This window comes from Dunckerocampus dactyliophorus, chromosome 12 (assembly GCF_027744805.1).
Source record: "Dunckerocampus dactyliophorus isolate RoL2022-P2 chromosome 12, RoL_Ddac_1.1, whole genome shotgun sequence".
Lineage (NCBI taxonomy): Eukaryota > Metazoa > Chordata > Actinopteri > Syngnathiformes > Syngnathidae > Dunckerocampus > Dunckerocampus dactyliophorus.
Window position 1 is genome coordinate 24,413,571 of NC_072830.1, and position 131,441 is coordinate 24,545,011.

Below are 131,441 nucleotides of genomic sequence, written 5' to 3' on the forward strand. Positions count from 1 at the left end.
CCCAGCCACTCTCTACCACTTATCCTGTTCAGGGTCAGAGGGAGTTGGGACCTTTCCCAGCCGACTTCGGGCAAAAGACAGACTCCACTTTGGCCTGGTCACCTGCCAATCACAAGGTACATACAAAGACAGATAACTGTTCACACTCATATTCACACTCTCACTGAGTGGGGACTTCAAAACAGGTTTTTTTTATTGAATTGAGACTCAGGGGCACTCGTACTCAATAATCGTTAACACATTCACTTACTCACCCCTGCTACCGCTAGCTAAATTAAAATTGGAACCCAGGTAATTTCATTAATTGTGCAAGTGCTACTCTAACTGCATTTGTACAAATGCATTCGCCCCATGGAAAAAGCAACAGATTGGTTCCTTTTGCCTCAAATTAAATCTCCTTTCCCTTTCCTGCCCGAGCTGCATCACGGGTGTTTAACGAAGACTCCAGTTTTAGTGAGTCACGGGTGCTCGACGAAGACTCGAGTTTCACTGTCTCACAGGTACAGGACAAAGACTCAAATTTCAATAACTTATGGGTACTCGACGAAGACTCAAGTTTCACTGACTCACGGGTGATCACCGAGCATCGACAGCTTGGCCGCTGAACTTATTGCACATGTGCGAGTTTCTGAGCACGCACTTTGTGACAAGTGAACTGAGCACCCGAGTCACCTCAGTTAGGTACTCATAAGAACTCGAGTCTGTAAAAGGAATCGAGTTTCCCATCCATAGAACCCACGCATCCTGGACGGAAGTCAGGCAAGTCAGTGACTGACGCACGACAAAATGTGAATGACTGCTGTTATTGCAACATCTGTGATTTGACAGCATGTGCCTGTGGCAGAATAACATGAATAAATTAGGGCATGTGTTTGCCACAGAAAAGACAAAAATTTTAATGTTGCATTATTGTATCACAAGATAAGAAATAAAACTACTGCTTTATACTTCCATAGATGATAATGCACAAAAACGCTTCTTTCAATGTGAATTTGCATTTCAAAATAAAAAAAACTGACAATGATGATTAAATCCTTCTAATTATTTGTAATTTTGGACTCTGAACCTGAAGGACAATGGTGTGTGCATGTTTTTCCTGCTCACCAACATATTACACACACAGTTCCACAGTGTTGTCTGTCTGTTTTCGCTGGCTTGTGTCGATTGTTTTCTTCCTTCAAGAAGAAAATCTGCAGAAACAAGTTGAACCAGTCCAACATTATGCTGCTCTTTGCCACAGGCTGCGCCTTGATGCTGTGTACAACTGTAAGCCCGCACCTCAGTACGACACATTCAAAACAAGCTAAGAACAGTATGTGATATTCTTTAGGATTTTCTTACTTACACTGTAGCATTTTTCCTAATTTCTCCATTTCCTTTTTTCATGTTGCAGTTTGACTCCAAACTAAACGATGTGTTCAGCCATGCGTATATTACATTAGTGGTGTGAATACATGTGGTGGCAAGCTGCGGTATTCCTTTTGGGCCAAACAATATCCCCCAACAGAAGACCAAGTAGTATAATTAAAGTCATAGTACCAAATATGAGTTTTATATGGAAACTATGGAGGAACGACAACCAAATTAGAATAGATCACAAAAAAACATTACTCAGATAAATAAAGGGAGGAACCCAAGAGAAGGGCTTGGTCGTGTTATTGAGTCACTGAAAATGGGTCAGTGCAAGATTTGGGAAATCAAAATATCAGCAATAGAAACCTTTATGTCTGCTTTGTGTTTCCATATTGCCTTTTATTTATCGCACACACATGAAAAGCTCTGGCGAGTCATCCTTTAGATAAAAGACCTCTCACATGTACAAAGTATGGCGAAATTCGTCTTCCGCAGTTAACAACATGACAGAATGTCTCAAACACAACAATACAGTCTACTCAGCATGATTCAGTATAAAGGAACCTGTAAAGTGACACTGCTTGACTTCCATGCGGCTTCATGCTCATAATTATTTTTCTCTTGTTTGTTCCACACTCAGACTGTGACCAACATAAAACATAGCTTAACTGAAGAGGGAATGTTTTAACATTGGAACATTTCTAATTGCCATACAAGTATTACGATAAGTTAACCGATGTATAATACAGCTAAAATAAAGTAAAACTACTCACCTTTTGAAAACACCTGAAAGACGTAACAGGGTCAGTTAAGTCCTTGTAACTATATTGTTTTATGTTATAGTGTGATATAATTACACAAAATATCTGACGTGTATATCACGATAGGGGTGTCTTAGAATCGTCGACTATTCGACGATTTGATTCGGGGGAGTCTGATTGGACTATGAATCTCGCAGTCGAATCATATGAAAATGTCATGTGATCAAGATCGTACCATTTTGACTACATGGGGGTGCACGGCTGCGCCTCAGCATACATTTTCACATAGAATGTCTTTGTTTTTGTTACAAATACCCTATTTTGATACACATTCTGCCAAATTTCTGTTAATGAAGAATTGAAAATGATGTGTGTGTTTCACAGAAAACCTATACTTAAGCAAGGTGGCGGCGCGTACACCCAGCAAAGCCCAGCGTCTCTTCCAGATTTTGTTTTGTAGTTATTATATTGCTCATATCGGGTGTGGTTTGACATCTTGCGCTCGAGAAGAGCTTTTGGATATGGGATTTCGCAGTACCAGAGTCTACAGCGGTATAACACCCAGCCGGGCGGAAGTGCTCGCAAGCGGTGTTGAAAACGTAAACAAAAGTGAGGAAGGCGCGGAAGAATACGAGCAAAAGTTGCAAATGAGATCTGTTTGCTTGTAGGGATAGCCTTTTGCGGTGCTCTTAAAAAAACAACTCAATATTCAACAATTTGTCAATTATGGACAAACTACGCATACTATGTATCTGTATCTGTATCTGTTCACCCACCTACATTATCCGTCTCCGTATCTGTACTCGAACTTAACCAAAAATGTGTGGGGCTTAAATCGGTACATTATTTGAAGTCTGAAATTGACATGGATTGATCAGAAGTTGCTTTATTGATTGTTTATTATTCAGCTGTATGTGTTCTGTGTATGTGTGTAAGTGATCTGTAAGGCTGTATTGTTTAATTATTTTTGTAATGATCTGTGTGATTCATGCAAATATCCATTGATGGCAAACAGGGAAATAATCTGTCAGACTTGTCCGCTGTATTTTTCTGAAAAGCACCGCATTCAGTACTACAAGCAAAGTTTTACAATTGACTTTACATCACCAGCCAAATTATAAGCAAGCAGATTGGAAAAAAACCTGGCAGTGACTGACACACGAGCCGTATACAGCTGTCTTGTGAAATGCACCGTGTACGTTACGAAACAAGTTTAAGATTGCAACGTGCATACTGCAACGTATTGAGAGCGGTGTAATGTTTTACCACGCTCACATATATAATGTAGTGCTCTTGTGCAGGTGTGCCTAATGTTGTGGCCAGTCAATGTCGGTTACTGTGACCACTGTCTGTGTGCTGCCAACTGAAAATTAACACAATTCTTATCTTGTAGGTAGCACGCATGTTTTATGACAGCTTCATGGAATAAGACAAAAATACATTTCAAGGAAAAAGAGCGGTCATGCTACCCCACTGTACTGTATACGTGACTGACGCAACACAGGCCTGCACAGCGCTATCTTGTCAAATGCACTGCGTGCGTTGCGAAACAGGTTTACCAAGTAACTTTAGATACAAACCGAAATAGAGGGGAGCTGAGGAAAAACAAATAAAGTGGAGGCAGTGGCCAATTGCACCGTGTACGTGATTGAGGCACCGCTAAGCTCGCAGCCTGCAGAGTCTGTCTCAGGAGGGGTGGTCGCTGTGTGTGACTGGCCAATCGCAGAGCGTGAAGAGTGAATACGTAATGAGGATTTCCTTCCATCACGATTACTGATAATGACAAGATGGACTTGTTTCATGTTCATACTCGGCAAAAATGCAATATCCGTAACGGATACTCGTTTATAACAAGTATCCGGCTCATCCCTACTATATATACAATAATACTATATATTATTATTGTTTATTATGTATTATTGCACTACAAATTTGAGGTGATCTGTTCCATATTTATTCTGATTCTATGTTCTTATTTTTCTGATCTCTCATGTCTTGCCTTGGTTGTTTTATTTTGTGATTAAGTTCATTATGACATTTTTGCATAATAACGGTGGGGCGATATTATCGGACATCCCTAATGAAAATCCTTAGTCCAATACGACGTGTCATTAATGTTTGTCACTGTGCACCCCCTCCTGCTCTAATTAATGTGACACTTCCCTCCCTTATAACTTTGGGTCACACTATTCTACTTCCCTTTTGATCTCTATGTGAGAGGTAGGCGTCCATATGGCTCCAGAAGTTTGTGTTGTTTTAAGTTAGAACTTTATTTAATTATCCTTTCTTGTCTCGCGTCTTTGTAATCTGTGTAGGGGCACACTACTGGGCCACATTGTGACTGCATCATTGTTTTTATGTTTTATGTTATGTGCAGTTTTATGCACAACTGCAGCAACCTGGTGTTTGTCGTCACTTAACCAGCATCATCACGCAACGCAGAGAGATAAACACCAACGGTTACACAGACTCCAAACACTGTCGCCGACTGCCAGAATGAATACAACCTTGTAAAAACGCATACTATGCTTTATGATGGCTTTGTGTAAAAAGTTATCATGAGACTTTTTCCTCTTTACTTCCCTGGTACTCATCTGTGGTGTTATCACAAAAAAAGTTTAAAAAAAAGTAAAAGACTCTTGAAGAGTGAGTCCCTTAGATGCTCACTGAACTAAAGTCTAATTAGATTAGCTTGATGTGACAAATGGTGACAGTTTGACCAAATTGTACCACTTTGTGCGGCGTTCTATCGTGCTACACGCAAAAATGTATTGCTTTTTATGTTTTTTTATGGGTCTTTAATCTCTTATATGCATTCAACTTCTGAAGACCTCCTGTATGTTTGTTGTCAGCTAATAATAGCGATGTGGCTAAGTTTAGCTATTACCGTTAGCTGTTACTAAATGTACATATATATAGCCTATCATAACCCCACAATGACTCCAAATTGTCAGCTGCTTCACCGAGACTGCTTTTGGGTGTGTGTCCGTGAGTGATGTGTTGAACGAATCGGCTCTAAGAGCTGGCTCTTTGAAATGAACAACAGTTGGGAGCCAATTGAGAGCCGATTTAGCTTTTTCCTCGTCCTTTTTTTTTCTGTTAAAGTGTGACGCCATAGGGGCGGTTAAACGCACGCAGCACACGGAGGAGGAGTCTTTGAATGCCAGTCAGACAAAACTGTTTGCTGCTTTTTCTTTTTCTTTTGCAGTTTTTAAAGGTATGTTTTGTTGTGTGGTGTTTTGTTGATGTTGTGCTGTTTTGATTGTAAATAGACATTTGCATGCAGAGATTTGACCTTGTCTATTGATATGAGTCTTGTATTTTATAATATATTATTATATTATATTTTCTGTTCATTGAGGATTTTAATTCATTTATTTGAATAATAAACATTTGATATGATGGATTTTTCTTACATTAGTAACTCTTTTTACGCAATACACATAAATTGTTAATGAATTAATTTAAGACGACAAAAACATCTGAGGAACCACTTGGGAGCCGAAAGAGCGGGCTCTTTTTAGTGAACGGAGCCAAAAGAACCGGCTCTCTCATAAGAGCTGGAATTTCCATCACTAGTGTACACGCCATGGATATGTACGTGAAAACCAGACATGAACGCCACTTCCATCCATCCATTCTCGATGTCGCTTGTCCTCATGAGGGTCGCGGGGTGTGCTGGAGCCTATCCCAGCTGGCTTTGGGCGAGAGGCAGGCTACATCAATCGCAGGGCACATGTATTCATATACTGTATGTACATATAAACATGCATGTTTTTGGAATGTGTGAGGAAACCAGAGAATCTGGACAAAAACCCAAGCACACACGTAGAGAACAAGCAAACTCCGCACGGAGATGCCCAAACGTAGATTTGAACCCAGATTGTCCCAATCTCATGACTGTGTGGCCAACATGCTAACCGCTGCAGTTAACAGCAGTTAATTTATTTAAGATGATGACCATTTTGTCTGTTCAATTTGTAGCAGTGAAAAATATAAACTTTTTCTTTGTAGAATCTGTTCTTTTAAAGCAATATTGGTAAAACACAGTGTGGAGCGAGTTGGATCCAATCCCTTCAGTCATGTGTTGCAGTTTTGATTATGGCTACCAAAATCCAAAGTCACTCTCAAACGATCCTCCAGAGGCATAATTATGTGTTATAGCTGTGATAAGGTAGGAGACGCTGTGTCTCTTCGAACACATGGAGTGTATTACTCACACGGGCAGGTACTTTCTTTGGCCAACATGTGAAAATGGACTCTAGACCAACTTGAATCATTCCTTCACTTCTTTCCCACCGCCTTATTTTCCTTCTTGTCGTGAAAAATCACCGGTAACTAATAAAGTACAACATTTCAAGAGCAGCCATGTTGCCGCTCCGCACACAGCTGTTGCTAAGGAACTGTTGGAACCGCGCCTGCTTACGAGTGTAATGTTGTAATGTTTGGCAAGTCACCATAGTAATGTTGCAATGGGCAGGGTTAAATATTTGCAAACAATCACTTAATAGAACTGGTTGGTCAAACAGTGATGTCTAGGTAGGAAAGGGGGGAAAAAGAGAGAAGAAGGTCATGTAAGGGCTGTCCCACATTCTAAAAACAACAACAACATAGAAACGACAACACGGTGCCCACGGGCACCAGGTATCCCCCCCATGACCACATGAGGCGCCCGCAAGACTTCTTTTCATTCAGGTTTTCCGTTAATAATGTGAGAACACTGGAAAGACATGCAAAATGGGAGTTGTCGATGCCAACCTTTTTTGGATTTTTCTGGTAAAACAAGCATATTCAGTTTGTTTGGGTTAAAATAAGCTATGAAAATGAAATAAATGTCACAAAAATGAGTATCTCTTGGCCATTCACAGGAAAAAAAACGATGGTGACCACTGTTTTAGAATAAGGCTTTGAGAAGATGGGAATTACACAACAAAAAGTCACCGCCATTATCCTCATGAGCTCTATTTCACTCTGTGTACTTTTTTCACCATTGTTGTTGACATCACCTGGCAGTCATCCCAAGCCGTGATGATGATTAACATGGTGACTAATTCCAGGATGAGTTGGACTTTGGGATTTAGCCAGAACATCGCCCCATTACTTTGGCCTGAACTTCACAGGGATGAAAATATGAGACTTCTTCCTTCAAAAGAAAATAAGTAGTAGTGTAGCCATCACAATTATGTCCCAAATGACCCATATTTAGACTTAATTGGCTGATGCTCTTCAGTGACGGCACAACAGAGGAAAAACAGACAGCGTCCATATATGGATTGAAAACAACTAGACAGACTGCGATGGAAAGCCGTTGTGTGATTTGTTTTGTCTTTTTGTTTTTCACATAACACCATTCCAGCCAGAAGAAGATTTGCGAGGTCGCCGGTCAGTGATTTTGGACCGAAGAGAGGGCCTGCCTGCACACTCTTTCTGTTCGAGTTCATACTAAAAGACGTTTGATGGGCTTGAGGTCAGCGCGCTTACGTTTATACCCATCTAAGCGTGCCTTTATGGAGCTTGCTGTGAGGCACAGTCATGCTGCAGCACAAAAGAAAGGGCCTTTCCCGAAGTGTTCCCTCGAAGGTTATAAAAGGAAATGACTGATTGACGTGATTGATTGCTTTCAAAAACACCTGTCTAAAAGGTGTCGTCCCCTGCCACTTACAATTTCGCAGCTTCACTCTATCAGGCATTCAGAGGACGCTGTTAAAGACATGATATTTAGTATTGTAGGTGTCAGCAATGTTACTGTAGCGATGTATTGTGTACAGTAGTTCTGAACTGCTGTTTAGAGTGCGGGCTATAGAAGGAAGTGACATTCTGCATGCTGGGTTACAGCAAGCTTTTTGGAAATAATTCCATAGTAAAAGAGAACTAGGAAGTGTTGAACTCTTTATGCTGTGTTTTGAGCAGCTGCCTGGAAGAAAGAGTGCCCAGTTTCTGTTTCAGGGGCCTCTTTTTTCCACCGACAGCAACATACTGAAAAATGAAAGGATGCAGGGGGCCACTTTGATATTTTGTAAAGTATGTAGATATGCTAAGAAGTTATATATATTAAAAAAAAAAAAAAACAATCTCAACTTTGTGATATACAGTAGGTGAAAAAGCGGATTATAAGTACAAAGTTGGTCTTTGCTCTTTTTTTTCCATTTTTTTTCTCCCACTTTTAACTTTTTAAAAAAAGAATCTTTGTTAAAAAAATCTGAATATCTCCATAATATTATCTCCATAAAATGTTGTCTTTATTCCCATAATATTGTAACTTTTTTCCCTTTATTTTGTCATGTTTATGTCTCATAATATTATAACTTTTCAAAAGTAATATTTTTGCTTTCAAATGTATTTATTTTTTTGTCTTTTTATTTCAATTCTATTTTATTTTATTTTTAGTTTATTCTCTTAGTTTATTCTCACCATTACATTACATTGATGAGACAATAGCCAACGCAGGAAATATGCTGTCCAGAAAAAACAACAAGGAACTCTCCCAATGCTAACGTGTGAGTCTATGTTATGTCTTATTTATGTCCAATATGTCTTATTTTCTGTTATTATGTCTACTGTATTGGGTAACACGAGTGTAAATGTGACTATGGGTAGTTATTTCATGTCTAGAGGACTTTAATAGTGTTAAAACCATATTTAGAACGTCGTAAACAGGTTTTCAACGCTCTAACTATAAAAATATCCAGCCATCAATTTTCTATGCCGCTTATTGTCACACTGGAGCCTATCCCAGCTGACTTCAGGCAAGAGGCGGGGTACACCCTGGACTGGTCGCCAGCCAATCGCAGGGCACATATAGACAAACAACCATTCACACTCACATTCATACCTATGGACAATTTAGAGTCTCCAATTAACCTAGCATGCATGTTTTTGGAATGTGGGAGGAAACCGGAGTACCCGGAGAAAACCCACGCACGCACGGGGAGAACATGCAAACTCCACACAGAGATTTGAACCCAAATCTTCCGATCCCATGACTGTGTAGCCAATATGCTAACCATGCGGCCTACAAAATTATTCCATTTATAAATAAGGAATGTTACTTCGCCAAAATGCACTTATCACTTGCGTATTCACTTATCACATCTGGAACCAATTAACCACAATAAATCTCCATTCGGGAGACATGAAAGTGCCTTTTAAAAATAGCATGAGATCAAATAGGACTTTTTTTCAAACAGGTAAAAAATGAGTAAAGTACCTACAATGTGATCGATAGTACTGAATGATACTTCCACTTTTTCAACCACTGTTCCACAACACAGTTCCGTTTATATGGTATAGGTCACAGTATGCAGGACATCCTAGGGAGGGGTAACATATCTCTTCAATTATGTATCATATACAGTATCTCCTGTATTGTTATATCTTCTGCTTTGTTTACTCATTTATTTGTTGTCAGAAAGCCTTCAATTCACGTTTAAAGCAAAGTTTTAAAATAGACGTGTGAAAAATATTGCAATACAGTGTTTTAAGTGCAGTTTTAGCATTTTTTTTTTTTTTTTTACAGCTTTGAACGCTGTTACAAGCCGTGCTTGGCTCTTTAAAAGAATTGCATTGTGGGAAGTTGAGTGTTGTGGTTCTGTGTCTCTCTATTCTCTCTCTTCTGTCTGCACCGCCCGTTGTCTTCTGCGTCCTGATTGGCTGCAGACCACTGTCAATTGATCTCCTTCGTGCCGTCTCCTGTTGTGGTCATAGCTACCAAACTAGCTAACAGTGTGAGCTGCTTGCTAACCGCCCATACTGTAAACAAGGGAAGAAAGAGAAGAAGCAAACCGTGTGAGTAAAATACGACGACAGGAGCAGTATGTTTTAACAAGGATACGAAAACGCTGCAGCCGAACGGCGCCAGGACGACAAGGTACGGTCAGAGTGAAATACCGTGAGTCACTTAATAATTCAATAATTCAAACAAAATTTGAACTTTGACAGTGTTTAAACAAGAGAGAAATATGAGAAAATGTTAATGCTGGTCTGAGAAAAGTGTATAAAGTGTATGGTAGCCTTAAAACATATATAATTGTAAAAAAAAATATATATATATAGTTGGCTACTTGGCGGATTTCACTTATTGCGGTTTATTTTGGGAACCTATCCCCCGCGATAAACGAGGGAACACTGTACATGAATTAAAACCTTTCATGTTTATGTTTATAGTGATATATTTTAAAATCAAAATGATGACGAAGAATGATGCTACCAAATTAAAAACGTGTGTAATGTAGTATAATACAGCATTTTTATGAAAACGTCTGGCTTTTCATTTTCATTTACAGTAACAATCAGTCAGTTTTGCGGCAAATAATGTTACAGGGGATCATGTGTGCTTTGTGCAGTATATTGTTGTACACGGATGCGTGCCAATCTACTGCCTCCTTGACTCATCTTTCCAATTATAGCACACGGTACGACAAATGTAAAAATATAAATTTATGTCATTTGCAGAAAACACCTCGTGGAACATTGGAGTTAAAATCACTGTTACTCATCAAGACGAAGCAGGAATGCTCCCGTGAGTGTGTGCTTGTGTGTGTGTGTGTGTGTGTGTGTGTGTGTGTGTGTGCCCCTCCCTGTTAGGGTGACTTTCCATGTTACTGAGGCGAGTGACATAACAGAAACAAGTAGAGCGAGGCAACCACTAACAGACATGGGCACAGAAATACACATGACATATTACAAACATACATGTTGCTGCACCACAAATCTCCAGACTTGTGCCCCCAGGATTTCATTCCACGCCCCGCCTTATGATACATTTTCCAGAAAGCATATTCCTGTCAGGTTTAGATTTTGCCGTGTTATTTATATCTTGCTACAGTTATAAATAGGTAGACATGAGAGGCCCGTTTGGCCTCTGTTACCATGTCAGTCTGTCCATCTGTCTGCATGGTGGGGCTGTGAGTTGAGTGGAAGGAAACGCTGGTTAGTACCGTTTATCCGTTAGTACCGTTAGTACCGTTAGTACCATCTCAAATCTGAAGAATGATATGGTGCACTTGATATGATTGCACTTTTTTTGCATTTTTTTTTAACCAATAATTATTTGTAATCTTGTGAATATTTTTTCTCATAATGTTATGACTTTCTTCCATAATATTTTCATTTCATTCTCATAACATAACTTTTTCCATCCTAATTTTCCAAAAGTTGCATCTTTGTTCTTTGTTTTGTTTCTCCTGAAATTACAAAAAACAATTTTTTTTTCAATATTTCAGCTTTATGCTGCTAACATATATGTTTTTGCTCGTAATATTACAACTTTATTGTTGTAAAATGATGACTCTACTTCGTTTTTTCTGAATATTCCAACTTTATTCTCCTAATATTTTGACTATTCTTGTAAAATGACTGCTCTTTCCTTCCATTTTTGATGGGTTTTTGTTTTTAGGTTAGTTATTTTTCCTGTTTAAGTGTATTTTTAGAACGTGCCGAGGGCCATTAAAAAAAAACAAAAAACAGCTGCGGCCACAAATGGCCCTTAGGCTGCACTTTGGACAGCACTGATTTAGAGTTTCCATTTTGCATGTGATGCACGGGCAAAAGACAGAGTACCCGGAGAAACCCCACACAAGCACAGGCAGAACACACAAACTCCACACATAGACGTAACCTAACGCTTTAAAATTTGCCCTGAAATTTGTTTCACACCAAGTTTTTTTCCACACATTTGTTTTTCATATTGATATAGAGCCTATAGGAAGACATGTATGAAAGCAAAGTGACTTGTAAATGCTTGTATGAGGATTGAGGGACTGTTCAACAACATATTCGCTACATAGAACAGGATGTTACTGTTGCAGGATGATGATAAGACGTTTCGCTGCTCAATGATTAGCAGCATCATCAAGCCAAACAGCAAGCAACAACCACAACAACAACAATGTAAAACATAATATAAGTAGAAATGTGGTTTTTGGCTTGTTTGTCCTTCCCCAATCCGTTTGAAACAACTTCTTAAGTTAAGAATAAGTAAATTGGAGAGGCTAACTAGTTAGCTCGGTAGCTTGTATGCTTATGCTAGCCACAGCTGTGTGTTTTGTCCCTGCGGTGATCCTGTAGCCTGAGCAATGTGATGGAAACAAAGAATGATAGGAGTGTCAAAGTGACTATCAGGGTGTAATTTCGTGTCTACAGGTCTGTAACAATGTTAATACCCGTATTTAGAAAGTCATAAACGGGCTTTCTATGCTCTAACTAAATATTCTGTTTATTAATATTGAATCCTACTTTGTGGAAATTCACTTATCCTGGTTGAGTATGGAACCAATTAACCGTGATAAACAAGGGAGGCATGTAGTTCTAAATGTAACAATATAATAAACTATTTATAAAGGAGGTATGGGGTATACGTGTTATAGTATGATATTTAAAACCAGCAGTGCAATGGAGTGCAACGACAAACGTCACAGCCTAGTGTGCTAAAATATAAACAGACCAGAATGATATGTTAAAATGAATATTAAAGAGCACAGTGATCTATTCAAAAGCATTTCACAAAAAAAAAATTTTCTTTAATTGCAACCCAATCATGGTAGAAATAAGACTGCGATACAATAAGCAACCAATCAATAACGCAATCAGTTTTACTTGTTGTGGAAGGATTGTCGTGTATTACTGTAAATTCAACTGAGTCATGTGTTATTGTTGCGAGGGGGTTATTAAGCAAATTGAACATATGCAGTCATGACTTGCAGAATGATCAGATAACGGAACTACCCACACTTACAACACACAATGTTATAGTAGAGTAGGATTTTCTACTGGGTAAACAACTATGACACTTCCCTGAAATGTGATGAGAAGCAAAACTAAAATCACACCTGTGATAGGCTCTCAACTGACATCGTGAATTGAAAAAACACAAAGACACACACACGCACAAACACACACAGACACACACACACACACATCACCGTGATACCAATAATCTTGTGGTAAAGATATTCAACTGTGCGTGTGTGTGTGTGTGTGTTTGACATTTGAAAAAGAACAGCCACAAGTTTATTTCCACTGTGGGCCATAAAGCTAAAGTGGGATGCAAATCTTCTACCAAAACACCCTCAAAAATGTGCTCAGTGTAATTTAATGTAGACAATAAACCTGCTTACGTTCTGCAGTGTTAAAACAATCGGTGTCCATCTTACTTTTTTTGGCCTTTTTAAACGTATGTTTTGCTTTTATCTTTCCCTGGCTTCGGTTTTGTTTTCTGACCAAAGGTCCAGAATGCCTGCCAATCAATAGGCGTGTTTGCACGCACTCTTGTGGAATATTCATGATCTGCCGTAATTGTGACAAAAACTGAAATTCTGGGGAAAATATTACGCAGTGTATTCTGGTAAATAAGGCGATACTTTTTCAGATCTGTGTGGGTAAAAACTGTACGTTGTCTACCCGTAGTCACCTACAAGATGATTAATGACACTTCCTGAGAACCTGTCATTACTCATCCATACTGTATATATGTACTGTAATGTATGACTATGTACAGTATCTCTGTCAAGGCACTTTACTATCAAACAACTGGTTTTGAAGATGAAAAAAAGCAAAATGCAATGACTGCTTGACAACCTCCTTTGCTTTTCCACATCTGGGTGCTTCAAATGGTGAAAAATGTCACACGTTGGAATTGGGTTATCACTCCCTGCAGTCCACCATCTCATAATTCAAAGGAATGGCCGTATAGAATGGAGATAGACATTGGAAAAACAAATAGACCCACATTGGACAGCATGTGTAAAAGTTAAAAGGGCTTTTATTTCACATGCCCACAAAACTGACACATCTCACACACCTCACTAAAAATACAGTTTCTTTTCTGTCTACTGTGTATGTGTGTGTTTGTATCTGTTTGTGCGTTTCTGCTGTGTCTGCTTTGCAAAAACGCCCAACCCTTAGCTCACATGAAACTTGAGGTGGAGGGAGGGGACATCCGGGAATATAGCGAGTGGAAACTCCACCCAAATTGGGGAGGAGTTTCTAAGGCAGTAATAAAAAGTGCAGCAGCCCAGCAGACCTCAACATACTTGGCTCTGGACACAGGTATCGAACAGTGAACAGAGGATCTCAGTTGACTCTCTCTGCTTAAAGGGTACAGCATGTCCGAAATGCATGACGACATTTTCACAAAGGTGAGTCAGTGTTTATTAGTATACAACTTTTGATTATCGCTGTGCTTTCCTAAGTATTGTGTGTATGGGCTGGTGTACTAACTTTTATGAATCACTAGTTTGACAGTAAACGTCCTGAGTTGTTAATAACTAACCAGCTATGCAATTTAGGGACTGTTTGCGTTATTTGTGTCCATTCCTATTTATCGTATGTAAATTAAAGAGTAACAATTTTGTTACCACAGGATCTGCTTGCATGTGATTTGAACTTTTTGATTAACAAAGTTAAAAGTACCTGTCAAACATACAGTATATGTATGTGCAGAGTAAAGTAAGACTACATCTATCATCTATGATTGTTCTGTAGCTTTATTAGCTGTATATTAACTATACCAACCATTTGCAACAGAACTTGTTGAACCTGGCCCTGGACGATGCCTTGCTCACAAGACAATCTCAACTCAGCGTCCCAGGACAAGGTCGACTGAACCGGTCTGCCTCATTCTTTTCTTCCCCTTCCCCGCCTGCCTCATCCAACCTCAGTTTCAGCACCGAGCATATCAATAACGATGACAACAGCAGCTCACTCTGGTCATCCAACATCTGGAGTCAGGCCCCCAGTCTTCAAACTAAAACATCTGCTCTGCAAGCACGGTCCATGAGCCTAACTGAGTCCAGCATCTCCCTGCTCTCCAGTTTTGGACAACTCAAGAACCTGGAAGCTTTTCCCTCAGGACCTGCCACAACTGTGGCTCCACCGCCAGGTTTCCCTCCTGCGTCCAACCTGCCAGCCCAGGTGGCACCCATGCTGTCCTCTAACCGTTACAAGACTGAGCTCTGTCGTGGCTTCCAGGAGACTGGCAGCTGCAAATATGGAAGCAAGTGTCAGTTTGCCCATGGTGAAGCGGAGCTGCGTGGAATGTACCGTCACCCAAAGTACAAGACCGAGCCTTGCAGAACCTTCTACAACTTCGGGTACTGCCCATATGGCTCACGTTGCCACTTTATCCATGAGGAAAAAATCAGTGGAGGCCAACTTACATCAGCAAAATTCCAGAATCAGCGCCAGCAAACTCCTGCCACAACCAGTGGTCAGAATCCACGCCACCAGCTCCGCCAAAGTGTCAGCTTTGCAGGGTTCCTGGGCTCGTCACGTACTTCCCCTCCTCCGTCATTCCCTGCATCCTTTACTGATCCAAACCTGGGCTTCAGCAGGGCTCCGTCTGTGTCCCCACCTCCAGCAGATCTCATTTCCCCAGTGTTTGGTGACTCCCTCTCGCGGGAAGTAGCAGCATTCCAGTTTGGCACCCATCAAACCCGCGCCAGTTCCGGAGACATCCACAACATTCCTCTCATCGTAGAGCCAAAAGCCTCACGCTGCCTATGTGGCCACAGCAATGACTTCTCTACTTTGCATGGAAACAGTGGCAGAGGCTTTGCCAAGATTGTGGATGGGAACCAGCAGGACAGCAGTGCGCTGTTTGCAGGTACCAGCCACAGTGGATTGATGAAGCATGCTAGTCTGCAGCGTTTCTCCTCTGAGGATTCCCTGGAGGACAGCTACAGCAGCAGCAGCGGAGGTTCCAGTGGGACTGAGTCGCCGACTTTTGATGGATCATCCAACAAGAGGCTCACTGTGTTTGAACGCCTGTCCTTGTCCGACTAAGCGGACCTCACGGGCAAGAACAGAAGAGAACTGTGTCTGTCTAGTCTTTCTTCAGACCCAGAACTGATCAAGACAAGTCAACTTTTGATAATATAATAACACTTAATGTTCTTAATTCACATTTGTCAAATTGAAACTCATCTTGGACAAAGAGATCATCACTCTAGCACCAATTGTCATAAGTGTAGCAAATTAGACCTTCGTTTGTGGTCTTCCACCAATCGAATTGCCCGTATCGCCAACTTGATTGGTTTGCAAAATTACATCTGTAGAGATCAAACTGGCTCATCAGTAGTGACAATCTGCTATTATTATTGTGCCTTACAGACTCTCCCTGCCTCACAAGCTAGTGTTCCTCAGTGCCAAGAACAGTATGTTTAATTCCGTGGCCTTCATGAGTAAGACCCACTGTGTGTAATTGATGCCATTTTATCTGACATGCACTTTACAGCAAATTCGAATGGGAGAAAACTGCCTCCCAGTAGCATTCAACCAAAGCTTCATACTTCACGCTACTGTGTGAGTGTGTGTATGTGTATGTCTGTGTATATATGCTTGTGTGCATGTGTGTGTAGCCATCTTTTCTTTCTGAGACCAGGGGTGCAAGCGGATGCGAGATCAAAGTGTGCATGAGAAAAATTGATGTGAATACCCAACATTTTGTAATTTTGGCGCTTTTTTAATGACCCCTTTCTAAGGTCCCCTGTTTGATTGACAGCCTGGTTCAGGGACTTAAACACCACAGTATTTCTTTTGGTTATTGGTTGCCTTGCATTGTTTAACTTAAACTAATATATTTATTATGATATTTATTTCTGTTAAAAATGTATTTTGTACTCTATTTATGAAGAATTATTCCAAGGTCTGTGAACTACCAATGTGAGAAAAGGGAATTAAAAAAAGAAAGAATCTTATATTTTTAATTGTTCAAATGTGTCTAAATAAACTTCTGAAAAAAGAAACCAGCTTGTTTTCTTTCTTTACACAAGTTTCATTGTCCACATGGGCCAATTGCAAACTAGAACTCACAGTGCACTCCTTCATTTTAATTTACAGAAGATCTTGTACAGAGATTTTGCAGCATTTTAGTGTAGCCCTACGGTCTCTAATTTGTGCTGTTCATCGTGTAATTGCACTGAACTTGTACATAAAACTACAGTACAGGTGACTAGTCAAAAGAAAAAAAAGCAGTCATGTTTGCTCATCAATTACTGTAGTGCAACTAATATGCCTTGAATAAATACAATCTGTCCATTACAATTACATTTCGATTTGATAAGCAACGGGGAATGAAACCAAAGCATTTACTTTACTTCTCACGGCTGCTGTTGTACTTTTGCATACAATACCCTGTCTTCTTGTTATGCACACAAACAGTCAACAACTGTCTTCGGTCTGCACATCTTGTCAATGTCAGGAAAAAGCTTCAATGTGAGAGATAATGATACCCTAAACTTTAATACTGTATTACAAGCTATGGGTAGGCATCAATAGTTTGAATTGTATGATGTGTTTACAGTTGCATTCAAAATTATCCTCACTCTTAATTTGATTTATTTGTAAAGTTTAGAAACTTGCTGTAGTTTGCAATAAACCAACTAAACAAAAACAGATTTACACAACTTAACACTGAATGAACAGTAAATATCAAGTCTAAAACTCAACAAGGGGTTCTGCAATTACACAAGCAGCCTCCAGAACTTTTCTCATGTTTAACAATCAAGTGTAAGGCTTAACAGTGTCACCGGGTTGCTTCTAAATCTGTGAAAAAGATGCATCAGGTATAATAAAATCATTACATCTCACCACTGGATTCAACCTGTTATTTGCCGATCATGCTAATCATCAAGCAGAATCTTACCAAATAGTGTTGAAGAGCTTTCATAAAAACTTTCTGTACTAAAACAGAACATAACATAAACCTTTCCACTTCTGTAGAATTTTGGGGGGCATTTTTCTTTGCTTTGCTTGCTTTTCAACCACATTAGCGCTGTTCACAAGTGTCACTGTCAGCAAAACCAGCAAAAGTCTCTGGGTTTGGTGTTGAAATCTCATGAAAATGCAGTGTTGAAATTTCCGCCTAAAACTCCCAGTTTGACCTTGTGTTGAGCAAGTCTCCAAAGCAAAGAAAACTTCATCTGATACTGTCTAAGCAGTGGACTCTTTGTACCACGTCGTTAAAAACTAACCCAAATACCACCCGGTGTTTCAACATATTTTGAAATAACTTTGCCAAGTCAAAACACTGCACATTTATAAGGAAAATATACCTTTTGTAATCCAAGTAAGAAATTCTCAGTTGGATTTGGAGATTTTTTTTTCCTCGTCTTGGAAATGGCAAAAAAACAAGCTGTGGTTGCTAAACAAAACATTTGTTATTTAATGTAAAATAATGTGTTTATTCTCCTTTAATGTTGATTTCGCGTCAAAGATATGACCATAAATATGCACCATTATTATTGTTTGTCACATTTTGAAACATACTGATCTCCCTGACAGTTTTAAGGAAACACAATCATTCTAATGCACCATTCTAAAGAGCCCTGATAACGTCTAGAGAATGTAAATTAGGTCCTCATTTTGCCATTGACGTAACTGAAGTTTATTTAGCATGTTTGCAAGGATGCTTTTCTTTACTTCTCTCAAGCTGCTGCGCCAAATACAAATCGTGTTTAACTTACTTACTGACTTTCGCAAACAAACGTACTGTAGTTGTGTCATTTGTCTTTGGTTCAATTGGTATTTCTTTTACACCCTATGAAGTACTGAGCGTAGACATCCCACAAAACAGTACAGCCCCTTAGAATACCGGCCTGATCTTTCCTTTTCCATGTGATGGGTATGTGGCAATACAATTTCACAACTCTAATGTTCTCACGGACCACATCACACCACCTTCTGTGCATTGTCTTCACAAAGAGTAAACTTTGTTCCACTTTGGACCGAGGGCAGGAAGTGTTACCATGACAATGAACAATGTGTAAACCACAAGGCGAAAATAATGGATGTGGATGTGTGTGTGTGTGTGTGTGTGGATGTGTGTATGTTTGTGTCCACAAATGTAAACTTAACAGCCTGTAGGCTGGTTAAGGTTCACTAACTATCCCCCCACCATTAAAGAAGATGTAATGTTTTGCTTAGTTCACATTAATAATGTGACTCTTGAGAACATGCACACTATTCTGCATCTGCAAAAGCTGAAAGAGCATTGCCAAAATGTACATGTGAATCCCACTTGCAGCGTATTAGTACTGTATGAAGTAATGTACCTAAGTCCAGCCCTTTTTCTGGTACTTCTTTTCTGCACCATACTACTTCTGAAGTAAATGGTACACCTTATCGTCAACACAGTGCAAACATTACCAAGAGCAACTGCAGAGCTGTTAATGATCAACCACTAAGCTGTTAGCGTCAGAACCTTTCACCCATGTCAGCTGAGTCTGTACACACATGCACACGGGCGCACACATCTAGAGTTCAGTTCAAAACTGTCTGGAGCTTAAAGTACAAGAGAAACACAAGTAGAATTAAATGCAAAAGGCATATCTGGTACTAACGATAAAATACTCGACATTCATTTGTCTGATGATTTTCTGAATGTAAAAAAATGGAACAAAGTTTGAAGTACAGAGGCAAATGCCGAGAAGTAGCTGTTTAAAACTGCATCCCACTGTGGGCTGAACCATTGGTGTCAGAAACTATCAGTAGAGTTTGACAAGAGGGATTAAAGGTACGTGAGAAGGAGATTAGAAATGGTGAAAGTTCTCCTCTCTCCTCTGGGAAAAAAAAAAAAAAATTGTTCAGATGATGAAGAGCATGACTTGGTTCATGCCACCAGGTGAGAGTTCTTGATAGGAATTCTGTTATAGCTTTTTCACCTGAGGCGATCCCAAACCAGGAGTGACAACTCTTTGGGCCGTCAGTTGTGCCCGTGCGTGTGCGTGTTTATTTATCTCACTTAATTACAGCTTGCAGCACCAAAAACACTCCCCCAGAACATGTCATAGTTTGAGGATTACGGAGAAATGCTTGGGTAATCATTCAACCCTCTGCTGTCGTCAAGCCTTCAGAATGACAAAAGCGTTTATGTAACTTCTCTTTTGGCTAACTATGTCATTGGACAGCACTTGGCGATCATTTCTTTCTCAGAAAAGGTTCAAACTGAGGGATCGATGAAAGTAATATTTACAAAAGGGTTCTTTGAACTTTGCCCAATACTATCCTTTAACCTGTAGTTAAATATTATGGCTTTTAGAGTTTACAGTTCAATAAAACAGAACAAGAATAAGGTAGACTTTGATGGCGTCATGTCAGATTAATTTATTAAGCTGCAGTTCATTTTGAAGTTTTCTGTTCTTGCTACTTATAGATATTAGACATGAACGGGTCAAATGCTAAGTATGCAGATCACAACCGTGCCAAAGCATGGCATGGAGACAGCCAAGAGCGAATGCAGATACATATGCTATGTTTCTTCAAGCTGCTATACATACAGTAGGTCGTTTAAAGGGCCTAATTTACTTATTTATTTAGCTGCAGTCAAAGTCAGCCCGTATTAAGAAAGAATTAAAACAAAGTGCTTTGTCAACAAGTTCAACTTGGTAGGGCAGGACGGAAGAAATGTTTGAGAAGTGACATCACACAGCAGCAGAGTGGAAGTGCGATCCTTTTTTAGCCATGTTCTCTCCCTCTGGCACATTCCTCACCACAGGCCTCAGCCCGCCCCGTCTATTGCTCTCTTTGCCTGTGACCTCACTCCTGCGCCAGACCCACTGCTGTGACGCAAACACAGAGAACAGAAAGCGGGGACTTTGAGGGAGAGGCGGGGAGGGGAGTGCGGGGAGAGGGCAGTAAGAATCCCTGAACTCTCCCCTGTTAGTAGCCTCCCTTTTTTTCTTTGCACTGTTCTCAAGCTTAGCTCACTAGCGAGTAATCAACTGCAAAAGCTCACATTTACAAGCAAACACGAAGGTGCCAGTGTGAAAAAGCATATGTTAAATACATCAACCTGTCTGACTGGCCTACTGCACACAAGGCCATTTGTGCCACGCTGGTCTTGGAACCCGAATCCCTTCCCTCTCCTGGCCACTGTGGGCCTGTGCTCACACTTAGCATTCGTGCTACAGCCTGTTCGCTTATCCCATCACTTCTATTCTGCTGTATTACTGCATTTTCCTTGATTTTGTGGTTTACAGTAATCCCTCATTTATAGTGCTTAATTGGTTCCAGACCCTACCGATTTTTAGGCTCCAAAATAGATACTCAAATCAAAATATCAATACTTTGATCCTTCAGTCGTTTGCGGTAATACATATCATTAACAGGAACACAGTGGAAAGGAAGTAATTGTTAAGAGTTTGAAATGATCGGGAATTACTTTTCATTATAATAGTACTTCTTCATTTATTTTAATCGTTTTGTTTTATTTTTTTATTTTTTAAAAGGCCATTTTGACGTATTAGATGTCATTTTCTGTTGTTGTGTAGTAACTTGGTGATGTTGTAAAGCATGCCGCTACCTCAATATACCTAAATATTTGACCGATTGTGTTCTTCAAGCTAGTTCCTTGTTGTAGTAACTCAAATGGAATGTGGGTCGATCTCATCACATAAAAAAAACTCCATAGACATCAGCCTATCATCCATCCTCACTCAGGCCTCGTTCGTAGTCCAATATGTATCTGATCTACTGCATATGTCTGACCTATCTTATCGAAAGGCGTGGTTTACAGTGCGAGACTGGGATAAAGGTACTCACCGATATAGGCAAAAGTTCTTCCTATCATGATTTTTAAAACGTGTCAGTGAAGCGGCTCATGACAATGTCCCACTACTCCTGCCGCCCACACGCTGCTCACAGCAAGTCCTCCACGAACTGCCATAGTCAGAGTGCTTGCGCTCTTTCTTCTGAATCTCCTACATGGAATCATTTGGTTAAGAAAATATTGACTCCCGTTGCACAAAATCCTTGAAATTGCTACAAATGCGTTAAGGAGAGCACAGTGTGCACACACTGCAGCAATCTTTACTCACGTGAACACACGGAAATGAGTGTGTTTTTGACTAATAATAGGCTGTAGCCAACCATGAAACAGTGATCATTTGTTAATTAATACATTTTTGAAAAAACGCGAGAGAGCGAGGGAGTGATGTTCGAACCGCGATGCATGGGGATGGAGATGATTGCAGCTGTGCAAAGTATCGGATACCGATACCAGCCTGAATCTTGGAAAGGAAATCAGTGGTATTGCACATCACTAGTCAACAGCCACAGAAGTAGCCAGTGTTTGTATTTGGGGTTATTGTGCCTGTTGTGAGATCATTCAAACCTGCAATAAGAGTTTGTTGCTCCGTCGATCAAGGCTCATCCTTGTGTGTCTCACGGAACATTGCAGTAACACTAGTGACACCTAGTGACCAGTGTAGAGTACTACATTTCATCAATGTCTTTGAATGCGTCTTCTGAATGCCTTATACAGTATTTGTATTTTGCTTCATTTAGCCATTTCTATGCTTGAAAATGCTTAGGGAAAAAATATGTAACATTTGCTTAAATATGCATATTTTTGACTAATAGGCCGTATTCATCCACGAAACAGCATGACTTATTAGCTCAGACGTATATATAAGTTTTTATAATCCTGAACGCCCGATCCAAACAACGTATTTATACTGTATGTTTTTTTGCACGAGAGGCAAAAAGAGGCGATGACGCAACTCTCCAATAATGCATTTCATCCATCCATCCATTTTCTGCTCTCCATTTGCCGCTTATCCTAAGCTTATCCTAACGGGGGTTTGCTGGAGCCGATCCCAGCTGACTTCGGGCAAGAGGCGGGGTACACCCTGGACTGGTCTCCAGCCTATCGCAGTAATGCATTTCACTTCAGAGCAATTTTAAGCTATAAAAACGGCCACAAGGTGACAGAAGTGCATTTGATAAGAGCTTGGCAGTGATCATGTGAATAGAAAAATCACACATGACAGGAAGGAGGAAGCGAGAGAGCGTGGAGTAATATAGCGTGCAGAAGGTTACACATTGTAGGGAAATTGTAACGCATGCACGCACACGCGCATGCACGCACACACACACATAGTTCATTTCTAAATGTGAAAATTGTAAATAGTTCATCTAAATGAAATGTTTTTGATGTAAAACAACCCCTTTTTTGTGTTGTTCATTTTGGTATAGTTGTTTAGATATTTGAGCTGACACAAAAGTAACAAATATTTGTGTCGAAGTTATGCTTGAAATGTATCTTTTCACAAAAAGCTGGTTTTCTCCCTTTTCTAGTCGGGAACTGATATTTTCCTGAAACTTACTAATGTTCTACAGCTGATTACTCAAGAACAAAAAAAGGTAGAAACAGACTTTTTTTCTGATGAAAGGCGGGAGTCTAATCTTTCTTTTGGTATGTTCCATGTTTACATAGCCATCGAACACAATATTCTCTGTGCCTCGATAGTTCAGTCAAAATCGTCTAAAATGGCCAATACTGAAGGGTTGTCTTTTGAAAAATGGCTGGGATTTAATTAGTTAATTGATTTTTTTTTTTTTTAACGTGACAAAGCAAGGCCACAAAATTCAAACCGCGATGTGGCAAGGGACGACTGTACTTTGAGTCGTTCTGATTATTTCTGCTGTGCAAGGTGCCAGCTGTTGTTAATTATTTACTTCGGATCATTATGAGTGTTTGTATTTGATTTCTATGAATTGTGTCGGTTATCATTAAGTAACCGTGGGGAGCGATCGCATTGCAGTCATTGTATGACTCACCTATGTTGCAGGGAATCGTGCGGGGCCCTGGCCCACCTCTTTCATCGTGCCAATGTTTTATGTTATGTTCATCGTGCCAAAGGGGGGAAGTGTGGATACGAGCCAAACATACTGTGCTTTAGTTGTGAAGTGGGCCCTGGCACGGCACGATTGGCCTAGTGCGAGTATGCCCTCACTGTTCGTCCTATTTTGCAAAGGGGACGTGAATCTAGCAAGATGAGCGAGTGCAAAGTATGTGGAAATCAACACAAGTATACAGCGTCTGCATGCTCCTTTCTGGGGTTCAAACAAAAGGTGCTATCTTCCGATCCAGATGTAAACACCTGTAAATAAAAGCTCAAATGTTGCTCTCTGGTCTCACATTCATCGTTTGATGTCAAACCCAAATGTATTTAATCTACAGCAAAAATAAAGGAATTGACCTCACTGTCCCAATACTTCTGGAGTATTGAATGCTTACAACAGTTGTTGGTGAAAACGGAGCACAACAACAGCAGAGGAACACAGTGTTGTAGTTAGTGTTCATGCTTATAACCCTTGGAAATCAAAATGTACATTTACTAAACCGCTACCCCCGTATAAAGGTGTAACAGAACAGACAAACTGATCAACTTTATCTCTGGTCTGATCAGTTGCAGTCAGGGTGTTGAGCAGCAGAAGAAAGTCCCTTCAGGCAGTTTCACATCTGTTTGTGTTATTAAAGCAGATCTTTCACAATGGGCCCATACATGTTCACTGCACGCTTCCTGTTCCCCCTCACACTCCGTGTATGCTTCTCCTTTTAGACTTCACGCTTCCTGTTTTTATGTACTTTTCGTAACGTGGTATGAAAATAAATTAGCCCCGTGTCAGTACGTTTATTACGAACAGATGTGTGAGAAAGCACATGGGAACACTGAGTTCTGTGCTGAAGGCCAAATGCTTACTTTAAGATGATGTTCTACAATGATTGGTGGGAATTTTTTTTATTTTACCAGTTAAAGTTGTTCAGTGTTTGAGAATTAAATAACTATTATCAAAGGTTTTGCGGCACATTAGCATTTCATTAGCACTCACAGTATGCAGATGTTTTTCATTTATGCTGATACTCCATTCCAGTTTACAGCAATTGCAGACCTAGTTTTTAAAAGTTTACATTACACCCTTGTGTGCAATATCAGCTGTTCAGTTCAGTTCGGAAATTACTCCAAAAAGTAATTTGCTATCAACAAGTTGTAGTAGCAAAATAAATGGTTCACATTTAAAAAGGCATCCGACATTGAAATGACGTGTCAGATAGCAGTTTGAATGCCACTTACCAATTGCAAAATTTAGAATTAAGTTGGGTTTTTTTCAAAACTACACTCAACAAATGATTACAATTCAGTTAAACTGCACATTTTGCATAATTTGTCGAGTGTAGGTCAATAAATGGGCTTACACAACAAACATTACCAGAAAATATTATCCATTTGTTATAGTCTTAATTGTAGTATAGTATAACAAATATTTCTTGCCTGATATTTCCTTTCTACACCCTATTTAGATATTCATTATAATTTAATCCTTCTTAAAAACTGTCACTTTGGGCCAATGCTGTTCTTAGTTGTTATTGCCAAAATGTGTCCTTCAAGAGGCTGTACGGTGGTTTTGCCACCTGAGCCTGACCGCTGAGGGCGTAGCATTATAACTCAGCTGTTTCCTTTCAGAGAGTATGTTATTTTAGGTCCACTAAATTAGTTTTACGCTAAAATCAGCAGTGTGCTTGTGACTGTCCAGCCAAGTCATGACACAGTACACATGTCTTAACCTGGAGGACAATAGGCCCCTCTGTTCGGGAGTGCTCACACACATATGCACATACTGTACATGCACTGCTATGTTTAAACAGGTGGACCGAAAATGGAGTGGTTTGAGGTCTGCTTGTGTGTGTATACGCATGGTTAATGGGAGAAAAGGAATGACTATTGAGTATGTGTTTTCTTGGCAGCATTCCCAGGAATACACAGTGACACCAGAACAGTGCAGAGTAAAGCAGAATTCCTTCTCGGGAAAATAAGCTTTATGGAAAAAAGACAGAAGGGCCGCATCAGCCAACTTGGAGGCAATGCATTTCATACTGAATGGAAGGAAGAATCTCTGTCAGCAACACTCATACTGTATCTGTTCACTTCACAACGTAACACGATGTGAGCCACAGCAGCAGGCGCATACATTGCCTCGTTGAGAGTTGTTCTTTTCCCGTTATTTGTTCAACAAAAACGTCTCAGTATTTTCATTTTGAAAAGATGTGGTAAAGTCGTACTTGATTATTGCGGTTAATTGGTTCCAGACCTGCGATAAGTGAATTTCCACAAAGTAGGATTTAATAGTAATAAATGGAATATTTTTGTAGTTTCTATGTACAGCATAGGAAACCTGTTTAAGACCTTCTAAATATCTTTTTTTTACCATTATTACAGCCCTCTAGAAATGAAATAACACCCCATATTCACCTTTACACTTGTATTACCCAATATATTAGACATAATAATAGAAAAGAAATGATCTTAGACATAAATAGATAAGATTGACTCACACGTTAGCATTGAAAGTGTACTTCCTGGTGGCTATTGTGTCATCAATGTAACGTTACTGACCCCTAGAGACCAGTGTAGAATCCTACTCTACTGCCACTATTTGTGGTTAAGGAGAGATTCATGATGCACTTCAATCTCATTATTGACAAGCAGAGAACACATTCGGTGAACATTCACACAGGAGCTGCTGTCGGCCACTCTCTATACTGCTAACCTGCTGCTAGCACTCACCTAACAGCCAAGTGTATTCAGCGGACATCACACGTCACTTCCCAGGCCCCGTTTCTTAAAGGCGCACACAACGAGTCACAGATACGGTATTACACTTCATATCTCGTCATTTGAATGCCTTATATGAGGGTACAATGTTCGAACCGCCATGTAGCAAGGGACGACTGTCGAGCCCACTTGGGCACTTGAGTCATCTTGTCACTTGAGATTGTGGTTTGTGTTTGCCCTCAGAGGGTGTACACCCACCTTGGTGATATTCTGGTCGCCGGCTTGTGAGATGCATGTGGATGATGCATGTTTTCAGACCTCTAACTGAAGTAACAAGATGGTCAGTAGTTAACTGAGTAAAAGATTCATAACTTGTTGATCTTGACTTGTCTCACCCTTCATGAGCAGTGTTGGGCATTACATGTAATAAATGTAGCCCATTAATAATTAGATGTATGCAGTAATGTAATAAACAGTTATGCCATAAGAGTAATATTATTTATACTCTTCACAATCTAAGTCAGGCTTAACAAAAAAACTTTTAACCCAAGGGCAGTGCTTCTCAAAAAAAAAAAAAGAAATATAATTGAGAAACTACGGTGAGCTGACAATCCACTTTTCGAAGTGCCCTGCAGAGAATTTAAAATCATCCATCCATCCATTTTCTATGCCGCTTATCCTCACCAGGGTCGCGGGGGTATGATGGAGCCTATCCCAGCTGACCTCAGACCTGGACTGGTAATTTAATATCATATAAAATCAAATCATGTACTCTTATACATTCTGGCCATATACTCTTATATCCAGTACAGTGTGGCCTGTGAGTCTATTTTAATACTACCTTCCTGCAGTCAGTCTGTCAGTCATTGGCTCAGTCACTGTTTAATCAATCACTGGGCAGTCTACATGACAATCATTAGCAGCACCACCTTGTTGAATAAAACAAGATTATTTCGGCAAGTTGCAGCAAAGTGTAAGTATGGTTAGGACGTCTGCTTCACACCTCAGAGGTTTTGGGTTTCATTCTGGCCTATTGCATGTTCTTCCCATGCTTGTGTGGGTTTTCTCTGTAATGTTTAATACATTACATAATGTATTGTTGTCAGAAAATTATTTATCTAACACTGTTCATAAATAAATGTTGAAAAATGCATATCTTACACCTGGAATGGTAAGTATGTCTCATTTTGTGCAAACGACTATCAAAATATACATCATGGTATGGTATTTTAGGTCAATGTAGAGTTTTTTGTTCGATTCTTTGAAGCACTTTCAACACTGTCAGACTTACTGTGTGAGGGGCGTGGCATCTCTGTAATTTTTAGACTTTAATTGCAGTGCCACCATCTGGGTCATATTTCTTGTGAAGTATTTTCAGGTTTCATGGTTTTTGCTCAAGGTAATTGCACTAAATTACACTGCATTGTACAGTTGTCCTAGATGTTGCGCTCCTCTCTCTGTGTGTGTATGGTAAACAGTACACAAAATCACAGACTCACACTTAATGTACCTACTATACGGCCCGCGTCTTATTGGGATTCCCCTTACATTTTCCTTTCTTCACTAAACCTTGTGGGGAAATTCTCAGAGTGATTGGGCTGCCTAAGTGGGGTTTTATCACCTTGCTCAAAGGCACTTGAAAATGCTTGGAAGCAAATTGCACTGGAGTCTTAATTTCTTACTTTGCTTACCCGCAATCGTCCCAGACCCAAGAGATATGACTGCCCTGGAACATAATCGTCATATTTATTGGCAAATGTGATGGGGTAAAAAAAAAGAATCTTAATTATTCAAGTATTTTGAACAATTTCTTGCAACTTTCTGGGAACAGTTTTCTATTCCAGAATGGATGAGTCCCAGTGCACAAACAAGGTTCATAAAGACATGCTTGGATAAGTTTGTTTTGGAGAGCCCTGACCTCAAAGCTATTCAAAAACCTCTGGGATTGTCTGGCACAGAGATGGTGGGCCAGCAGGCCTTCTCCTCGGGTCCATCAGTGACCTTACAAATGTTCATCTGGGTGAATGGACAGAAATTCCACCCAGAAACACTCCGAAATCATGGAGACAGTCTTCCCAGAAGATTAGAAGCTGTTATAGCTGAAAAGTGGGGACTAATTACGTCATTTTTCCTACAAGCGTAATACCCCCAGGTGTCCCAAGACCCATACAAAGCAATGAAAGTGGTCAAGAAATGATGATACTAAAATAATAAACATAAGATTAAACATTTTCATCGTTCAATGTGGTGGGGTATTTACATTACGATGCATTTAGAGCCGAGGTTTTAGGAAGTGGCTTTGCAGCGTGAGGTCGTTTGTAAGTCTGTACGAAAGAGAAAGCTGTGGATGTGGGAAAGTTCTTTGGCTTAGTGGGCCATCAGTACGTTGACGTGTACTAAAGCAGTTGGATATCCGAAATTGTTTGTTTTTCCATTTTTTCACACTTCTATGTGAAGTCCCAGTTTGTGTGCACTCTCACTAATTTGTCAAATGCTGTGTACCTCCAATACACCAGGGGGCGATGGTCAATTCAGCTCGTTCTGTTTAAATGCTTTACTTCTTGTTGTTATTGTGCTCCTCAGGTGTATAGAAAAAGGTCGGCAATGTAATAGCTTGCCCTAACTGACTATTTTTAAAAACAAGCTTTCCACTACGTAGTTATTTCTTTTCCATTTATGGATTACATGTCAATGACGTCTAAATTGTTGACAATGGAAATTCCATTTATACTGTACAAAGTGAAGTATGATCAAGGCTGTTGGTTGTGGATGTTCTTCTCACTGACTGAAAGACATGTAAATAGAGGCAGAGATTACCTTTTATGTTATCTTCCACTGCTTTTATATCTGACTAATGAAATCTCCTGATTATTGCGGATAACTGGTTCCAGACTCGACCGTGATAAGTGAATTTTTGTGAAGTAGAATTCCTTATTTATAAATGGAATATTTTCATAGTTAGCATAGACAACCTGTTTACAACCTTAGACATGAACTAACAGCCCTATAGTCACATTTACACTCATATTACCCAATACAGTTGACAGAATAAGAGTACATGAGCCATTTAACACATAAATAAAGCTTGTGCTTGTGTGTGTTGCTGTGAAATTGTTCCCTAGGGGAGCTGAGTGGCGGGCGGACGGGAAGAGAAGTCAGGGGTTCGGAGTCTAGTTCTAGCTTGGCGTGGGTTACGGCTGCAACAGCAGCCTGTGTGTTTATTAGGGATTATTGTGCCTCAAACCTGCAATAAAAGCCTCTTCCGGCAATAAAGTCTGGTGTTTGTGTGTCCGTAACATTACTGACACCTACTGACCAGTGTAGAATACTACATGCACAGTCTTCCGAATGTCTTATATTTGTATTTTAGTTCATTTTGCCATTTTTATAGTTGATTTTGGAAAAAAATACCTAAAATTGGCTTCTATATGCATACTTTTTGACAAATAATAGGCCATATTCAACCACGAAACAACATGATTTATGAATTCATATATTTTTGGAAAAACGGGATTGAGTGAAGCCGCAAAATTTGAACCTCAAACTGGCGAGGAACAACTGTAAGTAATGTGTTTGCATGCAGTATTTTTATTTTATTTTGTGCATGTAAACATAGTGAATGTGTCAACGAGCAAGATACCATTGGGGGGGTTATCCTGCATTTTCACCGATGTGCAACGCTATCAGCTATCGTGGCAAAATGAAGCCGAGCCATTAAGTGCACACGTTTTCTACACACACAGAGTCACCATTCACAACCACCTCATGTTTGCACTGCACCAACTAAAGTGGTGCTTAAGAGACTAAAAATCGGATCACCTCGAAGCAAAAAAACAATAACAAATCCTGAATCAGGTTTGCAAAGCATTTGAAACCAAATAACTTGCAAAGAATGGAAACCTTATTATTATTATTATTAAACAAAATCAAATTAATTATTTTATTACTAAAATAAATATAAGAAGCTATGAAATTTAGGGCACAATATATGAGCATACAGACATTCCCACAATGAACACTGAAAGAAGGTAAGTAAAAGAAGGTGGTAGGTCAAAAGTAAGTAAAGCAACCACGCTGCCACAAGGGGGACACGTACACACAGACTCTACCCAGTCAGACAAGGAGGTAGCTCACACGTAACTGCTCAGAAAGATACTCGAAATGAATTAAACGTTGCCTAGAAACCAGTGAATAAATGTTAGGAGAAGCCGTCATTTCTTACGGGGCTCCACATTCATCAATATCTCTCTGATCAAACAAGGATCAATATTAGGAATGGTTGCCGGGATACTGTTAGATGAGTGCAGTGTGGGAACAAACAGACTGGGAATTGTCATTTGGAACACACTACCTTGGATAACGCAACACGTACGCATTGATACGGGCAGTAACACATCTGTTGCTATAAAAACACGTTCTTACAAACACGTAGCTAGAGACACATGGTGCATGTGAGGGTGATAGGCGCACATAACAAAAAGAAAACACAGGGAAAAGTAAAGCAGTTCAGGCACATAATGTTTTCACAGCCAACACGTACACAGGTCCTAATCTGGTGGGATTAAAATAGACATCTGCAAACATTGTAAACATGCATTCCATCAGAAGGTTCACTAACAAACGTCCTGGCCCACTTTTGTCTAGATAAGGACAGGGCCAAACACTGATGAGCATGTGCACTAAACTCTGAATATATAAACATACTTTTACATACAGGCACATGCAGAACACTTTTTTTTTTTTAATTCTGAAACAATATTCTAATGAAATCCAGCAGAATGTGTTTAGCAGAATGTATTTTGTCCATGAAAACAAAGTAGAACAATTCCGTGTTGTTTTGGCAATGAGGATCTCAGTCGACTGAGATGAAGAATAAGTTTGTTTTCAGGCAAAAGGCTGCCTCCACCTTGGACAGGCTGCTAGTCCATCACAGGGCACATAAAAAGACAAGCAACCATTTACAGTCACACTAGGGGGAACCGAAACCACACTGCCTGCATGTAAGTCAGCTGAATAAAGCACACTTACATTTATACATCAAATAAACCATTATACCACCACACTAGTTCTATATTTGGCATATTGTTGTGGATTTCATAATACAGTACTCTCTCGTTTATCGCCGTTATTTGGTTCCTGACCCTGAGGGAATTTCGGCAAAGTAGGATTCCTTATTTATAAATTAAATATTTTTGTAGTTACAGCATAGAAAACCTGTTAACGATCTTCTAGATAAGGTTTTTAACATTATTAGAGCCCTCTAGACATCAAATAACACCCCTATAGTCACCTTTACACTCGTATCGCTCAATGTAGTAGACATAATCAGAGGAAAATAAGCCATTTAAGATAGACGTGCGCTTGTTTGTGGCTGTAAATGTGTTCTGGCGCGAGAAGAGCAGAGTGGTGGGCGGACAGGAAGTGATGTTGGGGGTTCAGAGTTGAGTTTTAGCTTCCATCGGGTTCCGTCACGGCAACAGTCGCTCGTGTTTTTATTCGGGATTACTGTACCTGTGAGATAATTCAAACCCGCAACAAAAGCCTGTTGGTCCAGCTTGTGTTTGGGGCTTGTGTGGCTCAACAAACACTACAGTAACATTACTGACACCTAGTGACCAGTGTAGAATACTACGTATTGTTCACAGCGTCTTTGAATGTGTCTTCTGAATGCATTATATTTGTATTTTACTTCATTTAGCAATTTTTATGCTTGAAAATGTGTAATTTAGGCAAAAAAGCACATAAAATATGCTTCAAAATACATATTTTTTTCAACCATTCAACCACGAAACTGCATGATTTATTCATTAATATATTTTTCAAAAACCATGATACACTGAAACCGTGAAATTTAGTGATGAGTGATGATGCTGATAATGAAGGTAGAAATGTTCTTACAACATTAGCCAAGAGACTATGGCAATACATTGAAATTCCTGTATTCACCAGCTACTTCCTACTTCATATCACTCCCACATGTCAAACGCAGAGAGCCAATGGACATTGACTCCCCCAATTTACTAGAAGTGACTGCAACATGTTTTCCTGAAAAAAAGGCTGGAACTTCAAGTGTTTTGCTTCCCTAATTTCCAGACATCCTGCTTTATTTGTCTTTGACCTCTCTACTCCTCCTTCCTCCCAGGAGTCAGTGTGCCATATAATTGCAAATCATAAATCTCAACTTTAGCCAGATTTTGATTAGACGCTGTAAAACAGGAAAATAGGATGGGGTGGAAGTGTCAAGTTGTATTATTTATACAGTTTTGCTGTTCTTATGTACATAGTATATCCATTCGACACGGGTAAGTTGAAGCCTATCCCAGCGCACGTTGGATGAGAGGCAGGATAAACCCTGGATGGGTCACTAGTCCATCACAGGGCACATGCGTTCACACTCACATTCACACCTATGCATATTTTGAGTACCACACGCACATCTGAGTACATTTTCATATTTCCTGCCTGGGTGTGCTGTATGCTTAGTTGTGTAACGTGGTGTGTGCACACATGACGTGAACAGCAACCTACAGTGATATCTGTCTGTTAATGAAACAAAGATTTCTCTATTTGTTTTGTTTTGGGTTCGGGAGGATCTCCAGGAAATGTTTCTCAACAAACACGTGTGGTTCACTTCCAAGGACTATGGCTTGTGTAAATTTGTTTGATCATTTTGCAATACCGACGCTCTCCCATTTGTCGGATTCATCTTTGTGTATGTTTATCATATACAGGCACACACATAAATACATACAGCGATGCAACCAGAGGTTACATGTGTGCAGAAGCCAAATGAAACGTTTTTATACACTTGAGCGAGTTAAAATAATCATAGAAATGGGACAACAGCGCCCTCTTCTGGTGAATCACTCACAAAAATGCACACCCGGTGCGCTCCTTAAATGGAGCTCTGCTGTTCTATTTTACTTTTATAGCTTTATTGTTATAAGAACACTTGATTTTGTAGTTTAATAAGCTCTCACATGGATGCTCTCTAAACTGTGACTTTTATTCAACGACCTTTATTTCGTCAGGTCATCGGTATAATTTACACATTACACTCAGTAAATGTCAGTGCTGTGATGAATTGGCTTTTTTTTTTTTTTTTTTTTACAGCGACCAGCACATTAAAAAGTGTGACCATTTGTTCTTAATCGACTCACTCCAGCAGGGGGCGCCACAATCCTCAGAGATTTCAGAGACCTCAGACCTCAGACAAACTACAACATAATTTAAATGTAAAATCTGGATCTTATTTGAAATGAAACAAGTAGACAGAAATACATTGATGTGGCCATACAGTGTGCAAAAGGACTAAGGGCATGTGACGACCAACATTCTTTCTATAATTGCAGGAGTGCTAAAAGAGTTTGGGGCTAATTTGAGCATGAAAAACAGGCCTGGAGCCCATCCACATTTGAATACTGCGAGACTATCTTTTACAGTACTTTATCTTGTCCAGCATCTTTGGCATTATTGTGTGCCTCATGCAACTGTTGTGGGAGCCTGGAGGTCTGATGCTCACACCGACAAAGCAGACTCCTTTTGCGCCTCTATTCACGAAACAAATGAGTGATTTTCAAAAGAACTAATGCCTTACCTCCCCAACCCCCCAAACCCCCCATCTCTCACAGTCCCTCCTCTCCAAAACTTTTCTTCCTTTTTCCATGCTAGTCTCCCTGTGGACATTTGTTACTGTTATCTTGCTTTGAAAGCTTCTTGTAACTTCTCCCTCACTCTCCTTCTCTCACACCTTCTAATTGAATCCACAGGAGTGAATTCCAGTGAACAGCAGAGAAGGAGAAGGAGGGGATGATGTCAGAGGTCAAAGGTTAGGTGGCAACCTTTGCACTGCGAGTAGAACCCTACTGTGCGGCGTTTGTGGGTGTGTGCATAAGGTTTTGTGCATGTCTGAACAAAAACAAGCAGAAGTCATAGGTGTTGCGTTAATACCTTTTTCACGCTGTGCATTTGCAAACTTTTAACAAATGTAAACAAGTTGTTGCGGTACCACGAGTACTGACAACTTTTTAAACGTTGCATGCAATGCACAACAATGCAACACGACCCAAGCCACAAAATGCACTGCACGATATGCATGCCGGGCCAGCAGCTGGCGACACCGACACTTTGAAAAGAAACGCTATAGGGGATTATTTGAAAACATCTTTTGTATTTGATTGTCATCGTTCAGAATTTCACATATACGGTCGTCCATCGCCACTGGCTTTTATAGCAGTTTCGAGTTATCTCACAACAGGCACAATAATTCCTAATAAAAATCAATACTACTGTTGCAGCCGTAAGCCGCGGCAAGATGTAACTCAACCCTGAACCCCCGACATCACTTCCTGTCTAACACTCACTCCCCTAAGGAACACATTCATAGCACAAGTCTTATTTATGTCATAAACACCTTTTTTACTCTTATTATGTCAACTATATTGGGTAATACTAGTGTAAAGGTGACTATGGGGTGCTCGTTCATGTCTAGAGGGCTCTAATAATGTTTAAAAATGTATTTAGAAGGTTATAAACATGTTTTCTATGCTTTAACTATGAAAATATTCCATTTATAAATAAGGAATCGTACTTTGAGGAAACTGACCTATCATGGAACTATGGTAATTAACCTTGATAAACAAGTATCAGTAATGTAAACTCTGAAGTGTTATAAGCAGTTTTTAGGGTTTAGATAGAAACAATTGTGGTGTCATCTAAAAAAACCTTGATACAGGCTGTTTTTAACTAAAACATGCAAAAGCGGCTATGGGCATACAGGTGCATGTGATATTTACTCATGGATGGCAGAATGCCGGTAGTGACGCATAACTCAAATTCTAAATTAGAATACACGGCAAGTTGAGTATTAAAAATACGTTTGGAATAAGACCAGGACGAGAGGTTAGGAAGTCAAAGTCCCGCCTTCAAATGACAGAGTTGTCTGTCATTTTAGCAGCTCTGAGTGAACGGGGACGGTTTACATGATAGTACATGAAACTTTAAAAAAACACACACACAAGCCCCCTTTTTCACTAGATCGCTTACCTGTAGACCGACCCTGAGACTCATTTCAAATATTTGCTTTTCCTGGTTACAAATCGCATAAACAAACCAGAACAAGACCTTAAAAGACGTTAAAGTAAAATACCGTCATATAAATGGCCCCCTCAGGCCCAGAGGTTCTTTGAAAGCAGCAACGCTCACACATTGACGAATGGGGCTGGAGGTTCATTATTGAAGGGAAGAGGGGGTGGGGGCTGGGGAAAGGGAAAGGAAAAAAGAAGCAGATGTTCATCAGGTCTACTGACCCCCTTCCCCAACACCAGCCCCCCTCCTTCTCCTTATTATGTCACTTGTAATAGTAGCCTCTTATCTCAAGAATCCTTTGTGGGCCTGTGGAGGAATTACTCCACTTGGAGTTTCATTGGGATGGATGTGCAATAGGGGTGTAATGGCACGGCGTAAACACAGTGCGTACCTCGATTTTAAGGTCACGTTCGGTTGATTTTCAGTACAGTAAGGAAACAAAATGCAAAACATAAAAAGCTTAGCTTTTGTGATTAATGATCGTTAAAATGAAACATAAAACACTGCATTGTGCTGGTAGGTTATTCTATACAGCACACAGAGAAATGGAAGGATGTGGGGAGCCACACTGATACTTTGATGCTAAAACCAAATCAATATAGGTCAGTACACTGTAGTATAAGCTATATACGCATTGCGTTATGGAGGACTAAGCAAATTAGTGTAATATATAAAAACATATCTCATTAATAACTAATTTTATTTTTAAAAATAAGCCCTGTGCCAATAAACACAAGGCATGGCACCCAGTCTGCACTTTGGACAACCCTGGTTTATCGCATTTATTTTAAGAGAAGTGCAACAGTAAGAGCTTTACCAATGTAAAAGATTGTTTTACATAGAGTTCCTTGTTGGTTGAAGCGTAGCATTAATAGTTCCAGCTTGCAGCCCCGTTCTCAAACTCTACTGAACAATGCCGGCACACTGCTTTGGTCTTCCATCCATCCATCCATTTTCTATGCCGCTTATCCTCACCAGGGTTGCAGGGGTATGCTGCAGCCTATCCCAGCTGATTTGGGGCAAGAGGCGGGGAACACCCTGGACTGGTCGCCAGCCAATTGCAGACCGCTTTGGTCTTATCCACTTGTGTTGGTCCATTGACAGAGTGTTCAAAAACAGGACAAACAGGGTCTCCAGGCTCTAGAGTCTCCTTGACACTATCACTAGCCTGCTTTTAGGGACACTACTTGGGCTTGTGAAGCTGCACTGCAACGCTGAATGTACACTTCCTGTCCCTCACTTGGAATGCCTACGTCATATTTCTATTTTTGTTCATTTAACGATTTTTATGCTTGAATATGCTTGATTTAGTCCAAAAAATGTACAATTTTATCAAATATGAATATTTTTGACTAATAAAAGGCTGTATGTAATAATAGGCTTAGCCATGATGTATTAATGAGTTTATTTAGAAAAACTGCGATAGAGTCAAGGCACGCAAAGTGGCGAGGGACGATTGTACTGTTACACCCCCAGTGGGCAACACAAAGACACATTACAGCTTCTGACACAGTTATACATCCATTGGCAATATTCAAATTGTGTACTTATTTTTGTCAGTCTCCAAACCTTATGTTTACCTCTTATATTATGCTTCCCATTCCTACAAGGGATGCTGTCGGGGAAAGTCCTTAACACGATTCACCTCATCATTTCTCTAAACCTGGTGTAAAAAGAAGGCACCCTGCTGCCACAGTTTTGTCGACAGCGCAGTCACGACGTTGCCTCTCAGATCTCCTCTCTTACCAAACAAATGTAGAATCAGCAAGTGCCTCTCAAACAGCCTGGTGAATTATTTCACTGCAGGAAAATTAGCCAGATAAAGCCGACAACTGTGTCCTCTCTGCATCTGCTTGATCATTTCAACATCTGCGCTCCATCACTTGAGTCTCTTGATTTCACGACAAAAAGCCTCCATCCTACCACTCTCACTCCAATCCCACTCCTCCAAACAAGCCGTCCTTCCTCCCATTCACATGTGTTAGGCCCACTGTCAGTGTGTATGGGGGTAGAGTCATGGAAGGCGGGCCATTAGTTTGTTATTTGCTTCTGCAGCTCATTGAGCTCATTGTGCTCCAGAGGTACTCTGGCCCAGCTGGGCTCAACAAGAAGCAAAACTCCCTTTCAGAATTTCTCCCACTTTGTCCCCCACCCCCATCTTCTCTTCAGATCCGTCCTATATTCCCAGTAATCCCCCAAATAACCCAAAGAGATTTGTTTATAAAAGTAAACCCAACTTGCCAACCAAATAGCTTGTTTGCAGATAACGTTTGTTTACCTAACCACATCAGCAGAGGGGCTTGCTTGCCGCAAGGCAATCATGTTGTTGACTTCTTGCTAATTGCTTGTTGTTAACAGCGGTGGTCTTAATCTGAGGCTAAAAGCAGAGAAAAACGAACATCTCTAGACGCTGACGTGATTACAGTGGTATGTCCTTGCCAAACTTCATTAGCCGTTGTTCACGCTTGCCAGAAAACCGCCATTGGTCGGAGGGTCATGAACGACAGCTCTGAAGGTGTGAACACGTCCAAATGATGTGACACACAGAGAGAGGTAGCCATTGAACAACATGTTTATTAGTGGGGTTGTACTTTGCAGTGATGTGCTGTAGGACTGCACTGAAATTGATTTCTCCTAACTGACGAAAACCAAAGGCTGAGATCCAATTTATAATTACAATTCAGCCCATGCTCTTAAATTCAACTAATGTTAAAATCTATAAAATCAATATGCATTAGTCAAAACATTGTTTTACCAAATCTCCTGTGTATAACGTCATTAAATTGTGCAGGTGTGCCTAATGTAGTCAGTAAAGTGAACTTGCGTCAACTTGGGAAGAGTGAGCCTCAACTTCCGCACCTGCCTCAGTGTGCCGAGGGCAGGGGTGTCCAAAGTGGCCGCGGCACATTTTAAAGATATAAATTAATAAGAAATCTAAAAAATCAAACAGCAAAATTGAAAAATCAGCAGTCATTTTACAAAAATAAAGTCAAAAGTTGTAATCTGACAAGAACAAGTGGTCATTTTACAAGAATAGCGTTGTACAAGTATAATGTTACAAGAATAAAGTCTAAATATTATGGGGATAAAGTCATAATTACGAGAAGAAAATTTACAAGAAGATGGTTGAAATAATTGGAAAGAAACTGTAATTTTATGAGAATAAAGTCAACATATTAAGAGAAATTCTAAAAAGTATTTTAACAAAAAAAAACAAGTTGCAATTTTACGAGAATAAACGAATAATATTATGGGGAAAATAGAATAATAGAATTGAAATAGAAAGACAATAAAAATACATAAATACAAAAATACAAAAAATACAAAAAATAAGTAAATAAATAAAAAAGAATGTTATTTTTTAAAAGTAATAACATTGTGAGAAGCAAACATAACAAAATGAAGTTGTAACTTTTGGAAAATTAGGTTTGGGAAAAGTTCTGGGAATAAAGTTATAATGTTATGATATTTTTATTATGAGGATTATTTAAAAAGAAAGTTGAAGTTTTTAAAAACCCAGCATAAATGAAAGAAATATTTTACAACAATAAAGTCAAAATATGAAGACAAAAAAAAAATTATTCTAACGACAAATGTCAACATTTGTACGAGAAAGAACATGCGTTGGTCTTTCATTTTTCGTATGTGGCACTCAGTGGAAAAGGTTTGGACACCCCTAGCCTAGGGTGAACCTTACACAATTACATCACCACAATAGTGAGTGTGTGTGTATTGGGGGGGTGATCCTCTTGTCAAACCCAGAAGCACACACATGCTGGTAAGCACACACAAACATGCTCACACTTAATGAAAACCATTCGGCTGGACCAAAATAAACTCATTGTCTTCACTGAACTCATCTTTCACTGCAGGCCTCAAGCTGTGATCCAGTTTCAAGTGTGCTCAGACTTTCTTGGTATGGGGGTTGGTGCCTCGTCTAAAAACCACTCAAAATGACGCGCAGGCCTACCGTTCTAGACGTAATACCCAGGATTCAGCAACTGCATATAAAATAGCTCTAAAAATCTAAATAGCTGTTCAACTCTTTTTCTTCTCTGGTACGTACTCCTAAAGTCAAAGTAAAACATGAGTTCGGGATATATTTTGTCTTTATTTATTTTACTTTTGACATCCATAACAAATGCTGGTAAGCGTGTGATAAGAGACACACAGACTAGCAGGCCCAGCCAAGTGAAACTCTCAAATAGATATTGTCATGGTTCTTCTCTGCAGTGGAATTTTTCACACTACTCCATTTACCTTTGAAATCAAAGACCTCGCTCCTCCCTGTCTGTGTCACAGGGACAGGCTGTCTCCAAAATGTCCTTTCAATCCATATGGTTCTGTCTCTCTGTTATCTGCCTGTCGTAGCAAAGTGCACTTTAAGAAATGCCAGTGGAAAAAAGTGTTGTCATATATGCTCAAAATGTTAAATATGTTGGGACAATATTAATGTTTTAGCTGTGGAAGGGTTTCTTGTTTGATCGATAAACAACCGACAGAAAACACCTGAACTGTATTTTAAAAATATTTCCCAAAACTACAGGATTAAAGAAGAAAGGGATCTGAATGTTTTCAGGAACTGACATATGATCAAAAAAGCACAAGCAATTTCATTTGTCTTATCTTACACACTTGGACTTTCTCTTTTTGCCGTCAGGATGTTGTTCACGGTTTAACATACTGTATATACGTAACTTTTATTGTTTGTTTCTTTCATTTTATTACTTAGTTGTCCTTTTTAACACGATCTTGTGTTTTATATTTGATAGTAATCTGCTTACTAATAATTTTTGCATATATTTTATTTCATGTTATTTTTTTTCTGGAGTTTTGTTTGTCTCTTTCTGTTCAAATGAACCTACCCGACAATTCATATCTTTGGAAATTAAACTTTCAAACTCAGCAGGAGCTCAAATACTTATTTTGCCCAGTGTAAACGCATCCACTCATTTTCTATACCACTTGCGCTCATTTGGTTTGCGAGTGAGCTGGAGCCATATGACTTCGGGCGACTGGTCGCCAATCAATTGCATGACACAAACAACCATTCACAACTATGGACAATTTAGAGTTTACAATGAAACTAAAATGTATGGGGTTAATTTACTGTAGAAGGAAACCCATGCAGGGACAGGGTGAACATGCAATGTCCATGTTCCAACGTAGATTGGAACCCCGAAACCCCGATTTAATTTAGGGCGCACTCACACTAGGCCATTTGTACTGTGCTGGACTTGGGCGTGATTCCCTCTACCACTCCTTCCCCTTTTGGATTATTTGGAGCATTTGTATTTATTTCTACTATGAAATGTGTTGGTTATCATGAAGAACTTGCAATCGCATTACAGTCAGTCTGTGTATGGCTCCTTTGCACAACACTAGCCAAACATGCCCAACTTCAGATGTGAAGCGGGCCCAAGCACAGTATGACCTTACATTATTTTCTGTGTGTATATGTGGGACACATAGGGGTAGCTTTGCTGTACAATATTTGGTTCGTTAGTTAATAACACCCACGCTCCCTATCCATGTAAAAAAAAAAAGGTTGTGCAAATATCTTTACGTGCAGAGACCACAGGAATAGATCGATGGCTAATTATTTAAAAGGATTTGATAGTTTATAAAGGCAACTATGGTGCCCTCTCAACCCAGAACAGGTGTCTTATAACATTTAGGAGACTATGCACATGCTTTGTTGCCACATATTTAATGTTTTGGGAGAGAACTGGACGTCATACGCTCAGCCCAGATGAAGAGCTATACAGTCGGCCCTCACCACTCTGCGGTTAAAATTTCACTGTAGCACTGTTTTTCAAAAACATATTGATTAATAAATTATTCTGTTCTGTTGTTTAAAACAGCCTATTATTAGTCCAAACATATTTTTTTGTCTAAATCTAGCATTTTCAAGCATAAAAATGGCTAAATGAACTAAAATACAAATATAAGGCATTCAAAAGATGTATTCAAAGACAATGATATGTAGTACTCTACACTGTTCACTTGGTGTTACTGAAATGTTCGATGAGACGCAAAAGCGGCAGACTTGATCGCCAGAACAACAGGTTTTTATTATCTCACAACAGGCACAATAATCCCTAATCCGGCAGTAACCCAAGGCAAGGTAAAACTCAACTCTGAACGCCCGAAGTCACCTACTGTCCGCCACTCACTCTGCTCCCCTAGGGAACACATTTATAACAACACGCACGAGCATCAGTCTTGTTTATGTCTTAAAAGATGTATTTTCTGTTATTATATCCATAATATTGGGTAATACGAGTGTAAAGGTATACGGGTGTTAGTCTAGAGGACTCTGATAATGTTAAAAAAACGTATTTAGAAGGTCGTAAACATGTTTTCTATGCTCTAACTATGAAAATATTTTATCCATAAATAAGGACTCCCACTTTGCGGAAATTCGCCTATGCCGGTCACGTCTGGATTTGTCAAGATAAATGAGCAATTACTGTTCATGGATGAGTCACGGTTGAATAAATGAATTAAATAATGGAATGGAATATGTTTGTTTTCGAGTAGCTTCATGTTTATCTTAAAGGGACTAACTGTATCGGCTTCCTCCAGCTGCCTAGAGGACGCCAACATTCGAATGTACTACAAGCATTATATCCATCAGTTATGTTTGTTGTCAACTAATAACAGAGATTTGGCAAAGTTTAGCCACTAATGTTAGCTACAGGGGCAGCCTTACCATTAGGCAAACACAGGCAATTGCCTGGGGCCCCGAGATTTCCAAGGGCCTCCAAACATCTTAGATTATTGATTATTTTTATATTTTTTATTTTTTTCTTTGACTTAAAGTACATATTACTGTTTTAGTCTTAATTCACGTGCTTAAAACTCCATCAAAATGCCTAATCTATCATGAGCGCTTTGACTGCTACCCACCTTCCATGCTACTGCGCTTGTGCACAATGACTCCGGAAGATGGGAGCGAAACAAACTTTTTGGCGCGGTTTGGAGAAAACTGATGCGGAGTTACCCCAGTGGACTGGTGAAGAGGAGAAGGCGAGAGGAAAGCAAACAGCTTTTTAAATCAAAACTCCAAAGGCAGACAGCCAGACGCTCTTGACAGCAGCACAGCCGAGAAGAATGCAGTAGATTTCAAAAGCAGAAAAAGAGAGGCCTAAATTACATACTCACCTTTTGTAAAAATAGAAATTAAAATAAATGTTGAAAAATAAATAATAAATCAGTGCAGTACAAGGATATGGAGGGCCCCACAGGCTGCATTTGCCTTGGGCCCCCAAATGTCTACATGTAGCTATCACATGGTTAGCTATCATTGTATGTGTAGCCTAACAACAGCATGATGGAAAATTGTTGATTGGTTCTCTGGAACTGTTTTTGTGTGACATGAACGCCAGTCATCTTATTCAGGCTGAACAACAATTTTTATTACGTTTAATTTGTAATTGTAATTCTTCGTTTTAAACCACTATGGGTAACATATTTTTTGTATGAAAAAAAGTAAGCTTTTGCAATCAGTCTCTTTACAGCTTTCTTTTTTTATTGCACCGTTTTAGAGATGAATAAGTAAATTTAACTGCATATTTACATGAATTTTAACCTTGGGACTCAGTCCTTGTAGTTAATCAGCATTTTAAAACTTTTTTTCAAACTTTGAAAACACGGAGTGATGCATGCTGGGTATTATGCAGTTTGGTATGTGACGTCATCGTCGGTGCTACACTCGGAAACGGCATTAAATACGTAAAATCTGTCAAATTTATCATTTTCAGTCAGCTAACCTTGAAGCGGAGCCGTAAAGGCTGCCGGACTTTGACTGGAAACAACTTTTTGGGCGGGTTGGAGTCGCGGTAGGGAGTCGTGGGAGTGGCCTGCAGCGGTGTCCGGTTTTAAGCTCACACGTGGTGGGCGACTTGGGCTTTACTCACGACCACAAACTTCACTTGTGCTCGACTCATGCAACAGGGTGGGCCGCGGACTGGAGCACACTGACCTGAGCAACATGCCGTCTTACCCCCTTGGCCAGTTCGCTGGCCTGGACCTGGACGAGATGATGTGTAAGGTAAAAAAAAAAAAAACGACAAGAAAGTGCACAAATTAACCATATTAGCGTGTCATGTTAGCTCACCTGAACTTGTAACTGTACTAACGTCATATGTTTGTCTGTATTATATAGACCGAAAGTTAGCTTGGGCTTCATGCTAACGTGTCAAGCTGGTCGCTCATTATTCAGAGTATGCTCGCATGCTTTCATTCAAATCTAAATAGCTAACTTTAACACACCGTTAAACTCCACTTTTACGTCATTGTAAGCGAGCAAAAGTACGACCAAATGTTCATTAGTAAATGTGCTTTCAAATGAGCGTGCTAAAACTTGGTCACGTGGGCAAAAGGTATAACTTTCTAAATCAGCTTAACTTGGTTGGAAGTGTACCTTGAATCACTATTTCTGTTCTTGCCTTTCTTCGCCAGTTCGGGGTGTGATAATAAAGTAATCATGTGGTTGTAAAAGACGGATTTAAAAGTGTTGACAGTGTTGGTGTCTGTCTGAGAAATTGGGTAGTCAGCTGATTTGTGTGCAAATCCCTTCAGGAGGGAGCAAATGAGTTGAGTGCCTTAGCTCAAAGTGAACACTCAATGAAGCAAACATCCACTCTCTGCTAACTAGCTACAGTTGCACTTTTTCAATCCTATTGTAAATTGCATTTATCTGCAAAATGCACACGCTTTCAATAGATGGTCAATTTGAAATGTTATTGTTTTATTGCTTGACTGCAAATTTAGCGTCATTAATTAGTTCTAATCCTAGGTCTAACTCTAACTCTAACCAAAATGTACGGCACAAAATAATGTAAATCCAAGTAATCCGTTCCAGAAAGCCAAAAATGTTAACACAACATGTTTATATACAGTAATAGTTATACTTTTACATGCAGAAAACAATTTGAAATGCATATAAATGAGTGAAAGGGATAGTGAACATTTAAGGTTACTTTTACCTTCATTGAAGATGTGATTTTTGCCTGCTCTAATACACGATGTGGCAGCGAGATCAACCACCACCATCTTCCTGTTTTGCCATGAGTTATTTCTTGAATTCAGTCAACCCAAAATGGAGCAAAAGAAAGCGTTTGGACAAAGGTGAGAAGCACCTATTGAATTCAAGATTAACTCGTGGGAAAACAGGAAGGTGGTGATGGTTGATCTCGCTGCCACATAGTGTCTTTGGTAACAGTCCCATCTTCAGTAAAGGTAAAAGTAACCTTTAAATGTTAATTTAGCTTAAATTTGTCATTTATATGCATTTAAAATTGTTTTATGCATGTAAAACTACTATTGTAACGCTATAAAAACGTGTTTGTGTAAACATTTTTGAGAGTCAATCGCTGATGACAACATAGACGGGCAACGTAACTTAGCTGACATCCAGCTGCGGCTGCCATCATGTTACCTAACTAATAGGATGCTAACAAGGAAGGCCGTTTTGTGATAAGTACATTAAGAACATGGTTGGACTCACGCAGTGTATTAACACAAGACAAGTGCCATATTGTACGCGAATTGGAGAATGCATGCAAAATTGTGGCGTAATTTTTTTCCGTTGACCGAAAAATACACTAATCGCGGCAGACGCTAACCGAGGTTCCACTGTGAATAGAATTTACAATGATGATTGCATAATTTTGATTGCAATTGTGCTTCCCTCATATTTTGCAGCTATATGTCTTGTTTTGTAGTGCAAGGGAAAGACTTTTTATGACACTGGGGCCATTTTTCTGTCTTTGTGCAGCAATTGTTGAGCCTTGATCTGAGGGATCCGGACAGTCAGCTGTCATCGATCGGCAGAGCAATGAAGACGCCAGGCTTCATCAGTCAGCAATGTAGCTGTGACACATCACTCTCCCTCACCACCCTTTCCTGTCTCGACACCGGCCCCTCAGATAATGTCTTTCTGTCCTCCAGTATGTGGGGGCAGCAGCCAGAGAACCATCAAACTCCCCATCCTTCCAGCCAGTGGCGTAAGCAAGGCTTTCTGTCTCAGCGCTCGGTCAGCATGGTGGAGACCGGCAGTACCGCAGCAGCAAGCCTAGGCTGGCCTGGCGCAGACATGATGATGAACGGGCAAGAAGGCATCAGTCCTACTGCACTGAACCCCAGCATGTCTTCATCCACCTCCTCTGTCTCCTCCGCCTCGTCCCGCTACAAGACAGAACTGTGTCGCTCTTTTACAGAGAGCGGTATGTGCAAGTATGGAGGGAAATGCCAGTTTGCCCACGGGCCTGACGAGCTGCGTGATCTGAGCAGGCATCCGAAGTACAAGACGGAGCCATGCCGCACCTTCCACACCATCGGCTTCTGCCCCTATGGGATCCGCTGCCACTTTGTTCACAACAACGAGGAGGAAAAAAATCACCTCTCCCACTCCTCTTCCTGTTTCTCCTCAAACTTTGTCCCCCAGTCCCTTCCCTCCTCACGCTCCAACAGAATCCCGCTCATCAAACAGAGCATCAGCTTTGCTGGGTTTCCTTCTACTCCCCAGCAGGCTCTTCCTCCTCCTCTTCCTCCTTCTGCATCTTTCACATGTGCTCCATCTGCCTCTCCTCCTTGTGCCGACATCACTGACCTCCTCTCTCAAGTCTTCTTGGAGATGGAGCCTTCTACCCTGGAGGCCTCTACTGCCCCACAGTACCAGTCCCCCGCTGCTGCAGATCCACGCTCTCCCTTCCTGCCATCCCCAGACTCAGGCTGTTCTCCATCTGGTCCATCTCCGTCTTTGTCTCCGTCCCTGAGACAGAGCCCCGGTGCTTCGACGCTCTTCTCGCAATCTCTCGGCACGCGATCCCCGTCCTACACCTCTCTGTCAGATCAGGACCAGGATGGGGGCAGCTCGGCAAGCTCGCTTAGTGTATTGGAGGCGTGTGGTGGCAACAGTGAAGGAAAACGCCTCGCTGTATTCAGTCAGCTCTCAGTTCCTGAGGACACAACTGGATTGTGCCTTTAGGTATACCACAGACACATCGATTCTCTGCTGACTTCCGTATAAATACAGCAGACACATGTCGTGATCATACACACACACACACACACACACACACACACACACACAACAACAGGACCTAAAGTGTGCCAACAGATACTTTTTTTTTTTTAGGTGCCATAAAGAGGTTCCCCTATCAGGTCCACAAAAACAGTCTAGATGAGACAGAAGTGCTACGAGTGTCACTTCACCACTCTTGTGAGACATGAGCCAAAGCCAGCGACGTTCCACTTTGTAGTTGGGCACGTTAAGTGTGGCGGGATCAGGACCACCATGTGGCCTCACATTTTAGGAAGCGTCTTGCAGTATTGTTTTATAAGCTACGTTTTCTTCCTAACAGTGTGAGGTTTTGTTGAGGTCACGGGCCTCGGGTGGTAAGCTTTAAAACATGTTTTTAAACAAATTAAAAAGTACCTGTAGTGTTACAGAGCAGGTCATGTTGAAAGCTTTTCTAGTTTGCGCCAGAAAGGTGTGATGGGAATGGGGGGGGGGGCATCTTTTTTTTTTCTTCTTTTTTTTTTTTTCTTTTTTCCCCCCCCTCTTCACCAGTCAAGAGTTGCACATCTGTTTTGGTTAATGACAAAACAATCACAAAGATATTGCTACATTAAAGTCACTTACATTTTAAAAATGACCTCTGAAATCGGATAGTATATCCATGTTGGATGCTGTAATTTTCACAGTGTACTAATAATAGTAATGAGGATTGAGTTTATTCAGTGAGACAGTCCAACTATTTTGCATCTTGTTTAATCAGTTATGATCAAAAAGGGGCTTTTGGCTTGAAATAATAGCTCAAACATTCCAACATTTGGGATTTTGTCCTTCCAACGGGCTCTGTTCTTCCGATGAGCATCAGTATTAACCCTCTTTGTTCCGGTGTCGTATTGTAATGATTGCGCAGAGTTTGTTGCCTCACTTGAGCCACATCCAGCGCACTGTAGCCTTTTGTATGCTAAGCCTTTTAGAAACGTTATCAGGCTGTGTTTCTGTGTGTTTAATGTATTTTGTTAGATGACCATATCGTCTTCTATTTAAAAGGACCTTTTCACCTTGTTTTGAGGCTTGCTTAGTATGGTAGGTGATAGTCTTTAGTAAATTAATTTCTTTAATTTATTTTAACATATTTATAGAGGACGTTGAGTTGTTAATGCTTGTATCAAGTTTAATATATTTGAGTTTATTTTGCATTTTTTGTACTGGAAATAAAGGTTGTTTTTTTTTTAAATTATAAATGTCTTGCTGCCCTCATTTAGACTTTTCTGAAACAATACTGTTGAGCAACACACTTGGGCATCTATGCAGTATGAGGTTGGGTTAAAGATTAGTACAGGACTAGTAAAACTTAAACCAATGGGCCACAACTGCACAATCAAATCAGTTTCGATAGCGACTCAAGACAGGATAGGAAACGGAAACAGCTTTTGGTATGAAGCAATGTAACTCTACACCACTGCAAGCTTCAACCACAATAACAAACTTTCATTTTCAACAGTAATCCTCTTCAGGGTCAAAGGTGAGCTGGAGCGTAGCCCAGCTGACTTTGCTTAAGAGGTGGGTTGCACCCCTGGACTGATCACCAATCAATCACAGGGAATAACATTTATTTAATACATTGAAAGTGAAACACTGACAGTGTCATGCAAAACTGAGTGTGACGTCACAGTGTTAGTTTCTCTCAGATGAAATCATTCAAGAGACAAAGTTTCGCTTGAGCTGATTTGCTTTGTTGATCCACTTTAGCGGTACATAAACCCACATTGTATCGTACACTGCTTGAGGATGCATGTTATACATTGTCTTCTATAACCACGTCCTTCAAGTTACACTACCTTACTTCTTGTGAGCGGTAGCACAGATACAAACATACAGGAATGTCTTCTGAAATGGCCAGTTTGCAGTAGTGTTTGAAAGTTTGTTGTTTACCTTGTCAAGTTGTTTGAGAGTGACAGTATCAAGTCTATTGGGGACATCTGTGTGTTTACGTGTTCAAAGCTGTGCAAAACTGAAGAGAAACAAGCAGTCCCCAGGCCTGCTGGAGCCTGTGTGACAGCAGGCTGCTGTGGAGATCTCATGTGGAGATAAGAAGTCTTTTGTTTGGGAGTTTAATCTCACCAAGCTTGGTCTCCCACCCATTTCCTTTCTCCCTTAACTTGCCACCAAGCCAGTCCAAACCCCCCACCCCCTACGTCTTCCCTTTCTTTCCTTCAGTGATGTCGCCTTTCACATCGTATACTCTTAGTAGTTTACAGGGCTTCTGGGAGCCATTGGCTTCATTAGCACAACACTGCTTTAATTATTATTGCCCATTATGAATCCCCCAGGGCTAGCGTGTCTTTACACTACATATTTCTGTTTTAAGTATTAGACAAACACACATGCACAAATGTATTCTATACAAAGGAGAATGTGTTGCATCCATGTGCAGGTTTGGGGTTGGTCCTTACTCAAGGGTATCTCAACTGGGCTCAGTTCTACTTCACTGATGCTCAACTAATAGTATGCCATATAATATCTCGATAATTCGGACTATCTGCATGAGAATAAAGATTTTCTCTAAAGAGCAATAGATACAGTACAGAGAGAAAAATTAGTATCTGCCCTGCTATGAATGTCTACCATCCGAGTACTACCCCATCTTGTCACCTTTAACATGAGAGGGGGTGTCTGGAAGTGATTAGCTGCTGTTAAGGGGTAAAGGCATGTGTGTGTGTGTGTGTGTGTGTGTGTGTGTGTTTGTGCTCAAATGGTGTCTGTGAGCTGTATTGTATCTGATAGACATTCTCCCACACTGTCGCCCTGTGGGGCATAGAATAGTCAGGCAGATGGCTGCATTCAGGTCCACCACAGGTCAACATATGGCCCATAGAGACAAAGTTTGTGCTTGCGTGTGAGAGTAAGAGAGTCATTCCCAGTATGCCTGAGTGGAGGAGGTTGAATGACAAGGTAAAAAGCGGAAAGAAGTAATCTCAGGAGCAAGGGTTAAAGAAAAAAAAAAAGAGGATAAGAGTGAGCGGCATCCCGTGAGATCAGTCATGGATGACACAACAATAAAACACAATACTAAGGCTCCTGGGACTTTAAATCTTCACTTGATTCCATTGGACTGAAACTAATCAAAGCACTTAGTTTGGTTATTTAAATCGTGGATACAGTTATGAATCATTACCTCAATTTGAACAATTAAGCAAAACATATTCAAATAAAAACTAATTCATTATTTGTTTCACTGGCAGATACATTTTTAAAATGAGGCTTCTCCAATACTTAACCAGTTGAGATTTTGGTTTACTTCCAAATTGTACATCCTAACAGGAATCTTCAACATTCACTGTAGATTTTGTGTGACTTTATTTTTTACAAACTTTTATATGCCTGGAGGCCTGTCACGATAACAAATTTTGCTGGACAATAATTGTCCTACCAATTATTGTCGATAAGTGATATTATTGACAACATTTTTTGAGACACATTTTTTCATTTATTATATGGCAAAATAAAGAGAGTACATCGTATCAAAAGCAATAAACTTTAATTAGCTTTTAAATAAGGCAAACAACATAATAAATTAAACAAACAAAAACAAATCTATGAAAATAAAATGGACTATTTTAGCAAAACATGCACAAAAATAAAAATCACAATAATAACCCAAAACAATAAAACATACACCCTGTCTCTGGTAAGAAAAAAACACTAATAAAAACCATACATGCAGTTATGTAGTGTATTGTTAAATTAATATAAGGGGTCATATTTCAGCTGGGCCACATATCTGTCATGGCGGAATAAAATGAAATGTTTCTGATGTCCCTCAACACGTCTTCTTTCACTCGGTTCTACAGTTCAGGAATTGCTTTTTGTGACACGTACATTCGCCCAGGCAAGTCGTACTGTATTTCCCAAAATGTTGGCTTTTCAACTGTATTAAAAAATCATTTTCTTTTGCGATGTAGCGAGCGACACTGTCTGTGAGCACGCACCATTTTGCGCTGTTTCGTTTTATATTTACTTTGCCGATCAAACGTCTCAGTAAGCGCTGATTGTCGGGACGAAGGCATTCGGCTTAGAAACCTGGGCTTTTGGGCCTTCATTCACATTAGCGTTCGCTTGCTAACTTGTTATCTGCTCGCGCCCTGTCTGTGTATCCACTCACTAGTAGCCCCGCCTCCACATACTGGAAGACAAAGGCTGAAAGGACGGTTCACTCTCTCTGTTCATTCCACTATAGAACCAACGCGCACAGACACATGCAGAGTGAACCCTCTTGTCATCCAGTCTGTGTGGTACAGACAGACAAGTTAAGCAAAGCATATATGCGCGTCAATTTATCGAGGGGGCAAAATTTTCAGTGTGATCGCATGATTGACCAGGTGATGTCCCAAGCTAAGGTTCTCTTTATATGCAACTGTTTTTAAATAAAATGGCATAAAAACATTTTGGCTACTCTTTAACAAGACATAGGTGTTTTTGTGAGTAAAAATGCAAATGTTTAAAAACAGGCCGTTTTAAAAGCACAGGGCTGTAGTTGCGTATATGCAGCATACTAAGCTTAGCAACACTTTTCCAGTAAGGTGTACACTTACCAAGACCGGCAAAGACACATTAGTCCAGTAACTGAAATTCCCTAACCAAATATATGCCAGGTAGAGCAAGAAAAATACGTTTTGGATAAGTCCAGGAGGAAGAGCGGTTGGTGGGCACATGTGTTACTGACAAATTAGTGTCTTCAGGCTATTTGACATTGTCATCTGTACACAGACCTTACACAAATAAAGGCAAAAACTGCGCGAAAAAACTGCCATTTATGCTGGATCGTCGTCGTGTAAACAGCCCTAAGACATGAAGGAACAGGTACATTCTGCTTTTTCATGTGTTCTGCCTTCCCCCTCTAATTCATACCCTCCTCTATGTCTTCCTGTCATGATTTCTCCCTGCCCCCAGCTCCTCCCATCTATAATAAACTCCTCTTTCGACCTTTCATTTCCCTCAAGCCTCCTGTCAGGCTCCTAATTCTCTCCTTCCCCAGTATGTTTTGACTCAAGTCTCACATTCTCCACCCAGTTTCTGCAACTTCAACCCTTGCAGGCTCCCTCCCTCGCTCTCTAATCCTGCCTTCAGACTTGTTTTCTTACTTTCAGAGAGGATTTGGGTTTTCAGTGGATTGCAGCTAATGGGCTAAAGAGGGAGCACATGCATATTCTGATTTTGTTAACATTTTACTTTGAGTTGATGTGCATAAAGCTGATGAAGCAACTGAAGTGCGCATACAATAAGACTTTTGTTCAAATGTGTTAACTGAATTACAACGTAGCCATGAACAATATCAAATGCTAAATTGGAGGTGTGTGAGAGCATGGCACGAGTGCCTATAATGTAATAACAGTCTTATGTGGCCCTCTTGTGGCTAAATAGGAACGTACATTTACTTTGTTGTAGTGATTAAAACGTCTCAAACTGAACCACCAGTACTTTTAGGAAAATTATGTCGATCAGTTTCTGTCATCAGGGGAGCATCTATATGATATTTTGGACCATCATCATGGGAGAGTATCTTTTGGCAGAATGGTGTTTTTACTATCTTGATCAAAATCTTAAAACCGTGGGGAAATCACAAGTATTCAGATTTTGCGCTAGTGGATTGAACCAAATTGTAAGTCGAGCTTAAAATGCAAAAAAGACAAACGGAAGCAAGAGACGACAGAGAGTACTGACGCTGACTGCAGCCTAATAACCATAAAACGGCATCAGTGACAAAGGGGCGTAAAGATGGAGCTTCAGTGGCATCAATTGGTGACTGGTTATGTAGGCAGATTGTAGCATTGTCCTGGTGACAGATCCAGCCACCACTGCACAGACCGGGGCCCTCAGCCAAGCGGGATATCTACATACCCAACCACCTATTGGATCTACCCCCTTCAGGCCTGTTCTTTTTGTTTACCCTTTGTCAGCCTTCTGTATATATTCAGCAGTAAACACATTTTGAGTGGTTATAGAGGACTGAAACTGTCTTTTAGTATTTTTAATTTATTTCCAAATACATCCATGTGACACAGACATTTATTAGACAGCGACAATTGTGGTCTATTTTCATGACATCTCCATTTAACAAATGGGGAGTAATGCTCTTATTTTATGTGATGATTACAAGTAAAAGGTAGCAAAGCCTGTTTTGGACTTATTACTTAGAAGATCAGAACACGGAGTGGCTTGGGTTGTTTGGCTTCTACATTTGATTCTTTCTGTTGGTGCAGTAATGAGAGGGAGAGGAGATACTTCACTGTCTGGGAACATCAGAACTCGACTTGCAGGAGAAGGGTGCATGAACTCTGGTGGTGGTGCCACGTCATAATTTTTGGATCACCACTTGAAACTTACCTGCAAATTCAAAGAGCAGTGAAGTCAAACATTTGGTTTAACTTGAACTAACTTAATGGACCCTTTAAAAAGCCTACCCAGTGGAACCTCGGTTAGTATGTTTTTCAGTTAACCTTAAAAATCAGACCTTCTGGAACAGATTCATGATTCTAACCAAGGTTCCGCTGTACCCTTTTTACACTACATTTCTATTTAATATGCAGTGGAGCAACAACAGTTGAACGCAATCCTATCTGGAACACTGGTTGACGTCAGATTATACTGTATGTAACAAGTCACAAATTGTACGGTGACACTCAAGCAACAAGTGTCACAAAAAGCCAAACACAGTGAATCAGTTGATGCTCACTGAATTGATGTCTGATGCTTTATGCTGATAAAGTCATGCATGTAAGTGGTTTGAACTCTGAAGTTCTGTGAGTCTTTAGAGCAGGGGTCTCCAACTTTCATGACTATTACAGCTACTTGGTCAGCCATTGTCTTTGGGCTATTTTGTGGTCATTTGTCATTAAATACAGCCAGAATGTCTGAATTGAACAGTTACAAGAAATCTAAGAGTTATAAATATCCCTTGACCCTTTGGTGAGCTACTCAAAATCAGCTGGCAAGCTACCTGTTGTTTCTCGAAAACAGCGGCCAAATACACTGGAGAGGATACAACTTTCAACATGACGGCTAAATAACTGAAGTCTGATGGTACTCACAGGATGGCATGACAGAGACCTCAGCTGTCACCACACTTTCCAGACCAAGATTCGACAGCGCTCCTCTCACCACACCGCATGAAAATGCGAGGTACTGCCATGAAACACTGACATTAGGATCATTGAAAATAGTTTATGTAAAACAAACAAAAAAAGAACTGAAGATGTGCACTAACCTTAGGTGCTTGATCCAGATACTGTTTTCCATTTGAGAGCTGTGTCAGCAAAGCAAATTTATTGTCCTGCAACACATAGGTGCCCTACATTGACAGAGAAAAAGATGTAAGACAAATCATTCAAAAACGATGATGAATACAACAGCCTGTTTTCTTTTTCACCTGATGGTTGGTTCTGAGATTGTCCACCTGCCTCCTGAAGACCTTTGTCCAAAAGTCTTTACAAATAAATTTCATTATATCCAACTCATCCTTGAAGCAGGGAGAGTCCCTAGTTAACCTTAAGAGGCAAACACGTTTAAACATAAAAATTAGGAGTGTACGATATTGTTATCCAAATTGTATATGGGAGCCATGTACCTCTCAATAAGCCCTTGCCCCACTCTGAAGCCCATCCCCTCCAGGACAGAAACACGGGAAGCTCTGTCCTGTACAGAAAGTAATAATAACATGCGGCATGTATATGTACATGTCAACAAACTGCACATGATTAAAAGTGATTCTCATAGGAAATTATGTAAATACGGCATTTATTATATACGAACCTTATTGTCCGTCTCCCCTTTACTAGATTGATGATCCCTGTAAACATGTGATACCATCTCCATATGGAGAAACTCAAATAGAGCTTCGTCTGCCATTCCTGACATGGTGGTCAAAAGAAATAAAACACAGAAAAGGATCGTGGTTAACGCTAAACTCGAGCAAAGTTTATTTTGTCGACAGTCAAGACTGACACCAAGCAGCCAGTTTTAGCGTCTTGGTCTTGGCTATCTTGGTCATTAGTTCACATCAAGCAGCACGTCGTTGCACGTGTATGGGACAATTGGGACAGTGAATAAAATGAACATTCATTCAACGATAAAGTTACGCAAATGATGAGTATGGGTATTGGAATGAGTAAAATAAAAACGTACCCGTGAGACGACCAGCGACAACAGACGTAAACAAACACTTCCGGGATTCGCTCGTAGTCATTCACCGGGGTACTCCGCGGATTAAGACAAGCACAGTTGGTAAAACAAACGTTTAAAACAGTAGAACACGCGGGTTTCACTGCGTATAAGCAATTCATAAAGAAATGTAACTTATGTTACGTTTTGCGTCAGTTAGCAGAGAATGGCACGCATCTGCCGTAGATGGTTGTGGAAAGAATGCTCGCCATTTCGGTGTACGCCGGATTCCTACATAAAGCTTACCCTATCTCAATAGGCAGCCATTCCATCCAATCGTAGTAGGGAGCGTTTTTCCACGTGACGTAAATACACCTTTCTTATTGGTGTTTGGGATATTAAAAAAACCTTCCTGTCTTCTCATGTGATCGTTTGACTGCAAAACTGTGTTGACATATCCGGTACCTAGTTTATTTTGATTCCCAGCTATTGTCGTTTAATTGCATCAAATGTTAAAATATGTCATCATGTTGGAGTCATTATCGCTGACATTTGAACTCATTGTAATCACTGTTGTAAGTCAAGGGTGTATATTTGTGTAGTCATGTCGAACAGGTACCAGATAGTGGTGCAGGGCGAGGCATCCGAGACAGACTCAGATGATGAGATCTACATCACCTCCCTCTCAGCTCCCCAGAGTTCCATCGTGGGAGCCAAGGTAGTTTTGTTGTATGTTCCAGTGTGTATGGTTGTCAGCATCTAAAATAAACCTCGACCTCCTCTCTCAGAAGCCATATCTTGGTTGTTGATGATCCCAGGTTGCAGGTGAAGCTCCTGAAACTGATAGTGAGGATGAGGTAGAGAAGGCGGATCCAGCTTCTGCACTGAGTCGTGAAAAGACTACGGTACTAAGTCGAGATCTACCTCCACTAATTGTAGTGCGAGATCACCCTGATATACAGTCAGTAGTGGAAGAAAGACCAAGTCCGACACATAGGCCTTTTGGTGAGTAATGCTGGCCATAATTACTACATAAAACTGTTGCTGTAATGATGGAACATGTTATCTTAAATATTAATTATATCAAGTTAGCTTTCTCACTTACACTGTTGTTGATAACATGAAACTATACAAGACATAAATGTTAAAGTATGAAAACTTACCAAAGTATCAATAATCCATGGTCGTCAACGTGCCTTCTTTTCCATTTTTGTACCGCCAATTTCACTGATTCATTGTGTCAAATTTCCAGGAGATACATTGTTACAGCAGAAGTTGCACGAGTCTAACAGCCGGCTCTATTCTGATGTGGGACAGATGCTGCGACACGTTTATGGCAGTGCCAGCAAGGAGGTACACCTTTTTATTTTCAGTTTTTTTCTTTCACACCATTGGCCACAGCATAATATCACTTGCATGATTGATGTAATGAGATCCAGTACAAGAGATTCTTAAATATGCTTATGCAAATCTGACCATGCTATTTTTTGATTGAGCAAGCATAGCACTGCGCTATACTGAGAGTGTTTTGTAATATTATGATGCTTCCGTACAGCTCACAGAAAGATGCAGTGCAGTTTTGCACCACTGCAATCTACAACCACAATGGAAAAAAATATTGTCCAAAAAATATATATATATATTTTGTATATATTATATGTTCCTTTTTGATTCAACTCTTGTGTTGGAGCTCATCAAATGCCTGTGCAAGAGGTCAAACCGGTGTTAAAAATGTCACCATTTACATGACATACTGTGCACAAACTCCATAATGTCAAAACTATCAATACAAGTTTTAGTGTCATTTTAATTTTACTGAAATAGTCTCATTGTGTGATTCGTGTTCTGAAAGGTGCGCAGTGCAACAGTGCAGCTTAACACATCACAGAGCACCATCATCAGCGCTTCCCACAGCATCAGACTGATTTTGGATGACCTGAAAGCCATGTCTGAGAAGATTGATATCATCACCAGCTGTCAGATATTACCGGATATTAAGATCAACCATTCAGATGAGAATGCCGCTCCTTTATTTGAAAGAAATGAATAGCAATAGATGTTATGGAAGCGCAGTGTGGATGTTTTAGGTAAAAATGTGTACAAAGTATGCATGCGTGCAAGTCACATTGTTTACCAGCTTAACATGGTTTGCTTGTTTGTAAAAGACGCACTAGTATTCATGTCTCTGATTTGATGAAATATATATTTAATAATCAATGTACTTTTGTTCCATCTCTTTTAAACAACAGTAGTCACACTTTTAAACTGAAGGCCTTTTTTCTGTGTATATAATGTGTTTTATTCTATACGTTGTAGAATAGAAATAAAAATACAAAGAAAACAAATAACACATATCACACATTACTTTTGCAGTGAAATCTTGGTTAGCGTCATTAATCTGCTCCCAAAGGTCTGATTCTAACCAAAACGGATGCTAACCAAATACATTTTTCCCATAAGAGATACTGTAAATCCAAAAAGACAAAAACGTTTTTATAGTTTTGCAATTATAGTTTTACGTGCAGAAAGCCGTTTGAAATGCACATAAATACATAAATGATGAATGAAAGGGATAAATGAACATTTATGTTTACCTTAATTTAAAACGTGATTCTTGACATGATTGTTTCCAAAGACACAATGTGGCAGCGAGTTCAACACGGACACCACCTTCCTGTTTTGCCATGGGTTATTTCTTGAATTGTATAGTGCGTCTGACCTCAATAACCCCAAATGGACCCAAGGAAAGTTGCAAGTGCGAGCATTTGATAAAGAAGGTGAGAAACACTATTGAATTCAATAAATAACATGAAGGTGCTGTCCGTGTTGATGTCGCTTCTATTATTGTGTCTTTGGGAACAATTACATCTTCAATGAAGGTAAAAATAACCTTAAATGTTCATTTAGCCCTTTCATTCGTGATTTATATGCATTTAGAATTGTTAGCGTGTAAAACTATAAAAACATGTTTTGTGTTAACATTTTTGAGAGTCGATCGCAGATGGCATCATAGACGTGCAACGCAGCTGACTCCCGTTCCTGTTTCCACGTAGTGGCAAGCTAATAGGATGCTGACCAGGACGTTTTGTGACAAAAAATACATCAAGAGCACAGCTGGACTAACACAACGTATTAACAAAATGAAGCATTGTGTGACGCGTGCCATATTGTACGCTTGATGGTCATTACACTATCTCCCATCAATGGGTGATGGTGTAATGACCATTCTTACCACATGATGGCATCACTAGTCCAGGCATGTCAACGGATCTAGTCATTGACAACATCCTGGGTTGTGGGGTACGCCAATTGTCGTTGGGGGCACGTGAATTAAAAAATGAAAAACAATTAGCGCGGAACACTCACAATTACGAGCGCACCTGAACCCACCGTCATAGCAGAAAGAAGGAAGGAGACACGACGTGAAGTTCTTCATTGCTCTGTGTGAGTTATATGAATAAGTAAGCACGTTTGATGATTAGGTTGTGTCTTAAGAGTGTTTCATCTTAACGGTTTAACTGCTATTGGTGTTCCAATCCCCGCACTGTGAAAGCCTGTCAATGTATGTGCGTGTCAGGATGAGCGTTCGGAGGTTCCCCTGAAAATGAGGTTTTATCGCTGCTTGTAGGTATTTTTGTACTTCGGATATTACTTTATCATGTTTGTCCAACTTTCCCTTTGTTATCAAATTGTTATCAAATTAATATATGCAGATTTAAATCATAGCGACTGCAAGTGGACAAAAGTGAAGCTCAAGTTCAACCCATTCAAAGGGAAGGATCCCAACATCCGGCTGAAATAAAAGATATGTAGAACGAATACTTATTTTATTCATCCAAGAGAAATTCACATCTTTTCTAATTATCAGTGCTCATGTAAAACTTTCTTAAAATTTGACCATGCACAATACACATTTTTGAACCAGAATTACTATAAAATTAATTAACCAATTAAACATGTTTAATATTTCAATTTCATTAAATGTAAAAATGGTTTATGTTTTTTTAAGTGTGCAGCAGTAGGGGGTACATGGCTTCAAGTCAAATGTCCGAAGGGGTGCAAGACTGTAAAACGTTTGGGAACCGCTGGTCTACATTAGTGATTATTATGACTCTGTTTCTTCAGCTCAGGGGTGTCAAACCCAACTTTGTATCTTTCTTATTATTTATCCTGAAATGTTCAACACTTTTATATTTCTGCATATTGAAAGTATTAAAAGCCTTAAAATCTTCTTGTCCTTGTAAACAACATAATTACCTCCACCAAGCGCAGCGCAGAGGTTATGTTTTGGCCACCGTTTTTCTGTTTGTTTGTGTTCAAAATAACTTGAAAAGTTCAGAATGGATTTGGATGAAATTTTCAGGAATTGTCGGAAATGGGATATGGAAGAACTGATTATATTTTGTATTCAGGAATTTTTTAAAGGATTATTTAAGATTGCGAGATAGGACCTTTTTTGGCATTTATGCATATAACTCCACAAAAAATGGTTAGAGCACTTGGAAGAAAAAATAGAGGACAAGTTCTACAAAATATCAAAGACTGATCCAAAAAATGGCGCTTGGCGGAGGTCTGCACTCCCCGAGTGCTTCTCTAGTTGGTGAATGTAGCACACTCATACGCATCATCAGTGCACACACACAGATGCTTGTTTGGGGTTATGAACATGACGGGATGTGTCCCAATAATCCAGACTGAAAAAATAGTAATTAGTATGGTCAGATTTTGAGAAAATGTCTCATTAGCACTGACGAATAGGTAAGTAAGCAGCCTACACAATGCCGGGACTGGAACATACCAATATAATGCACCCTTGTTGCGTTTTCAGGTTGGGACAAAGTGCGCATGGCAGCTGGTGAATGTGTCTTTATGTGGACATACGTTTTTAATAACTTAATGTGGATGGACTTTTTTTTTTTTTTTACATCGGGGTGGGGGAAATGTGCACTTTTTTGTGTCCATTCATTCCTGCTTGAAATATCTACTTTCCAATAGTCTGCGGATATACGACTACGGTTGTTTTGGTGCGGTTGTTCATGTCAATAAAGGGATTGTTGATGGACCACCTCTTCGTTATTCTCTCAATGTCCGGGCAAAAGCTACAGTATTTTATATCAACACAAAACCATCACAATCCTAGAGATGTGTAACCCGGAAGAGTTTGCAGCTGTGGAATGGGCAGATTACGCGTTTCCCACCATGCTTTGCTGTAGTTAAAATGATCACTTTTGACTGTCTTATGCCTCTTTAAGGTGTTATTCCATTTTCTTCCACTTATTGGGGTCCGTGTAGCGGGGAAGCGCAGACTTCCCGGTCCCCGGCCACCTCTTCCACTTCCAGCGGGAGGTCACCAAGGCATGTGCCAGAGTGATCTTTGGAGCTATTTTGTCAGTGGCTACTGTATATGCCGCTGGTAGGGTCTCCCTAGGCAAACAGGTCCTAGGTGACGGGCCAGATAAAGAATGATTCAGAAGACCCTATGAACAAACACAAGCAGAGGGACCGCACCTCGCCCGGACGTGGGATACTGGGCCTTCACCCTGGAGTCAGGCCCCATGGAGGGGCTCACAGGCGAGCGCCTGGTGGTCGGGCCTTCACCCGTGGGGCGTAGGAGTAGTTTATACCAGAGGAATCTCTTAATTACACAGATCACTGTAAGCACTTTGTTTGATAAGGTCCACGAGGTGGGTCAACTCAATGCCATTTTCCAAACACATGGAATGAAATTGCAGCATAGGCCAGATTTCTCCTCCAGGCCTCAGTTTGACACTTATGCTTCAGCTGATTATTACCAGTATTGTCTGCAATCAAGTGATAGATTGTCTTCTTTAACTCAGCCGCAGTCCAGTCCAGTCCAGTCCCATCAGACTCCACAATTCTTCTGTGTCCTTTCTCATCTCTTTTAACAGCCAGACAGAGCCAAATGCATGTCATAAAACGGGGGAATAAAGCGATGGCGCTTGGCTGAAGGCACAAATGAAGAATCAAAGTCATTAGCCCAAGCTGAGGCCAAACTGCTCAGCCATCCTATTTGTATGTTAGGTCATGAACGTATACAACAAAGTGGCTCTGGTCCTAATGTGCCTCCCCTGTTTAGTGTCTCCGAGAGCAAAGAGGCCTTGAATACTCTGTGGTGACATCATGTTTGTTCGCATATTTGCATGCATGTTTGTTTTAGTGTTGTAATCATTGCTTTGTCTATCTACTGTATGTGTGGCGGAAGGCATTCATCCTATAAGGAAGTGTTTCACTCCCTGATGGAATTCCCATCAGGAACGGCCATAGTATTCCTTTTTTCTACAGCATTATTCTGCCACACACACATCCAATACACACACACACACACACACACACACACGCATTGCCTTCATTCTCATTAATCATGTTTAAAGGGGGCAGAGGTGCAGACTGATTGCAAATGGAGAATCTTAGTAATAAAGATCTATACATGCAAGGCTTAGGGGCAGAGGTGAGTTTTTTTTCTACAGCTTCCTAGTCATTTGTCAACTAATGACAAGCTTTTAAATCCATTTGAATCATATCCTCACATAATGAGGGATCTTCAGGTTCAGGAGAAGTTTATTCAATATGGATCTCAAGGGAACATAATGTGTGATAAACGATCCTTAACATGATATGTAAATTACCTTTAATCTTTGTACATACGTGATTCTGCATCATCAACATCTCCTCTCCACATCCTTGATTAAACTGTCTCGGAGTCGCGGTTTAAATTGCTCCACTGCATATAAAGGGAATAGTAGCAGAGCACAGAGCAAGTAGAGACACCATTAATCCATTGATCAGTTCCTCGGTGATGCAGAGAGCATGAGCATAATGAGACCTCAGGGACTCTGGAATCTGGATCTTAATTTGAGGGATCAGTGTTTGAGCTAAAGAAGCATTTCTCATATCCCATGATATCTATTATCCACTTTTAAATGAGAATCTACTGCATGCGTGTGTGTGATCATCACCCAGCAGTGCTGAATGAGCGGCAGTGTCGGAGGCCCACATGAGGGATTTGGCGTATTTGCAGATGTTGAGATCATGCTCATTGTTTCATCCTCACATTAAAGTAGAGCTCAGAGACAAATGAAGTGATCAGAGAAACATACTTCCATGACATTAGGTTTCAACTTGCCAAAAAGGTCACCAGGTTCAATAGAGAATACACTATCTTGCCATTAATTGAGTCATTTACCAGCTACAATATTAGGCACTTCTAAACTCCTAATAAAATACAACACTGGGCTGTATCAAAATTCATTCACGAAGGCAATGCCAATTAGATTGACACTGGCAGGAAGCTGTTCATTTTTGAAAACTGTTTTTAATTTGACTTTGCAATAGTTCGAACATGCAGTTTGTTTACTGTACTTAACCACACGAAGGACAAAATGTTAGGAAGCACTCACAGTATGATGACAGCTGGTGGCTGGTGAGTGTATTTCCCAGTGGGGGGGGAGGCAGGTGATGCAGAGCCTCACCAGCCGTGATGAAAAAAAAAGAATGACATAAAACAAATGTAAATATTTATCCATTGTACTGTATTCTAAATGTATTTTCTATAGGAGTCCAATCGTTTTTACAATTTTCTTAAGTAAAATCACTGAATTTGCACATTTCCTGATCAAGTGAGGCCTCCGCGGGCGTGCCTGCACACTTAATTGGATCATGGCAGCTGCCAGTTTGTTTTTGTCAGATTGTGTTTGTCAGTATGTCGCCACCAATGTAATGTTGCAGAAACATTTATTATACACCATGACTTTATACAGCCTATGTAATGCCCTTAATGTAATGTAAGCGTGACATCATTATTCTTCTTAATCGGACAATGAAATACAGTACATAGAAATGTCATACGAGAGGCACTTGGAGCACCGCTGGTGTGCGTGAGCTGGAAGGTGCTTGTCACTGCTGTTCTTCCATAGAGGAAAAAGCGAGTAGCAGCAATAGCTAGTAGAAAGTCATGCTCTGATGAATGAATTTGACAGTCAAGATGGAGGATTATATACACAAGCTCAGCAGCAGGTGATCAGACTTTTGCAACCAAGTATCAAAACTTCCTAGAGAAAGATAGGCTGCATGTGTTTCATATGTAGATAAAAGGTAATGTTTGCCAGTTAATAAATATATAAATGGGACTAAGAAGGATTTGGAAACAATTTGAGGACATTTTTTAAAGTGAATTACATTCTCTTTTTTTGTGTGTTATTCTCTTAATGAGCAACCTGTATTAACATAAAAAACCCTCCAAAGGAATCAGTGCCTCACCAACCATGAACGTCACCACACATCACTGGTGTTTTCATATGTTATGTAATGTTTAGATGAGGTCTTCCCAGAGCTGCCTGGCCCTTTAGGCAATGTAGGCAGATGCTAAGGGTGCCCTGGCCTCCAGGTGGTGCCAAATATCGGGAAAAAATTCACCCAAATTGTAATTACGTTAAAATCAGTCATTACTAGTAACTCTTTTTTTTGGTTTGGTTTTGCTTTAATTAATAGTATTACAACTGATGAATAAGTCTCATTATTTTTGTGCATAGTTTTGCATGTAGTTGTATATAGCCATACGTTTTCTATGCTCTGACCACAAAAATATTTCATTTGTTAACACTGAATCTGGGCCGCACGGTGGCCTAATGGTTAGCAGGTTGGATATCTGGGTTCAAATCTCTGCTGGGCATTTCTGTGTGGGGTTTGCATGTTCTCCCCGTGCGTGCGTGGGTTTTCTACGGGCATTCTCCCACATTCCACTCTAAATTGTCCATAGGTATGAATGTGAGTGTGAATGGTTGTTTGTCTCTATGTGGCCCGTCATTTGCTGGCTGTAAACAGAAATCTAAAGTAGCTTAAGCACAGTTGATATGTAAAACGTGTGTGAATCAGTGCTAATTTCCCCTCAAGCCTGAATGAACGTCTGTGGGAAATGGTAACATTGAACAGAGCAATTGGACTATGTATTACTGTTTACGTAAAACACATGTCCTTATTCAAATGACAGTGGCTTGGGGCTCAAAGCTAAAGATGGGGTTCATGCTTGAGCTGGCAATGTAACGTTAGACTAAAAGAAAGAAAACCCTGCAAACAAGGGACACTGAGTATAGAGCATAGCATAAAGTTTGTGGTGCAAAATGCAGGAAAAGAAGTTTGTTTACCTTTGTCACCCTGTGTTTAAGGGTTGTGCGATTTAGTCATGTTTATGCTGCAGACAAAAGGCTGGTGTGTGTCTTTTGTTTGGGAGATTGTGTGTGTGTGTGTGTGACAGAAAAGGGTATTCACCCACATTAGCCAGGTCATTGGCGGTCTCATGGAGTGCCTGAGGATACACTCTTAGTTTATCTGGCTGGCTAAGCATGGCTGCACACAACAGCACAGATCTTCCATTGCAGCAACACAGTACAAGAGAAAAAAAAAGTTCTGTGGCTAACAGTGCATTCAAGAACGCACTGAATTAAGATGCATCCGATAAGTCATGGAATTACCTAGAAAGTAACCACAGTTTTTAAGCTATCCCAAGTCCTTTTGAAGATCAAATTCAATGTGGTGGCCTGCCGATTTGTTTGAATTTTGCGATTGGTCTGTTGATTACCAGGTCTTCATTGAGGTTCAACTCTATGTCCAAGTCCTGCTTAAAGGCCTTTTTATTGGCTGGATCAGATTTTTGCGGGGGTCATGACCCCCGTATCCCCCGTGCAAATTACTCGCTTTTGCAGCCCCCATTCTAGTGCAGCCATCACCAAATAGCGGACCTCGGTCCGGATACGGATCCAGTGATGGCCCTTTACGGCCCCATGACCAGTTAAAGTGAATGGGGACTATAATATAACAATATTAATACATAATGGTGATCGCGGACGGATCGCAGCGGCAGATTGGGGGTGTAATGACTTCAGTTATTACGGTTACGTGATGGCAAACGCGATGTCGTCACTCAAGACTAGCCAAAGAAATTATTTGTTTACTTCCAAGGAAGTGAATGAGAGAACAATGGCGTGCTTCAAATTAAGAAAAGTTAAGAGATGAAAAACGAACATTTAAAAGTGAATTAACAGAGCAACATATGTTCATTTTTCCAGAATCACGTGCCAGACCGCTCGGTCTCGTGGGCTCTGAACTGTAGCGCTGGCCAAAAGCGTGAATCTGACGCACCATTAAGAGACAAAACACAGATCTTTCGAGGGGAAGTATCCATAATGATTACTTGCTCATCTTGTTTGAAATACACCGGCTGGGATCACTTCATTCTTGCACGGAAGTAGAATCATACGATGTCAGGTTGATAACCACCATCGCAGTACGGGTGAATTCTGTTTGGGAAATTGAGGTTTTGTTGAGCTGCATCTTGAGCACAAATCCTGGGTTGGTTGAGCCACTTTTCCGCAGAATACCCCCTTTGTGTACAAAGAAAGAGTTTCTTTGAGTTCAGCTCAGAAAAGCTGGGCGCAAAAAGTGAATGTGTGAATGTGTGGTGTCAAAATCTAGACATTGGTATCACGTCAATCACGTCAACAGGCGGGAGACACAAACAAAAATAATGTGAAAGTTCTTTTAATACAAATGTCATTCATCCAACCCGCAAAACAGCTTACACATGTACCGGTAGTTGCACAAATAACATTACCGTTGTCATATTCCATTGTTGAAATGAAATGATCGCTGAGCACATCCTTTGTTGAAACATGTCAGAATGAAAGCAGCGTTGTCTCCAGTTTTATTGGCATGACTGTTACCATACTGTAGTATCTACTTACACAGTATAAACAGGAAAGATAAATATACACATATGTTAACTGGTAATGCAGAATGTTTGGAATATCAGATTTTTTGTGTGTTTGAACACAATCGGAGATGACACAGTTGGTTCGTTTTCATTAATTGCTGACAGAGTGAGAAATAATGCAATGAATAATCACATATTTTGTGTACTCATTAGTAAGGTTAAGGGAAGGCTGAATGAGCATGATGTCTCTGCGCTCTGTTCCCATCTTGTCTGGAAAAAACATTTCAATTGATGAGTTGATCATTAGGTTTTAGAATAATTGTTTTCTTTCCAAAACCTATTTTGTGTTTTTTGGTTTTGTTTGACCTCATTATATCCAAACGTTGCCTCGCCACGCATTTTGACATTTCTCTTATTCCTCAGGGACTTATGTCTCCTAAATATTCATCAGCAATTAGAATATTTCCAGCATCCACTTATTCTCAAGATTTTTTTCCCCCTCCAATCTGAGGCAGGCGGTGTCCAAGATGCCCTCTCAGGCTAAAAATCAGTTCATCTAATGCATCATGAAAAAAACATGTGTATTTCATTATACAGTCGTTGACAGGCTGAGACTCAGAATGAACATTTCTGAATACAGATGTAGATTTCATCAGTTTTATTTCACTCCTGCGCGTGAAGTCCCAGGTGCGTGCGGCTGTTTTTCCTGTGGCTTTGAAGGCGCTTCCCATTCGTGGTGTGAACACAAATTCATTTGTAGAGTGATTAAAAATAGGCACCAAAATGAACACACAAAAACATTATGCTACATTACTAAAAGAGAAGGTCCATGCTACGTGTGTGTGTGTGCATGTGTGTGTGTGTGTGTGTGTACATTGAGGGGGTGGCTGGGTGTCTGTGGGCACAGCAGATGGCTAGAAAATGACCTCTGGGCTTTTTGCTTTCATTGCTGTGTTTGGCATCAAGTCAAGTTAAAAATTTGTCTCAACCAAATTTAACATGAAATTCATGCAGAAAACAGGAGTAATAAAATGTAATTGTAATTTATTTCTTCTTATTAATATATTTATTTATATCCCTGACACTATAATACACGCAATTTAATAAACTAGTCATCAAAAGTCATTGGAGTGGAAAAATGCTAATAGCAGTTACTAATTTGGTCATGTGACCATTGTCAGCAAGAGCATCACAGCACTTATAGTTGTTATGAAAACAATTATTTTTCTTCTCGTAGGTCAGTTCATGGTTTTCACAATATCAAACAGCAGTAAGTATTATTTTGGGATCAATATTAAAACCTTTGAATGTAAAAAGTGTCAGGTTTAAAGTTTTACCAGAAAAAATACGTCATTCTAAAGAATATACATATATATGTATATATTTTGGTCAACCTTTGAAAAGCCACGCTGGTAAAGCCTCTACCTCCATCAAAGTAAACCTGAGCCTGTTAAATGCTTTTTATATATTTGCTTTCGTACAAACGTTTTCAACTTTGTGAGCTATGATGCATTGCAGTGGCTTTGCTGACGCTTGACTCTTTTGAAATATATGATGTGTCAATTCAATTAATGGAGAGCGATGGCACGTATCTGGTCTGTGCACGCAGCAGTTCTGCTTTTAGGGACCGATTTTGTTAGGATATAGTTTCACAGAAATTATTCGTTTGCATGCCATTTGAAATGGAAGCAGTTTAGGCAACAATTTCCATTTAGTGTAGCGCTTTACAGCCATAATAAGGTGATTCCACTGACCGTGATGCACATTTAAAACATTATTTACTACCGACATACACAGCCTGGACAAAAAAAGGTCACCACCTAATGAAGCAAATAGCCGAGAGCCTCCCATTGGATAATTACTGCATGGGTGATTACGTATGTTTCAGCGGCTGTGTGTAGCTTCTCATTTCTCACTCAACTATTCTGAAAGACGCATCCTGCGGTCGTGGAAAAGATGTTAATCTGTTTCGGAAGGGTCAAATTATTGGCATGCATCAAGCACAGCTCAGGACATTGCTGAAACTACACAAATCAGGTTAAGAACTTTCCAATGCATTATTAAAAAGTGAAAGAGCAGTAAGGAAACTTTGCAAAGTGGTCCCAATCTCCCGCCATCAGTACAAGATCTCGGTGAAAAATGTATGCAGCTCCGGACTGAAATACTGTAAATGTTGTGACTTTGCAGATGCTGGTGGAAGCAGTACCACAGCACCAGGTAATCAAAGCTAAACAAAATATTACAGCGCGTGTCCTTCTTTTTGGCCAGGCAGTATATCTTCATACTTAAAAAGCTGGCCAAATAGTCCTTGCAGCAATGTATACCACTACTGTTTATAGGACAGCTTGTCTCAAGCTGTGTTGTTGAGTAAACTGTGAAGTGAAATGATGTGGTAAAAGTAGAAGCACGCGGTAAACTTCAGTTCCAAGAGCAACATCACACTTTAAACAGGAAGTCAGATGCTTTGATAAATCTACTTTGCAAATCTAGTACAGTATATCAACACATCTTCACTTTTTTGAGAATAACCTCCCCTCCTATAAAGTTTGACAAATCTTCTGCTTCCTGCTGTTTCTAATTCGCTTTAAACAAAATTGCGGCTACAAAAAGAAAACCAGCAAAACACGTGGAAGATTACATTGCTTAAAAGTTTCTCTTTTTGTGGTGTTTTGGTGTTTAGCAAACACAATAATTATATTTTTACTGTTGTTAATTTGTGTAGCCATGGAAGGATTGCGACATTTATACTTATTGTGGCTGCCACGGGCAAACGCGCAGAAACGTCCAAACGCTCCAGACACAGAAGTGAAGGATACCTGTCTGTAAAGACATGAGCGGGATGCCCACAAGTAACTTGGCAGAATGAACAGATATGTAAACACTTGGCCGTAAAACTGTATAATACAGTAAAATATTACATCTTAAGGATATCCCTCAGGTCTGGCACACCTGCTCGTCTGGCTAACTTCCATTCCGTTCTGTCAACTTGCAGCATTTCTCTTCATGCATGGGATTTAGAGGGTTTGTGTGTGTTTTTCAAATTTGCAGTATTGTTGATCCTGCTGCATTTTCCTGGTGCTTGTGTTCAACGGTTCGGATCATTTCTGTGTTTGGAGCATTTGGTCTTTGCTGCGCGTTGGCCCCTGTCAGCCACCGTACGTAGCCGACTGTGTCTGTTTGTACTCGGTGAAGCTAAAGTGCAGCATATGATGCATATGCTGTATGCTGTGTTATCGTATTTCCCAGTGTTGGACTTTTCAGATCAGATTGCAACTGAAAACACTGCCAAAATTCACAAGAATACGTCAAAATGAAATGATTAGAAAAAGTCAAAAGTCCTTTTTACAAGCCAAATAATAAACTTGCAGTGGGGAAGGGATTTGCAGGTTGCTCCGGTGGTGAGGTGCTTCATAAGTCTACTTCCAAGCTCCTGACTGATTGATGATCAGCTTGTCCTTGATGCTTAGATGCACTGGGCTATGTATGTCAGTACAAAAGCGGTGTGCTTCATTGCAGAGATCCATGTAGGTCCAGTGTTGAGGTGACGATTCAGACCAGTCCTTTCTGCTTGCTTGTCATGCACATGTTTCCCTTCATCAAACACACAAAGTCCCAAATTCTACCCACAGTGACATACAACTTCAGTGGAAAAGTTTCAACCCAATGGCAGGTCATTTTTTGTGTCTGCAAACAGGCAGTAAAAGCCCCCATTAGTACCTCTAATGTAAGACACTGCTCATGGCTTCCACTTATTCCCACTGCAAATATCCTGCATCTTTGCGTCATGATGCACCCGTACCCTGTCTCGATGTGTGTGACATTGTCTCAGTTGCACACTTTCGCATCTTTGACGGTACTCCATTCCCGCTTGACAGATCCAATCAAAGAAGCAGGGCACCAGGAAATAAACCATTACTCTCGACACCAAGCATCCACGGCGGGATCATTGCTGTTGTGACGAGCTGCTGCCCACGTTGAATTATCAACACCCTCCCTGTCCATTTTTGCGTTTTATAGTTTGCACATGAAAAGGCAAATTGCGCAAACTGGGTAAATTCAATTGCATCTGTCAGTTTGGTTGGAGCATAGCAACGTCCATGGCAATGCAAGCTTAAGTAAACATGTCATGATGTTCATCGGGGCCGCAGATTACTTATGAAATGCAAACTGACATTTGCAAAATATCAGATATCTGAGTATGTATATCTAGACGACACATACGCCCATGAACACTGTTTGCAAATATAGCAGGAGAGTATAGCGTATGCAGAACATATGCACAAGGTCAAATGGATGTGTATACGTAGACAAAGGCAAGCAGCAAGAGATTGAGTATGATGCCGATGACCCCCAGCAGCGCCAGGAATCTCTCCTCTGGTGTGCTCAGATATGGACAAGTTAGTTCCATGGAAATCATTTTTAAAACTGCTTGCTACAGTTACTGGTAATGTGCAACATCGTGTATTTATCTGCTGATACGAACATTAGGTTAAACGTTTTAAAAGAGAGGCACAAAAGTCCTTCAGTTCATTGGTCAAGTGGCATTTGAGCTTTCATTGTTTCTATTAAAACTATACCTAGCGTCCTCTTTATTCTTCAACATTTGCCCATTGGCCTGTAATTATTCATTTGGCAGTGAAACAAACCCTATCCCACGGATAAAAACTGAAAAACAGACTTACAGTCTGACACACAGCACAGTAAAATCCACCATCAAGTCCCATTTTCATAGAAATGCAGTGCAATGAACACAAGCAGACAGTGTCAGCAGTAATTTGGCAGGAGGCTGTCTTAAGATGACAAGCTGGATATGAGCAAGAAGGGAGAGAAGACGTGACATTGGCAGCAGTCTTCAGGAAATGGAGTAGAACTGTCCTCACAGCAGTGCAGCCATGCAGTTACAGACGGCGACTATCCAGCTGTACACGCTGCCAAGGATCCTCCCATCTTCGAAGTGCTAACCCTCCACGTGCATAAGAGATGTACGGCAGTAGGAACGTTGGGAATAACGCCAACCGTCCAAAGCTCTTAAGTGACCGAGGTGTAGATGTAGACAAATATGACCACTAAAAGATTGAGAATGGTTCCGATGATGCCCAACACGGCTAAAATTCGCTCCTCTCGATCGTTCGTGGAGTCCTCCTGTCTTGCATGAGTGCTGCAGACATAGCGGCTGCCGGGGACCATGGTTACCATCACAGAACCCCACCGCCACTGGGCACGACGCCTGGATAGGAAGACAGCCAAAGGTGCGGGTGAGAAATGCATTTAGACGTGAAGACATGGGTGAACACAAGTAAAAGAAGCGAGCGAGTCTAAAGGTCACAGAACGTGGTCACTTCTTGTGCTGAGTCTTGTGTCATTTGTTAGCTGTGTGTGCAGTGACATTTTTAACATACAGTACACGTACAAGGATGTTGTACAGCACAGCAGGAACAGAACCAATGCTGTAACACCAGTAAGGCAGTGGTTCTCAATTTTATCAACCCCACCCCGCTATTTGAGATGCCAACGATAACACCGCCGTTGAGTTTATTGTAAACAATGTTGTTTTAAAGTGCATGCGGAGGTAGATAAAGTTGCTGGATGCTGACCACTCATCATACTTACTTACTTACTCATCTTTGGAGTTAAGAAAAATTACATCAGGAGGTTACTTACAGCTACACCTGTTCATGCAAATCTTTAGAGGCCCCAGCGGTTATGTGGTTGTGTAGACCACGCACCCGGTGAGCAGAGGACTTAATTTACTGTAAATGACATTTGGTTCAATCACAAACTTTTCCACACATTTCAAATGTGGACTGACCGTGAATAAACTCCTCATACTCAGGTCATTTTAATGAAATCCTTAGCTTTGCATGTTGCTGTCAAGTACACTGATAGCGTTGTTATTGTTCCTCTCTGAACACTGAAAGGTGTGCATCTTTTTCCAAAATAGAAGATGTGAGCATGCAAAAGTACATCACATTCATTCATGGATAACGGAGCACATCATTGTTCCTTGCATGTTTGTGCCTTATCCAGTGAACTCTGCATTTACTGTGATCAGTACCCCAGTAGCAATTATTTATTCATTCATTTTTTTAATTGTTAATCCTGTTGAGGGTCACGGGTGAGCTGGAGCCTATCCCAGCTGATGGGCAGGTATGTAATTGTCACGATCTGTAAGTTAGCCAGCATGACAGTTTGTTTATGTTCCCTTTCATGCCTTAGTTGCTGTGGTTAGATTCTTATTTTGTAAGCATTTCTTGCCTTGCCCTGTTTTCTGTTTGACATGCTTTACCTGCTTCGTGTCACTTCCCTATTCATTTCAGGTGCGCTGTCCTTTGTTTGTGGAAGCATTGTTGTTTGTCAGTGAACTGCTCTTGCTGTGTTCCTGCCGTTGCAATGCAGTAACTGTAATTGAAGAAAATACTTTTTACTTGCCCTTATTCCTGCTCTTTGCGTACCGGGGGCGCCACCTCAACTCCGCAAAGCCAGACGTGACAGTAATTTAGAAATGTGTTTTTGCAGCCCTGTGTGAATGCTGATCATTTTAAATAAATCCTCCCTGTGTTTCTGAGTGACTCTAAATTGCCCATAGCTATAAATGCTATGTGTCAGCCGAAGTGATTGACAGGTAATTTTGTTACACGCCTCTAGCCTTGAATCGGTTGGGATAGGCTCCAGTCCCCTAACCCCTGCACAGGATAAACGGTATAAGTGGTAGATGGCGGGATGAATGGATGGCTGGAGTTCAATCAAAACATCCTCTGTCACTAAGCTTTAGGGGTGATGTGACATCAGCGATGCATGTTAAAAAAGGCTGGATGCTAATGAGGGAACCAAGTGCAGTCCTCAGACGTTGTGAAGACGAAGGGAGATCCAGGAGCGTGACAGTGTGTGCAAGTACTGTATGGGTGGGTGTCCGCTGTGGTAAGAATGACGTCTACCAACAAAAGCGGAGACAGTATTGAGCTGTCCATAATAAGGTCCACTAATCAATTGCCTTGCTCAGTTCAGTCAATAATTCAGCCACCAGTCCGCTCATTGACAAAGGCAGACTTTTACACATGCTGTGCTCAATTATAAATCAAATACTATTCCAATCCAATGCTCTCAATCGCCATAATCAAAAATCTTATTCAGTGTCTGAATGTTTTGTGTCATTACTGCTGCTTAGTTACCAGAATAGTACATATCACATGTATTTCAATGTGTTTTGAATAATAATAGACCATAGCCTACAATGAATCAGCGACCATTAATTAATTAATTTCTGAAATACGATATAGAGGGAGTGATAATTGAACTGCGATATTGCGAGGGACGATTGTACCGCAAAAACAAAAAAACACAAGTCGAAGATTTTCTCTATGACAGGAGCGCTCTTCTGTTTTTAAGAACCTACTGCAAAAAACAAAGCTCCTCTATGCGACAAGACTGCCTTCCTGTTTGTAAGAACCTACTGCAAAAAATGCTAGTAAAGATCCTCTCTATGACAAGAGTGATCGCTGTTTTTAGGAGTCTACTGGAAAAATGTTAGTCTGTGCAAAGTTTTGAACTGAAGTCCCGAGCCGGTCTGGTGTCATTTACAGGCCACCTTTGGCCCACGCTCCAGCAGTTGATGCTATGCACTGTACTGTACTGAGTAATGTGACTGTTGTTACTCCATACAGTAGTAACAACAACAGCTTCTTTTATGGATCATGTAAATACTCACATATTGTCTAGTATACTCATGTTTTGGTGATAGTTGGTGATAGCTGGACAGGTGTCTTTCAACTTTCAAGTTCATGACCTTTCATCATTACCTCAGCCTACTCTACTCTACATACCCCCCCTGCAGTTATCATTATGCCGTTTAGGGTCTTGCCTAATTCATTTATCTACCAGGTGGTTCAAATCTAAGCCAGACTGCTTTCATTTCACAACCAGATGACCCCAGAATTTTTTGGAATCGCGCAGGATGGGATGATTTGGTGCATATTCAAGTTTGAGTGACGTGTTTACACCTGACCAAACAAACTGCTGCACTAAGGGCTCAAACAAATGTGAATATAATGGAGCACAGTCGCCTTACTTCTCCCCAGTTGTTGTCTATTGTTTTATTTTCTTCATATGCTGGTTGAACATTTCAGCATCCGGCAGCTGTTCTGGCAGCCCAGGGGTGTGTGTGTGTGTGTGTGTGTGTGTGTGTGTGTGTGTGTGTGTGTATGTGTATATGAATGGGATTGTAGAGTAAGGAGAGTAAGGACAGGGGCATACTGTAGCATTGTCTTTTGATGCAGCTTAGTCATTCAACAGTGTAACATGATTATTTCCAACCCAATTAGAGGAAATTCAGGGCACACCTCAAAAGTCATCGGCTGTAGGAGTGCATTGATTGAAGAACTCATGCAGCACAATTGATATTGTCCATAAAATTAAGGCAAAAACATCAATTGACTGTAACGGTGTCGACATGGGAATGATACAAAAAGGTCATTACAGAGATCGCGGAACCTTATCATTTCAGACTGGTATATTTCCAAATAAAATGAAAATAGCTAAAGTAGTACCAATTTTCAAAACAGGAGACAAACATCAATTCGCAAACTACCGACCGGTTTCTCTATTGCCACAATTTTCTAAAATCACAGAAAAGCTATTCATCAACAGATTAGATACATTTATAAATAAGAATGAATTGTTGACGGATAGCCAATATGGATACAGAGCAAACCAACTCCAATTCCAACTTCCATGGCGCTGATAGAAATAACTGAGGAAATTACCAACGTTATAGACCAGGGGTCACCAACCTGTCCATCTTTGAGACTTTGCCGATCGATCTCGAGAATATTAGGAAAAACAATGCATGATTACATCAGTGCCCTCACCTCCTGGAGAGCGACCAACAGGCACGCATTTTGACCAGTCAACACGACCCAAACGCCTCTCTGGCCTCCGGGCACGTAACCCGCGAGCTCCAGCCAGGAGCCCAGTCCCCAAAACCCGACTGGAGGCATCAGCGCACGTACACTGGATCACCTCGCCACACAACCATGAGTGACATTGCGCAGCGACGTGCCTGTGCGCACATCGGTAGTTAATGCACGTTAATATGGCTCACAATTTGCCTTTGGTACCTCAAAATTAAGGCACAAATATAACTCCTTGCTGCGGCTCGTTAGGGACTGCGTTGCATTGACCAGTCTCTCTCATCACCATTGAGCCAACAAGCCGAGTTGTAGTTTGTAGTTTTAGCCTGACCCTGACGAGGATGCACAAAAGTAGGGGTGGCCAATGTGAGGCTCGGGGGCCATATGTGGGCCGTGGCTCATTTGTCATTGCATCGCCGCAGATGGTAAAATGGGAAAAGCAAAATACACAGTGAGAAAAAGCTGAGTCCGGGGATCTTGGTCTCAAAAAGGTTGGTGACCACCGAATTAGGGTCATCCATAAGGCCGCTTATAGAGAACATACAAACGCCCTATTCCTAAAATCACAACTACTAAAATTTGTTGATCTGGTAAACTTTCAAGCAGCTAAAATTATGCATAAAGCAAAAAATAACGACCTATCCAGAAACGTAATACGATTCCTTTCATCAAGAGGGAGGAAATATGATCTTCGGAGAAAACTTAACTTAAAACACTTATACGCCAGCACAACGCTAAAGACCCTCAGCATATCTGTATGTGGAATCAAAGTATGGAACAGAGTGAGTGAAGAACTCAAACAATGCACTAAAATGACCCAATTCAAAAGACACTACAAGCAGTTGATTGTACTTTATTGTACATATGCTACTCCTCTAACTGTCTTATGGAATATCCAGCTAGTTTTACCATTACAAAATCAAGTATTAACTTGTATGTTGTGGTGTCCATACACCTTTTATCATGTTTAACAGTGCACATGAGGGGAGAGACCCCTGTTGGAATCTCCTGTGTCATTGTTTTTCATCACGACACCAAGTCCTAGTCATAGAGCTGTTCATTCATGGATAAATATTAAGAATAAGGCAGTGGCATGTGTAAGGAAATATAGATGTACCGAGCGATACACGGTAAAACTGTGTACTGTTCAGTCATGGGACAATCCACCTTATGGACCGGCGTTTTTGCTATACATTTTGCACTGTATGTACTGTAAGCCCTCCCTGCGGCACCATGTCCCATTTCCCACACAGTGCATATTCCAAGTCAGGGACGGAGGAAACTCATTTTGGCCGCTTGTATACGTGATCTCTTTCTTTCAGTCACGACCCGCTATGAGGCTATCGGGACCACATTGTCTGTGAATAGCATAAATGAGATCCTAAGGCCACCAAACTGGACCCATTCCTAAAATTTATGAACAGAATTGGTGACAAAGTGCAGCCTTGGCGGAGGCCAACGTTCACCGACAACAGGCTCGACTTAATGCTTTTCGTGTCCTCAGACTCAGTCCTCAGACGCTTTCTTTACGGAAGGTATGTCAGTGGGATTGCGAAGGGCCTCAAAGTATTCCTTCCACCAGAAGGAAGTCACAGGAACCTTATTAAAAATAAAATAAACGTCACCCTCTTACTGTTACTCCTATGTAAACCAGGGGTGTCCAAAGTGCAGCCCAGGGGCTCTTCTTCATTCTTTCTAATGAGATATATTATTAGATATGATACTAATTTGCTTTGTCACCTGCAACACGGAGCGTACAAAGCTTAGAGTACAACATACTAACCTCACAGTGTATTGGTGTTAGCATCTTTAATGTACACGTCAAAGCGGCCCCCACAATTTCAATTATTCTGTATGCTATATCAATATTTTTATTGTATTTTTTTATTTGAGAATTTTATTTATTGGAGAATTAACTGCCAGTAGATTGTAATTTCATTTTCAGGCCTCATAAAAAAACATTTGACAATAATAACAAATAATGAAGACAGAATCTTTACGAACAAAACACAGCAAAACCGAACCGAAACTGTTGCCCAAATACTAGGGTATGGACTGTGTCGGACCGTGCGTTACATGTACCATACAGTATCATGTACTGTATGTCCCTGTGTGATAATCCCTCTTAGGCTTTACGTTATAGTTTGTTTACTTCTGTGTGGGAGGAAGAGAAGCGAGTTCACTGGCTTCAGAATGATTTATCGCAGAGACGTCAAGCTTGCTACTCTAAATAAATCAGATTATTTTCCAAGAACAAACTGTCTCCCTGGACACTCCCTCATCCACTCTACCCCAACATCCCTCCTCAAGGTCATACATCTTAATGAGTTGAAGCAGCTCAAGCATAAAGTCAATTCAAATAATTATTTGAATGCAACCCTGCCGTTTCAGCAATGCAAACGTCTGCCATTAAAGCACAGTACGCCAAAGAAGCAAGACAAATCAAATTGGTTTGCCTGTTAAACAGTGACATGTTTTGGAGTGATTATATTCTGCATGAAATGACTATCATCTGAAACATGTGACTGATGCTAATTTTCTATATTACACTCCTGATCCAAATTTTACAACAGTTGAACAATAGCAAGAATTCACATTTTTCACTGTTGAATCTTAAGGAGGTTCTAAGCAGAGCTTGAAAATGCAGAGAGAAGAAATGAGAGTGGCACACACAAACAAAAGCAACATTAAACTGAAATAGGCTGTTATCAGCTGATCAAAGAACATACTGTAGCTAAAAAAAAAACCCCAGAAGCCGCCTAAAATAGAAATAAAATGTCGAGTAATGAGTAGCTGTGCCATTCTTGTTAATCACCTCCAAAAATTGGTTTGGGCATGCTTGATGGCAGTGTTTCCAGGAGGTGAAGATGGCTTCACGGAAGGCAACGGTCTGGAAGTGATGTCCATTTTTGTAAACTTCCTTTGCCATCCATACCCAAATGTTCTCAATTGAATTTAGATTAGCAGAACACACAGGATGGTGCAAAAGAGTGAGGTTATTTTTTTTTACTTTGTCAAGTGGAAATTGTGAACTGCAGCGTTGTCCTCTTGAAGAACCCAGTCATTACCACACAGACGAGGGCCCTCAGTCATACAACATTTCCACAAAGCCACCTACCGTTTGACGCCCCTGCACAAACTTCCTCTGCTCAATCCGATCGCATTCAAAGAGAGAAAGCCTTTTTGCCTTTGTCATCAAGAGGTCATGACAGTTCGAATAACTGACAGAAAAAGATATTGATCCACATTTGTGCCAAGATTTTGTCTTTTGAAGGCTGCAGTCTTAAACTTGTGATCAGTTGATGAACATCCTCTTTCAATTTAATGGCTGTTTTCAATAAATTGCTGACTCAGAAATTTTTTGGTGTTGCTCCCATTTCTGTTTATATGTTATATGTATATTTATCATGTTTAATATTTATATATTCAACTTAAGTTCTAAGCATGTTAATTACAGTCTGTGATTCAATCCAAGAAGTCTGGGTGCAACAAGACATGTATCTGGATCAAACCGGTCTTGGTTCGATACCACGACGAATCGAACTATACTGTAACCCAAGTCACAAACGTCAGTCAGCTGACATCAAAGTCCCCTCTTAATTCGCTGTGCTCCTCCGCGGCAAAGATTAAATCCCCGCAGGTGGAAGCAATGAGCAGCTCCTTTAATTGAATTTAAAAACTGTACCTTTGAATTGAAACAAATGCTGGTAATTTCAATAAAACACGAGATTAAACGCCATGAAAATGTCATTTCTGAAAAAAATATTGAATTGTTACAGTATCGAATCAAACCGAACCATGAATTTTCTGCATTGTTGCACCACTACAAATAAGTCCAAAGCGCAAAATGTAAGCTATGCATCGTAAGGGATTCACCGGTGGCGTTCCCAATGAATGAGCAATGCAAAGTAGTCTTTCCCATGAAATGCATAATATTGATCATAATCGGTGCAGAATGCTGCTCACTTTAGTTCACTGTCAAAATAATTCATATAGGGTATGATATGAATTCCCTACAGATGCTGCATCTGCGGTGAAGCATGCATTATCCAAGTCTGAATCATTTCCATCCGATCACTATCATCTCATGGTAATAGCAAACAGAAGTAGGATCTTGTGAAGAGCATACATACCGCAAGGGGAAAAGAATGAACGTCTCTGGTAACGAAGCCAGGGGTGTCCAAACTTTTTCCACCGAGGGCCACACACAGAAAAATAAAAGGATGCAAGGCCCACTTGGATATTTTGCAAAAGTTATGCTAAAAGGTTGTAGATATGTCAAGAAAAAAGTGTGTCAGCTTTGTGATATACTGCAGGTGGAAAAGGGTATCATGAGCATAAACTTTGGTCTTTGATCTTATTTCTGTTTTTTTCACATATTTCAACATTCGTCAATAATCTTGGGAATTTTTCTTACTTTATTTCCATAATATTATAACAATTTCCCATAACATAATTTTCAAAAAATGACAACTTTATTCTGTTTTGTTTGTTTTTCATAATATGACATTATTATTTTTTCTTTAATATTTCAACTCTATGCTACTAACATTTTTCCTCATAATATTATAAGTTTATTCTTGTAAAATGGCGTCTTTTTTCTCGTTAGAATACGTCTTTTTTCTCTTCATATTTTGGCTTTATTCCCGTAAAGTTACAGCTGGGTTTTTTTTTACAATTTTCCAGCTATTTCAACTTTTTTCTTGGAAATCTTCTTCTCGTAATTATGACTTTAATATTTTGACTTTACTCTTGTAACATTCTAACTTTTTCTGCAACCTAACTGTCCAAAAATGACAACTTTATTCAGTGGCTTGTTTGTTCGTCATAATATCATGGCTCCAAAAAAATAACGTCTTTCTTGTTCTTGTTCTTGTTCTTTCTTGCCTTCATGAACAGAGGGTGCCAAAAGGACAAACATCGTACATAAGACACCTGGCTTGAGGTCACACTCAATGTAGTTTATTCGCAAAGAAAACGTATTCAAACTGCTGCTGGTTTTAAACTTATTCTTCTGACCATGAACCACAAAGAAATTGGCCTGCTAGACCTTCCTTCTTTCTTAGTGAAAGAGATCACAATATCCTCCTGTGAGCCTAAACTCCCCAAAGCTATGCGCGACCATACCTGTGAATACTGATAGTCCCACTAACTCCCACTGGAAAGATGATGGACGTGTGCTGAGAGTACAAACACTGTCCTCTTCATTAAAGAGGGTGAAAATAGCTTGTTGCAGCAGCGTTGTAACCCATACACCCACATCACCTGTATTAGCAGATGACTTTGACACATCGTGGAGAAAATCCTGCAAAGGCTCTCACAAAAAAAGGTAGAAGTAGCCTACTGCGTATATATAATGCAGCTGTGGTGCTTCACATTGATACAGATAGCGATCAAAGTATTGGATATGCTGTAGACGTGGGGAACATGAGCGATTAAATCAGAGAGGCATGAGCAGAAGATGGACTATTTAAAGGGCGAGTGAGGTGAAAGGTTTTGTATATTCGATTGCATTGTATTTCTCTGTGTGTCTTCTTCTGAGGGTTCGATTTGAAATAAAACATTTTCCAACTTGATGCTGTCATGGCTTTGCCCTGGGCTTTGCCCTGGGCTTTGCCTGTTGATGGCTTTGCCATCAACAGACTGAAATACTGGCACAATTATTTTTCCACACATACATTTGCACATTGAATTAATCTAATTTCCAAATCAAATATGTACAGTAGACGTACGGTACATATGGTAGAATAACTGTGTTATTCTGGAAAATTTCTCATCCTAATATGGTGAAATCCTGTCCACTGGAAGTGTCAAAGTGTGTTTTTTTAGTGGCCTGGTGGTCAATGGATTGCTGATCTGTACCACAATTGAGCTGAGCCTCAGGCCATTGTTGCGTATGCATTTGCATCCAACCTTAGTGTTGTCCTCATTCTTATTATAAATTATTAGCCGCGACTACTCAGATTTGTTAAGAAAAGCATGTATTTCCCAACCATATGAGCTAATCCCACCCTTCTCATCCAATATTTGTGATAATTGGTAAGCAAGAAAGAAATGAACAATCATGTCAAAGGTATTATGAACACTCACTTTACTATGGTGCACTGAGAGCCGTGTCTGGCAGCTAAACATTCAGCAGCGATCATGGAAAAAAGCGGCTGCCGGCACACTTGGAGTAATTGATTGACAGTGTTATTGATGCAGAAAGTCATCAAATCAATGCTTTTACACCTTGGGTTTTGCTACACCACACGTTGTCTGTGGAGAAATCAATGCCATACAGACACACGAGCACTTAAATATTGCTTTGTCTTCGCTTAAAGGCACAATATTCTTCGGAAGAGGTGCGTATTGCCAATAAGGTATCTATAAATAAACAATAATAGAAAAATAACCTCCAGTGTATGTTGTTATCTTCTCACTGGGCAGCTACAATGATGCACAGGTTGATGGTGTGGGAACCAGATCTGTATGACACTTAGAACGTTCCACAGCCTCATTATTAGCTTGACTAGCCAGCGCTTCGAGAATACGAAGCCCGCGGCCGTGAAGAGACTGTCACTTCTCCTCAGCCACAGCCCCCATCTCCCATGTTTGTGTATGTGTGTTTTTACAGTGTGAGTATGCGAGAGTGCACGAGAGGATGACCGAGGGTGACAGAGTGGTTGAACATGTATGCACTGTATGTGTTACAGCAAAAGAGAAGAGATAATGTGTCTGTGGTTGAGTTGGTTTGCAACCGGAATACTACTACCAGCCATACCTTTCCAGCTAAAGAGCAGGTTTGTTGAGTAGCACTTGAAAAAAGAAATATGGTTGACAAGAGCAATATAAATCACTGTCCTGAAGCATGGGATCACTGGAGGGAAAGTGAAATTAACGACATTCTGTATAATGACATTCATGGAAAAACAATCTTTGATATCATCATTCAGGAATAACATTGGTTTGTGTCCGTGCACATGGACCAAAAATCAGAAAATCTGACTTTTGTCACAGTAGCCCATACTTGCGCTTACCTCACCTCGCTTTGTAAATATTGCTGCTCTGGTTCTCATATCTTGAGACTGATCATTTTTAAAATCCGATTTATTTCTAAATATTTTCACCTTTTAGCTCATGTTCACCACATGCTATGATTCAAGTCTACCTGAATTGAAAATAACCAAATCTCATGCCATTGGTTTATTTCATTTGTTGTATTTTTGGCATTGTCTTGCCTGATGTCGTAAATATTATACAGCAACAATTAATCAATGATTCCATTATCGATTATCCAATTAATCGACAATTATTTTCGTATTAGCTTTGACTTTGGAAAACAGTGATCAACATTTTTTCTGTTATGTTACGACCAAACCACTGGCTGTTTGCTTCGGAAGCTTCAGATTAATCGACTATGAAAATAATCGTTAGCTGCGGCCCTATTAGAGTGTAATAAATCTATTTTAAATGAGCTATTTATCTATCTGACCAAATGACAGGGAAATATCATTCATCTTGCACTGCACTTTGCACTTTTGTTTGCTTTATTTCGCCAAGTGGCCCATTTCAAACATCTCTCAGGGTTCTTCACAACTGCAAACTACAACAATGAGCACACTAATCAACACATCTCTGGCAGAATCCTTGCATATAGCGGAGCTGCATCACATGAACATTACCAGCATTACTATTGTCCCGTGGTCCTATAATTGACCTTTCACCTTTGACTTTGACCAGCATCCTTAGGAAATGTGATTCTCATTCATGTGTCACATGTATGACACACCCACCCACACACACACACACACACACACACACACACACACACACAGCGGGCATAATTCTATACTCACCACACATTGCACCAGGGAGGCAGCCAGGAACTCCTTTCTTTCTTTTGTTTATCCAAGCATGATGTCAGTTTCTTCCTGTCTTCCCGCCTGTTGGTTTCTTTCACCTCACTATTCTCCTCCTCGTCCCGCTCCTGGTACCCCCGCTCACCACCGCTGCTCAGGTCCAGCTCTGTCGCCAGTGGGAATCCAGGCGGCACACGCACACACACAGCTCCGGGTGACGTTTGGGGAGAAAATGCACAGACACAGCTGGCTTGGGAGCTTGGCAGGCACACACAAGTCTACATCTCTCACAAGCATGTGCACGGATACAACGCAGCTCCTCGACAGTAACTTACACCCGCACACAAACACCAAGCTGGTCTTTCTACAGCTGCGGGGTGAGAGACTATGTGCCGTCCTATTATATTGTTTTGAGGAATAAGATTTTCAGGTCAGAGCTGAGTGAGTCTCTGTCTTAATACCTCGATGCCATTAAGAGGAAAAAATGATACATTCCAGGTCCTTCAAGATGCTACCACAAAAAACAGCACGATGCTTCCTGAAGATATGGATCATACCTGGATTAATCCAGATAAAAGGGCAATTTTTAGACCAAATCTAAAAGGTTCTATTCAGTCCATGAGTCAAATTTGGATATGGCAGTGATACGTGTCAAGATCAAGCTTAATTCTCTGCACATATGCCAGGAAAAAACCTAGTTAAATGTGTATGCCCTCCATCTTGGCTTCCACAACTCCACATCTTCTTCCAGGAGTCAATGCCCTCTCTTCACACCTGTCCAATCACCTCCAGGTGGTCACGTCCCAGCAAGTACCAGGTCTTGCTTCAATTTGGAGCAAGATATTAACGTGTCCTGACACACTTAGCAGCTTGTCTAATGTAAAAAATCCCACAGGATAAAAGCGATCTGTTTTCTCTCTGTGACGGAGGAAGTTCTTTCCAGAGAGCCTGTCAGCATGAATATTTAACAGGAATCTCTTGCTGTGTCGTTGTCACAGTTAAAGTTTCCATGCTGTCCCTGGCGTTGTGCATACGCTGACATGTTTTCTGGTCTGCTGCATTTCTATTTTGGTCCTTTTTTTTTAAAAAACTACAGCTTTCTGCTCGTTTTTTTCTCTGTGGCCTGGTTTGTTCTCATATCCCTATGTCACATTTCTGCTGCATTTTCAATGTGTAACCCTTCCCATGTGCAACCCTAGGAGCTATGTCTTAGCATGTCCTGCTGTCATTTGCGGTCTTGTCAGCGACCCTTCCCTCATACTAAACCCACCACTTCCTCAACTCTCCTCCACCTTTCACCTTCCTAACCCTCCAGCAAGCTGATTCACTCTGCCTGCAGTCTGTCACTCATTGCCTCTCGGTTGTGGCTTCTTTCTTCATCTGACAAGTGCTCACTTCTACTCAGGTCTCCTCTATTTATCTTCCTGTGTCTCTCTCATTTCTCCTCTATCTCCCTCTAGCCCTCCTCCGGCATACAAAACACAGCATTCAAGCTGCTGTGAGTCATACTGCTCTCTCCTCCCTTTAGCTTCCAGAATATCGCGACTGTTTCCGTTTTTTTTGTCTCTCCCTAACAACTCGCCATTGTATGCTCAGTATTTTTCTTCATCCTACAAACCGCAGTGACGCCTTTGCATCCTTCTGAGACAGACGGAAGCCTGTGGATTGTCTCCTATGCGGCGAGAGAGAGGAAAAAAAGTCTGATTCTCTCCGTTTCCTTGCTGTCGTTTTTAGGTAGATTACAGGTGGTCTCCGTCCCTCTGTTCCACTCTTCGGCCTGTGTTCAGCGTTCCCTCAGTGCTGCTTCATTCCTTCCATACATCTTCGTCATACTCTTGGAGAGGGGGGGAGAACATAGAGCAGTGGTCAGCGCTCCACTAAACAGTACAGTAGAGAGACTTAAGATAAATTAGAGTAGAAGGATGTAGTGAGTGATGCCCTCAGGATCTGTGGAAGTGACAAGCAAGGAGATATGGAAGGGAGGAGGGTTGCTGTGTGGGTGGAATGTAGAGGAGATTGTAAAATGGATATGGAGAGAAGACAGAGGAGGAGCGTGCCTTCCAGCGTAAAGGAGAGGGATGGATAGATCTATTGGAGTTAGATGGTGGAGGGAACGATATGGACATATGCCAAGATTTATGGACGGATGGCTCAATGCCTTGACAAGTTGGCTGCTCCTATGACATCCAGAAAACATCAGGTGCATCTGTTGTGAAAGAAAACGACCCCCCTCAAGCTTTTTCAGAAGTATTCATCCATATTAATGTTTGATCAAATTTATTGAATATTTTACCTTAATCGGAAACCTGTCAAGCTCTTTCTTTTTTCACCGCCTGCTCTCTCATCGCTTCTCTCCATCCTTCTGTCTGCTCTTGCAGCCCCAGTCTGAGCTATCTCTGAAATGCAGCATCCCTCTCCCTGCGTCCATTCCTCCCCCTCCCCTTGGTGTCTCCCCCCTCCCTCACTGTCAACACTCCACATCCCATACTTGCCCTTTTCTGCCTTTATTCTCCCTCTCGCTGGTCCCCAGCATCTCCTCTACCACCTCTTCTGTCTGTCCCTCACACCCTCTGTCCCTCTTTCATTGCCATACAGACCCTGAACCTCATCTGCTGTCATTTTGCCCGCCCTTTTGGTTTGATTATTCCACCCGCCCTTCCTAGCGAGCCAGGAAGCTTCCAGAAGAGGTGGGACAGGCGCAGAAAGTGGAAAGCTCTCCCAACATGTGAACGCCATTCATAATCCTGCCGCATGAATTATACACTCGCAATACATTCACATTTCCGTTTATGCACGTGCACGCAAAGTAAACACACACTTTAAAGCCGCTGGCTCCCTCTGGATGACAAAAACAAAAGCATTGCAGAAAAATAGGCAAGCAGCATGCAAAGTGTTATATGTGCATATCTGAGCAACATTCGCAGCCCACAAAACACTCTGGAGGCATCGATAATGAAAGAGGCTTTCCTGCAGCGTGAGACCACTTCTGTAAATCATTGAAAGAATGAACAGAGACACATAGCCCTCATGTAGTGTGCGATCATGTGACACACATACACAAACACACAGTGCAGCTGAGAAAATGGACTCATTTAAAATGGAAATACTGTTTTGGCAAAGAGTGACTGAACACATAAATGAAACATCAGCGCCAACAGGGTTGTGTGTCCGTGTGTGCGCGCGCATGTCTTCTGTTTGCGTTGTGTATTTCCATGTGTTTGGCTGGTTAGAGCTGTCCCACTACCCTTAAGCATCAGCCAATAGAACCATCTGTGCACCCCGCCAACCAATGTGTGTGTGTGTGTGTGTGTGTGTAAAGGATGCCTTATGTTGTTGTCTACATTTGCTCATTATTAATTTTAATTTTTTACCCCAAAATGAATTTAATGCATGTGAAAGAAGAAAATACAATATTGGTTTCATCTCCTTTTTGTTTGGCCCTTTTTTAGAGCTAACGTGTCTTTACACCGTAACAGTGGAGACTATAGCATCATTTACACGTCTGTCGCAAGCCACGAATGTTACACCACCAAAGCACCTCTGTGTAACACTGTATGCACTTTAGATATTTTGTCAATCAACAGGTCCATTCACACGCTTGTGCAGCTTTTTCTCATTATTGATGAGTTCCATTCACAAGATTATTCCATTTAAAAAGCATGATGCTGGACAAACTGTGAAGTGAAAGGAAAGCATTTCAGTACTCATGGCTTGCAGTGATTTTGCCAGATTAAATCAAGCAAGCTGTCTTGAATACCAACTGTTTGTTTGCCACCATCAATACATTGGGAAAACACATTTGCAATACAACAGGGAGATTACATTTTGTTCCTGTGAATGAGAGATTGCTGATAAAAACGGAAATGAACTAGGAAGCAGCACCTTTGAAAGAAAGAGCCCCATCATTGCATTGCATATTTTCTACCACACAAAGTATTTTGTCAATACCAAAGACAGAACAAAAACACATTCTAGGGACTGTATTTGACTAAATAACAATCAATTAATTCAGTTTTGTTTTAGAATGCATTTTCTACAAATTGCCTAGTGTACGCTGAATTTTATTTGTATAGTAGATTGTCTTTTTTCACGAGGGGTTACTTTGCAGGACCACCAGCGAATGGCGAAAAACCACAAGTGATATGTCCATGGAAATTGATAATATTTACGTATGGCTCACTCCTTTCCCTCCAAAACCTCCTGCTAGCTTGACATTGATGTTCCCTGATTTCAGATCAGCATTTGCAATAAAAGTGACTGTTGTGATTATTAGATTAAATTTGGCTCCAGAACTGTTACCTCAGCAGCTAACAAGTTTAAACCACAGAAACACAATCAATGTTTAAGCTCTAAATATGCTCCACGCACTTATTAAACACATTTGAAACAATCAAAGGTATAGGTACTCACCACTAATGAATGATAATGACGATTGGTGATCGACAAAACAGATGGAATCTCAATGACCGTATCGCCTTTAGCCAGGCTAGCGCTACAACCATGCTTACGGCTGTTGTGGGGCCGCCTCCCGGCCACCTGTCGGCGAAGGTGTTTCCCCAAGCCATGTCGACATAATCCACACTGCCTGTTGTAATTCCAGTAACGACTTGCAATCATATATTAACTTGAGGAGCAAGTAAGTTTTAGTAAATAGGTTTGCTGTAGAAGCTAATCCTGGTGTAGCCAGACACACAGGGCTGTGATTGTTTTTAATGTATTAATTTATTCCCATGGGTCTATTATTTTATTTTGTAGTGTGTCTCTTACAGCTTTTATGTGGTTCCATGTCAATGTAATCTGCTCAGAGCCTTCAGAATCAGGAGTGCAGGCCCACTTAAACACTATTAGTAATGCGGCTGTTTCTGAAAGCAGCCAGACTTCAGATTGGCCTCACAGGGCCAACTTGAAGGCACACAGTCACATCAGCATTTTTCTGTCCTCTAATTGGTTGATGTCTGGAAGCCTATGACTAACACTTCAAGTTACCAGTGCACTTGAACGCATCATGACATGAACAGCACAGCTCGTAATTGATCCTGGAGAAAGACACAGTGTTGTTCATCGTTCTGTGTGTGTTATATGAACAAATACGTGAGTTTATACATACATTTTATATAGAAGTTATCCTGGGAAAGGGTTTGTCCGCCACTTCCAGCAAAGTTGCTGCGCTGTGATTGCTGCATCGTGTGAAATGTGTGGGGACTGCTGATCCAGTTCTACACTGCAATTATTCTCCCCCCTCTGCGTAAGTCTGTCACTACGCACCTTCATTCAAGATCTGCGCTCTGAGTGGAGCAAACCTAAAATGTGCCGGTTCCCTGTGAGGCTGCAATAAGTCCAACGCCCCGGAAGGTGAAACATTATATTGCACCTGAAGTTTGTGATGTACTAATCTGCAGTCGTCCCTCGTTATACTGTGATTCAAATATCAGTCCTTTACTATATCGTGTTTTTTCAAAAAATTATTCATAAATGATTGCTGTTTTGTGGTTGACTATGGCCTATTATTAGTCAAGAAATGTTGAAAAACAAGTTACATAGAGTATTCTGGTCACGTGACATCAGTAATGTTATGAGACATGGCATGAGATTACATTACCTTTCACACTGCATAGAGACTGGCTACTGAGCCAGCAGAGCCGAGCCGACATGCCATGGCTGAGACAGACATGCCATAGCTGAGATCAAATTTAAAAAAAGGTTCTCCTCTCATTCCATGTGGAAGTGGTAAGTTTTTGGCTTCTTTGTCCTTCTTCCCCACTCCGTTTGAAACACTTTAAGTTTAGAATAAAGCGGCAGCCATCTGTTATGTTCCTGCAGTGATCCCGTAGCCTGCGCAGTGTGGTGTAAACACAGAATGATAGGAGTGTAAAAGTGACTATTGGGGTGTTATCTCATGTCTACAGGGCTCTAATCGTGTTAAAACCCGTATTTGGAAAGTCATAAACAGGTTTTCTGTGCTCTAACTACAAAAAATATTCAGTTTATTAGTATTGAATCCTACTTTGCGGAAATTCAATTATCGCTGTCGGGTCTGGAAGCAATTAACCAATTAACACAAATCGTTCAATGATGATTATCAATCAGCCAATCTATCCAATGGCTTCAATTGCTAAGAACAGTGGGTGTGCATCCACAGAGCCTGCCTCCCCGATGTTCAACAAACCGTCCGCCTCACGGTTGTACAACAGAACAGGAAAGCTGACACTAATAAAAGAACAAGGAGGGGATCGAGGTGATCACTCCACAGTCACTTTATTGAACAACATATGTTGCTGGTAGTCATATCCACGCCACAAAGATCAGCAAAAACGGAGCAGGCAGAATACGAGAAAAATGTAGCGGATTGTCAACTGAACTGTCACTCTCCCCCTCGCCCACGCACACACACAGTCTACGGACAAAATCTACGGATTTACTATTTACATCTCTCCAGGAAGAAGACACAGTGGTTGTCGTGTATTTACACGCGCTTACCTGACCATGATGACACAAACGCGCAAAAGCACAGGTAAGGAAGCACAGTGCAGTGTAGCCAAATATATTTTTGGTGAAACACACATACCATTTAAACATGTTACATTCATCCATCCATTTTCTATACTGCTTCCCCTTAAACATGTTACATTCTCCTTCAATTGATAAGTTTAAATTAAAAGTGTGCTTTATCTTTTTCATGGATTTCAATGACATTCACAAGTGTTCCGAAAACTCCATGGTCCATCATTTTCAGACAGCCCCCTAAAAATGATGTCATGGCAAAGTCCGCCTCCTTTGGCGATGAGTCACATAAGCCCGCCTTCATTCACAACTTGTGAGCGTGCGTCTGCTGTACGCGCGGTGGGCTAAACACGCAGAGAACACTTAAGCGCAAACGGGAGAATAGCCCCCCCTGGTGACCAATGTAGAATACTACATATCATTACACGTCACACATATTTGAATGTGTCGTTTGAATGTCTTATGTTTATATTTTAGTACATTTAGCCATTTTTATGCTTGAAAATGCTTCATTTAGGCAAAATACATCAAATTTGCTTAAATATGCTTTTTTTTAAACTAAAAGTAGGCCTTATTCAACCACCAAACAACATGATTTGTTAATTAATGTGTTTGTGAAAAACTGAGGAGAGTGAAGCCGCGAAATTCAAAGTGCAAAGCGGTGAGGGATTACTCTATACCAGGGGTAGGGAACCTATGGCTCGGGAGCCAGATGTGGCTCTTTTGATGACTGCATCTGGCTCTCAGACATTTCTTAACACCATAAAATGTGTTTATTTTAATTTGTTTTCCTGCCATTTTAAAGTAAAACATTACAGAAACAGAAACATTACAAAATTCAAAATATGCATTGTAATGCATTTTAACCCATCCATTTTTTTTTTCTAGCGCAATGCCAGCTGTCCTTCCCATGTTTTCCGTGTCAGACACCAAAACTTGATTATTATTGGGGTTGTCCCTCCTTTAATCAAACCTTCTTTAATCAAATAGTCAGCTAGCTAATTGTGAAGAGACAACCCTTTTGATGAAAAAGGAAAAGAAAGAAAGATACGGAGTAGGTCACAAAACCATGCAGCACCAGAAGTTGCATTAATGGTAAAAAGTTATTTATTATTGGTTAGCTTCAATATAACAACATTATTACAAAGAATACATTCAGAGACTGATATTCTAAAATTGCTAGTATTCCTTAAATACTGTATACACACATTTGGCTGTATTCGGTGTTAAAAAATATGATATGGCTCTCACGGAAATACATTTTAAAATATGTGGCTTTCATGGCTCTCTTAGCCAAAAAGGTTCCCGACCCCTGCTCTATACTTAATGTTTAAATTACTTATTTTCAGCAAAAATAGAACAGACTTTGTTAAACGTCAGAGATCCCCATTTGCGCTGTTCTATCTTTTCTTGCATGTGACATGTAAGGTCTTTATAATTACGCATTTCTTCTCCTGTTGTTTCTTTTTCCTTCTTACTCTTTCTTTGCCCGCCTCACTGTCTCTCCTGAGTTAATTAGGGATTAATCACGAAAACAAATATAAAATAATTATGTGCATCTTTGAATCACAAAAGCAGATGTTTTACTAAGCAGGAATCTGGGTCAGTCCATGCTAATGCAGCTACACGTGACTGCACAGTGCTTTGGCTCCCCCATGCGTTGCTGTCTGGGACTGCAATGTTTCGCCAAGTCATAAATGCTCCCGGGGAACGTATTCTTAATGGAATCTTTTTAGTGGTTCCCAGTGGAATGTCTTTGGGTCTTTGCTTTACCATGGAAACTGAGTATACATTATGTATGGTTATGTACATATGCATATTTCAGTGTTTTAACTGCAAAAAGACTCAAAGTGGTGCAATCAATGTACAGTAAATACACTGAGCCCTATGATCATGAACGAGTAAAGACTTCTAATAGTGCCGTAGCAACACATCCAGTTTTGGTGTTTTGTATTTTGGCTGCCAGGAATTTGCTCAAGCTGCTTCTGGCAGTTAATACTCCAATTTGGAAGAATTGTGGATGACTATTTCCAAGAAAATGAACTGCCCACAGCTGTAACTCAGAACGGTAATGCTAATAGAAACATGTTCAGTCGTACAACAAGAAATTCAGGAGGGAACCAAACCAACTTAGAAGATATCTTTATTAATCGCACAAACACTCTGTGTCCTACGTCAGAGTGCAAATTACATTCAAAATACACAATGTCCAGCATTTTCCTTTTCCTTGCATTGTTTATTACATTCAATACAATATAAACATTACCAGTTTCAGAAGATACCCCCGCTGAAATTTGATAGTATAAAAATAGAAATATCCTCTCTGATATCATTATACTGTAAACTAACAGCATCGACAACGGGCAGATATTCCTGGTCGTATATCCTGTACTGACCTGAATGTAAGAATGTCTTTTTTTCTTCAGAAAGAGTCAGTAAAAAAATGGGTCATCTCATGTTTTGATACAGTATGTTGATCAATATGATATCTTTTAGAGTTCCTGTGACGATGTTCAAACATGAGTTGACTATAACTACAATTACCAATATAGTATCATACATAAGTGCGTACACCCGTCACATTTCAGCAACATTTTTATGACAGTATATATTCTCACGGGACAATACTATCCAGATGACACATGGATATGCTTTAGAGTAGTCACTGTACAGCTTGTATAGCAGTTAGAGATGCTTGATATTGGCTTTCTTAACAACATCCAATAAACCAATATTGTACAGCACTTCATTAACTATACCGATCAACCAATGCTGATATTCGCAGCAGCTCTTCCCTCGAACTAATGTTAGGTCACACCGTGTGTAATGAATGCACACATATGCTTCTTTTACTGTGAAGCCACTCGATGCATTTCGCAAATAAACACTGAATTTAAATAAGACGAATACCGCAGTATGCAGTGTAAGTTATTGGAAAAAGTGCCGTATTTATTTGAAACATTTGAAAGATGCCATGCTCACCCTTCGGAAGGCTTTACAATCATTGCAAATTGCATATTTACCACCAGAAGGTGAAATTAGGAAAAAATTCCAGACCGTGCACATACTGAGATAGCAAGCTGGTTACTGGGGGGAGTCACCGTTATCGGCAGAAAACACAATACCAATATGAACCGATAACTCATTTTTCTGCCAATATCGGTCGATAAATTGGTTGGCCAATATTATCGGACATCCCTGATAGCAGTATATGTTTACTGCCGTCTGAAAATAAGTCAACACAAAGCTATTAGTGTCGAAATAGCTGATGACACAAGTGAGTACGCCTCACAGTAAACATGTCCAAATTGCTTGACACTCGACAAGACACAAATCTTGATTTTCACTATTTGACAATAATAGCTGCGTGTTGACTAATCTTCAGTTGAGAGTAAATTTACACTGCTATACAAGTTGTACACTAAAGTACTACTTTCATGGATAGCCAAGTTTTGTGTACAGTAATCCCTTGTTTATCACAGTTAATTGGTTCCATATAGAGAGATAAGTGAATTTCTGCTAAGTAGGATTCCTTATTTAGCTTGGTGTGGGTTACGGCGCAGCAGGGGCCCCGTTTTAGGGATTATTGTTGTTGTGAGATAATTCAAACCTGCGATAAAAGCTTGTTGTTCTGCGGATCAAGTCTGGTGTTTCTCACCGAATATATTATAATATCACTGACACCTAGTGACCAGTGTAGAATATTATATATCACGACATCATAGAATACGTCCTCTCAATGCCTTACATTTGTATTTTAGGTAATTTAGCCATTTTTATGCTTGAAAATGCTTAATTCCAACAAAAATGTATACGATTTGCTTAAACGTGCATTTTTTTTAAAGTGCTAATAATAGGCCGTATTCAACCACAAAACAGCATAATTTATTAATATATTTTTGAAAAACCGTGAAAGAGTGAAGCAGCGAAATTCAAACAGTGGCGTGGCGGAGGAATTCTGTATATAGCATTGTTCTTTGTGAAGACATACTTTAATAAAATTGGTTGCCGAAATCTGACAGGTGTACTCACCTACATTATGTGAGGTGTTTTATGGTATCAGTTTGAACTTTACGACATCTTTTTTGTAAGTGGATGTGAAATTAAAGCTTGTATAATTTAAATATCGATCTGGAAAATAGAACATTTTCAAGCAAGTGTTGACTCTTCTGTATGTTCCCGGTGTTCCCACTCACGTCTCCCAGCATTTCTAACCACAGATCACCCCCACATCCTCTGAGTGTGAGCAGTTGTGCTTTCCAACTCTGGATCTCTTGCACTCCAGCAGGGACCTTTCCCCACCCTCGCATTCCACGTCATCCAAGAAAATCCTGACGCTGCGATCTGCCTGGCCCAGCCCGGCCCTCTTCATCACTGCCAGCGCTGTCCTGAAGCCGAGCTGCCGACACACTACGGTACCGGCCTTTGTGGTGAAAAGGTCATCGCAGACAGTCCCCCACTCCCCACGGATGAAGATCTCAACTCTGCCTCGGTCTGATAAACCGTCTGTGCTCACCAGTCGAACCGAGCCAACACGCAACCTTCTACCTCCTGTTCGTACTCTCTTGAACCCATAACCTCTGCCTCCTACCGTGGGCCTCTTATTCACTTGGTTGCCATCCCCTTCCTCTGTGTTGCGTGTCTTATCCCCAAAGATGAGCTTTTCCTGTTGGGTTTTCGTCTGAGTGGCGTTTATTGGGGGTCTCTGGGGCTTAAAGGTTGTGGGCCAATACGGTGGTCGTGGAGTGGTAAACCTTCTTTGATGCTCAGGAAAATGTGCAGTGGTCAAACTTGTGTAGGTTTTTTTGGTGGACAGAGGAGGAGGAGGCTGTGGGAAGGGTAGAGGTCGGGAAATGGTAGTAGGGTGGAGTCTCACGTGTTTCCTTGTTGAAGTTGTGGTTGGGGTTTGAATCCCAGAGAAGGCTGCAGTGTGGACAGCTGAGCGATAACCTGAGGGAGAGACAGAATCACCCTCTTTACTTGAATACGTGGAGTTTTAAAAAGAAACGAGTACATCAATTCCATGTAACAACATGTAGAATATGTAAACACACACAGATCAATGTCCAAACGGAGGCTGATCAAACTTAATTTATTCAATTCATTCCAAATAAATAATGCCAATGTGACCGGTTTAAATTAAAGTAGTGCAAATCTCAAGACAAAAAAATGTTTACAGCATGCTTCAGTCTCTTGTACCAGCAGAAGAACAGCACACTGTTAAGACTTAATGCACATAAATGAATGCCACAATTACACTGCAACTGAATTGAATTACAGCAACATCCTTAAACACAAACCTGACTTTATCATGAGAACATATTAGGAACACAATCAAAATTGCATATTCATGTTGCGTACTGATAAATTATTGGTTTATTGAGTTGTGTCAAGTCAAACTGTTTAAAATAAAAAAATATAAATTTTCAAATGTATTCATCAAGAATCTATGATTTTTAAATATATTTTAAATGACTGGATAATAAGAAGTATTTCAATTATAAAAACACATTAAACATAAATTAATTACTCATACTATTTTAGAACACATATTATATATAACATGAAGAGATAGAAAAAAAGGAGCTCTTAGCAGTTATACTGTATATGTCAGTTTGTAATAAATAGATTAAATTCAAGATTATGCTGAAATCAACCCTAAAACATATGAAACCACAAAAAAGTGGAAAATAAAAAAGTATATAACGGAATAAGTAAATTGAGGTGTAGCTGCCAAAGTTAAATTAATTCATGTTCAATACTTTTTAAATCTGCATACTTCCACTTAGACCAAGCCTGCAGGCAGGCGTCACGTTGTAGCGTCAATTATTTTAACCTTACGGTTATTTGTTAGCCAGGCAGATGACAACGGACTTTCAAAAGCAACAAAAAGCATATAGGCTTGACTCATAATGATCACATGTTATCATCAGCAAAACTGAAAAGATGCTGCCAGTCAAAAGCAAGGACAGAGGTTTTTTTTGAGACAATGTTAAGTAGCTAGTAGCGTGTTAATGTCATGTATAGTAAAGTTAGAGTGGCACAGAAGGAAACGGCTGGTGTGACACAGATGTGCACGCCTCGACTGGTGGGTTGGATGTTAGTCCTAACAGCAGACTTGTTTTGGTAGTTGGGTGTACCAGTAAGCCTACCAGTGGGTGTGGCTTTGACCATGGTGGCGGCCAAGGTTGCCCGGGCGGTTGTTGATGGGGTTTTTATTGCTGGTGTCGGTGTCTTTTTTGGCGGTTTTCTTGTCGTGGTAGATGTTGGTGGAGGGGGCAAAGCTTTTCTTGTTGGCGTGGATGTTGTAGTTTTTCGGATTGGTGGTTTTCTGGTTGGAGGGGGTTTCCTTGTGGTTGTGGTTGGAACAGGCGTGGTGGTCGGTTTCTTGTTGATTACAAATTCTGCCAAAAGCAAAAAAACAAAATACAAATATGGAATATAACCTCTGTGTAGTGCTTGAATGATACAGTGGCCAGTGTAATCTACCACCATTTCCACAAAGCGGTACTGTACAATTCAGTTTGTGACAGTACGGTTTGAATCGGTGAACCCTAATCAAGCTACTGCTAGTATAGTTTCTTTTAGTCATTTGAATTATCTTTCCATTAAAATCCTTGTTTTATGAATGGTGCTTTTTTTAAAAATCCTGTTTTATCAGATGGCAGGAGGTGGACAATTCTCTGCCGACCAATCAACAGACAGCAGAGTATCTAGCACCACCTTCTATCTATCTATCTATCTATCTATCTATCTATCTATCTATCTATCTATCTATCTATCTATCTATCTATCTATCTATCTATCTATCTCTCTATCTACCTATCTATCTATCTATCCATCCATCCATCCATCCATCCATCCATCCATCCATCCATCCATCTAGCAAACTAAAGTGTATGGAGTGTATGACAATTATAGAGTGAAAACTCAGCTTACCTTCTTTTGGGTAGAAGTGTATAAGTTTTCCTTTTATCTTCACTGGCAAAGGCTTGATGCCACATTTACCCGGTGCAGCTCGCCTTTGAGAGAGATGGAGACACTCATGTTTCACATACCGCATTGACCCTTCATGTAAGACGACCCTTCATGTAAGACGACCTGTTTTTTTTTTTTTTTTTAATATTTTTAAGTAAAAAATCCCACAAGTCAAAATATCACTTTTTTACAATCATGTTTTCAATGTCAGCATAATAATGGCTGGTAGTTGATCGAAATAAAAAGGATATCATATTTCTTAGATGATCGACAGTTGTTTAACTCTGCTTCATTATCTTAGTCTTAAAAATCTATCATTGTAGTTTGAACTCAATTGTGGGGTTGAAATGTGTACACCTTGTTTTAAGAACATTTTGCGATTTTGTAATAAACAGAAGATTTAGTGTAAGTGTCAAACACAGGTAGCTATGTTGTGTTGATACAGTATGTTACAATTAGCCCCAGTATTTCCACAACAAATACACTCAACGTCGCTGCACGTGTGTCGCAGTGGTTACCTGGAGGGATCCACTATCTTATATATGAATCCCGCTCTGGCTGTTGCACTTGCGGCACCCGTGGCAAGAAAATACAATTCACCTTTGAGGGTAGGACACAGAGACAGACATGAAAAGATGAACAGAAAAAATATTTAGAGAATTTATTTACTTTTCATATTGGTGGACTTACGTTGTCTGACGCGTTATTAAATAATGATTATTAACTGGAGCAATAAATTAAGATGTTGTTGGCACGTTATTGAATACGAATCAATGGAGTGACTTTTTTTAATTTTGACCGTTGCCTACATTGCTACACATTCTTAAAATATAATGTTTCTTTGGAATTTATCAGCAAACGTGGCTCTTGTCATGTACCAATTTAAAGTGACCTAAAATATCATTTTTATTTCGTTAAGATTGAAGGTTTAACCGGCCTCTCGCCCCAAAGTCAGCTGGGATAGGCTCCAGCATACCCCCGCGACACTAATGAGGATTAAGCCGCACAGAAAATGAATGAATGATTGAAGGTGTGCCTCTCGCCACAGGTCAGCTGGAATAGGCTCCGGCTCACCTGTGACGCTGAACAGGAAGCAGTAGAAAATGAATGAATTCGGAAAAAAGCCCTTAAAGTTTGAAAACAATCATTTTTTGCTCAGGTAGTTTTGGAGATGTTGTCTTTGATGGAGCACTATAATCATGACTATTAACTGTGGTGGCTAAAAGCTGACGAGAAATGCCGTGTAGCAAATCGGGGGGGGGCATAAACCGGAAGTGGGTGTGGTTTAACCCCAAATGGGTGGGGCTTAAATCGGTACATTATTTTAAGTCTGAAATTGACATGGATTGATCAGAAGTTGCTATATTTATAGTTTATTATTCAGCTATATGTGTACTGTGTATGTGTGTAAGTCATCTGTAATACGTCTTATTTAATTATTTTTTAATGATCTGTGTGACGTTGGTGATTCATGCAAACATCCAGTGATGGCAAACAGCGAAATAATCTGTCAGCCTTGTTCACTGTATTTTTCTCAAAAGCACTGCGTTCAAAGCTTTCCAAATGACTTTATATCACCAGCCAAATTAGAAGCAAGCAGATGGAAAAAATACAAAAAACACCGGCAGTGGCCGACACAACATGAGCCGTTTCCAGCTCCGTCATGTCAAATGCACCGCCTAGTAACAAAACAAGTTTACCAAGTAACTTTAGATACAAGCTGACCTGAGGAAAACCCACTGCCTCCACAACGCGACACGAGCCGTTTTCAACTCTGTCTTGTCAAATGCACCGCATGCTCCTCTCTCTGGCTGTAAGGAGTCTGTCTAGGGAGGGGCGGTCGCTGTGTGTGACTGGCCAGTCACAGAGCGTGAAGAGTGAATACATAAGAAGTTACCAAATAAGGATTATCCTTCATAATGACGAGCTGTACTCATTTCATGCTTGTACTCGGCAAAAATGCATTATCCGTCATGGATACTTGTCTAAAACCAGTCTCATCCCTAATTTCCAGTATGCTTTCTTTTCCTGACGTACACTACATAACAAGGTCATCAAATAACCAGAAATGATGTGCGCACTCTCATTATGTCAGAGAAAACGTGCCCTTACCTGCTTCATCTTCTGCAAAAGAGATGATATATTTATAGTAGCTGTTGATGAGTTTGGGGAATCTGCAGGTTTTGTCTCTTCCCATACAGATCTCATTGTACTGCCATTCACCTGTGGCCACATCCTCCTTCAAGGACATCAAACGCCTAGAAAGTCATTCAGTCATGCAGATTTGTCATGCGGCTTGTCAGAATGCAAAGACATTTCTATATTTCATTGTAGATTAAGGCAGAAGCACACACCCACTCATGAAATCCCCAAAGATGTAGAGTCCATTGAGGTTGGGCATTTGGCAACCTCTGTAGATGTATCCACCTGTCACTGACTTGCCCAACTTGTGGGGGTAGGCAAAGATAGGCAAGATATCATCTGTATGACACAGAGCACATGAATTATTATGACTAGAACACTATGAACACATGAAGATCAGCATGGGATGGCAAGTGATACAAATCGCATTACAGTCGTCCCTCGCTCCCACACTCTATCGTCTATTGTCCTTTTCCCCCACTCCGTTTGAAACCCTTTCTTAAGTTTAGAATAAATAAAGTGGAGGCTACAGTTGAGCAATGTGTTGTAAACAAAGAATAATAAGAGTGTAAAAGTGGTGTGTTATTTCATGGCTATGGGGCTCTAACATTGGTAAAAAAAATCATATTTACAAAGTCAGAACAGGTTTTCCATGCTCTAGCTACTAGAATATTTTGTTTATTGATGTTGAATGCTACTTTGTGGAAATGCACTTACAGTATCATGGTCGGGTCTGAAACCAATTAACTGCGATAAACGAGGGATGATTGTGATTGTTACCTCTGCTCAGGGGTTAATGTTAGCAGCAGCATGGGCTTGTGAATGTTATGTAGGTTTGTAGTGGCGATGGTCGTTCACGAAGAATCCGGCTCTTTGAAGTAAACGACCCGTCGTGTTTTTTTCTGTTGTGTTTCTAAATGCCAATCTTCATTAAAACATGCAAAAACTGTTACCTGGATGCTACCTTATCTTATATTTTATTTTCTTATAATATTATGTGTTATAATATTTTCATAGTTAGAACACAGAAAACCTGTTTACGACCTTCTAAATACAGTTTACATTATTAGAGCCCTCTAGACATGACATAACATCCCTGAAGTCACCTTTACAGTCATATTACCCAATATAGTAGAAAAACTAACTGAAAATAAGCCATTTAAGACATAAACAACTCATGCACGTATGTGTTGCTATAAATATGTTCTCTACGGGTGGACAAGAAGTGACATCAGGGGTACAGAGTTGAGTTTTAGCTTGTCGTGGGTTACGACCGTAACAGTAGCTCATGTTTTTATTAGGAATTTTTATTAGGGATTATTGTGCCTGTTGTGAGATAATACAAACCTGCCATAAAAGCCTGTTGTTCCGGCAATCAAGTGTGGTGTTTGTGTGTCTCACCGACCATTACAGTGACCTTCCTGACGCCTAGTGAGCAGTGTAAAGTGTTACATATTAAATTGTCTTGGATCGCGTCTTCTGAATGCCTTATATTTGTATTTTAGTTCATATAGCCATTTTTATGATTGAAAATGCTTCATTTAGACAATTCACAACAGTTTTGCTTGAATGTGCATTTATTTTTACTAATAATAGGCTGTATTCCACCACAAAGCAGCAAGATTTATTAATTATAATATTTTTGAAAAACCGTGATAGCAGAGCCATTTGGGAGCCAAAAGAGCCGAAATTCCCATCGCTATTTATAGGCCAAATGATGACTGTATGAATACATTCAAAGAATGATGTACAGTATATGGTGACAGCTGGGGAAGAAAAAGACTTACCCAGAGATGAGTTGCGACAGAGTTTGCGATCATAGCAGTTGAAGCCTTCTTTTGCCCTCCATCCATAGTTGCCGCCTTTAAACGCATTGGGTGTGTTAATGGAACAGTCTAGACTTTTGGTTTCCTCATAATGCAGCATTTTATTTGTTTTCACAACTGAATTTAAAAATAAACCAGACACACTGATCATGTCAGCAGTTTTATATTTTTTTCCTACAAGGCGATTTCACAGAATTTTGGTGCAGTTAAGCCGACACAATTAGCAGGATTACACTAAAAATATAAAACCAATTTCTACCATATTGTGTAGCGAGGTGACACATAGACCTTGAAAGAAGTGAGTCAAAGAAGTAAGCCAATATACCTTTAAAGATGAGGTCGACTTCCTCGAATTTGTTCTGGCCCACATCACCACAAAACATCCTGCCTCGACCAAAGCCTGTTTCCGGATCACCACGGTCAATAGAGCAACGCCACATGTTGCGCACACCATAAGCATAAATCTCTGCAAATGCACAGTGATGCAAATTCATCAAAATATTCTGAAACCTTGCAACAAGGTTACATAAAGACATAAAAAGATGTACAAAAAATATAAGACGAGAAAGGGATGTACCTGGAAGGCTCTCCTTCTCTCCCAGAAATGGGTTATCTGAAGGGATGCTGTAAGGGGCGCCATCATCATTATTATTGACATCCACTCGCAGCACTTTGCCAAGCAGGGTTGACCTACGGAAAGTAGAGCGTTAGTGTAAGAGTGAGTGTGGAAATATAGAATCGGGCTTGATGGCGCCTGCCTCCAACTTCTTCTTAAGAATCTTCTTAACTGCAATTATCTGATTTAAACAATTAGCCCTGTCAATCTCTGCCTTCAACCTCACCCTGTCACCATTTTCTTCTTTCCATTCAACATCTTCCCCATCTCTCTTTTCCAGAGATTTAATTAACCAGCCTCTTACGTAGACTGCATCCACCACTTTCCTCTCTCTAAAAATGCCCCTCCTCCCACAAATACCAAAGTGTGGCAGCCCGCAATGTGTAGTGTCAATATTAGACTTGGCGAGGTTTATTCTCCCTCATTCCCTGCACAGTTAAACTGCGTGTCAACACAACCGCTCAGAGACAGCTATACTCTAGCTGTCTGGACATGCACTTTCAGGGTGCAATCGGCACAAAAAAGATACCAAATTGTGATTGTCAACCCGGGGCTTCACTAGCCAGAGATTTGTCAGGAACACTTTGTGACCTTTGATTCAGACAACCACGTTCAACATGAAATCATTTTGCTAGACTTCAAAGCAGCATTTAATTTGTAAGCGTGGGACGTATTTGCTCATAATGGAACTGTATATGACACAGTTCTTGAAATATGTCTTCAAATATCTTCACTGCCTACTTCCTGTCCCTTTGTTCATTGACCCAAACGATACAGTGACTCATTCAGAGTGAATGATGACATGGCCAGTAACATATGTTGTGGCTTTAACATGCAATACCTAATAGAAATAAGAACTGCAGCAGGTAATGAGTAATGTTGTAGTCATCTTGTACACTGATTTGATTTTAACCATTCATTTTCTAGGGTTAACATTAAACTTTTTCTAGGGTTAACATTATACAACATATGTTTTCAGTCGGGCTATCAAAGGATTAAATTTTTAAAATCAGATTAATCCTGGTTTTCAAATTAATTAATCACGATTAATCACCATGTCACACTATGTTACCTTATATTACCTTATCATATTATTTTATCATTTTCCCATGTATTTTAAACTAGCAAAGAGTACATTTGGAAAACAGGAAGTAAACAAATGTATCGCAATTGATGTTAAACGGATGTGGGGCTAGGATGCAAGAATATTTGCTTCTTTCTCCTGCTTTTTGGACATGTAGAACAGTAAATTGTACTATGTGATGTATTCCAATGTAACGTGTATGCATGTTCAAAATTAATTAAACCATATTACCATATTACCGTCATCATGTGTGAAATATGCCCAATTTTACTGTATTTTATTGAAAGCAAGATAAATGACAGGGCAGAATTATGTACTGTATATTTGTATTGCATTATATTATATGTGTATTAACAGCGCCAAGTTAACTTAAATTAACTTAAGAGATGGTACACGTGTCTGAAAATCTATTTACACTGGTTTCTTTAGTAGCAGAACATTTGAATCATACTTTAACTGTATTGTTATGAGCAATGAGGTGTTGCGTTCAAAGACACCACGTCATTGAAGTTGAAGTCACATGTTTTGAGTGAATTTTCTGGGATTTCTGAGCACACTTAAATTCACCAAATTGTACTTCCACATTAGGAGTTGCAAAGTGAGTGATAAGAATATCCACTGATTGATTTTCATTGCATTTCTGTGTCTTTAGACTCCCCCATACACGCATAATAAAGACATTGTTGTGATGTTCGGAGTGTCCCTGAACGCATCTCACGCTCTGTCTAGTGACAATGAGGAAGTGGTGTTGCAATGAATGTGCTAGAGACGTGTTTGTTTGGAGTAGGAGATACATATACGGTGTTGGAATTGCACTGCTGTTGATGTGTGATGTGTGTAAGAATAAAGTTATAAAAGAGGGTCAGAGACTATGTGACTCTTTTTTTTGTAACACTGCAATCCGAACGCTCAAATTTGTATTTAAATGTTGTTTAAAAGTGTAATGATATGGAAGAATTACATCTTAAGTGACGCACAGTCATTTTAATAATCATTAAGGAAGACTTTCTCTCTGTCTTGATTTCAGGTTGAATGAAGCACAGGTATGTAGTAATTAGTAACAATAAGCAGTTTCAAATTAAATGCGTGTTTTCAAAATAATAACATACTGTATCTCCCACAAGCACTGTTGAAAAATATGGTGTAATAATAATAATGGAATGATACTCACTTGTTCTGCGAGTTACCGAATTTTCCAAAAGGGTCCCCAGCTCGACCACCATCCCCAATAAAGATGTACAGATATCCGTCATGGCCAAACAAAAGCTGGCCCCCGTTATGATTGGATGCTGGTTGTACCACTTCAAGGATGGTTCTGCAATAAAGAAAAAGAGAAGACAATTCACTTGATTTTGAATTGTGCACACTGTGCAGAAGACCCTAGTAGAAAGAATATTTAGGATTTACATATTCTTAGTGTTACATACAGTATACTTGCAGTGTTTTTCCCTTCTCACCTCTCTGAGGAGTGGTCAAGTTGGTTGTCATCATACGTTGACAGTGTGAACTCGCTGATGCGTATCCTCTCCTCCTTCTTGACAGACACCGAGTAGTAAACATAGGCCTTCCTGACTGTGGTGAACCTAAATACACACAAGTATGCAATTGACAAAATCATGCACTATTGATGTGCTGCATAACAGAAAGTTTGTGGTTTGAATTTCGCGGCTTCACTCTATCACGGTTTTTCAAAATATATTAATAAGTCATGCTGTTTCGTGGTTGAATACGGCCCATTGCTAGTCAAGCAATTTCCATGTTTGAGCAAATTGTATGTATTTTTGCCTAAATTGAGCATTTACAATCATAAAATTTGCTAAATGAACTCAAATGAAAATATAAGGCATTCAGAAGATGCATTCAAAAATGTAATGTTATGTAGTATTTTACACTGGCCACTAGATGTCAGTAATGTTTGGTTAGGCACACAAGCATCAAACTTGGTCTGGAACTTTCATTGTAGGAGGATTATCTTACAGACACAATAATAATAACATAATATTGACCATAATTTGTGGTCCGATATTTTGAATTTTGACGTATATCGGTATCGGTCTTTATTTAAATCCAACAGGCCGATATCAAGAAATCAAGCTCAAATTTGGTTATTTCGGCTCAGATGCAGCCGCGCCTCTCTCTCGCCGGCTGCGACTTCTCTCTCCAGCATTGCTCCACCCACGGCGCCATCTCATTGGTTAAGCAAGCCACAGCTCGCGTTAGTGGCAGAGCCAATGTGAAGCAGACGCTGTCCTCACACACACACACACACGGAGGGAAGTTTTCTCATGTGGAGAACGTCCATAACATTAGTTCGCCGGTCTGGTTCTAAAAGCTCAGCAGACTACGTATTAGCAATGGAGAGAATGTATGTAATGTGGAGAATAGTGTGTGTTTGCGTGAAAGTCACATGAAAAACTCTACGGCTCGCGACTATTACAAATAACGTAACGTTAACAGCGGAGTAAACACAAGCTGCAGCTTTGCTAGCTCGTAGTAACTCCCGATATGTCTGTGAATCACTTGAAATAATGCTGTTGGTAATATCAATGTCAAAACGATCCGTGATCGTAGAAGCCTGTTTGTGTGGTGGTGAGCGCATCTGGAACGCATCTGTCAATGCATCTGCAACACATTTATTGATAGAAAAGGGTTTTATTTATGTCTTAAATGGCTGATTTTCTGTGATTGCATCATGTGTATATGTATGTATATTGGGTAATATGAGTGTAAAGGTGACTATAGGGGTGTTATTTCATGTCTAGAGGGCAAATGTTAAAAATGTACTTAGAATGTCATAAGCAGGTTTGCTATGCTCTAACCACTAAAATATTTGATTTATAAATACGGAATCCTACTTTGCGGCAATTCACTATCTTTTACTGAAACATTTTGGATAATTATATGCTTCCACCTTTGTGTTCCAGCATGACTGTGTCCCATCATCCATCAGTGACCTCGAAGTCCTTTCAATAAACAGACAAAAATTCCCTCAGACACACGCCTACATCGTGTCTTCCAAAAGACTGTTGCAAAAGGTGACCAACGCTATCCTTTAGTTTTCAGTGCTTTGGATATGACAGGGTGTCCAAATTATTTTGTATATGTAGTGTACTTTGTGTGATCTAACAGTGCTGACCTTGGGTGCAGAGCCATGCAGAGGAATCCCCTCTCATCTCCAGCCCAAGGTGATGTCAGGACAGCGCGTGTGAGGTTGAGGAATGGACGGTCGATCCTGGAGCCATTGGCCAGATATACCCACACATAGCCTAGCTGCTCAGCCACGAAGAAACGATGTGTTCCGTCATCTGCGTGGATCATAGCCACCGGGTTGCGGAGTCCGTTTGCAACCTCCTGCAAACATAACTCCAGACAGCCTTCAGAATCCTCTTGCACCAAACCCAGATTAGCATTTAGTTCTGGACATGACAAGAGGAGAGGGAAACAATGTTATGCATTTATGCACTTGCAATCTAAAGTATGCTGATTGCTGGCATCACGGTAACACACGTTGCTGCATGTTGACATAATTTGACTTGACTTGGTAAGCAGATGTTCAGGCAGGTATTTAATTTGCCACGTTCGTTCTGGGATTAAATTACAGGCATGTGACAGCTTGCTTGTTCTGGCTCATCCTCATTAATTATGCGTTATGACTCCACATTGCACGTTTGATTTGAACTGAACTTGAGCCATATAATACAGACTTACCTGTGTTTGTCAAGACGTTAGGGTAGCAGTATTGTACATCCTTCAGCTCCAGAAATTCACAGAACCTTCTCTGATCTTCTTCTATTGTGGCCGTCAGGTTTGTAAACTGTCCTGGGTTCCCTAGGTCCTCCAGGAGGAGGCTCAGTGTGTATCTACACTGGTGCCAGTAGCCATGACAATAGTCGCCACACAGTCCAGGCAACACCCGCATGGGTGTGTTTGCATCTTCTGCATCATACAGGTGGGCAGCGTATGGAGAACACTCCTGCACAGGGTTAGAAATGTTTAATAATTAGATGCTTCACAGTTATGTTATTTTGACTGTAATGCTTTTAATACAAGAGCCATGATGACGATGCATGCATCAGCACCAGCACACATGCAGACAAGGATATTAGTCCTTTACACTGACAAGAACTAATCAGGCCAATCAGTTTCTTCCACACCAATCCGATCAGGCTTGTTTTGTGCAGTGGGATGCAGTCATGCCTTCGCTAAACTGTTCCCACAAAGCATTTGTCCAAAATGTCTTTGTAACATGAAGAATTAGGATGAAAAGTAAGGGATCTACCCCAACCTCCAATAAATGTATTGCTGCATTTCCAGACTTTTGACAAGAGTCATCATTTTCAGTGCTCAGAGAGCTGACAACTTCGACAATTTTCCAACACAAATCCCTGTGAGAAGTACACTAAATGTACACACATGGTATATTTACAGCAACTCACGCTTTGGCTGTTTTTCACCCAACTTAACTCACTGATGTCATCAGTTTGCAACAGAAAACTTGGCTTCATGCTGCAAAAACAATGACTGAATGAATGACCTTATTATGCTATTTATTTTAAATTATGCAAACAGAACACCGCAAACAGCTGTGGTAGAAAAATATCTAAATGTGTATTTTGGATGTTTTCATTCCACTAGACTGTGAAAGAGGGCATATCCAAAAAATCCCCCACTTTCAAACTCGAACAATGTGTTTAAAAGTGTTTGTGTCATAAACTGATGTGTCACGCTTTCTTTTGCGCTTCATCAAGAGCAGAAAGCGTGTAAAGTTGTTCAAACTGATGCTAATCTCAGGAGTTGAGTCAGGAATGTTCATAAATAGACGATGTGTGTGTATATTCCCCTGCAGCTGCCTCACTCAAGTCCAGCCAGACCTTTGGTTATACAGCCTGTATGTGTCTGTGTGTGTGCACACACGTGCTCGTATAAGTGCAACCTGGTATAAATGGATACAAGACAAGGTCCAGCCGGTTATTAAGTCACAACCGCTCTCTCAGCCACACCCAGAAGGTCGAACTTAAGGCACAAGAAGACACAAAACCCAAACCATGATGTGGTTTTTAGCTCAGAATCTATTCTCAGAACAAAAGGCCATATTTCATTATTCATTACTCAAAAGAGAATGACTGAGTAAAGCGTTTGGCTTTGTGCATTGTCATGTTTAACAGTGCATGTAAAAGCCAGATTGTATTATAATAACAAAATACAAATAGCTCCTTTATTTATAGCAGGGGTTTTCAAAGTGTGAGGCCGGACTCCCCTGGTAGGCGCCAGAAGACTTCTGGGTAGGTTACTTCACAGCTGTAAAACTAACCTCAGTTTTGTCAAATACAAAATAATGTCATGGGTTGCATCCTAATATGCTATTATTTTGTTTAGTTCCTGTTTTCTGTGCGACATTTTCAGCAAGCAACTCCATTCATAAAACCTGCGACCACACCAGCAAGGCGACAGGTTATTCCTCATGCTACCTCTGTGTAAAGTTTCATTGTTTTCTGTGCAAAATGTTCTCGTACTGATATGAAAAACTCAGATACAGGTCACATATGAGCACAAAAATCGGAATTGACTTGCAGTGTGAACGTAGCCTTTGTATTTCTTATTTAGTTTTTCTCACAGCCTTGTCTGTAGTTTTTATTTTACTCTTCTTTTAAATTTACCTTTGAATAGTTTTTATGGCTACGGAAGGTTGTTCTGTTTTTTATGCTTGTAGCATCAAAAGTGTGACAGTATGGTGGCCTTGAAGGACAAAGCTAATAAAGCAGCAGAGGTAGTAGTGAATAACAATGTGTAGACTAGCCAATGTAATTATGTAAATGTCAACAAAGTGTTTTGTGTACATTCTTGTTACTTTTATTTTCCATACACCCATCTTCTATGCCGCTGAGCCTCACAGGAGGCGCAGGGGTGTGCTGGAGCCTATGCCAGCTGACTTTGGGGTACACCCTGGACTCACTGAATGTGAGTGTGAATGGCTGTTGTCTATATGTGCCCTGCGACTGACTGGCATCAGCTGTCTTTGGGCGAGAGGCAGGGTACACCCTGAACTGGTCGTCAGCCAATTGCAGGGCACCATTCGCACTCACATTCATACCTATGGACAATTTAGAGTGTCCAATTAACCACATTTTGGAATGTGAGAGGAAACCGTCGTACCTGGAGAAAACCCGTGCCTTCACACAGGTCTTCTGTGTGGCCAACATGCTAACCACTCGACCACCGTGCAGCACATTCATACCTGTGGTAGACAATTTAGAGTCGCCAATTAACCTAACATGCATGTTTTTGGGATGTGGGAGAACACACGAGAACACGCAAACTCCACACAGAGATGCCCGACGGCGATTCGAACTCAGATCATCCAGCTCTCCTGACTGTGTGGCCAACATGCGAACCATTAAGCCACCGTGCGGCCATACTTATTATTATTTATTTATTTTATTTGATATTATGTTATGTTATTTATGTTATGACAACCAACTCTCCTTGTCCAAGGCCTCAGTCCTCTCCTGCCTCGCAACAACCCACAAATTAGAGGGGGACTTTAGAGCATATTTATAGTAGAATAGAGGATTTTAGTTGTTTCCTCAGATCAATTTACCTTCCTGGAAATACTGTATATTTGTTATCTTATTTAATCTCTTTTTCTTTATTGCTTTACTGCTCATAGAGGAAATTGATTTATCCTGTCCCCCAGCCAACAGAGGAAGAGGATGTTTGTTTGGTCCATTAGGTTTGAGGGGGATCTATTTCTCTCTCACACTCTGCCATTGATATCAGTGCCAGGAGGCTCCCACAGTGCAGCGGGAACAGAGAGTCTCAGTAAGGCGGATTTATCAAAAGAAAGTATGCCGGCAGTAGTCCAACTTGACCTCACTCATCCCTCTTAAATCTAACCATCAGCCTGGGAGATGACAAATGACAAAAATCTAACAAATGAGGCTAAAAGTTTAAGAGAAGTAAAACACAGATTAACCACCAGTCATTTTTAAATTTGAGATGACTTTTTTTCAAGATCAACTGACTTTGAAAGTCATAAAGGCATAGCAGTGCTGTCATTACACTCAAGAAACACCCTGCCTCCAGAGTAGACTGTAATTACAGCAGCGATAGAAACCTATACTTTAGCAGTGAGAAGATATTTCACTGTTATTCCCATTTTGGGTGGTTTATCTGTGTGATCTTATCATAGACACCTTCTAATTCAGACTCCATGTAGTTACAGTCTGAGTTGCACGTAATCAGGACTCAATTATGCAATCGGTAGGTGGGGCGAGCTTCAAGGCTCACTTTGCCAGGAACCGAGACATGGGAGCTTGAGTGCTAGGCTCCGACTTGGACCACTGAGCCCAGAAAAGAGATCTAAATGCAGCAAGGCCCAAATGGACAGACGTTTAACAGGTTTGCTCGTCCGCTGCGAGGAAATTACAGCAGACTGGTGCAGTATGAGTCATTGTTGTGAAAAATAACTGCTCGTTCAGACCACGTCTGCTGTCGTTAAGGTTGCAGTGAAGTGCACGTTAAAGTGGTCATTCCCTCCCTTTATGAGAATGAACACACTTGAAAGGCAACGTCCTTTATTTGTTGTTTTCAAAGCATGACGTCATGTGGTTACACATTCAAACTGTATGTTGTGAGTAGTTTCATGTGATAAAGTGTGCAAGTAACATTTTTCATGAAGCTCATTAGACATAAAACACTAATTTGGCTTGAATGCATTGTAAATTATGTGTCTTTACAATATTCATTTTTGTTTCTATAACATGAGATTGTTAGATGTTATAAGGGGCAAAACTGATTAATAGGAAAAATATTCAAACTGGTTGCTTTTTCATTAATTATTCATCAACACAGTTAAGGTAGAGTAATGCCTTGTTAATCGCAGTTAATTGGTTCCGGGCCCGACCAGGGTAAGTACATTTCCGCAAAGTAGGATTCTTTCTTTATAAATGGAATATTCGTAGTTAGAGCAAAGAAAAGCTGTTTACGATTTTTAACATAATTAGAGCCCTCTAGACATGAAATAACAACCCCACAGTCACCTTTAGACTTGTATTACCCAATATAGTTGATATAATCACAAACAATAAGCCATTTAAGACATAAATAAACTTGATGTTGCGATAAATGTGTTTGGGATGTGTGGAGAACAGGACTTGACACCAGGGGTTCAGGGTTGAGTTTTAGCTTGGCATGGGTTATGGCCATAACACTAGCCTGTGTTATTATTATGACCATTAGGATTATGACTATTTTGTTATTATTATTGTGCCTGTTGTGAGATTATTTGAACCTGCAATAAAGGCCTGTTGTTCTGGCAATCAAGTCTAGTGCTTACCTGACAGAGAATGTTGCGGATGTAATTTCCACAGGTGACATAACCAGAATGATCAAAGTTCTCCATGATGGTGTAAAACCTGACTGACAGCTGATAATCCCTTTCTTCGTCACAGCATCCAAATTTGGAGTAGTTCTTGCAGAAGAGCAGTGGCTGCCGAGGCTCAAATGGTGGCTTGTAGTCCAAACACTGGGGATGACAACCCCCCCACCTCACCTGGATGAGCAGCAGCAGCATGGTGAGGAGAAGGCGAGCGGGGAAGTTGTGAAGTTGGTTCCGGGTGCATATCGGTAAGGTCATTTTTTCAGCACTGAGTTCAGTAAAGTTTGATTTCATTTCTAGTGCGAGACTGATAATAACGTATACGTCAGTATAGCTTGTAAATGCAAAGTGTGCTATGTGAAGTGAGATGCAAATAAAAACACAACTGTAACGTGAGTTGGCTTCATGAGAGAATATACATGTTTCACTAATATTAAAGTGAGGTACATTGACAGTTGATTGCAAAGCATTGATGTTCCTGAAGTTCTTTGCGTGTGTGCATCAAAAACACTGACTACTAATCACACCTGTTTGCAAATTGTCCTACGGTACACCCAGGAGACTCCGCATATCACGCCTAAACGACAAGCTGTTCAAATGATGTCTAAAGGTAAAAAAAAAAAAAGGTTTCCAAGTCTTGTTTTTTCTTATGGAAATCTGCTGTGCATCTGCCCAGGTGGTTTGTGGATGGATATTGGGCCCAAAGTTCTCAATGTTTCAGATTCAGCCCTTGATCTTCAATCTTGACAGGAGTTTCTCAGGCCATAAAATGACAAATGGTCAAAAACAAAACACTTGCAATCCTTACAAAAGCAGCCACATGGTATCCAGCCCTTTAAAAAGAGGTTTAAACCATGCAAAGAAGGAAATGTTACTTCAGCCAAATGTTGTCTTCCATCTTAAAAAAAGGCTGTTCCTGGTTTGTTTTCTCTGGACATGTGCTCGCTAGCTGCAACGAACGGACGCCATGCGTCCAGACAGCAGGAGAGAGAGAGGTTCTTTCATTCAGACATGCAGCAAGCCACGCTGCAGCTACTTGAAATCCCTCCCTCTTTGCGTCCTCCCTCCACCTCCTGTCGCCTTCTCGCTTCTTTTCCTTTGCTCTCCTACTAAGACGCGTGCATTCCTTCACAAAGCATGTGGTCTACGTTGCACTGAAGTTGCAACTTTCCATATCCCCTCCCCGCTTCGACCCTCCTCAGCATTCCCAGACCTCCTCTCTTGTCTCTGTCCTTTCCAAACAGACACATTCACATGCATGTGTGTGTGTGTGTGTGTGTGTGTTGGACTGATGAATCAGAGAAACGTGTTTTAGGAGGAGAGGCCAAGGGGTTCTTCATGCATTAGTCTTCTGTTTTTATTTTAAATGTATGCACGTCAGAGAATATCACCCAGTTGCATCTCTTCTTTTCGCAACTCTGCAGCATTTTCAGTTCTGAATGGAATATGACAATTGTCATCACATTTTCTACATTGACTTGGAGATATGCAGTACAAATGATGCTGCCTCAAGTGGACAAAATAATGCTTGCAGGTTTGAATAGGAAACACACGGAAGAGCAGAAATAGTTTGTACTCGCAGAGAGTTAATCTCCAGCCCCGCAGACGTTGGATTTACTGAAAAGATGAGCACTCTTCCGTGTTATTTATTACACACATAATGATGTGACAGTGCCAGTGAGTAATTGTTTTACTGGAAAAGACACAATTCTTCTATTAAATGCAGCTGTCCTTGTTTTTACTCTACTAATAAATCCACATAATATTGTATACTCTGTATGTTCATTGTGCCAAATACTGGAAACATCTACAAAATGGCTTTTAAGCATCCAACAAAATAATGGTCAAGAAGTATAAGTAAAATAATGATTTGTAAGTAAATCAAATCTCTCTCTGAATATGGCACATCATGGCAAACCACGGCTCTCTATTGTGATGACAGACGGCGGCACAGTGTACTTTAGCTCCCCACAGAGTCACACAGTGTCTGACGCTCTTCTATAACTTTATTCTTGTTTTATAACTTTATTCTTACCTGAACACATCATCAGCAGAACTTACTGTTCTACATGTCCAAAAAGGAGTAGAAAGAAGCAAAGCTTATTCCTATCCCCCATCCGTCACACATCAATTGCAATACATTTGTTCACGTCCAGTACAGTATTCCAAATGTACTCTTTGCTATTTTGAAATGCATAGGAAAATGATAAGGCTGGCCAGAAAAATTCTTGCTGTTTAAGTCCCCACTGAAGGCCAAGGTGACAAATGCACCGCCCGCCACTGATGACCACAATTTAACTATCCCAATAACTGGAACATTCAGACATTAAACAAATAGTATTATTTCTTTCTATTACATTTTTGGCCATTTAAAAATAAAAACAATAAATGGTGTTTACTTTTCAGGCCTTATTAACGACTGCAGTACTGTCCATAGATCAGTAGTGTGGCTATAATTATTGCCGTTCGAGACCGACCAATGACTGTTGACCATGCATGAAATGCAGTGAGAGGCCAGGTATGTTCATGGAATCCTGGAGGAATATACAAAGCCAGCAGAATGCTCTTTGTAGGTTGGTCAAAATCTGTGTAATATGAAATGCATACCAAAACATGGCATGCATTTGAAAAATGTTTTCTTTTTACTGGTGTGACTAGTGCTAGCTTGACTTTTTCAACCTTGAATGGAGGCCATTACGTTGTTTTACATTGTAGACATATTATCTGTGAGTTATCTTTGTAATGTCTATATTTCTGCTCAGGGTCATCAGTCACTGTTGTTTGGGGAGACATGTTCTTCGTGTTTGTCACCACTTTGGACTGCCTGACCTTGTAACTAGACTAGTATTTTACCTTGATAGACATTCTTCTCAGCAGCACACCCGTGTAGTGGTTAGGAGGTCCGGATCACCATGTGGCGTTTGGATGTTCTCTCCTCACTTGTGTGGGTTTTCCTGATAAGTGAATTTCCATGAAATAGGATTCCTTATTTATAAGTGGAATATTCTCAACCTGTTTACGACCTTCTAAATACAGTTTTTTACATTATTAGACATGAAATAACACCCCTATAGGCATGTTTACGCTCTTGTATTACCCAAACTAGTAGACATAATAATAGAAAATGAACAGTTTAAAACATAAATAAGACTAAATGTGTTCTCGAGGGGAGCTACAGTGAGTAGCAGGCGGACAGGAACTTACGTCGAGGCTTGAGTTTTAGCTTGGCGTCTGTTACAGCCAAACCAGTAGCCCGTGTTTTAATTAGGGATTTTTAAGGATAATTGTGCCTGTTGTGAGATCATTCAAACCTGCAATAAATGCCTGTTGTTCTGGCGATTCCCAACATTACAGTAATATGACCAGTGTAGACGTATCCACTACATATCATTCACAGCGTCTTTGAATGCATCTTCTGAATGCCTTATATTTATATTTTAGTCCATTTAGCCATTTGGTGCTTGAAAATGCTTAATTTAGGCAAACAAGACATAAGATTTGCTTCGATTCAACCATAAAACAGCATGATTTATTAATTCATATACTGTTGAACACTGAAAAATGGTGAAGTGAAGCTGCGAAATTTGAACCGCAAAGTTGCAAGAGACTGTATGGCCTTTAGCTAGAATATTTGGTCATCATGTTGGTCATCATGTCGCCCAGTCAACAGCATTACAACATTTTAACACCTGGGCCTTACTTCTGTTTCCCTTATGATTGCTTTTCATGTCACTGCCTAGTCATCAATCAGACCCAAAAAGGAGTGAATTAAATAATCTACAGGGAAGCACATCCTGAAGCCACCTCAGTAGTTAATAAAAACACACACACACACACACAATGGCATGGTTCATGGTCAAGTGTACTGTATGTGTCACTGTATCTCGCTGTCTGTCCTTGTGCATCTGTCATGTTGTCCGAGTGGTGTACAAATAAAGCGTATGTCCAAAATAGGCAGAGATTATTTAACACACCAGCAGGGCATTTGAAACATTATTTGCTCAAAATGTTCAACATTTTCCTTTCCAATGAAATAGTTAAACCTTTAAACACATCTTAATTAAGTAACTTATGACAGCTGCAAAAAAGGATCAATATGATCAACACATGTATATGTACTGTACAGTATGAACTGAGCGCCTCTTCATTAGTTTACAACGTAGTGTATTTTTGTTACAAAAAATGTAGTAGTGACTTCAGGCCCAGTGTGTCTTGTAGTTCAGAACCTCTCAAGGAGTACAAAATAAACACAGGAACAATATTTCTTACAGATACTAAACAGAGAAATAAGACGTGATCTTTCTGTAGTGTCTTATTGTTAATCTTCTTTGCCGTTTTTTTTGTGAGTGGCTTTTGTTCCTGTACTCTTTTTGGAGCGGTTTGGGTTTGCCCCAGGGATGAAGCGTACTCACTTCCCTGGATTTGTGTTTGACTCACTCATAGGTTATACAGGGCTGCAAAAACATGCATAGTTAAAAGAAAGTTAAGATACCTGATGGGACAAACAGTCATCTCCACTAACCTTATTATTTTAATGAAAGTACTTCACAGATGATTTGGAAAGTTGCATAAAAAATGTCTGTTCTTAGAAAATCAAGTAAACATGATTCGGAACAGAATAATCTTACCCGAAGAACAAGAACAAGAACAAGCCCCATTCACCAAACGCAAACATTGGCAAGTCCATCTCTGAATGTACACCCGCTGTTTAAAACAAAGCAAATTATTGACTGCATTGAAAGCCACAGATGTTATGATAAACATGCATATGAAGTAAGATACACAAAATACTGTGAAAGTATAACCTACTGTATTAAATATTTGTTACTGTGATCATTGTGCTTTTGGATGTCACAGTCAACAACTTTATCACCACAGCATGAATAAACTAGAGTTGTAATCAGAGTTGTCCGCTGTCAGACCCACAAATATTTATTCACAAACACAAATGTTCTACTAAACTGTCCGACCAAGCTATTTATTGATATTTACTTTAGTAGTGCCAGGCAGCAATGTGTTCCTAGATCCATCTCATTTGAAGAAAGAACAACACGTCCGTAGTCCCAAATACTTCTGAGGGGCCAACATCATGCCTGTAGTCGCTCTTTATCCAAAACCTTCTTGAGAGCATTTTGAAGAATGAAGCCGGAGATCTGCTGCAAAAAAGAAAAAGGTAAAAATGTACCAAAATGTTTATGATTGTGGTTGTAGTTTGTAGTAGTGCAGAACTGCCTTGTATGTACCACATCACATGATATCACATGTGATACGTATGAAGAATGGCATTTGAATACTCTATATACTGTATTGCTATATATATGACTTAAACAACGCCTTAAAGTACTCGCTGACAGTAAAATTTCAGGAGCAGAGATGAACTCTTTCATCTCTGCTCCCCCTGTCAGGTCAGTTTGCTGAGTCATCAAGCTGCCATCTTTAGTTCAGATCCGCTGTGGATGTTCTCTTTTGAAGTGACTTTTTGCATGGCAACCTGGCATGCAATGACTTGTTTCACTGTGGAAAAGACATTTTGCACTGTTGGATCTAAGGAGGTTCTAAGTAGAGCTTCAGAATGCAATAACAAGAAATGGGAGTGAGCCAAAAAAAAAAAAAAATGTGTTAGCAATTTATTACAAACAACCATTAAACTGAAATAGGCTGTTCATCATCTGATCAAGGGTTTAAGACCATAACTCAAAAAACCTGAAACCCCCCTAAAACAGAATGTATTTATTTTTTCAAGGGTTCAGTATTGAGTAGCTGCACCATTGTTGTTAATCACCTCAAAACTTCCTTTTGGCATGCTTCCTAGTGTGTTTCCTCGTGGGAATGTTTCTCCAGGTGGTGAAAATGGCTTCACAGAGGGCATCCACTGTCTGGAACTGATGTACGTTTTTGTAAACTTCCCCTGCCATGCATCCCCAAATGTTCTCAATTGGATTTAGATCAGGGGAACAGGCAGGATGGCCCAAAAGAGTGAGGTTATTCCTCTGGAAGTAGTCTTTTGTCAGGTGGGCATTTTGAACTGCAGCGTTGTCCTGCTGAAAAACCCAATCATTACCACACAGACGAGAGCCAAGCTCCATTGCATTGTTCCATTGGAGGAAGAAGGACCCCAGATCATGATGGCGCCCCCTCCACTGTGCCGTGTGGAAAACATCTCAGGTGGGATCTTTTCGTTATGCCATAGTGCATGACATCAGGACCGTCAAGGTTATATTTGTTCTCATCACTGACTACATTTTTTTCCACCTTTCAGTGCCCCATGCTGCTCTCATGCAACTTCCAAATGGGCAATTTTGTGGCCTTGAAGGAGCCTTTGAAGATGGTTTTTCATCTTAAAACCCTTCTTTCACAGATTCATTTGGGCCGAGCATCGTTTGATGTCTTCACAGACACCCAGTCGGCTCCTCATGCTGAGGGCCAGTACATTTTTTTTAGGTTTACCACTTGACTTTTTTTGTTCCATAAGCCTCAGGATCTTTTCAGAAGTTTTAAAAGACTGTCTTACTGCGTCCAACCTCAGCAGCAACGGCACGCTGCGAGAGGCCTTGCTTTTGCAGCTCAACAATCTGACAGCGTTCAAAGACAGAAAGCTTTTCCGCCTTTGCCATCAAGAGATCATGACAGTGTGAATACCTGATGGAAAATGACATTGAATCCACATTTTTGCCAAGAGTTTGGCTTTTAAAGGCTGTGGTCTTGAACTGTTCATCAGCTGATGAACAGCCAATTTCACTTTAATGGTTGTTTGCAATAAATTGCTTACTCAAAATCTTTTTTTGTCTCATTCACATTTCTTCTTTTTACATTTTAAAGCTCTACTGAGAACTTTCTTAAGATCCAACAGTTTATACTGCTAATGTTTTATTGTATCTACTGAAGGACAATTTCAAACCAAAGCAAAATTATAAGCAGAACACAACCAAATAATTCATTTTCAATGATCAGCACTGATGTGTTTTTCATTTTTGACGACAATATTAAAAACGCATGTAAATGAATACCACAATTGCAATATTTGCTTATTCGTTTTATGTATAACAACTTAGTTTAACTTTAACAATGAACTTTAATAATGGAGTGTGTGAGAAGGTGGAACAATTAGCTGTTTTTGACCATATGGTTTATAGGAAAACGTATATCGCACAACACAGCGGCAACAGAAGAAGTGTTGTAATACTGGTCAAGAGCAAACTGTCAACTAATATGGGTGATGAGTTCATCGGAAACAAGTGTGACGCGCATGAGTTTCACACCAACAGCTAAGTAGCGCAACCCAACATTTTCAAACACATTCAGACGCTGATAAAGCTGCTGCATGCCAACCACATGTGATACTTCAGTTGCAGCTACTGCCATCAGGAGGTTGATGGGTTGTTTTATTTAATTAGAGACCATGGCGATGATTTGCTTTTGTAGACAATGCATGCACCATATTGTGGCTATAGGAGACTCAACATTGAATGACATACAGTCATAGAAAAAATGATTAGACCACCCTTGTTTCTTCAGTTTATTGATCCATTTTAATGCCTGATACAACTAAAGGTAAATTAATTTGGACAAATATAATTAAGATAACAAATATAGCTCATAAGAGTTTAATTTAAGAGCTGATATCTAGCAACTTCCATGGTTTTCTTGACAATAACCAAAATTCTTACCTAACCTAATTCTTACCTACCTAATTCTTCTAACCAAAGTTCTTACATGAATAGCTTTAGCATTGTACTACCAAAAAAAATTTAATTCTTATGAGCTATTTTTGTTGTCATTGTTACATTTGTCCAAAAGTGGTACCTTTAGTTGTATCAGCATTGAAATGAACAAGAAACTGAAGAAACAAGGGTGGTCTAGACACGTCAATTGGGGCATTTACGCTATACTGTACTCTGAAGCCTGCATAAATGTCAATACAGCGTGTATTTATAATGAAGGCATCATTTAAAAGCTGCTCAATGGCCCAACAAGTTTGTTCCTCTTGTTCACATTGTACATTATAACAATGGTGGTTATTATAAAGAAGAGAACTCACATTCTGTGTTGGGTGGGTAGGTGGTGTTGCTGGCAGAGTTGTTAGGCTGGACGATTTTGGAGAAGGATTTATAGAACCCTTTGGCTTCCTGGTTGATAAGTTCACTGTGGCCCATGCACTCTTCTTTGTGGAGTCCTTAAAGATCTGTGCTTGTACAGAACACTGGCTTCTGCTAGGACGGACACGTGGCGATGGACAATGGATGCCTGAGCTTTAACATTTCACAGTGTTGGGAGGCCCACTGTGTACTTAACATGGAGGAATATAAACAGATAAATGAGGTGGGAATTATCAGTGGGTTCTAGAGAAGGGCTATGAACTATCGTGCCTGCACGGCCTGCCTGGGTCCACAGAGAGCTGCACCAAATGTCACGTAAAACAACAGTCTTTCGATTAAATCAATAACAATGTTTTTTTTATCCTTTCCACCACTTCAACTTGTTTAACTTGTAATCTGTCACAGTCTTTGTCAGTCATGTTCAGTGAGTCGCTGCCGCAACATCTCTCTCCTCTTCCTCACTGTCACTGTTACAACTTCATCTGAGCCCATTTCTTTTTACTGCCACCTCCTTGTGGACTTTCTTTTATCTTTGAAGCAAACTTGGTTGTATTCTGCCTGCAAACTCCTCTACAACAAAAATCCAACTTGACAAATTAAAATCCCCCCTAATGGGAAAGACGAAGGCTTCCAGAATGACAGCGGGATAGAAAGTGAAACGATTGAGAAGCTGGGGATGCGAGTGGAGTGAGTGACATAATTATGACACAGTTTCCACAGGCTGATCTCATGTGAAAGAGATGCAGTAACATGCATGTGCAAACATAGACACACTATGTAGAAAAGCATTGCATAAGAGTGTCATATTGGGACACTCTTTTGTCCAGTAGTATTATGCAATTGCCTATTGTATTGTCAGGGAAGGGCCAAGACAGTATTCATGTCTATTGTGACCTTTGCAGTATTTTTCCTTTCTGTTAACAACACATTTTTGTCATTTGTCACCGTATCACTTGACTGGCACACCTCATTTGTCCTCGCTACCTGACAGTCAGCGGTTATTACCACTGTGACCACTAGAGGGGCTCGCTACTCGAGCCAGAAGGGCCTACACAAGCTGATGTAGATGATTGTGCTGCTTTCGGGGATATAGATGAGTGGTTTGTGTAAAGTCCCCCTATTTTTCCTTTGTTCCTCTCATTTACACTTTTGTATTGCTACAGATACATCAATATAGCCTTTCCTCTTACTCCTATTGCATTCTGGGTGTGTTGATGATTTTTAAATAGCAAGAGGTTGCACTCAATCATCAGTAAGTAGGACTTTGTATAGACACCCACTGCATATTTATAATGCTTCATGATTCAAAATCGGATACAGCTGAAATGACTTTTTGGGATATTTACGTGAAACGTGTTCTTATGTTGACCTCTTGTGTGACCTCAGTGTGACTGGATGGCCTTACATAACAACAGCTTGACTTGCTTTACAAACTTTTTACAGCCTGGAAAATATTCCATGAATTGAATATTTAACGGATGATCTTTAAGACATGGGCTGAGATGATGTTTTTACTCAAATTGAAGTATGGTCGTGAAATGTTTTGAAGGTGTTTGGGTCAAGCTACCGTGTCACCTGGAGCTAACCTGAGATGGTAGCAAGAATGAATAACGCTTAAGATATTTGCTGCAGTCCAAACTGAGCCTGATTTGATGTCCAGTTTTCTACCTGTTTTCTGTTTACACAATGAATTTATTTACACATGCAAACTGGTGCACTCTTGTCTCATTGTGAAAAATGACTACATTTTAAAGTAAGGCTATCTGTTATCATTCTAGAAAAAATAGATCTATATTGATGATGTACAAGATGGAACTTTCTGTGACAGCCTCTCTCCGTCCTCCCATCTTGTCAGAAGGCACAGGCACAAACCACAGCCACCACCACTATGTTGCCGATGGTTGCCAGGACGGCGATCCACAGCCAAATTGTGTCACTCGACACTTTGCCGTCATCCTCCGTCTCGGAGGGACGGGAATAGCCGGCGTTGAGATTGGAGGTGGACGTCTGCAAGGACGTGTTGCCATTGTATGGGGAATCCATGAAGACCCCGCGCACAGCCGGAAAATGCTGTTGGGACAAAGGGGTGGGGATGGAGGGAAAGGGGAATACAAATTTGGAAGAAGCAGCATGTTAGTGCAAAAGTGGTTTGCTTCAGAATGTCACAACACATGTTGGAATTCATGTTTCCCCTCAATAAACCGCAAATCCCCAGTGTGGGCAGCACTCATGCAGTCCCAGACCATGACAATACCACCGCCATGCTTGACAAGACACAATTATCTTGGTACACACTTGTGTTGCCAGCTGTTAAGTCAATTATGGCTTTGGTTGAGTCATTTTCAATGGATAATAAATCTACACAGTAATCTCTATTTTATCGCGGTTCATTGGTTCCAGACGCGACCATGATAAGTGAATTTCCGCAAAGTAGGATTCCTTCTTAATAAAGTGAGTGTTTTTATAGTTAGAGCATAAAAAACTGTTTACGATCTTCTAAATATGTTCTAAATATGACATGAAACAACAGCCATATTGTCACACTCCCGGTTTGTGCCGTGTGCTGCTGCTCTCCTTTTTCTGCTCTACAAAGTGCCTTTTTTGCACTTCTTGGGCGGAGCCACCTGCGCCGTCTGCTGCACTCCTACATGGCATTACCTATTAGGCCTTTAGGTCACACCTGGCTGTACTCGGATGGACTGTCTTCTTGTGCCTGTGCTGATCCACGTACCTTACTCTTTCGAGGAAAAGGCTTCTTGAGACGTCATCTGTACTTCTGTGTAGAAGGTGTCGGACGTTTCGCTCCTCATCCGAAGAGCTTCGTCAGCAAACTAATAAGTGCTGGTAGCTTAGGCCTTAAATACAGTAAGAGTGGGCGGAATTGGTGTGCCAACACCCTCCAATTTTGTGTTGCCATAAGTGCTGAGGCCAACTAGTGCTGAGGGAAAGAAAAAGGAGACACAACATGTCCAGAGAGCGCTCTCAACCTGTGGGTACCCACGGTGGGCTTTTAACAAATGTCAAAAGAAGAGAGTAGGGAAAGAAACCCAAAAGCCCACAGAAGCAAAAAGGAGAGGAGTGGTAGTCCCTTATGTAGCGGGGGTCTCCGAAAAACTCCAGAGGATCTTATGGCAACACAAAATTCCTACCTATTTCAAACCAGTAAATACCCTGAGACAAAAATTAGTGCATCCTAAAGACAAGGCTCCAAACCAGAAACAGAGCAATGTGGTCTATTCCATCCACTGTAAAGATGAGGAATGCAAAGAGCACTACATTGGGGAAACTAAGCAAATGCTCCAAAAAAGGCTTTATCAACATCGCAGGGACAATGCTAGTGGTCCTCAATCAGCAGTACATCTACACCTGAAAGCTACCAATCACTCTTTTCAGGACAGCGAGGTAAAGATTTTGGCCAAAGAAAACAGATGGTTTGGAAGAGGAGTAAAGGAAGCTATTTTTGTCAAACAACAGAACCCATCATTGAATCGGAATGGTGGTTTGAGGTTCAATTTGGACCCGGTGTTCAGCAGGTTACTGAGACCAAAACCCACAGCTCTTAGTCTTGCAAATGAGGTGAAGGCAGGGCCGAGCCAGAACAATAGATGCTAACAAGCCAGTATCAGAGTCGTTCATACCCAATTCAGGGAGCGACACTTCCCTTTTATCGTAGGTGTGAATAACAGGATAGGATTATACCACTGCTCCGCCCAGGCTTAGTGTAACGAACCAATAGGAGGAGGGTGTTGGCACACCAATTCCGCCCACTCTTACTGTATTTAAGGCCTAAGCTACCAGCACTTATTAGTTTGCTGACGAAGCTCTTCGGATGAGGAGCGAAACGTCCGACACCTTCTACACAGAAGTACAGATGACGTCTCAAGAAGCCTTTTCCTCGATGGACAACTCCTGTACGACTGAGAGCCTACACAGACGTACCTTACTCTTGTATTTTTTTTCCTTTTGTGCTGCTTTTATTGTGCCTTGTGCTTTAGTTTCCTGTTTTTGTGTCTTCACCTGGTTTTGTTTTCCTTTTTGTTTTTTGCAGTGACCATTTGTCACTGTTGCTTTGTGGTTTTTCTTGCCTACTTTCATCCACTGCTACAATAAATAAGTATTTATTTATTTATTATATATACTTATTTTAAATTTTACATTTTATTTTTAAGTTTGAAAAATAAATAATTAAAATTACGCCTCTAAAGTCGCGCAAAACGTCATACATGAAGTCCCCCGATACCTCAGCCTCCTTCCCTAGACCTCAGTTCAGCGAGCATAAAGTAATCATGTTTAGCTATTGATTCGTTTAGCTTTTTTCCAACATTATTCCAAGAGAAGGACCAACCTCAACAAGGGATGCTCAGGGAAGAAAAGCATGAGTTGAGAAGAAAAGATTATGCATCAGAGGTTTAATGACGTGGAGTCACACACAAAGCAGTACGAGTTGTTAACTTCCGTTTACGGACGTGTGACAATCAAAAGTGGAGGGTTTTTTTTACATTTAATATTACAGAATTTAGGTTCAATTTGCGCTCGTTTGACTGTAACAAATGTTCCAATGTCACTGAAATCATTGCCTGTACATAGATAGTGAAATTATTATTTTTTCTATTTTCATTATTTTCTTCAAGAAACTGGATGGATGGAATTAGTTTCGAAATTCAAACAAATTCGACCTTAAACACATCGTGTTCAACCTGAGACGGTCGACTGTATGTTGTCCAAAGGGCAACGTGGTCCATCTATAACGAGCTGAGTTCAAGGGGGCTGTACGCACAGCTACATCAGTCTCCGGACAGATGTACTGTAAGATGAGCAGCAATCTGCATCTCTGCGGGTTTCATTCTCAAGAGATTAACAGTCTTGTTTTGCATTCCTCACGCACAAACCTGGAAAAAAAGGAAAACCCTAGAGAGAACCAATGAGGCAGGAAATGAATCCCACTTTTTTGTCTCAGCTGGATATGTGTGTGTCCCTTGAGGGGGTGGGGGTCCACAGCAGTCATAGCGAAGACACGAGGAGACATTGCTGATGATTAATAACCAAAATCCTCTGCACACCTCCAGCTTTACTTAAGTTGCTCCCAGCTCTTTACTGTGGACTGAGGCTTGTAAAGAAGTGTTGAGTGACTCTCTCATCTTTTTTTGAACACCGCCTCTGCAAAAAGACAACAAGACAAGTGCAAGCTGTTTCGCGACACTCACGGTGCAGTCAGTGACACAAACAGACTGCTCAGCCACCATTAATAACTCCAACTGACTGGTTCAACTGACTTTGACCCTTTTAACCTGCGGGTGTTTGTACAAGTTAAAGCTCAATTCCATCACTTTTATGAAAGTCAAATCTGCACGTACTGTACTTGATTTGGGTACAAGGCCATTACGGGAAAAAATGAACATGTCACTCTCCACTTGAACTGGAGGATATTTCTTGGGGACACACGGAATGATAAATATATTACTCATCAGTGACAAGAGTGTAATGATGATTTGTTTGTCAACAAACACGAGTAGTGTTCACTCCGTGCGTGTTACAACCAAGTTCTTCCCTTTGGGAGCGTGGAGTCCAAGTGCGGCTCTTCTACATTCAAACTGTCTTGAGTTGACAGCGACGTGACAAAAGCGGCAGCAGTGCTATTCTTGGTATCGCTGAACTTTACTGGGGAAGCACAGTGTAACAAATCCACTGTTACAGTTTGGAGCAACTGTACTTTGCTCTGTAGAGTTCATCTTTGCTGAAATGGATATTTTCCTCCTTATACTTCACGTTATCGCTGGCATTGATTGGTGCGAGCTACGGACGTGACGACTTTAGAAAGATCCACTGTCAGAAATAGGAGTACAGTCCCTTGCCACTTCACGGTTCAAATTTTGCGGCTTCACTATATCACTGTTCAAATTAAATAAATAATATCTGTTTCATGGTAGAATACAGCCTATTATTAGTCAAAAAATATGCATATTCAAGCAAATTTGACACATTCTTGGCCTAAATTAAGCATTTTCAAGCATAAAAATGGCTAAATTAATGAAAATACAAATATAAGCCATTCCGAAGATGCATTTAAAGACATGATATGTATTATTCTGTGCTGACCACTGGGTGTCATTCATGTTACTGTAGCGACAGGTGTATAGTGTGTAGTTTTGAGCTGCTGTTTTTTTGAGTCTGGGCTATTGAGGGCAGTGGTGTTCTTGATGTTGGGTTAGAGCTAGCTTTTCGGAAATACTCTAATACATTTATACAAATGCAGTTAGAGTAACATTTGTACAATCAATGACATGTTACCTGGTTTCCTTTTTAATTTAGCTCGCGGTACCAGGGGTGAGTGAGTGAATGAGTTAACGGAGACACGTACCCATGAGTCTCGTTTCAGTAAAAAAAAATTGGGGGTTTTGAACATCTCGTTCATGACTCGTACCTCTCTAGTCAGAAACCTGACCCTCGTGCTCAGGGCTGATTTCAACTTTGGTCGGGCATACTAAATCACACAGTGTAAAGGAGGAGACGAGGGACAATTGGGCGCTTTCGACCAGTCACAGAAAATGGGCTGCTTATTTATTGTTTCTAGCATCAGCTATATTAATTAGCTTCCGAGCCCACAGAAGGTGCAAATGACTTCCTCTTCTTGATTAGTCTTGACAAGCAGCAACAGTTTGAAAGAGTCGGTCCGTATTGTGTGAGCACATCTATTTTTAGCTCTAACTTTATGTCACCAAAAACGTACTTGGACCACACAAGCTGAAACTTAAATCAAACAGGTTTAAATCATGCATTGTATGCCCGGCTCGTCACGACTCCTAGCTGTGGATTGCAGGCATTGTATGGAATAAGTGAAACCTCACGTATCACGTGGGTTTAAACAAGCATCATTAGTCACACACACACCTAAATGAAAACACGCAACCATCAATGTGTGTCTTGTCCTTTCATACTCAGATGAGAGGAAAAAAAACATTTCAGCGGTTAAGATACGGCAGCATTATTTATAAGAAAATGTCAAGAGCTCTCTGCTGCTTATTATTTATATTCAAACTGCCTCAGAGGATGTATCATGTGCTAAGAGAGGCTCAGTGGAAAAACACCACAACATGAACACAGGATCAGATATCATTAGGCAAATGAGTTCTTTAAAAGAAACTCCACGTTGTCTTTCATGGCACAGACAACGCTCAAGTTTTTCACCAACTCATGAAAAGGTCTCTGCCTTGGAGCAACGTCTCTTTCTGCAGCACAGACATGGCATCGTTACAAACATGAGATACGAGTATGAGCTGAGCGTAGCACTACGCGTTGCTTTAAAATAGGACTGATGAAAGGTACCCAGGGTTTTTCTTGTTGGCTATAGACTTGTCAAACACATGCCCGTACAAAGGCACTGGAGGCTGTTTACTTGTTCTGATAAATATTTTCAGCAGCTGCCTATGATTGGTTCTGCTGCTTATGTCTGCCACCTCTACCACTTTAAAGGACTGACCCGTGCCTTCTTGGGCTGCTCACCTAATTGACCACAGTAATTCCTTATTGTTTATCCTACAATATGACGCTTAAAAAAGACACTTCAATGAGGGAAAAATGTTTTTTTATGTCCAGGTTTAAAATCTATGTCCACACCCAGAGCTTTTAAAAATCTTGCTTCTGTTACAAAATAATAATTAATATAATTATTATTATATATATATATATATCTATAATATTCATATTATTAAAATACAAGAAACTACATACGTTAATAAAATTGTTAAATAAATAAATGCAGTGTTCACCTTTCGCAGATTCGCTGTTTTGCAGAAATTTGTGCTTTTTTTTTATTACAGCATATGAACTGTTACAGGACGAGCCTGGCCCTTTAAGAAGAATTGTGTTGTTGGAAGTGAGTGTCTCTCTCGCTCTCTCTCTTCCCTCTCTCACCTGTCTGCACCCCAATTGTTTTCTGCGTCCTGATTGGCTGTAGACCATTGTCAATCAATCTCCTTTGCCGTGTCTCCTGTGTCATCGCTGTTTTGCTTGCTTGCTAGCTTGCAAATGAACCTAATTCCCTGATTCCGACCTGTAGGTTGATCGTTAAAATTCTAACGACGGTTTGAACTTTTGTGAGTGTTTAAACAAGAGAGAAATGTGAGAAAACGTTATTGCCTGTCTGTATAAAAGTGTATAAAGTGTGTGGTGGGGGGTGAAAAAAATGAAGATGGTGATTTAGTGGATTTTACTTATTGTGGGCTATTTTGGGAACCTATTTGACATGTCAACACACAAACACTGAATGTGGAGTTGTGAAAAGTCTTCACCCTGGTCAGTCTTCCAAAAGCAGGTGTTGGTGGAAGGCAAAAATGCACAGACACATTGCACCCTATGACATCATGCCCTGCGAGTATCACACAAATGCACAATGCATGCAGTTTTTAAACTTTCAGCGTATTCAAAGAAACTGACAATAAACCCTTGATAAACAACAGACATCCTCCTACAACCATTCTAGAGTCTGTTGGGTCTCAGGGGACCATTTGCATAGTGCCACTGCTTTTTGTCAGCTTTTGCGGGCCTCCAAATGGGCTGGGGCCCCCAAGTAGTTGTCTGCCTTGCCTGGTGGCAAGCAGTGCCCCGTTCCTACTGTATATGACAAGCATATAATGCTCAGGAATGAGGATGTCATAGTAAAATTGTTCCTCCATCTGCCACCTTTTTTTCGTCTAAAACATCAGAGATGGGCATAAAGAATCCATTCTGGCCCGTTGTCTCTTTTCCCCACACATTTTGGCGTGTATGTGATACTGAAGCGCATCTCATGAGTAGCGGGAAACATTCATTTTTTTCTTCAATCTTACTACTCTTGTAAATTAAGACGCTTCATATATTTCTCAATGTGTAATTGCCAAAATTAGCTGAACTTAGGGCTACATGTTCAAAAGCCTATACTGCGTAATGAAAATATACAAAATATAATGCATTTATAAAATAGCAATATGAACAATAAATATTGAAATAAATATATTTTTGGTAACCAATAAAGAATGGAAAAAAATGTCAAATTCCATGAGCTTGACACTCCATAGAGGTCACCATAAAAAAAAACAAAAAAACATTTTTTTCATCCAGAAGCCATGCCAAGTTACAGATTGACGACACATATAACGGTCCCAGCATGCCCACTTTGACTAACGCAGCCAGCCAGTTGAGGACAGTCAAGGGGAGGATGTTCACTGAGATGTTCGCAGTCAGCATAAAAATAACAAGAACAAATTGTACTAAAGAATTTATGTGAGTGACAAAAGCCTGCTCATGCTGATAATGACATTATATATCTTACTCCTATACTTGTTTTAAGCAGCGCAGCAGTACATTATTACTTGTAGGAAATCCAGAGACAGTATGAACTCCACTTTTATCATCATAGACGTACTGTACTGTAATGGACCTACGTTACAACACAGTTAAAGATGAATCTCAGTCTACTGTTAATACTATTAAGATGAATGCATGTAGGAAAACAGTAGGAAAACATTTTTCCCCTGAGGGAAATTAAGTCAAAACTTGTACATGTTCCATCGTATAAAGTGCAACAAAAACATTGAAAAGGCAAGTGGGAAAGGTGGGAATGGTAGGAATGGTGAGAAGTGAAAGCAAAGTTGTACCTGCTGAGATCTGAATGTGAAGTACGAAAGGTCCCCACTGTCCTCCTGTTCTACACTCTGACTGAGAAAGAGACAGAGACAGAGACAGAGACAGAGACAGAGACAGAGACAGAGACAGAGAGCATGCACACCGAGAGAAAGATCACTTTAATGAGACCTCGCTCGCTGTTAAAGGGAGGGAGTGCGAGAGCGCACGAGAGAGAAAGAGCACCGCGGATAAGGAAAGAGAGCAGTCGATGACCACTCTTTAAGGACAAACTGTGTGTGTGTGTGTGTGTGTGTTTGTGTGTCTAATATATGAGGTGGGGACATGAGGACATACCAAAAGTCAGCAACACTTCATTTGAGGGGAGGGGAGGGGGCTTTGTCTCAGGTGTGATCCCACCCCAACAGATGATACACCCCCAGGTGGTAGCTAAAAGAATGCACCAGATTGAGCAAAAAAGATGAAAGGGAGATGGAAGGCGTGGATGCAACAGACAGATGATGGGAAAGTGGTGAGGATGGGATTGTGTGAACACGTGATGGATGTGGGCAACGATGAGGTGGGATAGAAAATGCGATGAGATCGAACAATAAGGATGATGGGATGGAGGCGGGGATGAAGAGAGATGATGAGAGGGATGCAGAAAAGACAAACAAAATGACCAGTGGAGATGTAGAGATGAGGAAGAACTGATCCAACTGAGGTACAAATGAGATGAGGATCAAGCGATGACGAGATGGAGGTAGGTAATAGAACTAGGTGGGCTTAGGTTGGGTTATGAACAAATGATGTGATAGCAGCGAATTCGGTGGGTGAATAGATGACCAAATGGAGGTGGGATCGTGGAGATCATGGAGATGAGACATGAGGATGACGGGATGATGAGAAGGATGTCGGGAGGGGATTGCGGAATGAACAAATGATGGGGTTTAGGTAAAAATAGGATAGAAAATTGGATGAGGGAGGTGAATGAAGGGATGATGAGATGGAAGTGGCAAGAAGGTTGGATGAACAGATGATGGGATGAGGTAAGAAGTGGCAAGAGCTTGAAGAAATGATTATAAAAGGGAAATGAGGAAGGAATACAATGATAGACAGGTGAGGTATGAGGATGAATTGATGATGAAATTGACATCGAGGTGATACTACGTAGGCTCAAGGGATGATTAACCGGAAGCAGAGATGGGGCATGAGAATGAAGGGATGAGGTGGGAGGATCTTTAACTGTGATCAGACGGAAGACTAACGGGATGATGAGATCGAGATGAGACAGACATGAGGCTGAATAGATGACGTGAGGAAGATGAGAAGCGGAATAATAAAGATAAATGAGATAGATAGCGGTAGAGATGAGACGTAGAGATGTGGTATGAGGATCAACAGATGATGAGGGAGACATTTGAGAGCAGGATCAAGGAATGATGGCATGGATGACTAATTGAAGTAGGAGGATGAACATGTGACGTGAGATGGAATATGAAGATGAAGAGATTGGTTGGAATGTGGTAGGGTGAAGGGATGATAGGATGAGGTAGAAATAATATAGGAGGTTTAATATGAGAGAATGCAATTGGAGAATGAAAGGATTATGGGACGAGGCAAGGGTGGCGAGGAGGAGAAGCACAATGGGATAAAAAATATGCAAGTTGGAAAGATGACAGGGTGTTGGAAGAGAGGGAGAGATGAGGATACAGGATGATTGGGTGTGGGTTATGATACCATGAGGATGAAGCGATTGTGTGCTGCACATAGATTTGAGACATCAATATCACGGGATGTGAGATGGCGGTACAGAGATGAGGAATGATGGGATGGAGGATGGGATGAGGTGGACATGACAGAGCAAGCTGATTATATGATGAGATGGAGGTGAAGAAGAAAGGATGATGAGACGCATGTAGTGATGTGGTCAGAGCATGAACATGTGATAAGGTGGAGGTAAGAAGCAATGAGACGGAGGTAGAGAGCCGGTGGAAAGATGCCAGAATGATGTGATCCAAGTAAAGATATGATAAATGTGTCTTTACTCCACTGGGCATTTAATTGCACTGCAAAAACAGCCATAGTTGAAAGAAGTCCAAATTATCTTAAAATGAGACAACTTTTCTTATTTCAAGCACAAAATTCTGCCAATGGGGTAAGCAAAATTTGCTTGACTAGAATTCTTATAACTAGAATATTTTTCTTGTGACTTTCAAGGATATGAGTGCTAAAATAAGCAAGTTGTTCTTAATCACATGGCTAGATTTAAGTAAAATGTTCTTATTACAAGGTAAGAAGTAAGCCAAACGCTCGTATAAGATTCCTAAATTGAGATAAAATGTGCTTTTATGAGGCTAGATTTAAGCAAAGTATTTAAACATATTCTAGATGTAGGAGTCTTGTTCCATTTTCCGACAATTTCAAGAGTCTCACAGTAACCTATCACGCACGTGGAAGGAAGCCAGTACGGGGGAGCGTTCGAGTGCCACACAGATGTGTTCCAACGGGGATTTGAACGAGGGTTGCGTGATTGCGGGGTTAACATACTAACCGCTCGGCCACCACACAGCTAACATCGCTTCTTGTTGGCATGTGACTTACGTTGGTACTTCTTTTCAACGAGCGTGAAGCAAATTCTAGTTGTGATTGTATCTAAAATTCACTTAAATAAGAAAACATATTGTCATAAACACTATCAGAATTCTTTTTTGGCAGGATTTGCATGTAAATTCACTAGTTTTTTACATTTATAAACTGGATAAAAAAGAGAGTCATATTTTCTTCAATCAAGTTTAATAATTTTACACATTTACACAGATTTATGACTAGATTTTATTTAATAATGCTTGGTCTGCGCTATGAAATTTGCTGTGCTAATGTGAAGGCTTCACATTAGTCCGAAATCAGCAAATCTTTACATTTATTTTCCTTTCCATTCCATTCTTAAATTTGGAAAGATTAGAAACCAGTTTTATTCTTGATTTAAGACAAATCTTCTTAATCTGTTTTTTTCATCTTGTTATTAGAAAAAATAACACATTTCTGGTGAAAAATATCTTCATAAGAATCGGCGAGCTGTACTTTCTTGATATAAGATTTCTTTTTCTGAAGTGAAAATTGCTAGACAAGATGTTTTTTCTTTTTAGGGGAAACAATAAGAAATGGTTGCTTAAAATGGGAGTTTTTTACTTTCTTGAAATTGAGTTTTTGCAGTGTGCAAGACAAGCACATTAAACTTTAAACGTCCCCATCACATCCATTGCTTCTCTCTTGCACCGTAGCCTCACTGTGACCGCATGTCACATACCTTCTTCTCTGTCACCCTCTTACATGTAAATGATTTATTGTAGCTTCCATCAGCTGGTCTAGATCCAGTACCTATTAGTAATTGCTTTGCTGTCTCCCACACAGTAGTCACACAGGGCGTCAAATGCTAGATGGTTTACAGTATTTACTCACTTGCCAGATAAACTCATCTTATTCAAGTGCTTATAAGGTTAAAAGGTCAGTAACTATTAGTAATGGACACGCTGATCGCTTCTTTATGTCCGTCTCTCTTTCACGGTGTAATGGCCGACCCAAAAACAATGCGTCATCCATGATCAACAGGAGCCCCGGTGTTAAATGCTGCATATTTTTTCTGTCAGAACACAGAATCCTGTTATGTTTGCTCCATGCATCCTGCAATCTCTCAAACCATAGCTCTCATCCTGGAATAGCGTGCAGTGCTCTTGGACTTATTTGGGATTAAAGGCAAACATTTACCGCATCAATCCTCAAAATCTGTGACGATGAGGAAATCTTTGTAGCATGACACATTAATGACTTGAGCAATTTCAATGCATTATGTATACTGTCTTATATACTGTATGTGCTTGTACCGATAAGTGTGTTTATGTGTGCTGCAGTGTATGTTATTCATACACAGGTGAATGTGGAAAAGCTCCCATTGTATGTGATGGAAAGGCTGCATGTGCATGAGCTGTGTGTGTGTGTGTGTGTGTGTGTGTGTGTGTGTGTGTGTGTGTGTGT

At 40.3% G+C, this 131,441-nt stretch overlaps 5 protein-coding genes and 1 long non-coding RNA gene across 10 annotated transcripts; 3 read left to right on the forward strand and 3 right to left on the reverse strand.

Moving 5' to 3' along the window:
* Positions 1-14,133: 14,133 nt before the first annotated feature.
* On the forward strand, positions 14,134-17,060 carry zgc:162730 (uncharacterized protein LOC564559 homolog). Its single transcript, XM_054794518.1, has 2 exons — positions 14,134-14,248; positions 14,637-17,060. Exons 1-2 carry the CDS (start codon positions 14,216-14,218, stop codon positions 15,891-15,893), a joined length of 1,290 nt encoding a protein of 429 aa, XP_054650493.1. The 5' UTR covers positions 14,134-14,215; the 3' UTR covers positions 15,894-17,060.
* Positions 17,061-43,240: 26,180 nt separating this feature from the next.
* zgc:114130 (uncharacterized protein LOC570332 homolog) lies at positions 43,241-48,013 on the forward strand. 3 transcript variants are annotated; one of them, XM_054794520.1, is made up of 3 exons: positions 43,241-43,589; positions 45,318-46,529; positions 46,680-48,013. In XM_054794520.1, exons 1-2 carry the CDS (start codon positions 43,530-43,532, stop codon positions 46,527-46,529), a joined length of 1,272 nt encoding a protein of 423 aa, XP_054650495.1. In that variant the 5' UTR covers positions 43,241-43,529; the 3' UTR covers positions 46,680-48,013. The 3 variants fall into 3 exon arrangements, with proteins under 3 accessions (XP_054650495.1, XP_054650496.1, XP_054650497.1); XM_054794522.1 differs by having other exon boundaries at positions 43,547-43,589; positions 45,318-45,408; positions 45,491-48,010; XM_054794521.1 differs by having other exon boundaries at positions 43,241-43,584; positions 45,318-48,009.
* Positions 48,014-48,264: 251 nt separating this feature from the next.
* Positions 48,265-54,975, reverse strand: trappc6bl (trafficking protein particle complex subunit 6B, like). The gene is made up of 7 exons (XM_054794523.1): positions 54,741-54,975; positions 54,369-54,466; positions 54,184-54,251; positions 53,986-54,103; positions 53,824-53,907; positions 53,648-53,741; positions 48,265-52,943 (listed from the first exon to the last, which is right to left on the reverse strand). The coding sequence occupies exons 1-7, from the start codon at positions 54,799-54,801 to the stop codon at positions 52,912-52,914; spliced, it is 555 nt and encodes a 184-aa protein (XP_054650498.1). The 5' UTR covers positions 54,802-54,975; the 3' UTR covers positions 48,265-52,911.
* Positions 54,976-55,130: 155 nt separating this feature from the next.
* bloc1s3 (biogenesis of lysosomal organelles complex-1, subunit 3) lies at positions 55,131-59,628 on the forward strand. Its single transcript, XM_054794403.1, has 5 exons — positions 55,131-55,177; positions 55,319-55,434; positions 55,535-55,721; positions 55,969-56,069; positions 56,569-59,628. The coding sequence occupies exons 2-5, from the start codon at positions 55,321-55,323 to the stop codon at positions 56,764-56,766; spliced, it is 600 nt and encodes a 199-aa protein (XP_054650378.1). The 5' UTR covers positions 55,131-55,177; positions 55,319-55,320; the 3' UTR covers positions 56,767-59,628.
* Positions 59,629-65,266: 5,638 nt separating this feature from the next.
* Positions 65,267-84,618, reverse strand: LOC129191543 (uncharacterized). 2 transcript variants are annotated; one of them, XR_008573225.1, is made up of 3 exons: positions 84,483-84,618; positions 82,187-84,023; positions 65,267-70,669 (listed from the first exon to the last, which is right to left on the reverse strand). It is a non-coding gene; the product is annotated as an uncharacterized LOC129191543 (long non-coding RNA). The 2 variants fall into 2 exon arrangements; XR_008573226.1 differs by having other exon boundaries at positions 82,187-84,395; positions 84,483-84,579.
* A 6,343-nt stretch (positions 84,619-90,961) lies between these two features.
* On the reverse strand, positions 90,962-110,789 carry si:ch211-136a13.1 (HHIP-like protein 1). Of its 2 annotated transcripts, XM_054794221.1 has the most exons (14): positions 109,672-110,789; positions 105,045-105,309; positions 104,473-104,752; positions 102,794-102,919; positions 102,508-102,651; positions 100,214-100,326; positions 99,962-100,102; positions 99,598-99,672; positions 98,023-98,149; positions 97,781-97,926; positions 96,187-96,268; positions 95,630-95,712; positions 94,843-95,094; positions 90,962-93,640 (listed from the first exon to the last, which is right to left on the reverse strand). In XM_054794221.1, exons 1-14 carry the CDS (start codon positions 110,005-110,007, stop codon positions 92,901-92,903), a joined length of 2,910 nt encoding a protein of 969 aa, XP_054650196.1. In that variant the 5' UTR covers positions 110,008-110,789; the 3' UTR covers positions 90,962-92,900. The 2 variants fall into 2 exon arrangements, with proteins under 2 accessions (XP_054650196.1, XP_054650197.1); XM_054794222.1 differs by lacking the exons at positions 94,843-95,094; positions 95,630-95,712; positions 96,187-96,268.
* Positions 110,790-131,441: the final 20,652 nt, after the last annotated feature.

Coding starts and splice junctions, on each gene's coding strand:
- zgc:162730 (XM_054794518.1), top strand. CDS start 14,216: ATGTCCGAAATGCATGACGACATTTTCACAAAG. Junction 14,249..14,636: donor ATGACGACATTTTCACAAAG/GTGAGTCAGTGT, acceptor CATTTGCAACAG/AACTTGTTGAACCTGGCCCT.
- zgc:114130 (XM_054794520.1), top strand. CDS start 43,530: ATGCCGTCTTACCCCCTTGGCCAGTTCGCTGGCCTGGACCTGGACGAG. Junction 43,590..45,317: donor TGGACGAGATGATGTGTAAG/GTAAAAAAAAAA, acceptor GTCTTTGTGCAG/CAATTGTTGAGCCTTGATCT.
- trappc6bl (XM_054794523.1), bottom strand. CDS start 54,801: ATGACTACGAGCGAATCCCGGAAGTGTTTGTTTACGTCTGTTGTCGCT. Junction 54,467..54,740: donor TGTCGCTGGTCGTCTCACGG/GTACGTTTTTAT, acceptor CCACCATGTCAG/GAATGGCAGACGAAGCTCTA. Junction 53,908..53,985: donor ATCTCAGAACCAACCATCAG/GTGAAAAAGAAA, acceptor CTGTCAATGTAG/GGCACCTATGTGTTGCAGGA.
- bloc1s3 (XM_054794403.1), top strand. CDS start 55,321: ATGTCGAACAGGTACCAGATAGTGGTGCAGGGCGAGGCATCCGAGACA. Junction 55,435..55,534: donor GTTCCATCGTGGGAGCCAAG/GTAGTTTTGTTG, acceptor TGATGATCCCAG/GTTGCAGGTGAAGCTCCTGA. Junction 56,070..56,568: donor ATGGCAGTGCCAGCAAGGAG/GTACACCTTTTT, acceptor GTGTTCTGAAAG/GTGCGCAGTGCAACAGTGCA.
- si:ch211-136a13.1 (XM_054794221.1), bottom strand. CDS start 110,007: ATGAAATCAAACTTTACTGAACTCAGTGCTGAAAAAATGACCTTACCG. Junction 104,753..105,044: donor TAACGTCTTGACAAACACAG/GTAAGTCTGTAT, acceptor TGTCATGTCCAG/AACTAAATGCTAATCTGGGT. Junction 99,673..99,961: donor AGTCGACCTCATCTTTAAAG/GTATATTGGCTT, acceptor ATGCGTTTAAAG/GCGGCAACTATGGATGGAGG.